This window comes from Cucurbita pepo, chromosome 5, assembly GCF_057944985.1.
Source record: "Cucurbita pepo subsp. pepo isolate OVF chromosome 5, ASM5794498v1, whole genome shotgun sequence".
NCBI classification, from domain to species: Eukaryota; Viridiplantae; Streptophyta; class Magnoliopsida; order Cucurbitales; family Cucurbitaceae; genus Cucurbita; species Cucurbita pepo.
Window position 1 is genome coordinate 15,515,489 of NC_141802.1, and position 121,922 is coordinate 15,637,410.

General features: G+C 36.0%; 12 protein-coding genes, 29 non-coding genes and 1 pseudogene across 46 annotated transcripts; 15 read left to right on the forward strand and 27 right to left on the reverse strand.

Annotated features, from left to right (window-relative positions):
* Positions 1 to 7,295: 7,295 nt before the first annotated feature.
* On the forward strand, positions 7,296 to 15,393 carry LOC111795806 (uncharacterized). 4 transcript variants are annotated; one of them, XR_002815255.2, is made up of 14 exons: positions 7,296 to 7,429; positions 7,619 to 7,768; positions 7,866 to 7,955; positions 9,059 to 9,124; positions 9,195 to 9,260; positions 9,506 to 9,591; positions 12,210 to 12,255; positions 12,417 to 12,471; positions 13,478 to 13,554; positions 13,700 to 13,871; positions 13,958 to 14,082; positions 14,168 to 14,343; positions 14,431 to 14,583; positions 14,951 to 15,393. XR_002815255.2 is itself a non-coding variant. In XM_023678394.2 (14 exons), the coding sequence occupies exons 2-14, from the start codon at positions 7,751 to 7,753 to the stop codon at positions 15,011 to 15,013; spliced, it is 1,122 nt and encodes a 373-aa protein (XP_023534162.1). In that variant the 5' UTR covers positions 7,296 to 7,429; positions 7,619 to 7,750; the 3' UTR covers positions 15,014 to 15,393. The 4 variants fall into 4 exon arrangements, 3 of the variants coding, with proteins under 3 accessions (XP_023534162.1, XP_086980129.1, XP_023534164.1); XM_023678394.2 differs by having other exon boundaries at positions 14,168 to 14,272; XM_087124003.1 differs by having other exon boundaries at positions 13,700 to 13,865; positions 14,168 to 14,272.
* A 1,355-nt stretch (positions 15,394 to 16,748) lies between these two features.
* LOC111794842 (patatin-like protein 3) lies at positions 16,749 to 18,760 on the reverse strand. Its single transcript, XM_023677006.2, has 6 exons — positions 18,526 to 18,760; positions 18,260 to 18,447; positions 18,009 to 18,195; positions 17,604 to 17,768; positions 17,230 to 17,538; positions 16,749 to 17,157 (listed from the first exon to the last, which is right to left on the reverse strand). The coding sequence occupies exons 1-6, from the start codon at positions 18,637 to 18,639 to the stop codon at positions 16,933 to 16,935; spliced, it is 1,188 nt and encodes a 395-aa protein (XP_023532774.2). The 5' UTR covers positions 18,640 to 18,760; the 3' UTR covers positions 16,749 to 16,932.
* Positions 18,761 to 24,427: 5,667 nt separating this feature from the next.
* LOC111794542 (patatin-like protein 2) lies at positions 24,428 to 26,359 on the reverse strand. The gene is made up of 6 exons (XM_023676574.2): positions 26,201 to 26,359; positions 25,932 to 26,113; positions 25,667 to 25,853; positions 25,424 to 25,588; positions 25,031 to 25,339; positions 24,428 to 24,911 (listed from the first exon to the last, which is right to left on the reverse strand). Exons 1-6 carry the CDS (start codon positions 26,312 to 26,314, stop codon positions 24,669 to 24,671), a joined length of 1,200 nt encoding a protein of 399 aa, XP_023532342.1. The 5' UTR covers positions 26,315 to 26,359; the 3' UTR covers positions 24,428 to 24,668.
* An 8,053-nt stretch (positions 26,360 to 34,412) lies between these two features.
* LOC111795937 (patatin-like protein 3) lies at positions 34,413 to 37,482 on the reverse strand. The gene is made up of 6 exons (XM_023678581.2): positions 37,296 to 37,482; positions 37,035 to 37,216; positions 36,735 to 36,921; positions 35,547 to 35,708; positions 35,174 to 35,482; positions 34,413 to 34,760 (listed from the first exon to the last, which is right to left on the reverse strand). Exons 1-6 carry the CDS (start codon positions 37,407 to 37,409, stop codon positions 34,536 to 34,538), a joined length of 1,179 nt encoding a protein of 392 aa, XP_023534349.2. The 5' UTR covers positions 37,410 to 37,482; the 3' UTR covers positions 34,413 to 34,535.
* Positions 37,483 to 43,134: 5,652 nt separating this feature from the next.
* On the reverse strand, positions 43,135 to 47,305 carry LOC111796155 (CDPK-related kinase 5). The gene is made up of 11 exons (XM_023678873.2): positions 46,510 to 47,305; positions 46,027 to 46,157; positions 45,873 to 45,914; positions 45,522 to 45,630; positions 45,328 to 45,406; positions 44,947 to 45,243; positions 44,761 to 44,873; positions 44,552 to 44,659; positions 44,404 to 44,466; positions 44,165 to 44,332; positions 43,135 to 43,696 (listed from the first exon to the last, which is right to left on the reverse strand). Exons 1-11 carry the CDS (start codon positions 47,104 to 47,106, stop codon positions 43,556 to 43,558), a joined length of 1,848 nt encoding a protein of 615 aa, XP_023534641.2. The 5' UTR covers positions 47,107 to 47,305; the 3' UTR covers positions 43,135 to 43,555.
* An 8,322-nt stretch (positions 47,306 to 55,627) lies between these two features.
* Positions 55,628 to 61,648, reverse strand: LOC111795716 (Phosphoglycerate mutase family protein). 2 transcript variants are annotated; one of them, XM_023678279.2, is made up of 7 exons: positions 61,493 to 61,647; positions 61,258 to 61,336; positions 59,118 to 59,168; positions 58,887 to 58,997; positions 56,880 to 57,011; positions 56,276 to 56,351; positions 55,628 to 56,200 (listed from the first exon to the last, which is right to left on the reverse strand). In XM_023678279.2, exons 1-7 carry the CDS (start codon positions 61,510 to 61,512, stop codon positions 55,980 to 55,982), a joined length of 690 nt encoding a protein of 229 aa, XP_023534047.2. In that variant the 5' UTR covers positions 61,513 to 61,647; the 3' UTR covers positions 55,628 to 55,979. The 2 variants fall into 2 exon arrangements, with proteins under 2 accessions (XP_023534047.2, XP_086980421.1); XM_087124295.1 differs by lacking the exon at positions 59,118 to 59,168 and having other exon boundaries at positions 61,493 to 61,648.
* Positions 61,649 to 63,143: 1,495 nt separating this feature from the next.
* TRNAT-AGU (transfer RNA threonine (anticodon AGU)) lies at positions 63,144 to 63,217 on the forward strand. The gene has a single exon. It is a non-coding gene; the product is annotated as a tRNA-Thr (tRNA).
* Positions 63,218 to 63,377: 160 nt separating this feature from the next.
* On the forward strand, positions 63,378 to 63,451 carry TRNAT-AGU (transfer RNA threonine (anticodon AGU)). The gene has a single exon. It is a non-coding gene; the product is annotated as a tRNA-Thr (tRNA).
* Positions 63,452 to 63,572: 121 nt separating this feature from the next.
* On the forward strand, positions 63,573 to 63,646 carry TRNAT-AGU (transfer RNA threonine (anticodon AGU)). Its single transcript has one exon. It is a non-coding gene; the product is annotated as a tRNA-Thr (tRNA).
* A 121-nt stretch (positions 63,647 to 63,767) lies between these two features.
* Positions 63,768 to 63,841, forward strand: TRNAT-AGU (transfer RNA threonine (anticodon AGU)). The gene has a single exon. It is a non-coding gene; the product is annotated as a tRNA-Thr (tRNA).
* Positions 63,842 to 69,364: 5,523 nt separating this feature from the next.
* TRNAT-AGU (transfer RNA threonine (anticodon AGU)) lies at positions 69,365 to 69,438 on the forward strand. Its single transcript has one exon. It is a non-coding gene; the product is annotated as a tRNA-Thr (tRNA).
* A 105-nt stretch (positions 69,439 to 69,543) lies between these two features.
* TRNAT-AGU (transfer RNA threonine (anticodon AGU)) lies at positions 69,544 to 69,617 on the forward strand. Its single transcript has one exon. It is a non-coding gene; the product is annotated as a tRNA-Thr (tRNA).
* Positions 69,618 to 70,734: 1,117 nt separating this feature from the next.
* On the reverse strand, positions 70,735 to 70,806 carry TRNAT-UGU (transfer RNA threonine (anticodon UGU)). The gene has a single exon. It is a non-coding gene; the product is annotated as a tRNA-Thr (tRNA).
* A 2,289-nt stretch (positions 70,807 to 73,095) lies between these two features.
* Positions 73,096 to 73,169, forward strand: TRNAT-AGU (transfer RNA threonine (anticodon AGU)). Its single transcript has one exon. It is a non-coding gene; the product is annotated as a tRNA-Thr (tRNA).
* Positions 73,170 to 73,423: 254 nt separating this feature from the next.
* Positions 73,424 to 73,497, forward strand: TRNAT-AGU (transfer RNA threonine (anticodon AGU)). The gene has a single exon. It is a non-coding gene; the product is annotated as a tRNA-Thr (tRNA).
* A 284-nt stretch (positions 73,498 to 73,781) lies between these two features.
* Positions 73,782 to 73,856, forward strand: TRNAT-AGU (transfer RNA threonine (anticodon AGU)). Its single transcript has one exon. It is a non-coding gene; the product is annotated as a tRNA-Thr (tRNA).
* Positions 73,857 to 74,139: 283 nt separating this feature from the next.
* Positions 74,140 to 74,213, forward strand: TRNAT-AGU (transfer RNA threonine (anticodon AGU)). The gene has a single exon. It is a non-coding gene; the product is annotated as a tRNA-Thr (tRNA).
* A 1,170-nt stretch (positions 74,214 to 75,383) lies between these two features.
* On the reverse strand, positions 75,384 to 75,455 carry TRNAT-UGU (transfer RNA threonine (anticodon UGU)). Its single transcript has one exon. It is a non-coding gene; the product is annotated as a tRNA-Thr (tRNA).
* Positions 75,456 to 75,525: 70 nt separating this feature from the next.
* TRNAT-UGU (transfer RNA threonine (anticodon UGU)) lies at positions 75,526 to 75,597 on the reverse strand. Its single transcript has one exon. It is a non-coding gene; the product is annotated as a tRNA-Thr (tRNA).
* Positions 75,598 to 75,667: 70 nt separating this feature from the next.
* TRNAT-UGU (transfer RNA threonine (anticodon UGU)) lies at positions 75,668 to 75,739 on the reverse strand. The gene has a single exon. It is a non-coding gene; the product is annotated as a tRNA-Thr (tRNA).
* A 70-nt stretch (positions 75,740 to 75,809) lies between these two features.
* On the reverse strand, positions 75,810 to 75,881 carry TRNAT-UGU (transfer RNA threonine (anticodon UGU)). The gene has a single exon. It is a non-coding gene; the product is annotated as a tRNA-Thr (tRNA).
* Positions 75,882 to 75,951: 70 nt separating this feature from the next.
* TRNAT-UGU (transfer RNA threonine (anticodon UGU)) lies at positions 75,952 to 76,023 on the reverse strand. Its single transcript has one exon. It is a non-coding gene; the product is annotated as a tRNA-Thr (tRNA).
* Positions 76,024 to 76,093: 70 nt separating this feature from the next.
* Positions 76,094 to 76,165, reverse strand: TRNAT-UGU (transfer RNA threonine (anticodon UGU)). The gene has a single exon. It is a non-coding gene; the product is annotated as a tRNA-Thr (tRNA).
* Positions 76,166 to 76,235: 70 nt separating this feature from the next.
* TRNAT-UGU (transfer RNA threonine (anticodon UGU)) lies at positions 76,236 to 76,307 on the reverse strand. The gene has a single exon. It is a non-coding gene; the product is annotated as a tRNA-Thr (tRNA).
* Positions 76,308 to 76,377: 70 nt separating this feature from the next.
* Positions 76,378 to 76,449, reverse strand: TRNAT-UGU (transfer RNA threonine (anticodon UGU)). The gene has a single exon. It is a non-coding gene; the product is annotated as a tRNA-Thr (tRNA).
* Positions 76,450 to 76,519: 70 nt separating this feature from the next.
* On the reverse strand, positions 76,520 to 76,591 carry TRNAT-UGU (transfer RNA threonine (anticodon UGU)). The gene has a single exon. It is a non-coding gene; the product is annotated as a tRNA-Thr (tRNA).
* A 70-nt stretch (positions 76,592 to 76,661) lies between these two features.
* On the reverse strand, positions 76,662 to 76,733 carry TRNAT-UGU (transfer RNA threonine (anticodon UGU)). The gene has a single exon. It is a non-coding gene; the product is annotated as a tRNA-Thr (tRNA).
* A 70-nt stretch (positions 76,734 to 76,803) lies between these two features.
* Positions 76,804 to 76,875, reverse strand: TRNAT-UGU (transfer RNA threonine (anticodon UGU)). The gene has a single exon. It is a non-coding gene; the product is annotated as a tRNA-Thr (tRNA).
* A 70-nt stretch (positions 76,876 to 76,945) lies between these two features.
* On the reverse strand, positions 76,946 to 77,017 carry TRNAT-UGU (transfer RNA threonine (anticodon UGU)). Its single transcript has one exon. It is a non-coding gene; the product is annotated as a tRNA-Thr (tRNA).
* A 70-nt stretch (positions 77,018 to 77,087) lies between these two features.
* On the reverse strand, positions 77,088 to 77,159 carry TRNAT-UGU (transfer RNA threonine (anticodon UGU)). The gene has a single exon. It is a non-coding gene; the product is annotated as a tRNA-Thr (tRNA).
* A 63-nt stretch (positions 77,160 to 77,222) lies between these two features.
* Positions 77,223 to 77,294, reverse strand: TRNAT-UGU (transfer RNA threonine (anticodon UGU)). Its single transcript has one exon. It is a non-coding gene; the product is annotated as a tRNA-Thr (tRNA).
* A 70-nt stretch (positions 77,295 to 77,364) lies between these two features.
* On the reverse strand, positions 77,365 to 77,436 carry TRNAT-UGU (transfer RNA threonine (anticodon UGU)). Its single transcript has one exon. It is a non-coding gene; the product is annotated as a tRNA-Thr (tRNA).
* A 3,117-nt stretch (positions 77,437 to 80,553) lies between these two features.
* On the forward strand, positions 80,554 to 82,743 carry LOC111795769 (uncharacterized). Its single transcript, XM_023678342.2, has 5 exons — positions 80,554 to 80,886; positions 81,030 to 81,266; positions 81,406 to 81,489; positions 81,700 to 81,829; positions 81,910 to 82,743. The coding sequence occupies exons 1-5, from the start codon at positions 80,648 to 80,650 to the stop codon at positions 82,612 to 82,614; spliced, it is 1,395 nt and encodes a 464-aa protein (XP_023534110.2). The 5' UTR covers positions 80,554 to 80,647; the 3' UTR covers positions 82,615 to 82,743.
* A 4,203-nt stretch (positions 82,744 to 86,946) lies between these two features.
* LOC111794390 (uncharacterized) lies at positions 86,947 to 90,133 on the forward strand. 2 transcript variants are annotated; one of them, XM_023676362.2, is made up of 2 exons: positions 87,412 to 87,628; positions 87,706 to 90,133. In XM_023676362.2, the coding sequence occupies exons 1-2, from the start codon at positions 87,414 to 87,416 to the stop codon at positions 89,903 to 89,905; spliced, it is 2,415 nt and encodes an 804-aa protein (XP_023532130.2). In that variant the 5' UTR covers positions 87,412 to 87,413; the 3' UTR covers positions 89,906 to 90,133. The 2 variants fall into 2 exon arrangements, with proteins under 2 accessions (XP_023532129.2, XP_023532130.2); XM_023676361.2 differs by having other exon boundaries at positions 86,947 to 90,133.
* Positions 90,134 to 90,899: 766 nt separating this feature from the next.
* LOC111794693 (B3 domain-containing transcription factor VRN1) lies at positions 90,900 to 92,410 on the forward strand. Its single transcript, XM_023676803.2, has 4 exons — positions 90,900 to 91,079; positions 91,148 to 91,769; positions 91,852 to 92,045; positions 92,120 to 92,410. Exons 1-4 carry the CDS (start codon positions 90,900 to 90,902, stop codon positions 92,378 to 92,380), a joined length of 1,257 nt encoding a protein of 418 aa, XP_023532571.2. The 3' UTR covers positions 92,381 to 92,410.
* Positions 92,411 to 95,742: 3,332 nt separating this feature from the next.
* On the reverse strand, positions 95,743 to 95,814 carry TRNAT-UGU (transfer RNA threonine (anticodon UGU)). The gene has a single exon. It is a non-coding gene; the product is annotated as a tRNA-Thr (tRNA).
* A 235-nt stretch (positions 95,815 to 96,049) lies between these two features.
* TRNAT-UGU (transfer RNA threonine (anticodon UGU)) lies at positions 96,050 to 96,121 on the reverse strand. Its single transcript has one exon. It is a non-coding gene; the product is annotated as a tRNA-Thr (tRNA).
* Positions 96,122 to 97,362: 1,241 nt separating this feature from the next.
* On the reverse strand, positions 97,363 to 97,434 carry TRNAT-UGU (transfer RNA threonine (anticodon UGU)). Its single transcript has one exon. It is a non-coding gene; the product is annotated as a tRNA-Thr (tRNA).
* Positions 97,435 to 100,242: 2,808 nt separating this feature from the next.
* Positions 100,243 to 105,060, forward strand: RUS4 (root UVB sensitive protein (Protein of unknown function, DUF647)). Its single transcript, XM_023677491.2, has 10 exons — positions 100,243 to 100,913; positions 101,290 to 101,436; positions 101,579 to 101,725; positions 102,136 to 102,198; positions 102,277 to 102,353; positions 102,519 to 102,624; positions 103,382 to 103,484; positions 103,589 to 103,737; positions 103,817 to 103,882; positions 104,648 to 105,060. Exons 1-10 carry the CDS (start codon positions 100,440 to 100,442, stop codon positions 104,888 to 104,890), a joined length of 1,575 nt encoding a protein of 524 aa, XP_023533259.1. The 5' UTR covers positions 100,243 to 100,439; the 3' UTR covers positions 104,891 to 105,060.
* An 869-nt stretch (positions 105,061 to 105,929) lies between these two features.
* On the reverse strand, positions 105,930 to 107,611 carry LOC111795094 (protein JINGUBANG pseudogene; annotated as a pseudogene).
* A 2,646-nt stretch (positions 107,612 to 110,257) lies between these two features.
* LOC111795202 (UDP-N-acetylmuramoyl-L-alanyl-D-glutamate-2, 6-diaminopimelate ligase) lies at positions 110,258 to 113,960 on the reverse strand. The gene is made up of 5 exons (XM_023677492.2): positions 113,800 to 113,960; positions 113,631 to 113,683; positions 110,823 to 110,999; positions 110,657 to 110,737; positions 110,258 to 110,566 (listed from the first exon to the last, which is right to left on the reverse strand). Exons 1-5 carry the CDS (start codon positions 113,854 to 113,856, stop codon positions 110,398 to 110,400), a joined length of 537 nt encoding a protein of 178 aa, XP_023533260.2. The 5' UTR covers positions 113,857 to 113,960; the 3' UTR covers positions 110,258 to 110,397.
* A 1,997-nt stretch (positions 113,961 to 115,957) lies between these two features.
* LOC111795203 (immune-associated nucleotide-binding protein 9) lies at positions 115,958 to 117,574 on the reverse strand. The gene is made up of 2 exons (XM_023677494.2): positions 117,294 to 117,574; positions 115,958 to 116,695 (listed from the first exon to the last, which is right to left on the reverse strand). Exons 1-2 carry the CDS (start codon positions 117,490 to 117,492, stop codon positions 116,025 to 116,027), a joined length of 870 nt encoding a protein of 289 aa, XP_023533262.1. The 5' UTR covers positions 117,493 to 117,574; the 3' UTR covers positions 115,958 to 116,024.
* Between the last annotated feature and the right edge of the window lie 4,348 nt (positions 117,575 to 121,922).

Sequence of the window (121,922 nt, forward strand, 5' to 3'; positions counted from 1 at the left end):
TGTTCTTGTAACGGTAAGACTAGGATATGTTCATGACATGATATGGTTTAGGATATGTTGGGAAACGATGTGACTAAGGATATGCATGTGGAAATGATATGAGTACGAGGATATTGTCATGATAGATTGATAAAACGGTACGATAAGGGTTATGTATAGAAAAACGTTATGGTCATGATAGACTGATAAAACGATACGATAATGTTATGTATAGAAAATGTTATGGTTATGATAAATTGATAAAATGATATGATAAGGTTATGTATATAAAAGTGATATGGTTATGATAGATTGATAAAACGATACAACAAGGTTATGTATCACGAAGGATGTGATTGTGATGGATGAAACAATATGGTTAGGATAAGTTTAGGAAACGATACGACTACGGTACGTTCATGAAACGATATGACTGTGATATGTATAAGAACGTTGAGGTTATGATAAGTTAGGAAACGATATGACCATGAAGTGTTTATGAAATGATACGATTATGATAGGATATGGGAATGACGAATGTATATATAAACATGCAGTAAAATGGTATGAGGTTGATATGATATAGGTAATGGTAGGAAATATGTGATTATTGATATGTTTATGATATGACATAATGTGAACCGATATGTTAGGAATATGTTATGTGATTGTTATGATATACGATATGATATGATACGTGCATGTTGAGAATTGTTATGTCTGAAATTATGAAAACATTATGATATGATATATGTGCGACATAAATGATATGATATGTTTGACATGCAAAACAACGAACTAGTATGAAATATAACCTCGGCGTATGCATGAAAGATACGATAAACGATATGAGAAACTATATGAAAAACGATATGATATGTACGAAACGCTAGCGGGGTCGTATTAAATGATAATACAAATGGAAAAAGTCGGGACCTCATGCATCATTGTGTGCTTATGCATTGGGGGATACCCCTTATCCTTCACGATAGTACGAACACGTACGTTACAAGGTAGGAAAACGATCATTATGTTTAACATAATGTTGCTGTGATGGTCATTACTTCTAACGGTGTCCGACATAGAGAACTCCTAGAGTATGCTTGCCCTCTAAGAAAAGAGGCCTAGGAGGTGTGTGATTCGACTGGTGGGTCCATACTCGCATGTGTGGACCGTGTGTAAGAAATTAATTACACATCCAAGTTGGGGTTAAGTAATGCAAACACACACATACATGATGGGACATATCCTTTAAACCGTAGCATAGCTTTGAGCTTTTTCCAGTTTCGTAAAGGGTTGGATATGCAGTACTTCCCCACACACAGCCCATACACGCACACATAGACTCATCAAGCGGGTTCATATATGTACCTTCTGAGCCTAGCTTGATCAAGCACAATTGCTAATGCATCATCGGACGCCACAAAAAGGGAAAGGCTCACATGATATCATGACAAACATAAATATCGAAGATACACGTCCATACTAAGATAACATAATGGAGAAGTAGCCTGAATGTCATAACATCAAAATCATTTCCTTCTTTCTTTCATCCATGACATAGTACACGTATACATAGCATAATATTATGGCGCATGCAAAGGCTACAGGGCATGCGTTGTCATACATCATTCAATTTTTCAAACTCCAACCTTAAGATCACTTAGATTAGTTTAAACCGGTGTCAAAACATTTATCTGGTTAGATTGGATTGAATTTATTATTTAATAAAGGATGTTTTGGTCTAAAAAAATGTTGCAACCCGATCCAATCCAATCGAAGAACATCCATATGAATTGATGGGTTAAACTTATAATAAAACATAAAATAATTGATTGAAATATGCATAGAAATAAATAGGGAGATGCATATAAATAATTAAATATATAGACAGCCCAAACACGCCGTTATGGGAGAAACGTAGGGTTTTCATGGGAGGAGTTGCAATAGGCAGTTGAAGCAAGCGGCATTAGAATTTCGGTCGGTGATTGGTTGATTGGGGGATATTGTCAGAAATGCCCATTACTGGAGGACACGTGGACGGCTGTGATTAGAATTGGCCTTCATTGTCCCTTGTGCTAGGGGAGATGAACTGAAATGTAATACTATTAAGACAACACCAATCAGCTCTGCCTCCTACCCCCCAACTTAGCAATTCCATTCAATTATTTAATTTATATTTTAATATCTTCATAATAAAATCATATGCCCATCTTCACTATATGTAAAATATTCAATTAAATAACCAATAATTTTCAAATCAATTTTCTAGCTTTATTTAATAATTTCATTTTTTGTAAGTTATTAAATAAATCAAATATAACGGTGGGTTTGTGTTAGAATCGCACAACAACGCACACACTCGATCTACATGAACACAAAGAATAAAAAAGAGAAAATATAACGAAGAATATTGGCTAAAAGCTTTGTATAGAAAAATACATATTCAAATATATGATTTCAGTTTACTATATATAACTCGAACTATATATAAATATTACCATATATTGTAAAAATTTATTCTTTGGATTATGAATTTTCTAAAAATTTTCGATGGGTTGCAATCAACTTTTTGGGCTTATTTGAATTGGATCATAATATGATATGATCCAATTGGACCCGTATAAATTTATTTGATCAACAGAGGTCTGTGTTATAAGGAGAAAGAGATGACTATAAAAATACTGCTCTTATTGCATCTTCACAGGTAAAAATAGGGTTTATTTTACACTCGGTAGTAGTTTTTCGTGTTATATACTTATGTAGTCTATCGTCCCGTCTTAAAGTGAGTTTATTCTATACACTAGTAGTTTCTTATGTTATCTACTGATATAGTCACTCGTCATCTTTCAAGGCGGGTTATATTCTACACACAGTTGTAGTTTCTCATGTTATCTACTTATGTAGTCTTTCGTTCTCTCTCAAGGTGGGTTTATTGAATACACAATAGTGGTTCTTCATGTTATCTAATTATGTAGTCCATCGTCCATTCTCAAGGTGAGTTTATTCTACATACATTAGTGATTCCTTATATTGATTTTGTTCACACTGTTAGTGGTCTCGTAAATTCTCATAAATTTCCTTGAGTCGTGGAAGATTACTAGATTCTTAAGGCGTCTAGATGATTTAATCTCTAATAAGGATTATGGTGTTCCAAATGTTCCAACTGGACTTATTACACGATCCACAACTAAGAAGATTCAACAAGCATTCATTTTTCATCTACAAAATTGATAGGCTCGATTCAACCATTATTTTATGTGTTTCAAGCTGATTCAATTGAGAAATGATCATTTAGAGCTTCAGAAATGAATATTTGCACCGTTTAAATAGCGGATGAAATTGCTATTCATTCATAATTTGTTACAAAAACTTTATTTATTATTTTAATTTCATAATTTTTTTAATAGCGGACAAAAAGAGTGGGAAATTATGTCAAAATTTAGCTTTCAAATAGACACTTTTACCCTTACAAATTTGAGCATCATTCTTGTCATTTCTAAGTTTCATGCAATTCTTGTGGTAGATTGCCAGTCATTCAATCAAGCTTTGATCAAGTTCGATTGTAGAGTGACTCAATTTAGAATAAGGTTCCAAATCTTGTTCTAGATCTTTGATCTTAAGAGGTAATCTAATTGTAGTCTTATTTGATTGATTCGAATTTTGTATGAGAACGGTGTTAATTTCTTTAATTCAAGGATTCTTGCTTTAATAAAAGCTTCGATCATTGGGCTGAGGATTAAAGTTGTCTTATTAATCTCATTCGGCATTTCTAAGATGCTTGAGGGTAACGTCTTAGGGTTAATCCAATCTCTAGGTGCACTCAGGTCTCGACTTACGATCACTGCTCGTGGTTCTAGGGAGCTCATTCTACTAGAAACAGACGGATCTAAGTCAATGTGAAAACCATCCTAACTTTGGCACCTAAATTTTTAACTTAGTTCCCATGATATTCCTATTAATCACTTAAAGCACGAGGAACATAGTCAACTCATTTATGTATACTTATTAGGGAGATATTCTTATCAATCACCTTAAGCACGAAAATCATAATCTAAGCATTCAAGATAACTTAATAACATGCTTCAATCCTTTGGAACACAGATCAAAATATCTCATCTCTATTCTAATATAGTGGAAGACATTAAAATAGGCATGCAACGTAAATTCATATCTTAGGTCATTTCGGTAAATTTTCATAACATATCCTCATCTAATTTTCTCTTGAGTCCTATCATGCATACTCTAACCACGTAAGGCAAGATATGCTCACATGCTAGCACATCCTAGCGATCTCTACAAGTATTACTTGAAAAATGTCCATTGTGTCATAAACAATATACTTGCTAGTTCTAGATGACTCGAGTTGGGTGTAGACAGTCTGTGTTGTGGGTTGGTGGTTTGGATCTGGCTAGGGGTTCTTGGGTCGTGCCGTTTTTGGCATGCGTTCGAGCCTAGTTATTACAGATCTAATTTCAATTCTTCGTTTGGTGACACGTGTCTGTGCTAATCAATGCTTGATACACTCACCCCACCATGCTTGATGTGTGTTTGTCCCGCCCTACGCTTGCGCATAGGAATTCTTAAGATTTCGATTGGTTTCTCGTTTTCTTTCTAACTTCTTTAAATTTTCGTAACTTTTCATACAAAACTTGAATCGACTTAGTTCCTTTACCAACAGGTATATAGTTTTATCCATCTTTACCAAGATATTTTTCTTATAATTAATAATTAACTACATGAAGTTATAATCCCGTCTAAAGTAAGTTCAAAACACATAACTTACCATTTCTTGACGAGAAATCCTTCTAGCTCAACCCAACTCCAACTTTTTAAAAAAAAAAAAAAAAAATGCAAAATCCTTCTAAGATCATTGTATTAAAATCTAAAACCTAATTCTTTCTAAATCTCACCGATCTAGAGAAAAACCTAAAATGAAAAATTCAAAACACGCTTCATAATCTTTCTCGTTTCTCGATGATTTTGGACGATTCAAGTGTCTAGACTTGATCTCTGAAATGCTTTAAGAAAGTTTTGTCAGAATCAGACTCTAGGTGGTCGGAAATTGAGTCAACCGCGTGGTATTCTTTTTTCTCTCTCTATGCTTTCCCTCTCTCCCCCTTTCTTTATTTCATTTTCTTTCTCCCTTTTTTTTTCGTCTTAATTAAGTCTTTTATTTCATTAATGACGGGTTTCAGAATAAGTTAGGGGCAAAATGACCAAAATACCCCATTAAGGTTGACTTTGACCAGTTGCCCACTTATGAGAGGGACATTTTTGGTAGAAAATCTAAAAAACTCAACCTCAGATACACAACGATTCGGGAGGTTTTAATGTCGGTTTAAGCTTTCTCTATGAAGTAGGGCTTTCATTTGGAGCACGAATTGAGGTAAGTTGAGCCTTCCATAGCGAGTTATAGTCTTTGATATTTTGGTTTTCTACTCTCAAAATTCTTTCAAATTCGAGATTCATAGTTCACCATTTTCCTTCAAACTTGTTTCTACACCTTCTAGATAAGATTACCCACGAGTTTGGTAAAAGAATCGAGTGTTAAAGGTGTCTCAAACAGATTTTTCCAATTTGGACGGTCACTCATGGAAGGAGGTTGAAGCTTGAAAATCTAAATTGACCCTATGCACAAATTCGTAAAGAGAAACCTATCTCATTTAGTTTTTACACCTCTAAAGAACATTTTCATAAAAGACTACGAAGCTTAATAAGTCTCGAAACGTGTACAATTAAAGAAAAATGTTTTCGGGCAAGGTTTGGGGGTAAAGATTGAACTATTACTTACAATCCATTTTCCCCCGAAAATTGAGTATGTCTTTATCTTTAGAATACTAAATTGAACATCTTTGATGAAGAAATCGGGGTACTGATACATCCTAGATCAAGTTGTCCGAAGAAACCAAATTTTGCATCTTTGGGTAAGTTGCAGACCGAGGATCGAATTTCAAAATTAAGACCACACACTTAAAAATGTGGCTCCAAAACAAATCCTTTTGCTTGAGGGGAGTATAAGGAAGAACTTTCGTAAAGAAATCAGGCTCTGAGAAGCTCTAGAATCAACTGTCCAACAAAGAGCTTTTGGGTTTGAATTTCGGGGAAGATAAATTTTTCAATGAAGAATGTATAACTAAGGCTATGATCCATGAGAAGATATGAAATGAATCCCTAGATCTTCTCTATAACACAATCTTTAAGTTTTATGAAGAAGTCGGGGAACAAAGGTTGGATCGGTATGACAGCCCTAAAGGGGCGAATAGGGTTTTAATCATAAAATTATTTAAATGTGATTAATTTTTCTAATTATGAAGTTTTTTTTTTTAATAAGCTTGGATAATTAATACAATAAAATAGTTCAACAAATAACTACGAACAATTATAAAAGAAATAAATCTTAATAACAATTTTGAAATTAAATAGGAAAAAGTTAGAAAAAATAACACAGTGGTTTTATATGAACTTACTCCACCCTCGAGTGCGTCTTCGAAATTTGAATAAATCTTTCTTCGGATCAGAGTCCAACTGCTACACGACTTTTTTACGAATTCAAGAGCAAACTCAATCATTTCCACGGTTCAGGATCAAATCGGTACAATTGTCTGAATTTTTATACAACACACCACAACTCTGTAAGAGAGTAGATTTACAATTTGATCACTCACAACTATTTTCTAACACTACAATAAACATCTCCTTTAAAAATGAGATGAACGGGAAATAAATTTGGAAGATACAATAAACATCTTTACGAAGAATAAGATAGAATAAGATGAACAAAAAATAAAATTGAAAAGATACAAAAACAAAAATAAAATGGGAAGGTTTGTAAAGAGAGTCTTCAAAATTTAGAGTGGACAATAAAATAAATTTTTTTAATGTGTTATTTTATTTTATGATATATATATTATAAAATAAATATTAAAACATTTCAAATTTATTGTTATTATTTATTTTTTAAATGTAATAATATAATAATACATATTTTTATAATTGAAATGATTTTTTTTTTTTTTTAAAAGTAATCGAAAACTACTCCTTTGTTACTTTATAAGGATGTACTTTGCAATTTTGCCGCTACATCGTCACGTTGGGTATCTTATTTGGATAAAGCTTTTTAATTTTAGCTCTAATTTGAGTGATTGAAAAATGAATTGAAATAATTATTCGGACAATTTAAAATATTAATAATTGTTAATAATTGAGTGTAGATCGGTTATTATTAAAACATCAAAATTTAATTTGAGATTAAGAGCTAAAATAAATTAAGATATATTAAGATTTGAAGTTATATGAATCAAATTGGGACCAAACTAAATTAGGGAATAAATAAGGCTTAAAAATATGTTATTAAAATAAAATAAATAATAAAAAGAAACAGGAGAGGAGGGAGAGAGATGAGATCTGCTCTAGGTGTTTCTTGAATTCCCAGAAAATCTGATTGAAGGTCAGTTGAGCGCGTTATCCACGAATCTATACTTTTTTTTTGTCTGTTTCAATTGTTATTTTGAAGCTTTAATCGCAAACAAGAAATTGAAACAAGGAACAAACCGAATGATGGAATCGGTGAGATTCATTTGGTATTTAACTATTGTGTGTGAGAAAGAGGTGTGCTTCTTCTTCTTATTATGTGCAGGGAGCGAGTGCGAGAGATTTGGGGAGAGTGAGCGTGGGTCTTAGAGCGAGCGAGGAAGAACAGGAGGAGAGTGAGATATTCTTTTTTCACTTTTAGGGTTCAATTTCATTGCGTTAACTGCCCCAATTCATCATGGATCGGAAGCTTGTGGTTTGTTTTTTCTTTTTCATTTGTTTCTTCTATCAAGTAATTTGGTTAAGGGTTCGATTCGTTTTATTTATTTATTTATTTATTTCGCGAAATTTAGGTTCTCGGCATTCCATGGGACATCGATACAGAAGGGCTAAGAGACTATATGAGCAAATTTGGAGAGTTGGAGGATTGTATTGTCATGAAGGTTTGCCTTTTCCCCTATTCGTATGATGCATTCGTACTATCATTCTTTCTTATGGGTTTTTAAGAAAGCATGCCTTTGTCATGAATTCAGTGATTTTGAAAGTGTGAGGTGCACTGGAGCGTAATAACTTCAAAATAAAAAAGATTTGTAGACACTTTATATAATACATGAACATGAAGATTGTTATGAATAAGAACATAATGAAAATTTTAAGAATTAAAAGCTTTTATTTGAGATTGTGGAGGAAAAATGAAGGTGTTAAGAATGCTTTTATTTTCTTCCTAAAACATTATTAAAGAAATTAGGGCTTCAAGCATCGAGGTGCCCACCCCAGCTATCGGTACCTGTGCCTCAAGCTGGCCTTATCAAGGGTGCCTAGCTGTTTTGAAGCAATACACCGAGTGTGGGCTTTTCTGTGTGCCTGCCATGGCATGCTTGATCTATTGGCGTTTAGATTGTAGGAATGTATGTGCTGTTTATGTTTGGACGTGCAGAAATATGCTAGGAAGTGAAACATGTTCAGTTTGCAGGAATGAAAATTATTAATTATTAGTTAAATTTCAAGAACATAGTTTTAAATTAAGTTAAACATTTTCATTATAAAAGTTAAAATCCATATCTTGCCATTTCTTGTTCAGACCCAAGCAAAAACCAAAAATATCTTACAATCTTCATTAGGTACTTACCGAGTAAAAAGACATCTCCAGAAAGTATGATCCAAATCTTTTGATGCTTGCATACAAAAACACACTGTAGATAGCCTAAAGTGTCTCTTTAGGTCGTTTATAAGAAATTTTGTACTTTTCGGTAGGCCTTGTTGTCTTGGATTGAAGCCCTGTTTTGTATAGCTTGTTTGGATTTGGATTGCTTCTCTTGTTGGACTTTGGTTTTAGATGCCCCTCCTACATTCTTGTTTGTTTTGTTAACGAAAGTTGGTTTTCAATAATTTTTTCTAATATATTAATTTATCAGCTTTGTTTTCCCTGGTGGATTGTACATATGAAGACAGTGGATGCTTGTTGTGGCTAATTTTGTGTAGATACATTTTTATTTTCAAGTCCTTTTTTGGTAGTCATATGCTTTTTTTTTTCCTTATATGTCAGGAGAGGTCAACTGGTCGGTCTCGTGGTTTTGGGTATGTGACCTTTGCAACCGATGAAGATGCTAAGGTAAGACTATCTTCAATATCTTCACTTTTGGTTGACTTGATGCCTGATGCCTTACACCTCCTTGTTGCAGAATGCGCTATCTAATGAGCACTTCCTTGGCAATAGAATGCTGGAAGTTAAAGTTGCCACACCAAAGGTTAGTTTCCCTTTTTCTCTCTTTCCCTTTTTTATTTGCCTTCCTTACATACATTTTCCTTGTCTAGAATCCCCTTCATTTTATCTTCTTTTTGAATAAATAAATCATTAAAAGTGCGAGTACTGTCTTTTGATTTGTATGCATACATATTTGTATATGTTTTGAATTGAAAAGCATGTCCTGGAAAATGATCATATTTTCAGGAAAAATTTGTCTCATATTTGTATCATATTTTCTGTTGACAGGAGGAGATGAGAGCACCTCCAAAGAGAGTTACGAGGATATTTGTAGCAAGGATTTCACAATCTGTGACTGAGGCTGCCTTCCGCAGGTAGTTTGGTGCGATTTTGTGCCAGATTCTTGTGCACAATCAATATATATCAGACATTAGTTGAACACGATGGCTACATGTTGGACACTTGTTAGGCACATGTTAAATCCTTGTTAAGCATAATAAATAGGTCTTATTTCACTTGATGGGGGCCGTTCCTTTTGTGGATTCGGTTTTCTTATATGCCTTTTTATTCTTTCATTTTCTCTCAATGAAAGCTTGATTCATTATTAGAACAAACGTTCAAAGAAAAGAAAAGAAAAGAAAAGAAAAATAGTAATATAGGACAAAACAATGTACTGAGTTAATACATCAAAATCTTTTTTCCAAGCATACACATAGGCTTACTGACTTCAGATTTGCTGATGGTATACAATATTTATTTAAAAAAGTGTATATTTTAATTAGTGTATTCTTGTCACGTTTGGTCCTGAACTTTTTAGAAAATTCCGTCTTACTGTGTCCATGTTGTGTTGTGTGCGTCTCTCCTGTCCATGCTAGAAATTTGATTGGGATTTATCGGTGAAGGCTGAAGAGGAATTGGGAAGAGAACAGGCAACAAAGCTGGAAGTAGAAAAAAAGATTGAATCTGGCCTAAAGAATTCAGGCTATAGATCATTTAAGGAAGTCTGTGGAGAACTGAGAAAGTACAAACCTCTTAATGGAACTTTGTCGCCAGAAACTTTTTGAGCTTGAAATCTGACGTGGAATTATCAGTGAATAGGAGGTAAAGACTAATTTAGAAGAGGACGGGAAAAAAGATGAAAGAAGAAAAATATTGAATCCCCACCAAGAGTATGCACAGGTTATAGAACGTCGAAGGAAGTTGTGGAGGCATGAGAGAAATTGAGAACTTCTCAATGAAACTTCGTAGCAACTTGAGAGATAAAGAACTTTGAGGTGGCAGTTGAATGACTATTTGTTAATTTTCTATTCACATCATTACATGTGTGAATGACAGAATGATAATCCTCCGATAAAGTCTAAGGAATGTATGCGTGAGGAAAGAGTGAGGATTGATTTTTTAATTAGTTAGTTAAAGGGGGATGCATCGATGTGTTACGAATTTGTGGGGCTGACATAATAGGAAAGAGGGAGTACTCAAGGGAAAGAAGGGAGCTGGGAGAGGTACGCTTGCTTGGTCGGCAAGTTGGGTGTACTTTGGAGAGAGTTTGCTTGATTGTGTAACATATTGATAAATAAATCTAGCTCCCATGCTTGTATAGCTTATCAAGTATCGAGCAAGAAGCTACACTTTATGGCTTATGTCTTCCCGTCCTCTGACTCTTCCTCCTTGCTGTCCTTGAGTTTTTTCCGCAATTTCTCTAAAAGAGAGGCTTTGGATGTTGTGTGCCTTCTTTCGATTCCTTAGGGGCGATATGTTCTTCGCGGGGGGAGGGACACTAGGTTCTAGTCCCTGGATCCATGTAGGGTCTTCTCTTGTAGCTCTTTCTATTGGTTCAGTCTGGCCTGTTCTCCCTCTTTCTGTGTTTGCTTTCTCCCTGGTCTGGAAAGTGCAAATCCCTAAGAGGGTAAAATATTTGTGTGGCAGATTTTACATGAGAGAATCAACACTTTGGACCTGTTTCTATGGTGGTGCATTCTATGTAGGTGTCAGACTGAGTATTTGTATCATCTGTTGTGGGTTGCTCGTTTGTCCGAATTTTTTGGGCTCGTTAGTTAGATTCTTATAATTTATGTTGGGTTTGACAGAGGAGGTTCTCCTGGGCTTACTTGTTCGTGAGAAGGACACTGTTTTTTGGCATGCCAGTTTCTCTTGCCATGCCATGGGGGTTTGGCTGGAGAGGAATTGTAGACTTTTTAGAGAGGTGTGGGTGTCGGTCACTTGGCCTTTTTGTAATTATGATCTTGGTTTGATTTTGTTGGATTGAAGTCCCTTTGCATAGTTTATGAGACGTTCTTTTGTGGGTCTTATTTTATCTATACCCATATATTTTATTTTTAGTTTCTCAAAGAAAGTGCGGTTTCTTCTACAAAAAATAAATAAATCCATCTCATATCACAAAATTTTGTGTGGCCTTTCTGTTTCAAATGGGGATGTTGCAGGGACAAACATTTTAAAATTTAATTTGGGGATGAACCGTGCTTGCATCTGCCCCTCAAATGTGTCTCAAGTTATTAAAATTATTCTATTGATCTTTAATTAACCTTTTCCATTGACAGACGAATAGGAAGTTTCATATTTTCATTAAATGAATTATTTAAACTAATAAATAATAAAATTAATTTTATTGCCTAGAAAAAGTAGGTACCTGCAAGGGAACCTGTTCCTTCAGGGTTTTTAGACATCTCTTAAGAGTCAGAGTCTGTTGACTCAATCCACAATGACTTTGGTAAAGCCTTCAAGCTATATACCCAAATGCAACTTTGTAAGAATTTCATTATCTGATGGTTATGGAGAGAAGATTGTTAGTATCCTTCGGATGGCACTAAGGCCTTTTAAGAATCCACTAAGACACTATTAAAGCATCTCGTAGAAGAGTTGCAACATTTGTCTTAAGAATTTGATTCATGGTTTTTATTTATGACTTGATGACCTTTTTTTTGTTATTTGGTTTACAAATTCTTGATGGAAATGAACTTCATGTTTGTTGCAGTCATTTTGAGAAATATGGAGAAATAACAGATCTTTACATGCCGAAGGTACGTTTTCCTTTCACTAAACTAGGAAATTAGTTCTGTGGATTCTCTATTCCTATTTTCACTTATCAGGTGTACATGTACTACGTGAATTGGAAAATATGGGTCACCCATGTTTTTGTGCAGTGTATATTAACATCTTTTAACTTTTGTTAATTATTCAGGACCAGGGCTCAAAAATCCATCGTGGAATAGGTTTCATCACTTTTGCAAATTCAGGTTGGATCATCTTTTTATATTGATATAAGATATGATTGCAGAGTTCAAGTTGGCAACTTTTGGTTTGTTTCTTCAATTTCTTAAAATATCCGCCCAAATACGGATCCTTTTAATTGTTTACTAGTGCAGTAGTTGAGTTTTTCTACACTGTTCAAAGATTTCCGGATACATAAGTACAAAGATTGGTTTATGGGAAACCATTTTCTCTCTGCTACCACTCTCAAACAACTCACTCTCTTTCATTTTTCAATTTCATCTCCTTTTTCACTCTTCTTTCCACTGCTTTTTTCTATAACTATTCACTTACTTCTTGTTTTCCTTTCATTTTTTTCTTGAAACTCTTTTTTTTTTTTTTCTCCAATTTCAATTGATTAGAAAATACATCTTCAGAATTCAAAGGTACAAAATGATTTTTTTACCATCTTTCCACAATCTAGCTTGAATAAGGCCGAACTCTTCAAAGAGCAAGCCAGTTTAAGTGAATATAATTCTACACAGAGCAAGCCACTTCTAAATTGAGTCATCCCATAATTGAACTCTTCAAAGAGCAAGCCTGTTTAAGTGAACTTAACCTAAACTCCATGGTAACTTAAATCTTTTACACATTGACCTTGCACATGAAATTGAGTTTGAATCTAGACTAACGATTTTGAAGGTAAAGAATGAATGTTTCTTGTTTTGGATCAAAACTTGTGGAACACCATGGTCACTATCATTTGCTCAGTAGAGGAGGGGGTGGGAAGGGACAAGCAGTGGGGGAAGAGGAGAGGGACATTTAAAACTGTTCATGGTTCTTTTTCTTTCCTCTCGCCGACTAAGTGTGCTGTCCTTAAGAAAGTTCCAGAGAGGCTTTTTTATCCTCCTGCAGTGTACCTTGGTTTTCCTTCTAATTTTGTTTTATTGACAATCTTCATTGTAACGTTTTCACATTAATATAAAAGTTCAACCATGCTATTTCGTGGTTGCCGATTTCCAGGCACTAAATGTAGCAACTACTATCTTGTAGACTCTGTAGAGAATTTGATGGCTGAAACTCATGAATTAGGAGGTTCTGCAGTGGTTGTTGACAGAGCGACCCCCAAGGCAAGATTTTGCTGTTATCTTTATAACACCATATTTACCTTTTGATGGATCTTTTTTTTTTCTTTTTTTTTTGAAGACCGAAGGATTCTTTTTAGTTTGTCATGATTTTGTTCGTCTAATTGAGATCAATATACTATTTTTCCAGGATGATGATTTCAGACCCATAGGGAAAATGCCGCGAGGGGGTGGTGGTGGTGGTGGTGGTGGTGGTGGTGGAGGATATGGTGCATACAATGCTTATATTTCTGCAGCAACAAGATATGCAGCACTGGGTGCTCCTACCTTATACGACCATCCAGTCTCAGTTTATGGTGGGAGTATGTATCTCTGATAGTATCCTTGTTCATGTGATGCTTGGTCTTGGTGAATATTGTTATGATGATTCCCCATTTCATTGGATCAGGAAGGGAATTTCGAGGGATGGGAAAAAAGATTTTTATCGGTAGGCTCCCACAAGAAGCATCTGCTGATGATCTCCGCCAATACTTCGGTCGATTTGGCCGTATATTGGATGTCTATGTACCCAAGGTAAATTAGATTTAGTTAATGCTCCACTTTTTATGAGTGACTGAATTGAGATAGCATAACGGTTCAGTTGTACTGACGAATGTAGGATCCTAAAAGATCTGGTCATCGAGGTTTTGGTTTCGTAACTTTTGCTGAAGATGGTGTAGCAGATCGTGTATCTCGAAGATCTCACGAGATTTGTGGACAACAGGTATTCTACTGCATGTCACTTTCCTCACTAGAAGGGCATTGCCAGCGACTGTTCTTTTCTGCCTTTTGCGAGTAATGGTTACTAGTTATTAGTTATATGATTATTACGCAAGCTTCAATCTTGGGTTATGAATCTTATCTCACAATTGGAATCTGCAGGTTGCTATCGATTCAGCCACTCCTCTTGATGATGCTGGAGCAGCTGGACCAAGTGGACCTTTTGTGATGAGTAGCGCGGCAGAATCTTTTGGGAGCTATGGTGGACCTATGAGGACTTATGGAAGGATGTATGGAAGCCTAGACTTTGATGATGTAAGTGGCTCTGTTTCTATTTGACTTATATTCAAGTTGGTTAAAATTTAGGTAGTGATTGATAGGTTGTCCACCACATTTAGCGAGCTTTACATTTACTGGTGCCTCTCAGACCCTCCAAAGGGCCCTACAATTAGGATTATAAACATTTTGATTAAAGATTCTTTAGAAATTATTTGAAGGTTTGGTTTCTGAACTTTGAAGTGTTCTGTAACTTTGAAAGTGTTTTATGATAAGCATTTTTTCGCAAAGTACTTTTGAGTGCTTTTGACGAGTCAAAAGTCAAAAGCATTTAAAAAGGTTACTTCAACATGATTTGTTTTTTCTTTTAAGCTTTTTTAAAGATTAATGGGTTTATATTGTGCAGTGGGGTTATGGAGTTGGTGGTGGAAGACCATCTAGAGCAGACTGGAGGTATCGGCCGTACTGATGAGAGACAAACCAGCATTGAATTAGTAGTGATGGCTGATAGCTGATGGCTTGATAAATCAACGGCATGAATTGCCATATTTATGGAGAGTCGATATCTTTCAATGTCTGATTATTTGGTTTCTTTTGGTTTATTGTTTTTAACTGTCTCAACACCATTCCTTAGCTGAAACATGGATCAATTGGGGTCGTCGGGGTGTGGGATCGGGATCGGGATCAGGAGGGTATGTCGGCTGTATGAATGTTTGGTTAGTAGTTCTTAGTGAGTTATATTCTTCTCTAACTCTACTTTTAAGAATATTCATTTTATAACATCTCTAGGATGGTTTGGTTATCATCGAACAATTGATCGACTACTGAACGCTGGATGGCCTTTTTCTAGTTATGTGTTCTTTTTCTTTGAATCAGTCCTACAATGCTTTCAGATCCTTCCAATTTGACTAAATCCATGGCCAAATAAGAGCACTCCCTCATTGCAATAGAAGTTAATGATGATGTGGCTGATTCACTTAAACCTACCACGTTATTTAATTTCAACCTATTTACACTATTTTGATCGATTCACACTATTTTGATCGATTCATTTATTTTTGACATGTTCTATGATCGAGCGTGAAAATGGATAGCTATGGATAGCTAAATGATGGAATTGGAATATTTGAACAGTTTAGCTCAGTTGCATGAAGGCTTTTGTTATGCCAAATTTGACTTTGCATGATTCATTAACAATGTTGGGACTCTAGCATGATATTTATAGATACTTTATGATGATTATGCATGATGATAATGATTTATTGCCTTTTAGTATTCTTAGAAGCATGATAAGAGGCTCGAAATCTTAATTATGCCTTGACATATAATTGGATTGATGCTATGTGACCGAGACTACATGCATGATGAATTAGTATGCCTTAACTTCTATTTTACTTTTCTTTGGTAATAGAACCTTAATTAGGGTCTATTATGATTATATGGGTTGACTTCTACTACATAGAATGGTTGGGCGCAACCCCTAATCACCAACTTACCTTGACTAGTGAGAGTCTACTTAATATATAGGATTGTGATATTACCCACCTAGGACCAAGAGGATGTTATTGAGGGAGCTCTTGTTGTGCTTAGGGGAGAGTTTAGACTATTTAAGGACATGATATTGCATGGAAATAGGAAGCTTGTTAGGCATGGTCAATGAGATTTCTGTTAATGCTCCACACCTACTAGACCTACCCTAGCCCTAGAGTTTGAGATAGATAAGTACACCCTGACTTATGTGCAAGAAGTACGATGACCTAGATCAATCTTGGAGAATAGGAAAGTAAGGTTAAGTACACCCATGACCTAGATCAATCTTGGAGAATAGGAAAGTAAGGTTAAGTACACCCGTAACTCTAGAATAACTGAGAGAGGTGATTTACACCCTTAAAATAGGTGTGCAAGATATATGACTATGAAAGCCTAATAGGACTAATATGAACCCAATGCTCTAGAGTTGGATAACTTTAGGAACTTGAATGAATACAAGCTTTAAGAACATTGAATAGGAGAAGTTTCAATGAGTGCCTACAAATACGTTACTTATCGAGTATTTTTATACTTGTTCTTGTTATTATTTATCTTTCAGAGCATCGTAGATATAGTCTTGAGCAGGAGCGAGCGTGCAAGGTCGTGCGGCTATAGAAGGGACTTTAGGGTTGTGTCATGTGTTCTCTACATTTAATTATGTATTTTGGAACGCATTTGATTTGTATCTATTTTGTATTCATATCTTCCTTGTTTACAGATCTCTCTCTCCGCCATTATTAAGCACTTAAACCACACTAAGCAAACAAATGAAAATTTTACAACGATATTAGGAGACACATAGATAGTGACTCTCATATGGTGGACAAAGTAGTGAGACATGCAACAAAGTCTCTCATCTCAACTGTGTAGCCTTAACTTTCGTTCTTCATGGAGCAATTTAGCAAACTCGGTGAGAGCTTCCTCATTAGTACCCTCTCCTTCAACAACCTCATATCTTCCTGTTTCCAAATTAACCCTCGACACGGATTTCTTTAGTAACTCCTCTCCAATCTTTACAAGCTTTTCTAAGTTCTCTGTCGTCGCTATATCCACCGACGCAGCGTCGCCTGTCAACGAGTCATCCTGTTCATACACAAACCTCATCCTATCACTGTTTTCCTCTTCATACAAAAATGACATATAAACTAGCATTACCTGAATTCGAAGATAGTTTTGGTCAACCTTCAGAGACTGAAAAAGGGTCGACACGTGAAAGTCAACCATGTCGGAACTCGCATCGGTAAAAAAGTCAATGATTGGAGTGGAACCACTGTTTAGCTGAAATATCCAACTAAGAGCTCCCCATTCTGAAGCTTGTGTTGCATTATACTTCTCTTCATGTTTAGGCAAGCCAGTCCCTAGAGATAGAACAAGCATTTTTCTTGCATCATTTGCTTTGATCCTTGCCGTTTCTATTTGATGCACTGCAATTTGCCTGTTTATGTGGGATATGGCTGCTAATGTCTGCCAAATTTAAGATTAGTTTCATTTGATTGTTTTTTTAACTTAAGGCACTTGTTAAAACTCACGGGATTATTAACGGCCACAGCACCGTCAATGACGTTGTAAGTGCGAGTTGTGTTGGCTTTCTCGTCCTTCGTCTCAAAGAAGTGAGCGGGTAAGAACGTGGGCGCTGCTGACGTCGCCAAGCACACGTCCGCCAACTTCGGATTCTTCAATGCATTTACTTTCGCCTGCATTTCATGTTATGAAATTTGATTTAAGATATAAAAATATCGATAGAATAGATATGTCTGTATAACTGTAATTAAGAAATATATTTTATACAGCCGCGAACATTAATGAATATTCTACTTTCTATTCCACTTCCACCTCAGTTTTTCATTCTTAACCTATATTCACTTAATTTCTTTTCTCGACTCTAAGAAAATGTATAGATAAACGCAAAATTGAAACATTAAGATTTTGATTACATCGTTGGTGGTGAAGATGACGGGTTGGAGAATCTTGATGTCGAAAGCGGGAATCACGACGTTGGTTAGTGTCTGATTCAGAGTCAAATCTCCGATCAACTCATTCACCACGGTCCTCAGATAGTTACCGTCGTACTTCGGCCCTCTCACACGCCCAAACAAATTCATCACCCCACCAAGAAAATACCTATAATATCATCAAATTTGTATCAAACTCAGCAAACAAAATCAACTTCACAACCATAGCTAACCTTGGTTGAGGAAAAATCTTTGGAGTCTCCTTGATGTAAAACTCCGTAATCTTATTAGCTGCAAACAATGGTCGATTGTTGTTGTTCTTGTCCGGAGCTGTAAGCATAGTCGTCACTAATCCCCCGGTGCTCGTCCCAGCAATTACGTCGAAGTAATCCGCCAATCTTGCTTCCTCGCCGTCCAATTCCTACAGGGTCAACCCCAAATTATACGTATAGAGAAAGTATAATTCATACGTCCAAGATAGAGAAAACGAATATTATACCTGAAGTTTGGACTCGAGAAATGCGAGGAGAATTCCGGGGATGATGCCTTTGATACCACCGCCATCGATACTCAGAATTGTTACAAGCTGCCCCTTTTCAAAGTTTGGATTCATTTTGGAAGGTTTGGGTATCAAAAATGAGTATATTTTGAAGGAGGGTATGATTGGTTTGGTCTAAGATGGGTAAATAGTGGGCAGTTGAGACCATAATCAATAATGGATAGGACAGTCCTGTTTTGAATGCCAACAATCATCCTCTGGCCCCAACTTTCAAAGTAATATATAATTCACAAAAATAAAATTAAATAAAATTAAACATAAAAATGTTTTCAGGGAAAGGACATGAAATTTGACTTAATTTTTTAGGGATATCCCATAATTTAAAATTTGCAAGTGGCATGCTCTCATTTTTGGCTTTAAATGACATAACTATAAGGTCGATGTAGGGCATTAAAAAGTCGAATAATAGAATTTATATTTAAAACTAAAAATCGAAGAAAAGTCAAGATCTTTAACTCGAGGGCTTAAAAAGTAATATGGAATTAGAGATGTTCATGGAGTGGGTCGGGGAGTCATTCCGCATCTTCGAAAAATTCTCCATTTATTTTGAAGTAATCGAGTTGTCTGTAGCTAATTTTTTCTCATTTATTATTCTTTAAAAAAATCAGTTATTTTAAAGTTTTGATTTTTCAATATACTCTTAGATTATATTGAAAAATGTAAAAATAATTCAATATATTTTATAAACAAACATATATATATATATATATATATATATATAAAACGTTAATATTGTACAATATCATTTCTAAAATTTAAAATTTAATATTACAACATAAATTTTAACGAATTTTAACCTAACTTTGAGAAGTAATCTCAAAATTAATTGATTTATTTTTTTATATATAACTAAAATGCATATATATATTAATATAATATTAAATGGGTGAGAATGGAGAATATAATCTCGTCTCCCGTCTCGTTTATCTAACGGAAAAAATAATGTTTTCTACCGTCTCTCTGGTTGTCCGTCTAAACGGAAAATCCTCTCCCGTTTGGAGCAAGTTCTACTGATAAAATCGATATCTCTGTCTGAAATTGAATGAATAAGAGCCAAGGAGTCAATTTTAATGAGCTGTAGCCTCATCCCTTTCCAAAGAAGATGGAAAAGTCATTATATTGGCCTTTTGCCTCCTGATATGGCTCGCAATAAATGGTGGACTCTTCTGGTTCAAGTCAATGAATTATTGACATCTAACCAACTGGTACCTAACGAGTGGCTAAAATTCAATAAATCTCTCACTTATCCAAATAAAATTAAAAGTTTTGGGTGAAATTATCAACTTTATTGCCTTCATTTAATTGTGTTTCAACTTGTTCTTTTAGTTAATGCATTTTACCTAAATGTTCACGGGTCAGGGTAACATTAATTTGACACGACACACGAACAAATAGAGGAATGAGTCTACATTCTTTTTTAAATAAGACGGTCATGGTTGATTTATGCGCTAAGCTAATTTAAAGCATCTTATCTTAAATTTATTATCAACTTAAGTACTCATAAACTTGCAATTATTGGAAAACTATGGTTGAATTACGGTTAAACAACCCTTGAAGAACTAGCAATGGAAGTATGACTAAAATGTGGAATAAGCTACTGGTTTTATTCCATGGTCTCCTTAGTAGATACCATCGTTTGTACATGGATTGTTTGCTATTAGGTCAAAAATAGTTAATGTAATAGGATGAATATTTAAAAATACTCGGTAGGTGACTCAATTACTAAGGTTGGTAATGGATTCACATAAGCTAAGTATCATGGCTAGTGAGACCTAATTTTCATGTCGTTTCTTATGCTTTGCATTCTTTTTCAAGTAATGTTAGATGAATAGTATTTCTTTTGTAATGTGCAAAAAAAAAAAAAAAAAAAATATATATATATATACTTATATACATAGTCGCCGAAAAATGCGAGATTTCCGGCGAGGCTCGACCCAAGCACACTGTAGCAACCCACAACCAAAGTTCCAATCTGTCCAGCACCCGTGGCCCCGACACAATCCACCATCCACCTGATGCACGCCTAGAAACACGACTTGCGTGCCTATGAGAGTGACCCAACCCGACTCGCAAGCCACACACGATCCAGCCCCTACACGTGTCCTCCATTCGGCTCCAGTGGTTGAAAACCGGCTATTCGGCTAGGATTTTGAAATTTGACACTTTTACTTAAGTTTTGGACCTCGAAGCTAAATTTGACCTTATTGAAATGATTTAAGATTAGTATAAGCAAGAACGAATTTGAAGGGTGAAAGCAAGCTAAATTGGAAGGAGAACTTCGGCTAAGGTCAACCATTTAAGTGACCCTACTATCAGTTCAGTCAGAAGACATGTCTTATGTGGGATGACACATGCCCAGCAACCCTTGCACGTGTCATGTATGTTGATAGAATGTACTATGATGATGTAATATGTTATAATGACGTGATTTGCTATTATATTATGATATGTTATAATGATGTGATGTATTATGATGCGATGATATGTGACATGTGGTGTATGATAATATCTTATGTTACGATTATGTGCATGTATGAGATGCCATGTTGCATTATAATAATGAAGAGTTTTTTGATACACAACCCCTAAACGACGTTATGAATGATGAATTTATGAAAGTTTTATACATGTATGTTACGTAGAGTAACATGTGAAGGATGCGAGGGGTTGTGTCACAGGAATGATTCAAAATGAAAAGTATAGAGACCACATGCATATTGTATGTTCACTAAATTGGGATACTTCCTCTTTTATGATGAGTACTGACTCGTACACTATGATGATTATAATCATCATCATGCTTTGCATGATATACGAGGGTTTGATGTACCTCCGGACGTTTGGCTACAACCAACTAGCCCGACCATGCAGGCCCAAGGGATGTGTGAGCTCGCCTGATGGGATCACGCTTGCACGTGTGGACCGTGTGTAGGGAAGTACTACACATCCAATTATAAAGTTACAAGATATTTGGAGGTCATTTGGGTCATAAATCGAAGGTAGTTTACCATAGGGGCATTATAGTAATTTTGCATTGTTACTTGGTTTACCTACTTAACCTTAACCAATAACTACCAAATTTTATATATAATTTTAACATGTCATATCATGCCAGACATTAAAATTTTATGAGTAGCGGAGCAGCGGTGTTCTTTAGTATGTTATTGTAACGTTACTTAATTTTTGAGCAAAATGCTCGTTTAAATCCTTAACTCACAACTCTTTGCTTATTTCTTTTATATTCATTCAAATAATACACAATTAAGCGATTCATACAAATATTTTTTAAGAAAAATTCAAGATTGGTTACTTACTTCTTAGTCGATATTCATGGCCTTGGTTTTCGAACTTCTGGTACTCAACTTACTCCAAAAAAGAATTTTGATAGCATTTTAAGGAGCCTAGTTTCTTTGAACCAATTCTTTAGGTTCTTTATGCTTTGTTTTGGAACCCTTCCTTGTGTGCCTCGTTGGAGTATTACAGATTGTGGCGCCCTTGGTACTGGATTGGGTTATGTAGTTGGATCTAGGCCAATGCATGGATCGTGGGCTAGGCACTGAACGAGGGAGGATGGGCTATTGGGTTTTGGGTCGTGCATAAGGCGGGCAACCTGAACGGGGCTAAAGTCACATGTGGGTTAGACGTTGGACGTGCGTGGGCGGTGAGAATATTTGCTAAAACCACCATACCTAAATAGTATGAAAGTTCATTTAACGTTGGAATTTAAATTCGGTTAGGTTAAATTCCAACCTTATTTTTGAAAGCTCCGATTAACTCAAAAAATAAAGTTGGAATTTAATCCAACTCTACCTTACTCTTAAAAAAATTATTTAACGTGTAACAGATATGATGCATTGTAATTTTTAAATATTTGATATTTGAATTTTATGACATTTTAGTTATTAATGTATCGTGTATACAAAGAATTTTTTTAAATAATTATATATATAAAAATCTAACAACTCAACTAATTTTTTTTTTTGAAATTTTGAGATTTTTTCAATTTAATTCAATCCATATTTAAATGATATCTTCGAAAAATGAAACACATATATTTAACTATTAACTTTAAATCAACTCGTTCAAATATCAAATCAACTCGTTCTTGTAGATTATTTTTGGACACTTGTATATAAATTTCAAACTTCAAACCTACTCCTAATAATTGAAGTCTATATGTAATTATTACATTAATTTTTATTAAAATTACAATAAAGTTCATGATGAATAATATTAGATTTTGTAACCTTGAAATCTTAATATAATTGAATAATATTAGTTTAGAAAATCCTATATTTTGTGAAGGTGAGTTGGGAACTTATTTAATTTGGGTTCGGTTCAAATAAACGAAAATTCTATGAAGTGCCTGGATGATATCATGGCGAACATAAATATCGAAGGTACGTGACATATATCCATACATACGGTCCCATAATTTTCATTCATAACATTTATAACTGCCAAAGCCTACCACCAGCACATATTGTCTTGTCCTTTTTGGATTTTCTGTTCTAGACTTCCCCTAAAGGTTTTAAAACAGGTTTGGTAGGGAGAGGTTTTCACACTCTCTTGTAAAAAAATGTTTTGTTCTCCTCTCCAACTGATGTGGGATCTCACAATCCACCCCCATTGGGTGCCAGCGTCCTTGCTGGCACACTGCTCGGTGTCGGGCTCTAATACCATTTGTAACAGTTTAAACCCACTGCTAGCCGATATTGTCCTCTTTGGCTTTCCTTCCAAGGGATTCCCCTCAGGGTTTTAAAACTCATAGGGTAGAGAGAGGTTTTCACACTCTTCTAAAGAATGCTTTGTTTCCCTCTCTATGACGTGGGATCTCACAATCCACCTTCCTTGGGGTCCAATGTCCTCGCTGGCACACCGCCCGGTGTCTGGCTTTGATACCATTTGTAACAACCTAAAGCTCACTTCTAGTAGACATATTGTCCTCTTTGAGCTTTCCTTCTAAGGATTCCCCTCAATGTTTTAAAACACCTCTGGTAGACAGAGGTTTTCACACCCTTATAAATAATAGTTCGTTCCTCTCTCCAACCAATGTGAAATCTCGCAACATTAATCTCATTTCCTTTCTCCTCTCATCATGACATATTTCATATATGCCTCATTTATAAATGGAAATCATCATATGATCAAACCTATAACTTTACGTGGCAGTAATAACATGACGTACATAGTAATTCATTTCATTTACAACATGGCGTAATGGAAGGAAGAAACCCATACACATAGCACAAACAACATGGTGAAACCTAAACACGACAACATTTAGAAGGAAGAAACCCACACGACATCCTTTTATTATCTACCAACAAATACCTTGGATAGACGAGTGCTTACCAATCTATGTGCTTGATGAGTAGGAACTGCGACGATGTCGATCATGATTTGGAATCGATGTGCACCTATGAAGTCACAGAATGGGATTTTTTCATAGTTACTATTTTTCTCTCTCCCGGATGTATGGTTTTGCGAGTCTAAACATATGAGAGGTATTGGTTAGTTCAAAGGGCATGGCGCAAGGCTTTTGAAGAGGGGTGTGGGTGGTTTCCTTCCACGGATATCGTGACATGAATAAGATTCAAATGAGTTTAATATCCTACATTGAAGTATATTATTCTATATTTACAAATATTTTATTTCTTTGTAGATAAGATATTTGGACTATCGAGGTTCCTTTGATAGGTTCTACAAATTTTATCTTATATTTGAAGCATAGTCCGAAAAGATACTACACAAGTCTTCGAAGTTCTATCTTAGTTTTGCTTATTCTTAAATAATTCAAAGTTGATCGATAATTAATTTCTAAATTATTTAAAAGTTACCATCGGTGAATAGTCCGTTCTTATCATTGAGAATCGAAGGAGTGGAAACTATTGATCTATCTAGATCGAAGCCCTTTTTTCGGAAATAAAATAAAGTTGATGTGATAACCCACCAACTCCAATGAGAACCTATCATTCATTTCCCTATTAATTTCGTACCACATATCATAATTGAATTCATATTTTTACACACATTTATCTTACATTTTTCATTCACTTGTTTGAATAGAACCACACTTAAAGCTAGTGGACTAGACCATCTTCAGGGCACAATCGTAATTTCCTCTCCTCCGACAACATTTTGGCAAATTCCACAAGTGCATCTTCGTTGGTTCCTTTCCCTTTAATTGGTTCAAACATTCCAGATTCCAAATTTACCCTCGACAGTGGTTTCTTTAGCAAATTCTCCCCCACTTGTAGCAACTTTTGCAGATTGCCTTCTGTTGCCATATCCATAGACGAAACATCACCGCTCAATGTATCGTCCTATTTATTGTTAAGAATGAAAAATAAAAGTGGGATTAAAAGCACGATCATTAATATTTACAATGTTTAAATAAGATTTACGGATATCTTTAAGATATATTTTATAACTAATAATCTACCTGAATACGAAGATAATGTTGATTACAGTGAGAACACTGAAAGATGCTGGAAATATGATAGTCCACCATATCACCACTAGCATCGCTAAAAATATCAACTAACGGTGCCGACCCACCCTGGTAGATCCAACCAAGCACGCCCCATTTCGAACATTTAGCTGCACTATACTTTCCATCATTTTTAGGCACCCCGGTGCCCAAAGAAAGCACCAACATCTTCTTTGTTTCCATGGGTTTAATACTCAAATATTCACTTTTTCGTCCCAAGGTGGCCACCTCTTTTGTCACATGGGTTATGGCCGCCAGTGTCTACATACCAATTTAAACCGTATCAAATATGATATATATAGTAAACTATAATTTAGTATTAAATATTCTTAACAACAAGCTTACTGGGTTGTTCGCTGCAACTCCTCCATCCACCATATCAAACTTACGAACATTATTTCCATTAGAGTTCTTGGTTTGAAATTCGTGCCCTGGTAAGAAAGTTGGTGCTGCCGAGGTACTAATGCAAACATCGGCCAATCTTGGATTGTTCAACTCATCTCGTTTCGCCTAACACATCAAAATCACTTCAATCAACCAAAAATTTGTTATGAACATCAAATGTTTTTGAGTACAAAATTTGCATACATCAAGTGTTGTGAAGATCACAGGTTGTAAGCGCTTGATATCAAATGCAGGAATAACGACATGGGTAAGCGTTTGCTTCAAGGTTAGCTCTCCAAGCAGCTCATTTATCAATTCCCTCAAGTATTTTCCATCGTACTTTGGGCCCATCACTTGCCCAAATACATTCATTATTGAGCTTAAAAGATGACTGTTTTCATCACAAAACACCAATTTAAAAGGTTAAGAACCAAAACAAACGTAAATTGATGGAGAAAAGGGAACTGACTTTCTTTGTGGGAAGATATGGGGAGCCTTTTCCAAGTAAAAATGGATGAGATCTTTAGCTGCATATAATGGTCGGTTGTTCTTGTCGGGAGCTGTGAGCATGGATGTAACCAAACCACCTGTACTTGTTCCTGCAATTACATCAAAATAGTCCGCTATTCTTGCATCTGGACCATCCAATTCCTAATCAAAGTGCATATAAAACGAGAAGCGTTTTAAACATTGTTTTGAAATGATGTAAAATTTGGTTTTGATAAACACTATATGTACCTGAAGCTTGGCCTCGAGGAAAGCAAGGATGGTTCCGGGAATGATGCCTCTAATGCCACCTCCATCGATACTCAAAATTGTTACCATCTTCCCCTTCTCGAAAACAGATGCCATTTGTTGAGAGATGTGGGAAATGGGTATCTGGAGAAAGGGTTTATAAGGGAAATCTGAGCACTGTTTTACTAAACAAGGCTCCATTCAATAATGGAGTTTCAATCGCGGAGCTAATATTGTCCTTTTGCTTTGCTTTCCCATTCCATTATGGAGAAGTTTTTACGTGGTTTGTTTAGTTCTTCTCTCTAATTGATGTGAAATTTTACAATCCACTACTTTTTAGGTCCAACGTCTTTACTGGCACTCGTGCCCTTCTCCAATTAATGTGGGACTACCCTCCAATCCACCTCCCTTCGAAGCCCAATGTCTTTGTTGACACACTCCCTTGTGTCCAACCACTTCGGGGTTAGTGTCCTTCTTGGCAGACCGCCTTGTGTCCACCTCCCTTCGAGGCTCAGTATCCTTGTTGGCACACCGCTTGTGTCAACTCCCTTCGAAGCCTAGTGTCCTTATTGGCACCCTGCTTTGTGTCCACCTCTCTTCGAGGCACAGTGTCCTTGTTCACACATCACTTTGTGTCCACCCCCTTCGAGGTCCAACCTCATCGTTGGCACATCGATCAGTGTCTAACTCTTATTACTATTTGTAATAGTTCAAGTCCACCGCTAACACATACTCTTCTTTGGGTTTTTCCTTTAGAACTTCTCCTCAAAGCTTTTAAAATACTTCTATTAGGAAAGATTTTCATACTCTTATAAATAATGTTTCTTTATCCTTCTTAACGGACGGGAATCTCACATACTCATTATTTAATTCGTGTTTCACGTTGATCATTATTGATTCGAGGAAACAAAAAGACATGATGTTTATTGGCCTTATCGTCTTGTTCAAATTTCTGCATTTGTCTACACTTTCAACGAATCTAATTTAATATTGCCTTTCCATTTTAACTCTGCTTTAACTATTTAGAGGGTTCTTCATTATATATCACCTTCTAGTATTTTCAATTTTACTTTCAATATATATTAATAATTTTCATTTATATTCTTTTTGTAAAAGGAAAATGATTAAAATAAAGTTGATAAAAAGATGATGTATTGTCAAATTATTATTATTATTAATGAAAACATAATTGCACCTACCTGTGAAAAAATTATTTTTCTTTCAGATATCTCCCGTGCCTCAATGCATTTTGGGGAGAACCAGTTAGCTCTGGGTTCGAATGACATTTCACCCCTAACCACAACTCATCCGTTGATTCTTTAACATCAGTCGGTTTGGACCTCCACTTAGTTTCACCCAAGCTTCATCCTGGTCATGGATAGATCACCCAAGTTCGGGTCCATAAGTAGTGACAATTGCCCCATGAAGACTCGCTTTCGCTACGGCTCCGGTGGGTTCCCTTAACCAAGCCACTGCCTATGAATCGCCGGCTCATTCTTCAACAGGCATGCGGTGAGAGTCCTGGTCTCCTCCCACTGCTTGGAAGCTTACGGTTTCATGTTCTATTTCACTCCCTGACGGAGGTTCTTTTCAAGTCAAGGGTCGTGCTTTATAAAATTAATACTTTAATTAACATGAAACTTTCAATTAATAAATATTTATAAGCTTAATTTTTTAAAATAAAAAACTAAAGTTGTATTCGATAATTATTTGGTTTTAATTTAAAATAAATAAATAAAATGAAAAATAATAATAGAGTTGGAGTAATAATAGACTGAACAAGATGTTTTGGACTTAGTCAAGCAACATTAAGAGACCGACACTCATAAATTAAAGTCCAGTCAAACCAAAACATAGCCGCCATCATTTGGTTTTCTTTGCATAAATTCCTTTGTCTACCGAATTCCATATCTTTTGACACGAACCCTCTAGTTTCATCTTTTTGTTATTAAGTAACATGCTTGGATATGTATACTAACATCATTTTCATGTTTTTAAGGTTGTGTCTTATGTCAGTCTATCGATATGATGCAATATAACATGCTTAATATGAAAAACATCAACATTTTAAGACAAACGTCATGTTATCATCATACTTAATATATCACCATAAAGTGCATCAAACATATCACGTCTGTAATAGACCAAGGCTTAAACAATGAAGTTTCAAGAGCACTGTTTCACTAAAGAGAAATGTTAGCTCTATTACACTAACCAAGGCTTCAATAATGGAGTTTCAAAAGCAGAGCTAATCTATAATAGACCAAGCTCACGACTAGTAGATATTATTCCCATGTTTTCATGTTTTTTCTCAAGATTTTTAAAACACTTCTCTAGTAGATATTTTCCTCTCGTTTTCCTTAAAGATTCTAAAATGTGTCTGGAAAGGTTTTCATACCCTTGTTTGTTCTCTTCCTCAATCGATGTAGGACCACCCCCAATCCACCCCCTTCGAGGCCCAGTATCCTTGCTGGCACACCGCCTCATGTCCACCCCCTCTTCAGGACTCAGTTTCATCGCTGGCTCATCTCCTAGTGTTTGGCTCTCATACCATCTGTAATAGCTTAAGCCCACCGCAAGTAGATATTGTCTTTTTTTGGCTTTCCCTTTCCGGCTTCCTTTCAAAGTTTTTAAAACTATATTTGTTACGGAGAGATTTTCACACTTTTATAAAAAAATAGTTCCTTCTCCTCCTCAATGATTGTTAAGAATGAGAAATAGAAATAGAATTGGGATCGAAAGTATGATCTTCATTCAGGTTTACCACGTTTATATAGGATACAAACTATCAACTAATACCTAAAAATAGAAAAAATATATATCTAACTAAATCTGGTAAATAAATAAAATATACCGTTAATCAAATCTATACTAACAACTCCCTAAATATCTGAGATATATTCTAACTAATTATCACCGCAAAATATCCTCTTAATACTCCCCCTCAAGTTGGAGAGTGTATGTCGATCACACCCAACTTGTCCTTCAAAAAGTCAAATTGCTGTCTTCCCAAAGCTTTAGTAAAAACATCTGCCAATTGCATTTTGGTCGAAACATAACACGGTTTGATGATTCCAGCTTGTAACTTTTCTCGAACTATATGACAATCTATTTCAATGTGTTTCGTACGTTCATGAAAAACTGGATTGGCTGCTATATGTAATGCTGCTTGATTATCACAATATAATAATGCTGGTCCGGACAGTGGAACATTCAAGTCTTGAAGAATGTATCTTAACCAAGTTAACTCTAAACAAGTATTTGCCATAGCTCGATACTCGGCTTCTGCTGATGATCTGGACACATTAGTCTGCTTTTTAGACTTCCAAGAAATAATTGAATTTCCGAGGAAAATGCAGAACCCAGAAATAGATCGTCTGGAAGTTCGACAACCACCCCAGTCAGAATCGCAATATGCCTGTAATCTTAAATTGTTTTCAGATGGCAGTAGAAGTCCTTGACCAGGAGTGCCTTTGATGTACCTCAGAACTCGAAGAGCTGCCTCCCAATGTGGTTTTCTTGGTTCATGCATAAATTGGCTAAGCATACGAACTGAATAAGCTATGTCAGGCCTAGTGACGGTCAAATATATTAATCTGCCAATCAACCGTCTGTATTTACTTGGATCATTCAACTTCTCTCCTTCAGTTAAAGAAAGTTTCAGATTTTGCTCCATAGGAAATTTGTCTGGACGTGCTCCTGTAAGACCTGTGTCTTGAAGTATGTCTAGAGCATACTTCCTTTGAGACATAAAAATCCCTTTTCTAGATCGAGAAAATTCAATGCCTAGAAAATATTTCAAATTTCCTAAATCTTTGATAAGAAATTTCTGGAGTAAACTAGTCTTGAGATATTGAATTTCTTCGAGATCATTGCCTGTCAACAGAATATCATCAACATAGATTAGAACTGCAGTGAAAGAAGTACCTTTACTCTTAGTAAACAAAGAGTAATCTGCTTTGGACTGAGTGTAGCCTGCATTTTGTATAGTTGTAGAAAATATGGAGAACCAATTGCGAGAAGCCTGTTTCAATCCATAAAGAGATTTATGGAGCCGACATACTGTATTCTCCCCCTGTCGGCGAAGACCTGGTGGTAAAGACATATAAACTTCCTCGTCTAGATTACCATGGAGAAAGGCATTTTGAACATCCAACTGATGGGTGAACCATTTTCGAGCAGCAGCAACAGTGAGTAAGCAACGAAGTGTAGTAAGTTTTGCTGTAGGGGAAAATGTTTCTGTGTAATCAATACCTTCAACCTGAGTGTATCCCTTTGCTACCAGTCGAGCTTTATAACGTTCAACAGAACCATCAGAGTTGTATTTAATTTTGTACACCCAACGACAACCAATAGCTTTATGACCAAGTGGTAGAGGAACGAGAGACCATGTATGATTACGTTCCAAAGCTGCAATTTCATCATTCATAGCCTGCTGCCATAACGGGTCGCCAACTGCCTCGTCATAGGTTTTAGGTTCTGTCTGGGATGTAATAAGAGCTAGAAAAGCACGTTGAGTAGGAGAAAAACGAGAGAATGAAAGGTAATGATGAAGGGGATACCTGGTGCCAGTGCCGGGACTTGAGCTAGAGGTTAAATGATTGGCTCCAGAAGACATCTCATAATCCTTTTGCCAAGCTGGAGGCTGTTTAGTACGAGTAGAACGTCGAAGTGGAGCTGATGTATCAGGTGGGATAGGATTGGAATTAGTGGGCGAATCTGGAGAAGGTGACGTCGAAGTGGACCTGAATTGTGCCATCAATGAAGCCAATTTTCTTCTTGGCAATAAGAGCATGCATAACTGATTTACTCCAGGATTGATAATTTGCTCCATTTAATTTGATTGGAACAAGTGAATATCCTGGCTGATCAGAGTGATGAATATAGTACGGATGTTTTAAATCAACATCCGAAATTTTGAAGCTGGATTTGGCTGATTCCGCCATAAAGGAAATTTTGATATTTAAGAACACCAAGATCGGTGCTCTGATACCATGTTAAGAATGAGAAATAGAAATAGAATTGGGATCGAAAGTATGATCTTCATTCAGGTTTACCACGTTTATATAGGATACAAACTATCAACTAATACCTAAAAATAGAAAAAATATATATCTAACTAAATCTGGTAAATAAATAAAATATACCGTTAATCAAATCTATACTAACAACTCCCTAAATATCTGAGATATATTCTAACTAATTATCACCGCAAAATATCCTCTTAATAATGATGTATCTCACATTCTCATTATTCCATTTGTGTTTCACGTTGATCATTATTGATTTTAGGCAACAAAAAGACATCATGATGCTTATTGGCCTTATCTCCAATTTGTTCAAATTTCAGCATTTGTCTAGACTTTCCACGAATCTAATTTAATATTGCCTTTTCATTTTAACTCTGCCTTTTTCTTTTTATTTAAGCTAAAAATATTTAGAGGGTTCTTTATTATATCACCTTCTATTTGGTTACGAATCTTATAGCATTTTCAATTTTACCTTCAGTAAACCGTCAGATCTTACAGAAAAGGAAATAAGGAATGTCGAGAAAAAAAAGATAAATGACGAACTGTTTTGTCTCGTCGGATATAAATACCAACGAAAAAGAGACCTTCGGTCTAGTAAACGAAAGATGAGCAAACACGTAGAGGATTAACACGATTGTAGCGATCCTAAATTTCTATATATTTAAAATAGTTACTAACGTTTCATGCTCATCTCTTAAATGCGGAATATAAATCTTAAATGTTTATCATAAATAGGAAAAATTTTAAAACTTTTCGGACACTTCAAACTAAACACTACGGGACTGATGTGTTTAAAAAACATAACAAAAAACAAAAACAAAAACAAATACAAATGAAATAATTTAAATAATGAAATTCAGACATCCTATTCTAACCTAAAACTAGTAAATTACATCCGATGGAGTTCGGAATCCCAACTTCCCTTAAAATCTAAGACTCAAGTGCGTAACATGTCTTTTAAAATTTGGTTTAAGCGCTCCGTTTGTCCATCTGTTTAGGAGTGGAAGGGGTGCTAAAGTTGAGCCGAGTACCCAACGCTTTTTGAAGTCTGCACCAAAATGCTGACATAAAACGTGGATCTCGATCCAACACTATAGATACTAGAACTTCATGTAGTCTTACTATTTCTTTCACACACATTTAACTCAGTTATCAACGGTATATGTGGCTTTTCCAAATAAGAAGTGTGTCAACTTGGCCAACTTATTGACAATTACCCATCACTGTATAGCCATTAAGCGTTGTGGGTAATCCTACTATGAAGTCCATTGCTATGTTTTCTCACTTCCACTCTGGTATACTTAGGGGCTATAACATCCCCACTGTCTTTTGTCTAGGAGCTTTCACGTGTTACAAACTAAGCACTTGCTTACAAACTTGACCATGTCCCTCCTCATGCTCTCCCACCATAAATATTGTTTTAAATCTTGGTACATCTTAGTACCTCTTGGGTACATAGCAAATGGGGAGTTGTGAGTTTCCGTTAGTATCTCTTTCCTTAACTCCTCTATTGTCGGGACACATAAGCGTCCCTGATACAATAGTTCTTCATCTACGGACTTCGATAATCCATCTACTAAACTCTTGGCTAGCTGGCTTAGGACTATCTGTAGGTTAGGATCCTCTCGTTGGGAGGTAATAATTCTCTGCCTAAGCGTAAGTTGCACTTCTTCAGCTCAAAAATGGCTCAATCGGCTCGATTTAACAATTTTGACATCGACCCTTGCATTTTTTACCCTTTCGGAGTTGATTTTGACCATAATTAAGGTAATTAAGGCCAGTACAATGCTCTATTTCACTATTGCAAGTTGAATTTACATTAGAATTGTGAGATACTTAACGAAAGGCAATGAACGACCTAATAGGAAACGATCCCGACAATGTTTGGAGCAGCTTCGAGGAACGAAAGCTTAGCAAAACTCAAATTTAGTGAAACACCGGCTAAGGCTAAACAAGTGGTCTTACTATAGGATATGCTAGATCATTGCTTAATGTATGACGACAAGTGCCTAGTGGTTCCTGCACATGTCGTTTATACTTTATATTTATGATGCCTTGAAGACGTTTTATGATATATGACGTATGATTTATGATGACGTGTATGAGTTATATGATGACGTCTTATGATGTTTTACAATGATTATGATATGTTTATGATGATGATGATGCATGCTAACATGACGATGTAAGATGATGTACTTCCTTGATATGATGTTATTTTCCATATTAAGTTGAGAAACATGTTGTGAATGTCATGCTGCAGTATGATGATAATTCTCCTAGGACACAACCCTAGTTAATGTCAATGATGATGATACTATGAAGATTAATGCACATATATTACTTATAGTAATACAAGGATTAAATTAGGGTTGTGTCATAAAGATGTTTTAAAGACAAGAAACCATAGGGACCTCATGCATTTCTGTATGTACATAAACATTGGGATATTTCTCCTTTTACGATGATGAGTATGGACGTGTATGCTACGATGATGATGGTGATCATGTCCTCTGGACGTCGCTACGAACAGCTAATTCGACTATGATGGGTCCAGGGGGTGCGAATTGTCTGAGGATTCACTCTCGCACGTGTGGGTCGTGTGTAGGGAAATGCACATCTAATTTAGTCCAGACTAGATGGCACCCCTAGGATGTTTTAACGATAGGTCCCTAGAGCATGACTTTCATATGTTTGCATTTTTACGACCCCCTCTAGTAGAGTCACTTACTGAGTATTTTTCTAAATACTCAAGTGATGTGCTACATCATTCTCAAGTAAAGGCAAGGGCCCTGTACGGCTAACGACGACATCGCAATCAGAGACCATGACACGTGCATAGGCTAGTAGCATTTTTAAATTCTAGTCTTAGGTTAGAATAAGTTGTTATGCATCTCATATTTTTGAATTATTTATTATTATTGTTTTTAATTCTGTTTTTGAATTACATTTTTAAACACATAAAACTATTATGGTGTTTTCAATGATAATGTTATGTTTTTTAGATGAAGCTATGATTTTGCGATTATGTTTTAAGAGTTAAATTCCGCACAAGAGCTTAAGTTAAGATGATGGTAATGACTTTAGTCTAGAGTAGTTATATTATATTAGAGTCAAACTCCTCATTTCCTTAATCATTCATGTGCTCGTCTTTTATTCGAGTGTCACAATTTTAAAAATTAAAATGAGCCTCAATCGGTTTCTTATTAATGTCATACAACTAATACTTTTACAATTTGAATTAAAAAGCATTAAACACAAGAATTATTAATGAAGAACAAGTATAAATCAAAGGAAAGGAGTTAGCCTCAAGGGCTCAATCGTAGCTTTTTCTCATCCGACAACATTTTAGCAAATGCAGCAAGGGCCTCTTCATTAGTCCCTTCCCCATCAAGAGGTTCGAAGTTTCCCGACTCCAAATTCACCCTCGACAATGGCTTCTTTAGTAAATTCTTCCCCACATCGATCAGCTTCAGTAAATTCCTCTTGGTGGCAATATCCACAGACGATACATCACCCGTCAACGTGTCATCCTGTTGATATCCACAGTCATATATTTTCAGAATGTTGTAGCGGAAGCAAAAGCAACATTGATCGCACTTACACACCCATAAACAAAAATTAAACAAAGAGACACAATGATTTACCGGTAGCAACCAATCTCAATAATCAAAGTATTTACAAAGTGTATATCTCACACTTCCCTACTATAAAATCTTTCAACAAAATTTTTCTCAAATGTTACTGAACAAGTACAAAATAACACTCAAATTCAATCAAAATTCAATACTCTCAACCATGCTAGAGAACAACACTCAGATGATTAATATATCATAGTGAGAATATGAACAGAAAAAATATTATGAACTAAATGAGAGTTATGACAATACATATTCATGATAACTTACAATAAAGCTAAAATATCTAAAGGCTTTTAAGAGTATACCTGAATACGAAGATAATTCTTTTGATGGTTTGAAGATTGGAAAATGCTTGAAATATGATAGTCTACCATATCATCGCTTGCATCGCTGAAAATGTCGACTATAGGTGCCGCTCCACCGTGGTAGATCCAATCAAGCATGCCCCATTTTGAAGATGTAGCTGCGCTATACTTCTCATCATTCTTAGGCGTACCAGTGCCTAATGAAAGGATCAACATTCTTTTTGTTTCCATGGGCTTTATGTTTAATAGCTCATTTCTATGCCTCAATAAGCTCATCTCTTTGGTCACATGAGTTATGGCTGCTAATGTCTACAAATTCAATTTAGAGAATGGTTTTTACAATCAAAAGATGATGCTAAAATATGATGCTTACTGGGTTATTGGCTGCAACGCCACCATCAACCATGTCAAATTTACGAATGTTTCCTTTGGAGTCCTGAGTTTGAAACTCGTGGCCTGGTAAGAACGTTGGTGCTGCTGAGGTACTGATGCAAACATCCGCCAATTTTGGATTCTTTAGCTCGTCCCATTTAGCCTGAAATGCCAATTTTGTTACTTCAATTTTCGAGAAATAATATAAGATCCCACCTCGGTTGGGGAGGAGAACGAAACATTATTTTCTGTCCCCTAGTAGAGGCGTTTAAAAAACTTTGAGGAGAAGCCCAAAAGGGAAAGGCAAAAGAGAACAATATCTGCTAGTGGTGAGCTTGGGTTGTTATTCATAGTATTAGAACCAGACATTGAGGGATGTGTCAGCGAGGAGGCTGAGTTACGAAGTGGGTGGACACGAAACGGTGTGCCAGCAAGGATGTTGGATCCCGAAGGGAGGTGGATTGGAGGGTCCCACATCAATTGGAGAAGGGAACGAGGGTCAGCGAGGATGATGGGTTCTGAAGGGGGTAGACTGGGAGATCCCACATCGGTTGGAGAGGAGAACAAAACATTCTTTACAAGGGTGTGGAAACCTCTCAGTAGCACATGCATTTTAAAAACTTTGAGAGAAAACTTGAAAGGAAAACCTAAATAGGGCAATATCGGCTAGTTGTGAGCTTGAGCAGTTATAAATGGTATCAAAGCTAGACACCAGGCGATGTGTTAGCGAGAAGGTTGAGCCCCGAAAAGGGTGGGTACGAGGCGGTGTGCCAGCAAGAACGTTGGGTCCCAAAGGGAGGGGGATCGGGGGTCCCACATCGATTGGAGAAGGGAACGAGTGTTAGCGTGGACGCTAGACCCTAAACGAAATATTGTTTATAAGGATGTGGAAACCTCTCGTTGGGCCTCAAAAAGGGTGAATTATGAGATCCTATGTCGGTTGGGGAGGAGAAAAAAACATTGTTTATAAAGGGTGTGAAAACTTTTCTCTATCAAAGGCATTTTAAAAACCTTGAGCGAACCTAGCTGGATTGTGAGATCCCACATGGGTTGGGAGGAGAACGAAACATTCTTTAAAAAGATGTGAAAATCTCTCACTAACAGACGTTTTAAAAACCCTGCGCGGAAATCCGAAAGAAAAAGCGTTGTTATAAATAATACATAAATGGTGGTAAGAAAGTGTTCATACATCAATAGTTGTGAATATGACAGGCTGAAGACGCTTAATATCGAAAGCAGGAATAATGACTTGTGTTAGCGTTTGCTTAAGCGTTGTATCTCCAAGTAATTCGTGTATCAATGATCTCAAGTACTTCCCGTCGTACTTTGGCCCCATAACTCTTCCAACAAAATTCATCACCGAGCTTAAGAAATGACTGATTTCACATTAAAAAAAAAAAAAAAAAAAAAAAAAAAAAAAAAAAAAAAACACCAATTTAGTAAGTGAAACCATAATGAAAAGCTACCAAATACAAATTATTATACAAACCTTCTCTGAGGGAAGATTTTTGGTGCATGTTCCATATAGAAGCGAGTAAGATCTTTCGCAGCGTACAAAGGTCGATTATCCTTGTCAGGAGCTGTAAGCATCGAGGTCACCAAACCACCTGTACTCGTTCCAGCAATTACGTCGAAGTAATAAGCAATTCTCGCATCTGGGCCATCCAATTCCTATCCAAAATCAATCACCAAATCAAACTTTATGTTTATCTATGTATGCGTTATTGTGCAATCCTAAGAGTGTATATACCTGAAGCTTAGACTCGAGAAAAGCTAGGATAGTTCCGGGAATAATGCCTCTAATGCCACCGCCATCGACACTCAAAATTGTTATGACCTTCCCCTTCCCGAAGTCAGGTGCCATGATTTGAATGGTGTGTTTTGAAATTGGAGTTTGAGAGTATGGTATTTATAAGGGAAGGAAAATGAATTAGGGAAATGAGGTAAACGAGGCATTATGGAATGGTATATTGGAGCCATAATTCGCGAATTTCAAAGCATTATCCAATCCATATTTGGTTTTGTTTATGTTTCACGTGATCATATTTCTTTATTAAATCTTATCGCCAAAATAATATCTTTCCCACTTGACTTCAAATTTGGCTCTTCCAAAATAATATAATGTTTAAATTTGATATCTGTCACCATCTTGTTATGATTATTGCTCTTCTCAAGGAAGGAAAAAACCAAACGAAACCACTAAATAATATTTCCCATTTCTTTTCTTGTTTTAAAATTATAATACTTCTTGTTTATCATTTCTCATGTTTACGAAAGATTTTAACAACCATAGTACTCCGGCTAAGCTCAACCAAGTAAGTGACCTTACTATAGGATAGACTAGAAATTATATGAGTTACGAGTTATGATGTATGAGTCATGATGATGTATGAGGTATATTGTATGATTTCGTACGTTAGTTATATGTTGATGTATGAGTTATGATGTATGGGCTATGATGCATGATGATGTACGTGAGTTAAATTACGATGTATGACATATTTGATATGGTTGATGCACTTAATGGTGTTATGATGAGTATGATGATTGCATGGTATTTATCTTAATATGTTCATGTTTTCCATATTAAACATGTTAGATGAGGATTAGTGTCATATTGCATCAAGTCGATAGATCGACTTAGGACACAACACCAAAGCATGAAAATGATATTAGTATAAATATTCAATGAACATGTGTTGTTTAATGTAACAAAGAGATGAGACTAGAGGGTTGTATTAGAAGAGATGTTAAGATGGGAATTAGAGGGATCTCATGCATGTTGTATGTACATAAGCATAGGCATACTTCCCCTAGAGATGATGAGTGCGGACACGCACAGTATGATGATGAGGGTGTTCACAAGGAGCATGACACCAAAGCTTCTGCTGACCTCGGACGTCACTACAAACAGTTAGCTTAATAGAGAGGATCCAAAGGGTGTGCAAGCCCCCTGGGGATTCACACTCGCACGTGTGTGTCGTGTTAGGAAAGTACTATGCATCTGTAGTAGTCCGAGACTGAAGGCCACCCCTAGTATGAGACGAGATAAAGACAGGTCCCTAGAGCATGATTGCATGTGTTTGCATTAGCATGATCCCTATAGTGGAGTCACTTACTGAGTATTCTTCGAAATACTTAGGCCGTGTGCCACACCACTTTTTTTTCAGGTAAAGGCAAGGCATCTATCTACGAATGACAGTGGCATCGCGAGCAGAGACTGTGACATATACATAGGGTAGACTCATATTTAAATTATAGTGTTTGATGAAAATATGTTGTTTTGCATTTTATTGTTTTAAATTATTTTATATTATATTTATTTTCTCTAAATTTTCAGTATTTTATATTAAACACGTAAGATCATAGCCGTGCTTTCAAGAGTTAGAAGATCTTTTACATGTTTTCGACAGTTATGCTATAGATGATGTTTTCTTTTAAGAGTTATATTCCACATTTTAAAAAAGCACGAAACATTAGTAACAACTCTAAGTAAGTAGAAATTTAGGGTTGTTACATTCTCGTAGTCATATCGTTTCCATATACATATCCTTAGTCATATCGTTTACCAACGTATCATAAATAAGAAAGTAACAAAATTTTCCATTAATAATAAAATAAACAAATTAAAAAAAAAAACGTGTTGTCCTGTACTTCACCGACGCCCCTACCTGTTCTTCCCCGACCCATCCCTTTCTTCTTCTTCTTCTTCACACTTTTCTGTTTCTTTTCATTTATAATCCCATTTACTCCTCCCTTCATATTAACAACTTGTTTTCCATCTCATGTTTTTCCGATAGTTTCATTTATCTTACCATCATTTTTGCCTAACAAAATCATGTTATACCTAATTTACCCCACATATATACGTCACCTCTTCTTCGCACCGGTTCATATTATATTCCTCGTCCTCCTCCCATTTCTGTCTCACTTATATATAAGTATATTTAGTAGGATTTTTTATAATAAAGATTAATATTGAAAAAAACTTTAAAATAATTATATTTTTTTAAAAATAATAAATGGAAAAAATTACCAACGGAGAACTCCGACCCCGCAAATTTTTCTTGCCCATAAAAATAAATGGAGAATTTCACGACCATAAAAAAATGAAATAGAAAACAGTAATAGAGACAAAAAAGGCTTTCCCGTCTCTTTACTAGAAATGATAATAACACGCATAAAATAAAATAATTGAAAAACAAAAATGATGCACCTAACATATTCAAATCATTGTGCCGTATGTTTTTTATGCCCTGTTGGTACAAAAAAACACATGCAATTCATTTCACAAATAGTTAAATATATATATAAAAGCAATGATAATGAGCAGCAAAAGTATGTATGCGACCCAATTTTAAGTCAGATTTCATATTATATGTATATGAGATATATTTGAAGTACATTGTGACATTAAATATATTATTTGTTTAACGTGCAAATAATTGATACATCTAAATAAAGCATATCATAAATACATATATCTAATATTATATACATCTATCACTAAATATACATACATATATATATATATTTAAACAATTTCACACGTTTTTTATATTTAATAACTAAGTTTAATAAAGTAATTGTGAGATTATGTATTATTATATTATCTCATTAAAATTATAATATAGCTATTAGATGTGTGTACGTTTCCATTTTAGACTAATACTTAATCAGTTTTTTAAATAATTAAATATTCATATATGAATGACTTTCCAATAATTTAAAAACGAAAAATAGTTTTATGCCCGACTTAGAAACTTAATTTTAAGGAATAAAAATTACCTAAGATGAATATGAAAAAGTGAAATTTGAAACTTAATTATAAAGAATAAGAATAGTTTTACAAAAGTTTGACTTGAATTTTAAAGGATAGAATCGAACTCTCATTAAGGATAAGTTATTCACACTAGCTTAAGCTAATTAGGTAAATGACTTTACCATTAAAGTTAGATAATTGAATAGTGTATGATGGTGCATGCCTCGTGGCCTCTGCATGCACCATATTATTTTATGTTATTCTTATGCGTTCTATGTAATGACATATGATCCTTTGCTATTTATGCATGTGATATTTATTACGGTGTATGATGGTGCATGCCTTGTGGAAAATTTTTGTAAATGGAACTTTAGGGCATTTTTTATATTTTCCAAGAATACTTACTTTTGGTCATTTTTCCCTTGAAACATCTTTAAATTCTTTACCTATAAAGAATTAAATTTAACAATATTTGTTAAAATAATAATAATAAATACATAAATAAATAAATAAATAAATAAATAAATAAATAAAGAGGCTTTTTGACCTTTGCCCACTTTTTCATTTCCAAACCTTTTTCAAAAGTGTTAGAATCCTTAAATTCCTTGCGACTATATTGAAAATATCTTTCTTGGACCCAACCATTGTCGTCTTTTAATTTTTTTTTCTTAAACCTTATGTGGACAAATTAAATTACTCGAGTTCCTTTAACTTTATTTTGCATTTATACAAGTATATGGTTGACATACGGGAGTATCAAAAAAGGTTTATAGTATATGGAGAAGGTTGGGTGTCTTATCTACGTAACATTATTGATATGACTCACTTTGTAATTGTTACATATGGTTTTGTAACGACTCGAAATTTTCTAATTAATTTAAGGTCGTCACTGTATCATGAACATTGAGTGCGAAAATACTTCATTTAAACTTTCATAGAACGTACCTTTATCTTAAAACACAGTCATGGACTTACGTGTTTGAAAACACACAACACAACAAAAGACTAAATAAAATAAATAAACATTTAAATTAAAAACATCATATTCTCTAAGTGTAAGAAAATAAATACGACTACCCTATGCATGTGTCATGGTCTCGAGTTGCGATGTCATCGTCAGTCGTACAAGAATGTCTTGCCTTAACTTGAAATAAAGGTAGCATGTAACTTGAGTGTTTTAAGAAATACTTAGTGAGTGACCCCACTATTGGGGGTTAAATGCAAGAACATGCGAATGCAATGACAGACCTATCATATCAGTCTATTTTTCCTACGACATTATTCTAATGGGCAGTTATGAGCTTACGTTCGCACACCGTTGGGCCCCTTTTCTTGTTAGGCGAGCCTTCTCTGGTAGCTCAACTTTTGTCAGACACTCATTAGAATTAGTAATCGTCACGACAGCATCATGTAAAACATAACGATACTTCACCTGCCTAATGGATGTAAATAATTGCAATAATTCACAAGATCTAAAATATGTGATTTCCTAAAAATGAAATTATGATAAAAGAAGAGAAAGATTAAATATATACCTTAAGAACGAGACCTCTATTTGCCATCTCTCTTAGCTTAAATCTGCTTATTTGTTTTCTCAAATGTGACATTTTTATGTTTTTGTTTCATTTTGGAGTGACCCGAGAGATGATGGAAAAGGAACTAAAAGATCAATGGAGAGGAGTGGGGAGAGTTTGTTTTTATTTATTTATTTATTCTTATTATTATTATTTCTTAAACGTAATAATTTTTTTTTAATTTTTTTATTTGTTTATTTCTTTGTTTACTTATTTATTTGATCCAAATGGTCTATGTCTCAGTAGTAGAGGTTTTTTATATGATGAGTTTGTATAAATATTTAATCTCTTTTTATAAATTCGTTAATAGAGCAAGATGATCATATGCAAATTGCTCTTAATTCAAAATACGAGGGCTTGTTCTTTTATTTGCATAGGTGAGAATAGTTTTTATAGCCATATTGTCTACCATTTTGCATGGAATTCACTCCTTTCCTACTGCCCTTCAAATGCGCTTATGATCATGATTGACAAGTTGGTAACTATACCCTACCCTTCAAATGCCTATTACAAGATCCTTTCCCACTCGAGTTAACTTATAGGTTGAATTGAGCAAAAACAGTTTTGTAGATGAATGAATGCTCGTTGAATCTTCGTGACCATTGATCGTGTAATAGATCAAGTTGAAACATTTGAAGCACCACGATTCTTATCAATTAAGAGCCCTAAAAATCTCATCAATAATTGCCAAAGAAGAGACAACGTTAGCGAGGAAAACAAAATACGTGTCGATTATATTTTGGAAGTGGAACTCTTTGACCTCTGGAGAATAAACTTTATGGGACCATTTTCTTTGTATATTGATAGTCATAGAATTTGTATCAAAATGGGTAGAGAAAATTGCTTGTCCAATGCCAAAAATGTGGTCAAAATTGATAGGAAACGCACTTAGAGTACTCATCAATGATGAATGATCACATTTTATCAACAAAATGATGAACAATTTGATCGCAAAATATAATGTCAAACACAAGATATCCACATCCTATCATCCTCAAACAAATGGCCAAGTTGAAGCCACCAACGGAGAAATTAAGGGAATCCTAGAAAAAGTTGTGCATCCAAATAGCAAATAGAAAAGACTTGTCTTTCAACCTGGATCATGCACTATGGCCCTACATCACAACTTTTAAAATACTTTTTTCATAACACTTGTGGCCTTTGATTATGAAACAGATGAAGAATTAAGAACACAACAATTTTGTTAGCGGTGGGTCAATTCTTTAGCTCTACTTCATATCTGCACCCTTCCCTCAAAAACACAACAATTTTGATCTTATAAATGAATACGCTAATAAAAGGAAACAACTTCGAACAACAGAAGAAAGAAAGCAGTGTAATAGATGAAGACACTCCTCGTAAGAAACCTCACAATTACAATCCAGAAGTTCAAACCTCTGGAAATGCAAGTGCCACCCTCTCAAAACCTTGGATGATTATCTTCACTTGCACTTCAACACAACACTTTTGACTCAATCCTATACAAATACAGTGAGATAACTCCTACTCCTACTACTCCAACACCTGCATTTTCATTCCACTGGATCATTGTCCCTGTTTCGAGTATCCACAACTCGGGCTGAATGGAAATCGAACTATTTCTCAACTCAGCCATTTGATTCAATTATCACACTCAACACTTTTGACAAATCTTCAACATTTGAATTATAAAGCTTACAATGGTTTGGCCAAAGTTCGACTAGAAGGTCCGTGTAACAGTTTGACAAACCCGAGGAAGCTCAATTTTCCGTCGGTATGTCTAATCCAATCGTGAAGAACGGCATGAACAGGTACTGACGGGCTGAGGCCAAGTTCCTGAAATGTCCACAGTACCAGAGATTAGAGTTCATTTCTGGGTCTTGCAACTCCACCCAACTGTAGGTAAGATTTCCATGTCAAGAATTCCATGCATGTTATAAAATCAAGTACGAACTTTCTAACAACATATTAGGAATTGGACTTTGTAACGGCCCAAGCTCACTGCTAGCAGATATTGTTCGCTTTGACCTGTTACGTATCATCGTCAGTCTTGCGGTTTTAAAACGTATCTACTAAGGAGAGTTTTCGTTCCCCTCTCCAACCGATGTGGGATCTCACAGACTTCCTCTAGTTTACCTTCTACAAGAAAATCTAAATAACCCGTGGAGGATTCCATGTCTACAGTCAAGATTTAACGTTTTCCTTATTGCTGATGCAAAAAGATATAACTAAGTTCTTAAGTGTTTGGATGCACTGACGTTTGATCACAAGCAAAGACCATAAGCACAAACAAATCAAACATACCGATGCCAGTTCCTCTATAACAATAGCTCTGTTTCCGTCCTTCTCGAACAGATCATAAGCACACCGTGCATGTTGCTCCCACCTATCAAGAGCCTCGAGTTGATGGATACTTAACGTAGCAGCACAAAACTCCTCAAAATCCATTCTCCTATATTGCAATGCATTTAGCTGTTGCACAAAAGCAAAGCAAAACATAAGCAATGATAATTTAAAGGAAAAAGACTAGTTCAGAATATTACCGATGTCAATAAATCAGGGATCCTCGTCGCCTTCATAGCATTCGTCACGTTTTTCATCAAAGCCTAACGATAAGTAAAACAGCAATCAACATAACCAACATAAGACCATGTTGAAAAAAAAACACGAGACAAACAGATGGAAATAAACCTCTTTGAGGTTTTCTATGCTTATGGTGCCATTTCTGCTCGGTTCCAAGAGTGAAAACTGCGTCTTCAAATAGAATAGTTCGTCTATAGTTAACGTTCTCGAAACAGCCTAACATAATGCCCAAAGAAAAAAGGAATAGTTAATAAGAAAAGTAATGGGAAAACAACAGTGGATTTACAGGAAATCATACAAATGTACAGAAGACAAACCCTTAAAGCAGCTTTTCGAAGAGACGATGACCGCATGTAAGTCTTCATGAGTTTAAATATTAAGATATCAAGAGGAGGTTTTACATCTATATAATTTTTAATCCATGGATGACCTGTGTTCAGAAGAAAAATGAGAGTGGAAATTATGAATACAGGAAGAAAATATTATTGGTATGAAGCACGTACTCAAGGCTTGAGCAGCAGACATCCTTTTTCGTGGGTCTTTAACCAATAAGCGTTTAACAAAATCTTTTGCCTCAGAAGACAGAGAAGGCCATGGTGGCTCGTCGAAGATTGGATCGGCTTTAAGAACAGCTTTAAAGATGCCAGACTCCGTTCGAGCCCAAAAGGGGCGACTGCCACATAAAAGAATATATGCTATTACACCTATACTCCAGACATCTGCCTCAGTACTGTATGATCTATGGAGCACTTCGGGAGCTACATAGTAAGCACTACCGACAATGTCATTCAGCCTTTCATCTGCCAAAAAAGTTAAACAACATTCAACTATTTTGCAAGTCATGGGGTTACTAACAAACTATACCAACTGAACTAAGGGAAAACCTGGTTTCACAAAATCCGACAATCCAAAATCTATAGCCTTCAACAGCGAATCTTCATCTTTTGAAGTGAAAAGGAAATTCTGATCCATCAATAAGTTGCACTTAGCCAAAAATTCATAAAGTGGCAGAAAACTCAACAGATCATTTTGACCAAATATAACGCACAAAGCAGAGTTATCTTTGTGTATAACGCACCTCGGGTTTGAGATCCCGGTGAGCCACACCCTGAAGGTGGCAAAAAGCTACAACATGTAATATTTGTTTCATTACAGTCCTTGCATCCTCCTCTGTATATTTACCACCCCTAATACAGTAAAAGAAACGTCAAGAGAACATCAGAGAATTAATCACCAGTTTATCAAAGCTTTTGAAGTGAAAAGGAAAAAAGTCTTATCGAATTATCTATCGAGCCATGAAAAGGATTCAACAAAATACAGAACAAATCCACTATCTGCTTTACGTCAAGCAATACGTGGAGTAACTCCCGATATAGCAGTGAAGGCAAGACGTGTAGCACACGTCCAAGATAGCATTAGATAAGAGTACCTTGAAAGAATTCTGTCCAAGAGCTCTCCTCCTTCACACAACCTGAAAAATGCATAACCCATCAAAATAAGCCATGATTAGACTCGCCGATACCGTAAAATCAAGAAAGAACTTCCCATAAGCATCAAAGGTAGACGATAGCGAAGAAACTTACTCCATTACTATATAAACGTTGTCATGATCCTCATATGCATCATAGAAATTTACAAGATTGCTGTGACCACTCAATGATTTTAGTATCTTCACTTCCCGTCTGACATCCTCGATCGCAATTGCAGTAGTCATCTACCAGTAAGAATAAAGCATATCATAGTATTGTTTAAATCCAGAGCAAAGGTTCAAGACTTAGCTGAAATCAACTAAATTAACGACTCTTAGAACAAAGGAACTACTAAGTATATGTTGGACACAATTTATTGAAGCAATACAAAATATTTGAACAAAAAAGGAAAGCCTCAAGATCCACAAGCCGGTTCCTATATTCCATGTTAACTAGATCTCTAGAACAAGCAGATTAACAAGAAATCCATGTTAACTTGAAAAACAATAATTCCCATTTTGAGTGTAAAGAAAGCAATATTGTAAAGAAATCAAAGATCGTTGCAGAGCACAAAGCTGAAATGAGGAAGATCTTTACCTTAGATTTGGGAATGATTTTGACAGCCACTTGTTGGCCCTTATGCTCGCCCTTCTTAACCCTCGCTGCACGAGTGTATCCAAAATGCCCTCTCCCAACCTCTTCTCCAAGCTCATATTTATTCGAAACATGCTTAGAAAACCCAAAATTCTTATCCAAACCAGTAATCCCTTCCGCTTCACTCCCCTCCGGAATCGACGCCTCGTTTGGCTTCACTGATCCGTGCCGCCGCGCTAGAACCGCACGAATATGCTTCGCTGGCGACGGCGGCGGAAACGGCTTCCTGAAAAACCGCTTCGGAGTGGAATTAGCACTCGCATTCGCCGGAGACTTCTTCGAAAACAGGTAATGAGCAGGACTTGGACTGTAAAAAGGGAAAAACGGCGATTTCTTCACATTCTCCATCTCATGGCTGTCAGTTCTCGGATACCCCGTGCCATTTTGAGAGCTGGGCGGTAGCGGCGAAGCTCCTCCCATGGAAGAGACAGAGTTTCGCTGAGCCGAATTAGGCACTCCATTGGGCGTTCTTGAACCAAATTTCTCAGAAAACCGATCAGAATTCGGAGACGGAGACGGTTTAGAGTTGCAGAGACCCATCAGAAATCTCCACGAAAAACGAAAGAGAAAGAAGAAGAACAACAATCAAACAAAACAAGACGATTGAAATTCAAAAGTTCCAACGCCGAGTTAAAGCAGTGGATGAGAATTAATGAAACATTTGAACAATTTATTTTCAAAACTTGAACAAATTCCCAGAGAAATCTTTTTCAAAAATCAAAAAAAAAAAAAAAAAAAATCCACCAACCGGAATCTTGATTTGTCTCTGATGATTGGAAGTGTTCTCAACACTCAGACAAAGAGACTGATCCACACAAAATGATAAAAAGGAAGCGACGTCGAGTTCACTTTTCGGTGTCCAATTTAATATTATTAATAAATTTGTACCACAAAATTTAAAATTTTAAAAACTTATTTAATTCAATATCTGACGTAGACTTCATTTCCTTACGTGGGGGGCCGGAGATGGGTCAAGTAGGGGCTCCAGATTTCATCCACGTGGCACTACATTGAGAATTTTCTTTTCTTTTTCTTTTTCTTTTTCTTTTATTTTTTTAAACTCCCTCATGACATGATGAAAAGGACCAAAGAGGAATTATATATTCCATCTCGTATTTTTAAAATATTCAAATTGGATTTTTCCGTTAAAAAAAAATTGTGATTTCACTGTTGGAATGTTTTTGGTTACGTCTCATAAATTGTTTGTTGTATTAATAACACAGACATTTTTACTTGTCTACACGTTATTACTTGTACGATGTGCTGTTTATAAACATTATGTGATACATGTACTTCTAGTATGTCAATTCATGTATGTCATGATACCATGTTCTCGTTATACCCTATAAGATACTTAATGAATGATATGTCATGCGCATATGTATGTCTCATAGGGAGGTCGTGTCATGAAAAGTATGAAAATATGATGTGTATCTTAACCTTGTACCTTAATTTGAAAATGTGGGATCGCATACATGTTATGTCACGAGCATGAGTTACTTTCCAAATGTTTTGTATGGACACATCATGATATGATACACACTCCTTTTTTTTATGTTGGCTTTTGGTAATTTGAGCGTGTGCTAGTTGTAGTCGTGCTTGGGAGGTACGTACACGAGCCCGCCTAGCGAGCTAATGCGCTTATGCATGAATTATGCATCCAACCCTATCTAGAAAAGAAAATAGAGCCTAAACAATAGTGATATGGAAATCAACCCAAGGGAAAGTATGGAACTGATTACTTGTTGATCGAATATCTCAAGGCTGCACAAGCAAGATCGATCATGTCTAGCTTGAATGATTCTACATGCAACCTAAACTACAAATTGCAAAGAAACTTAGCCATTGGCTAAAGAAAAGCACAGAGCTCATTTTACTATATTTTCCTGGTCTACTTACAAATACAACATACCTGGCTCTATATAGGCTCAAAATGAAACTATTAAAGGCATTACAAGAGCAGTAACATTCATACTTAATGGCCATAATTAACTATTATGTAATTGTAACCTAAAGTAAATAAAAAGTCTTAAAATACATTAATGAAATACAATAACTCTTACTAAGTATTTTTAAATACTCAAATCACGTGGTCGTGAAGAAAAAAAAAATTGTTTACACATTGCAAATATCAACAAAATTAAGAAAAAAAAAAAATAGAATTAATGAAATATGAAACTTGTGGAAATAATATTATTGTTTATTTAATTTAATTTTGTGAAACCAAGGTTGAAACATGTTTATAAATAGAAAATTTAAAAAATATATATTGATCCGTACATATTCTGGAATATGCTTAATGTGTATTTTATATTAGTGAATAAATAATGTTAGTATTTTTCAAAAAAAAAAAATTAAGGAATTAAAAATGGATGCTGCTGGGGATGGGTTCAAACAAGTAAAACAACATTGATGGTGTAGCTTTTAGTTTCATCACATTTTTTAATTTGTTTATTTTATTATTATTATTATGTTACGAGCATAATTATTTTTCAGGCGTACACTACATTATTATACGTGCTCCTTGCTTTTCCTTTGGTTTTCAGTAGTAGGTATGTTATGTATGATGTCTACAAGTGTTTGAAATGCCCGTAGAATAAGATTTTTAAACTATATGTTATACGTATGAGATATTTATTAGTATTGAGAATGAGATTCGTAATTCAGGCAATTGGTTGAGCTGTCTCTCTGTTTGGACATGCATAAATGTAATGAGTCATGAATAGGGCGCTAGAGATAGAATGGTTTTACGATCACCTACGCCTCTAGTAGACCAAGCAGTTCAGGGAGCAATGGTTGAAAGCCTAGATCTTAGTATTGCTAGCAACAGATAAGCCTTGAGAAGCTAGTCTAGGGAGTCCTAAAGATGATAGTCTTCATCTCCTATCTTCTTTGGTATGCCATTAGAGTTATTAGTGACGTAAGTCAAACTTAATAACATCCCTGTCAAGTAGTATGCATATAAGAGCAGTACCGTCGTGTTATGATAGGGACTGTATCTAGTCGATTGTGTACATTATCTTATGGAAATGGCTAAAGGTCTTCTAAACAAGGCTTCTACTACAAATCTGTCTAGAAAAGGAATAAGGGACCATACAAGCCAACTCTGAAGCTAGATGTCACATGGGTCACTCGGTTAGAATTTTTAAGTTTATGGTGGTTCCTGTAGAAGGGTTGTCAATAATCACAAAGAAGTGTCGTCCCAAGACACCAATTTTATGTGTAGGGGTTGTGTCATTTGAGTTTTTATATTTAGTTCCCTAGTCCGATTTTGTAATAATTTTTCAAATAACACTTGAATTTGAAATTTTTTTTAAACGAAATGTTGTTTACTTTTAAATGGTACAAAATTTTATTGTATTTTTAGTGTGAGATCCCTGGGAGGAGAACGAAGCATTCTTTGTAAGGGTATGAAAACCTCTCCCTAACATACACGTTTTAAAAACTTTGAGTGGAAACTTAGAAGGGAAAGTCCAAAGAGGACAATATCTGCTAGTTGTAAGCTTGGGCGGTTACATTTAGTATCGGTCTACATCAAGATTCATGATTCCAAACCTAAAAAATAAGGTCCTGACACCACTGTTGGGGGTCGAAAAATACATCTACATATAATATGATCACAACCAATGAGATCTAATTTTCATGACTTTTTCTTGTGATCTACTTTTTTTTAGTAGGGTTGGATGATCATGGTTCACACACCCATTTCATAAACTCACTAGACGGACTTGTTAACATATCCCTAGGTTTAAATACGGGCTAGGGCTAGCACACGCTCACATTGTCAAAAGCTAGTAGAAAGGAAATAAGCATGAATAATATCGTGTTGCACATGTTTTTAAGACATAGTATTTCTTTTATGCTTACCATACATAGTATATAACACGTACCTAAGATCACATGTTACGTGTTGTTCATGCATCACAGCATCTCATTTAACCGAGCACTTCTCCATACATGTTACGAGAGAAAAGTATTTTACAGAATTTGTTCATAAGATCTGATAATTACATTTTGTTTATTATTAATTTTGAAAAGGTAATTTACTTAAAAATAAATATTGAATAAAAAATATTTAAATTTACGGAAAACCCCATATTTGTTTGAATAAAAAGGAAAAATAAAGATATAAAAAACCAAAAATAATTAATGACTTGGCCACCATTCTTGAATTAGTATTGTAGCATGTGCAACACACATGAAGTCATTTTCTAGACAAGTGAAGAGGAAAAGACAGAGGTGAAGTCTTTATTTTATTTAATGTTTATGACAAATAAACCTTAAATTATTAACAATTTTGGAAATGGTTGAATCAAAGTCGTATAACAAAGTAGTTCACAATTATTCATTGTCTGCCACCTTTGATGTCAACATTATTAGCTCGAAACACTAACGGTTGAAAATGAGATCTTTGATAAAATTTATTAGCACACAAATAATCAACTACTTAGAATTTTTGGACACTTGTAAGAGAAGAACCAAGAAAATTAACCCGTTTGAGTTCATCTTTTTGAATCCTTCAGAGGAACCTCATGCATTTTGTATATTCATAAGTATAGGGATACGAGTTGATAGGTGCGGACGCACATAGTATGATGATGAAGGTGTTCATGGGGAGCATGACACTAGGGTTCCACTGACCTCCGGACGTCACAACAGCGTAGCTTGACCAAAGAGGGTCTAGGGGGTGTGCGAGCCCCCTGGGGATTCATACTCGCACGTGTGGGTCGTGTGTAGGGAAGTACTACACATCCATTGTAGTCCGGGACTGGAGGCCACTCCTAGTATGAGATAGAGATAGGTCCTTAGAGCATGATTGCATATGTTTGCATTTGCATGACCCCCTATAATGGAGTCATTTACTGAGTATTCTTCGAAATGCTCCGGTCGTGTGCCACATCATTTTTCAGGTAAAGACAAGACGCATGTATGGATGACGGCGGCATCGCGAGTAGAGACTGTGGCACGTGCATAGGGTAAACTCATATTTAAATTCTTAGTCTTAGGTTAGAACATATTGTTTTTCATTTCATCGATTTAAATTATTTTGTATCTATTTTTATATTCTCTAAATTTCAGTATTTCGTATTTAAACACATTACACCATGACTGTGTTTTCCAAAGTTAGAAGATATTTTAAATGTTTTCGACATTTAAACTATGGATGATGTTTTCTTTCAAGAGTTATATTTCCGCATTTTATAAGAGCATGAAACATTAATAGCAACTCTGAGTAAGTAGAAATTTAGGCTCAAGACGTTCATGTTGTTACATGCCACATATCGACTACTCATATTCAATGTTAAATCCTCAAACTTTTCTAACTTCGCTTCGAATTCTTTATCTAATCACACTCCTTCGCCAAGCGTTCTCACCAATTCTGACAAATTCATTATAGATATTTGCGAAGTAAGTTCTTTCCCTTGAGCAATTTTACACATTAGGGACAAATTTTTTTCTTTGATTTGAGTTTGGAAGAGTCCGTTCTAACTTAAAAGAACTTGATATTTTCTTTCGATGAAAGACCTCCTACATCACAGTGAACATAAATGAAAATCGGACTTTCAATTTCACTTATGTTTCTTATTCTTAACATGATATCAGAGCTTCTCGTTCAACCCTTTACGATTTTTATATTTTTATTTGAATATTTAGAGTTGAGAATATTTTGGTAGGTGGAAAGGCAGCAAAGGATGTGTGTGGGAGTTGAAAAGTGGGGAGGAATCACGGTCACATAATAACAAGGAAAAGATAAAGCAAAAATATAAATAAATGAAAAGGGAAGGAACAATAAATGATGCCCCAAATGCCAAATATATGGTTATGTTTCTTTTAATTATTTTTTCTTTTTCTTTTTTTCTATTAACAATTGTTTTCATTTTTTAATTACAAAAATCTAAAATCTCATCTCATATAAAACTAATTACTTCCGTTTTGGCAGCGCAGTAGTCGACGACCCTGACCCAAGTGGGTTCGTCTTCGGTGGAAGAGTTGTTATTGTGAGAATGAGAACGACCTCGTTGGTTGCTAAAGGAAGCAGGGTGATTTCTACGGGTGCGACCACAATTAGTTGTTGTGAATATCGTAGAGTGGAGTCAGAAGACTCAAGGGAACATTGAAACAACTCAAAACTTTCATCTTTAGAGACTAAATTTGTAGAACGTGGGAGAGGGGTGAGAGCCATTTGAGTAGTAGAAAAGGTTGAAAAATTGGCGTCGAGTTCACGAAGGAACCAGTGCACTTTATCAATGTTCTTGATGAGTCTACTAATGGCATGAAGTTGATCACAAATTGTTTTGAAGGTATGGGCATACTCAGCAACAGGTTTGGTGCCACGTTTCATCAGCTGCAAGTTATCCTTGAGTCTCAGTTCAAGAGTTTTCGAATGATGGCTAAACGTAGACTCCAATGCGAGGCAAACGTCACGTATAGTGGAGAGACCAACGACGACAACAATGGCTTCCTCGGTGAGAGAGGAGAGCAGAAGATAGAGAAGTCGTTGATCAGCTGCTTTCCACACCAAATTTTTGGTGGTGAGTGTTGGGGAGGTTTCTAGTTCAAAGCGATGTTTCTAGAACTATAGTTCCATCCACATAGCCCAACATGTCTTACCATTCAAGGAGAGGGAGAAGTCGACTTTTGCAAAGAAGATAATTTGAAGAAAAAAGTTTTACGGTGAACATATGGATTAGAGTGTTGATCATATAAGTGTTGGTTTATAAACCGATTGAACTCCAAATGACGTAAGATTTTATATATGACTTATTTTCAAGAATAAGAGGTTATGCTCGATTTCAAAATCTCTGGAATACGCTTAGGGGATAAACGAAGAGTTAAGAGTAAAATGACCAAAATGCCTTTAAAGTTTATTTAAGATATTTCAAAGTACGAACACCCTTCAAATGATAAGATTTCAAGTAAAGCCTGTATATAAGAACATCAAAGTTTATCTAAGATGTCGAGATGTGTGGATCAAGTTTAGAACGTAAACCAAGTCAAGGGTATAAGCCAAGACCTAAGAGAAAAGACAAAACTACCCCTAATTACCCTAACAAAGATTCATGATTTTTCTAGAACTTCAAGGAACATACTACGATCTGTATGATATTGTTCATACCTAATAATGTATATTACAAACTTAGATTAGGGTCGAAGAATGTATATTAACTTATGTCTCCGAACAACTCTTGGAAAAACAACCTAATAACCCATGAAATTAAGAAAATGCTTTAAGAACAAGAACGAAGAAAAAGTATAACACAAGTCTTAAGTCAACTAAATAAAAAAATTTTAAAAAAAAAAAAATCTAGGTACTACTTAGAAACAAAGGACTAAGGTCCTCAAACGCACAATCCAAGAACTCGAACACCCCGAAGGGTACAATATATTCATGACTCAGATTATATCGCTTAGAACGTAAAAATCTATCTTTCACGATAGGGTTAGATTTTCTTTCTGCATAACGTTGGGAGAGCAACCGACAGAATCTTCTATAGAGAAGTAAGAACGGAAGAATGAGCCAAAAAATGTCGACAACATTGAATCAAGTCCTTAACATACCGTGGAAAAGCATCCTAAGGGATAGAAGGGATACGATGAAGAAAGGTATTGTATTAGATGCATGGAAATTTATGAGTTAATTAGCATGCATAATATATACGTCATGCTTACGTTATAAATATATGAATAAATGGAACAAAAAATAGAGTTAGTGGGGGAGAATAATAATGATAGGAAGCGAACATAGAAAAAAAAAAAAAAAAAAAAAAAAAAAAAAAAAAAAAAAAAAGAAGAAAAGAAAAAGAAAAGGGTTTAAGCAGAGAGTTTAGCATATTGATTGATTCCCACTGAGGCACCAGTTTCATAATTCAGCTCCCCACTTAAATTCAACATTATATTAATAATATTATACACACATGTTTTTGTTTTTGTGTTCTGTTTATGTTCTTTATATATATATATATATATATATATATATATATATATATATATATATATATATATATATATATTTTTTGGGTATGATCTGATGCTGCATCACTGCCTCTGCTGCAACTTCCCTTTCTCAGTGTCATCAATATCACACACACATCATTGATTCAAACACTACTAATTCTACTTTATCATTTTTTTTTAATGTAAAAGAAGCTATTTCAATCATCTTCATTCATTTTTCAGTATGCTATTTAATCCAATTTTAATGTAAATATGTGTTTTTATTTGGGTAGTTTAGAGGACGAGAAAAGTTGTCTCGTTGAAATCTTAAAAAGATTTGTCATGATGTGATTATGGGATATTATATGTTAGAGAATCGACCAAGTTAAAGAAAATGGTAATTTTATATGGTTAATTACGTTTTTTAAGAATTTGTAAGTAATTAGAATTATATTCATAAAAATAATTCATTTACTATTCATGTCAAGTTAAATTATTAAACTTTTTATTTTGTACCAAGAATACCTCACCTTTCCCCTTTCAAAAGTTTTATTAATATCTTCAAAGTTAAAAAAAAAAAAAAAAAAAAAAAAAAATCTAAAAATACTATTACTGCTCATTTAAAAAATACTATTGAGCTTTTTAATATTTTCGACTTTCGTAATATATGCAAATAAATATAGTATCATTATATAAAACCCTACCTACTAATGTGTATCTAAAGTATATACACGCAATAACTGTAGCAAGCAAAATATTACTTTATTTCCTTCCACTTTCACGAAATTCAAGATTTGGGTCACATCTTTGTAGAAAAAGTTACAAAATTTTAGATTAAAAATTCAAATTGATTTTCGCTTCTAACAAATTTTAAGTTTGTTAATTCAAAATCCGAAAACCATTCATTTAAGATTTACAGATTTGTTAATTAAAATGTTCAAAGTTGTAGCCACAAAAACAAATAGAAATTTACAACATTTAAAAACAAATAATACTAAATACAACAAATTAGAAATTCCAACGATCGACATAGCTATCGTGTAGGAATAAACATTTACCCATTAGCTGTGCATTCCTCTTTGTTATAGACAGTTTAATCGGTGTAGAACCAAATAAATTATAGACATTTTCAATAGAAGATGTGGAGATAGAGATTAAAGAAATGATGTTTTGGTTTCCGTAAGATGGAAGAAAGGTGGCAACATGGTAGCCAGCCATGGCACCCATTCATGGCCACACCCATTTGGCAACCATGGCGCACCCATTCATGGCCACACCCATTTGGCAACCATGGCGCACCCATTCATGGCCACACCCATTTGGCAACCATGGCGCACCCATTCATGCCTACACAATACCTACATCATCAATAGTAGTTTACTAACAAAAAGTTAACGGTAGAGACCATAACAATCTTTCTTGTTTTAAATTTAAGAACCAAAATGAATTCTCGCTTTATACGTCATGGGATGGTCAACCTAACCAGAATGTTTATCTCCTCCAAACCCAGACTGTAAATAATCCGTCTGGTTAAGGTGGCTAACATCACCCCATGATTTTACCTTCCATTCCTCCCCATCAGACAAGTGAAATATATTCACAGATGTATTCAGTATCTTGCCTCCAATACCGCGAGGATGAGATCGCTTAAACAGCGCTCGTATAGTACCGCCATGAGTGACCACAACGACTCGCTCGCCTGTGCTTCAACCAGGAAAATATTATTGAAGAAACTCATCAACAAATTGGCCACTGGACCAAAGCCAAGTATTACCTCTATGGTTATTTCCAATTTTTTGCAATGAAGATGTGCAACGCTGGTAAAGTTGGTCAAGACTTTCTCCACCACCCTGCATTTGGGGCAATACTAAAATAAATAATTCTAGTAATTACCTATGAGCCATAATTTTGTAGATGCAATATATTAAACAGACTTTCTATGTGCTTGAAAAAGTACTTTAAATGCAAATAATAATAATACTATCATTCCGAACTGCCCCTTTCTCCGCACTACTGGTCAATATTCACTAGCAATAACATGCGTACTCTACTGCCTAGGATGAACTCCAGAATAGAACTTAGCTACCCCTGCTGCTTTAGAACAGAGTAAAAAGAATTTAGCTCGCATCACAGCATAAACGGCCAACCAAGGTCTAGTACTCAAGCGCTGGATTAATCAAAAAATACAGTTCACAACTAAGTATTTTTTAAAATTAAGCACATTTTGTGCATATAGATGAATTTGGGGACAAAAAGATGACCGGTAAGTAGAAAACCATTTATGTGCTATTCCCAGTAGATTTTCCACAAGGTTCAATGCTCCAATGATTTTAGGATACCCATTAGATAATTGATATATGAAAAAGGAAAAATATTACCGGAATTGTTTGATCTGTACGGCGAGATTTTAAAGCTGCAGCAGCTTGAGGATTTGTCATGATTGCTTCATGATACACGAGACCTTGAAGATCTCCCAAGTTTCTTTCCCTCAAGTCAGGATCTTTAATAACCTAGATGAGACCTCCAAGTAAATTTCCAACAACAATAATAAAAAATAAGAGTACAATTGTACTTACAATCATACAAGAATATCCATAGCTATTTCACCGATTTCAGGACCTTAAGTGTTTTTCAGATATCACCAACCATTTATTACCAAGTGAGAGGAGCTGTTTACAATTGGTGAAAAGGTAAAAGAAGAAAAAAGAATAAAGACAGCAAAATGTGTGTTACACTCTCTAAGAGTTACGGAAGCAATAAAGGCAAACAAATTGTGTTCAAGTATCCAAGTATTTATTTGTGCTTATGTGCTTCTACTGTGCATGCTTATGCGTCTCTGAGATGTGAAAAGTATTACACATACATCCACAAAATCGACTGCCTTCTTTTACTACAATGAACTGCAAGATGAAGCAAAGGTAACTATTTGCAACTTAGTTGTTGACTCCATACAATCACACAAATTAATGATCATGAGAGAACAATAAGCGTGACTATTGTTATGATTAAGGTATATACTCATTTTCCACAGATCTAAAGCTAGATTAAAAAATTGAACCCACCCTCCATAAGAGGTGGTAGCCAATTCTCGCCACACATGGATATCTTTGGTTCCACATTTTGAAATTGGGATTATATGCCCCAAGACGAAACCAACTTTTGTTTGAGGACAGCAACCTTATTGTTCTAATACTACCACACCACAAGAAATCACTAGACAAATAGGGATTTAGGGATCGTTTCGGGGTTGACAAATTGTTGAAATTTTTTCTGAATTTTGTACCAGTCATCATAAAAAGACTGCCTGGTTACAACTAGAGTGGGTGCCCACACTAATTGGTAAAAACCGGTGTCACACACCTTCACAAAGAAGAGTGATAGAAGGAAAGGGCTCTTCAGAGAAATAAATATAAGGCTACATGACTTAATCATTTGAAGAAAACTGCTTCGATTAGACCATTTTATTGCTGCAGGAAGAACCAAATTTTGTTCCCTACCATTGCTCTCTAACTTCACGTTTCAGCACAAACACTCTCTTTAATTGGTAATTTTGGACCCAAATTGTGATATGGACACTCCCAATTTTTTCTGAAACATTTGGGTCAAGGGGATAAGGTTACGATCTTAAAACAATTACTGTACCCACATTACTTCGTTGAGGTCAAGGGAATCAAAACGCTATCCCAATCCTGCATATCTTTTGAATGCGGAAACATACAAAAATATGCTATTTAACAATTAACAAAAGAGTTACTTAAAAAAAGAACCGATTGAATCATTTTTAACAAACACAATAATAGTCCAATAAAACAAATCACAAACACAAACAAAAGCATATCAATTTCATTTGGACAGGTTTGAATAATTGGTTTTAGTAAAGTTTCTTTACCCTAAATATCAAAGAAAAGTTAACTTGTATCACAATATAATCTAATATAGGGGAAAGAAAAGGCAATAGACTAAAGAACTTCAACAGGAATCAGACTGTCACTTTGGCTGGGTTGGGAGCATTGTAATCATATAAGCAAAACAAAGGAAAAATATTACAAAACAGATGGATTTGCTTAAGTTGTCACTTTTCATGGTGAGATCAAATCCTTAAAATGACTGTGTAAAAAATACATTAATAAACAAGATTAAATATTTCTAAGTATTAGGGTGGAATAGTAATTTATATGATATTAGTCCAGGACTTGTGTTCAGCATTTTGTCCCCAATTAATATTTTTAATTTGATTGTTAGGTTTCATGCTATTTTTTTAACCTACAAGCAAAAGAAAGTATGAAGAATACATAAAAAAAGATTACTCATATTTTGATCTTTAAGCAAGAGTATTTTTTTTAATGCAGTGGTGATTTAACGAATGGTTCGACTGAAAGTCATACCTCTGGAATAGCACATGTAGTTGCAATTATTTGCGCAGTTTCAAGAGCTCTTTTTAAGTCAGAAGAGTATACAGCAGAGATTTTCCGCTCCTTGGCCAGACGGTTAGCAACCTTCGAAATAAAGAATGTAGAGTTCAAAACTTTTTTTTTTTTTTTTTTTTTTTTTTTACTTTTACACAGTCCTGATGTTACATGTTAAGATTAAGACATGGAACATAAGTTTTAACTCACTGCAACTGCTTGCTGTCGCCCCGCTACATTTAATTCTACATCCAGGTGTCCCTATTTAAAACATAAATTCAGATGGGAACAAAAGAGTTCACCAAAGTTGGAAGGGGATAATGATCAAAAGCACAGTATATATTCAAGATTAAAAAATGGGACAAAAGTCATGTTAGGTTAATTTGATTCTCCATAAAACTTGTAGAGATAAAATATATGACAGGCAGAAATTCCTTAAAAGAGTATCAACATACTATTTTCTTTCCTTAACTACTATTATGATCATATTAAAATTTTGGATAAATGAAACTCTTAGATCCCTAAAATTTAAGTTAAGATTATTAGGTCCATAAATGTCAAGACCCGACAACTTTTTCATAAAAGAAATATTAAAGGACGCACCCACATTGATGGCCAAACTCTCGAGACATCAGGTTTTCCCTATAGACGGTTCAATTATGTATCATAGGACGGTTCAGCTTGGTTTTCAATTTTTCTTTTTATTTTTGGTGGTTAGGTTTTAGTTCAACACTCAACCGAGCTTAACCGAACCTACTATACCCCAACCAGAGACCAACAAAACGGAAGATGGCCTCTAAAATTAATCAATGGTGTTATACTTTGCATGTAAGCCTTTCCATACAAAAACTTTGATATTGGAGATTATATTCTTCCACAACAGTCAATCAAAATAGAAGAAGATTTTGTGCTTCTAATATTAAACTGCCTCCAAAATGAAAATACAATACTCCTAACTAGCATAACAGACTAACTAGGTAACAATCTAACTTTACATCAGCCACATTTTTTCATCTTTTCCCATCAATTTTCCTTGATGCGTCACCTCTCATTATCTTGATCATGCTAAGTCCCTTCCACTTGCCATACCTTTTTCCTCTTCATATAAATGAACCTGATTAGAGGCCTCATCAGGGCCAGGTCCATCTTTGGGCAAAGTTCCAAAGGTTATTGGAACCATACTTGAGCCTTAATCTCATCTTTAAGCTCATTGGCAAACTTCCCATCTAACACATGTTTCAAAATGTAGGTGCATGGGATGGTAGTGTTTTGCATTGCCTGCAGATTCACAAAAGAAAGGAACTTCTAGCAAATATGCTGCCAGAGTAAAGGATCGTCAACAAGGGCGTTCTAGATGAATCGCTAGAAACATCTATCCTCCTATGTTGGTCTAAATTGGTTAATTAACTACATGTTCAAGTTGATCCAACTCCTAAAGGAACCAAAGAGTGGCTACCCCAAGTTTTTCATGTAGATTAATTTATCAAAAGACTCCTAAAAAATCTACACATTTGGGTAAATCTCTTGGACATAAATCTCATGTGCTCCTGGGTCATGCATTATGGGATTCACGTTATGTTGTTTCTTGTGATCCTTTAACCAGAACCTTCCTTTTTCTATGACCCCCTTGAAGCATCGTGCTAATGTTATTCCCTGTTCATTCTTTTCATCTTCTTCATAAGTACTTACAGCATCCTTCTCTTGGAATTTGACAATGCTCTCACTCACCACCAAAATTTCCTCCGTGATTACAAACTAAATTCCCCAAACTTCTCTTTATAATTCTGTTCTTGTTCCCACCTTCTTTGATACTTACATTCCCCATTGATGAACTGCTCCCATGACATCTTGACAGAATGTGGCCACTAGATTTCATCAATCAAGAAAAAGAATACAACAGTGGATGTTCGAGAAACTTCATATCCTCTTATACTGAATTTATCTAAGATATCCCTTCATTCTCAAACTCCCCCCATCCGTCTCCCATTTTGGACATTTATTCTTCTGTCCCCTTATATAAGTAATATGTAATGGGACCTTATAGATTGCTGATCTCTATTGAAACGAAGCCATTCCAGGCTTTAAAAAAAGAACATCCAATTTTCAGTCCATGGAACCAGAGCAATATTCTAACGCTAACATCAAAACATGCAAGAACAAAAGGAATAAGAGAGGGGAAGTGTCGAAGGAATTATTGGGGAAAGAAATTAGGCTAAATGAAATTTAGCAAAATTGATGAAAACATTCTTCACGAAAGAACCTACAATCGATCATCCTCCTACTTGATCATGTGATTAATTAATCAAATTCATCCGAACAAAATTTTATAGGTTTGCTAATGATGTAGAACCTGAATTCTTGCTTCGGCATTCCAAGCTGTTTCACCGTGCCTTATCACAACAATTTCAGCAACTGCTGGGTTGACATAGCTGCATATCAACATCAACATGCGATCCAATTTAAGTTCATAATCAAACGTAGAAACCGAGGAAAAGGCAAATTACAAAATACAAAAACAACAAAATAAAAACGAAAAAGAAATAGGAATTAGTGGTGAGAGCAGAAGAGAAAACTGATGATCGAACCTGAAATCCGACTCGGCCATGGAAGAGAGATGGCGTATCTGGGTGATCGAGTCGCGAGGGTAGTGGAAATCTAGACTTCCAAGTAAACATTTCGCTTCATTTAATATCCACAAATAGAAAGTTTACGATTAAATTATGAATTTTTTATGCTTCTTTTTTTTTTTTTTTTTTATCCCTCAAATGATTTTCTTTTCATTATTTCTCTTTATCTCAAAGGGACTAAAGAAGGTTTGATACGAAAGGATGAACTCGAGCCTACAACAAATAGTAACCTATGCCGACACAAAATTTGTTTGGTTTAAGGGTTCGTTAGATATCCATAAATGACGACAAATAGTAACCTATGACCGACACAAAATTTGTTTGGTTTAAGGGTTCATAGATATCCATAAATGACGACAAATAGTAACCTATGACAACACAAAATTTGTTTGGTTTAAGGATTCATTAGATATCCATAAATGACGACACAAAATTTATTTGGTTTAAGGATTCGTTAGATATCCATAAATGACGACACAAGAATGGTTAGATATCTATAAATGACGACAAATAGTAACCTATGCCGACCCAAAATTTGTTTGGTGTAAGGGTTCAATTTTGTACCCTTTGATATTAATTTTGAGAATAAAATATCATTGGGTTAGAGGGAGTTTGAGCTTATTATTGGACTTAGACATCAAACATGATATGTGAGGAACAATGTTTATTGGGTTAGACTTAGAATAAAGTTCTTTAATGATAGTACAATTAAGATTTTATTTTTATTTCATCGAAATTGTAATGATAAATGTAGAGAAAAAAGTGGCAAATAAACCCGAGCTTACTTAGATGATTAGGATAGTCTTTGTAACGTGAATTGGAGCGAGATAATATTTGAGAGGAAAGGTTGAATAAACCTATTATGGTTAAAAAAACGTCATATAAAGAGTGGTCAAATGGTATATTAGAAACATACAATCTTTATGGTTTTCCACAGACATTCCGCGTTACACATAATTTTTTTTTTTTTTAACGTTTCTATGTTCCGTTTGTCTACTTTTTGAAGCAACTCCTGTAGCTCAATTGGTTAGAATATGGTTGTTATCATCAACCAATGGGATCCGACAGGGAACTAATAGTGGGGATTGATGAATTTTAGTAAAAATACAAAATAGATAGACTTTATCGTTTTAACTGTTTGAATGTTAGTTAGTTTTTCATTTCTATGTTCGGTATGTCTACTCTTCGAAGTGGCTTTTGTAGCTTAGCTGGTTAGAGCACTCATTTAATAAGCGGGAGGTCTTTTGAGTTCAACTCTCAACAAAAGCATTTTCTCTAACATATGAGAACGTATGCCTGAAACTAATAATAGGTATTGTTTATGCTTTTAGGATAAAATAAACCTATAAAATAGATTAGGGCTTATCTTTTTTACCGTTTGAATGTTAGTTTGTTTGTCGTTTCTATGCTCGGTATGTCTACTTTTTGAAGTGGCTCTTGTAGCTCAGTTGGTTAGAGCACCCGTTTAGTGGAGGTCTTGAGTTCAACTCTCAACAAGAGCATTTTCTCTAACATATGAGACTTTTTTAAGTAATAAACCTATAAAATAGATTGGGGCATGTTAATTTGTTTGTCGTTTCTATGCTCGGTATGTCTACTTTTTGAAGCGGCTCTTGTACCTCAGTTGGTTAGAGCACCCGTTTAGTAAGCGGGAGGTCTTGAGTTTGACTCTCAACAAGAGCATTTTCATTTAACAAATGAGATCAGATACTTGAAACTAATAATAGGGGTATGCTTTTAGGTTAAAATTAACCTATCAAAATAGATTAGGGCTATCTTTTTCACCGTTTGAATGTTAGTTTGTTTGTCGTTTCTATGCTCGGTATGTTTACTTTTAGAAGTGGCTCTTGTAGTTCAGTTGGTTAGAGCACCCGTTTAGTAAGCGGGAGGTCTTGAGTTCAACTCTCAACAAGAGCACATTTTATATCTAACAAATGAGATCGGTAGTTACAGGTATCAAATAGATTTAACTTTTTTAACCGTTTGAATGTTAGTTTGTTTGTCGTTTCTATGCTTAAAATGTTTGCTCTCTGAAGTGGCTCTTGTAGCTCAGTTGGTTAGAGCACCCGTTTAGTAAGCGGGAGGTCTTGAGTTCAACTCTCAACAAGAGCACATTTTATATCTAACAAATGAGATCGGTAGTTACAGGTATCAAATAGATTTAACTTTTTTAACCGTTTGAATGTTAGTTTGTTTGTCGTTTCTATGCTTAGAATGTTTGCTCTCTGAAGTGGCTCTTGTAGCTCAGTTGGTTAGAGCACCCGTTTAGTAAGCGGGAGGTCTTGAGTTCAACTCTCAACAAAAGCACATTTTATATCTAACAAATGAGATCGGTAGTTACAGGTATCAAATAGATTTTACTTTTTATTAACCCTTTGAATGTTAGTTTGTTTGTCGTTTCTATGCTCTGTATGTTTGCTCTTTGAAGTGGCTTTTATAGCTCAGTTGGTTAGAGCACCCGTTTAGTAAGTGGGAGGTCTTGAATTCAACTCTCAACAAGAGCATTTTCTTTAATGTAAAATCATTAATTTGTTCGCGTGTTTAATGACTCGAAATTTGTTGGGATTTTGCCCGCGCAGGGTTCGAATTGCCAATAGGTCACCCAACCATAAAAAAGAAATGTTGTTTTGTCCACTCACGTGGATCCTAGGAAAATTTCCAATAGGTTACCTACACCTACTTCTCTCATCTTAAGAGTGAAAACTATCCCCACAGACCAATACAAGTCATTCTGTTTTGTCCTCACTCACATGCTTCGTACGAAAACTCGCAGGACCCCTCTCATTTGGACGTAGTCTCGGTTAATTTATGTACCCTCTTTTACTTGTGTCTCACACAATAGATGGGTTCCATTTTATGCACACCAACCAACTGGTATGCAACCTAAATCAATATGGGTTAGAATTTTCTTATACACTTGTAAGAATCCCATATATAATTTTGAGGGCAAACTACATCGCACATGTTTTTAATCATATAAATGCATAAATTTACGAACTTTGAAATACATTTTAGAAATTATATTTTAATAAACATGCTCTTATCATGTTTATGTCCTAAATTTTTAAAAATAACTCGTCACAATGTTAATATCAAAGGTGACTTGGATAAGATGGTCAAAAGCTATAAATTTCTTGAATCTTAAAAGTAGTATGTTAATTAGTTGTAAAATCATTAATTTGTTCGGTGTTTAATTTGCATTCGTAATTTATGCCAACAAGCAAATGGTCGATATGTCTGTGTGATTAAGAAGACAGACTTGAAATCTGCTGGACTTTGCCTGCGCAGGTTTAAATTCTTTTATGAACTATGTCGAAAAATTAGAAATAGAATCGATAAGAAGTTACCTAATCCTCACTCACGTGGATCTACAAAATTTTCAAGAGGTCACCCAACCATAAAAAAGAAATGTGTGCTTAACTATGAAGTTCAAAGTTCTACATCAGATTCATTGATGATTTCAGCAGGAAGGTGTGGATTTATTTCCTGAAACATAAGTCAAATGTGTTTGTCACCTTTAAGAAGTGAAAAGCTAAAGTTGAAAAATAGACCGGCTTGAAGATAAAAAACTTGAGGCCTGACAATATAAGAGTGTTCAACAAGTTAGAGTTTAAAACATTTTGTGCAGCTGAGGAAATTAGATTAATGAGGACAGTTCCTGGTAAGACAAAACAAAATGGCGTTGCAGAAAGGATGAACAGAATATTGAATGAGCGGGCAAGAAACATGAGGATTTATTTTGGACTACCAAAGACATTCTGGGCTGATGCCGTGAATACAACAGCCTATTTTATCAATAGAGGGTCGTCAGTACCCTTAGAGTTCAAATTTCCAGAAGAACTATGGACAAGAAAAGAACTCAAGTACTCTCACTTGAGAGCTTTTAGTTGTATTGTGTACGTTCACGTCAATCTAGAGAAAAGAGACAAGTTTGATGCTAAGGTTGTGAAGTGCTACTTCATACGCTATGACTCTAACATGTTCGGGTACAAGTTTTGAGATGACAAGAATAGGAAAATCTTAAGACATTGTGACATAACATTTGATGAAAAAGTCTTTTACAAGAACGAAGAGAAGATAAACTCTGATACGAAGCAAGTGGGAGTTGAGCTTGAGTTGTGGAAAGATTCACCTAGTGATGTAGTAGATACTCAAGAAACTCTTGAGATTGTTGCTGAGGAACTAGAGATGGAGCAAGTGACATCGGAGTCAGTGTTGAGAAGATCATCGAGAACTATCAGAGTACCAAATATGTATGTACCTTTACTATACTATTTGTTGTTGACTCTGATGAAGGGGAACCAAAGTTCTTTGATGAGGCCCTACAATTGGAAGATGCAACCAAGTCGGAGCAAGCCATGGATGATGAGATGTTTAGGCTTCAGAAATGCATTGCTCTTTCATCTACTGAGGCTGAGTACGTGGCAATAGATGAAGCTGGAAAGAAGATGATATGAATGACAGACTATTTAGAAGAATTAGGCAAGAAGCAGCGCAAGTAGATTCGTCATGTAGATAGTCAGAGTGCCATGAAGTTCGTGAAGTACCCGGTCTATCATTCAAAGAAAAAACACAAAAGGTGATACCATTTCACTCACACGTTAGTGGAAGATGGTGATGTGTTTGGAGAAGATAGAGGGTGCAAAGAATCCAGCAAACATGTTGATATTGGAATATTGAGGTTGTGCAAAGCCTCAATTGGTATGATGTAGTGAAGGTTGAGAATGAAATTCTTGGTTGACTATATCAATCTTCAGGTGATAGATTGTTGGGATATGGAGCCTTTCATAAAAGATTTGATAGAGATATATTTCGTAGACTATATTCCGGAAAGTCATATCCCCTACCCGATAGTTATATGTTGTAAGCCGTTGTTGTTGCCTTTTTGCTTGCATCACATATAACACTAATTTCAGTCTCTCAAATCTTACTTTCAAAACTCTCTTCTGAGATCTCTCTGCCCCCGTTTTCTAAAACTTTCTTCTTGAACCGAGGCCAGAGGCTCGAGCATATGTCGCTTGGGCATAGGCGATGCAAGAACGAATTAGCTTAACTCACTTTCTTGCTGGGAAGTGAGTGCTGCACAATCGCAAGTCCGCTGCCATCAAAAGTGCGATTGTGACAAGTGATTTACCCTGTGGCACATGCGTGTGTCACAGCATGGGCGAGCGTGCCGAGACGAGTGTCTCAGGCGACTTCCTTTGAAATGGGATTTTCAAGAACAATACTGGGTGGCACGGGTGTGCCAGTATTGTGCCCCAGCCCGCGTGTTGGAGGTTGCTACATACACCCGCTATCTCGCACGGTATCCGTAAATGACACGGCATGGGCACAGGAGGGCCAATGCCTCGATAGAACTCGAATGGATGGATATTCAGGAAGTCCCGATGAGATAAGTGACACGCGTGCCTGTTCTCGATGGCATGACCGAGCGAGTTGTGATGGCTGACGACACCCCGAGACTTGGGATGACGTCAAGAATATGAATCATGTCGATGGGGATCGAGATGATAAGATGAGATGCGACGTTGCATTGAGAGACCTTGGCTCCGAGTAGAGGCAAGGTCAAGCTGAATGACTTGGCCTAGTGTAGAGGCAAGTCGATTGTGTCGCAGATGATTATGCACGCGCAGGTGGCGTGTGTGGTCGAGCAAGCTTGGATTCTGCACAAGCGATGTTCGATTGGCGAAGACATGGTTAAATCTATTAAAGTTATATTTAGTAAACAGAAACCATATATATATAACCCATTAGGCCGTGTTTTCAAAATGTACTTTCTTCCTTCTATAAATTCTCTCTTGATGTACATATCTGAAGTCATCAATAAAACTTTTAGCCAATATTCTTTCTTGAATTTTCTTTCTCATATGAAAAAGAATGTACTAGTAAATAAATAAATTATTCAAACGAAAATGCAGTAAAGAATTATGTTGTTCTTGTGCAGTACTTCTCTAAACACAACTCGCATATGCGCACGTGGACCCCCAAGCGAGATGAATACGTATCTCCTGGACTTGGGCTTCGACTAGTGTACACTCACATTGTCGTTATAATACAAAGGGAAGGGAGCGCACATAGTATCATGGTGTACATAATATCGTATCATAACATCATAATGTATGCATCTGTATTAATCATAGCAGAGAAGTACCTGGATGCACCTGACCATACAATAATATGCATGAGATCCCCATAGTTTAAAATCATGGCATGTATCAGTGATGCAAGTTATATTTTCGTTCATTTAAGCATAATATAATTTTTTTGTGTCATCTCATCTCATAATGTACTGTATAACATGGTATATTCTTACATAACATAGCAATTATCATTGGCATAACTTCTTAACGTGGTATTCCATAACATTCTATATCTCATAATTATAACTAACATAAAATATCAAAGTTCCATAGCACAAGATACTCACAACACAACAATAACATAATAAAACAAATATTAAACAATCACAAAGTACGGCATGTGAAGGGTCACAAGACACTCGTTGTTAATACTTCAAGAAATTCATCCAACCAAACTAGTAGTGAAGCCATTTACTTGGTTGGCCCATGCTCGAGTCACTAAATATTCCTAGATGTCTGATTCAACCTATGTGGACACACACCATCAAATTAGAATATATTGACGAGCTTAACTTATTTAAAGGTATAAAAAGAATTTAATTTCCACTCAAAATAATTTCAATTGGCAAACGAGGGTCATACAGACTTCAAATGCCTCAAATAATTTCAAAAATAGCCCCTAGAGGGTCGAAATATAGGAAAGGAGTCCAAATAACCCGAGCCGATTGAGTCATTTACGAGTCATCACAATGCACCAAGTCGAGTCAAAATCGAAGCCAAGTAAAAATCAAATGGGCATGGGTCACAAGTGGTTAATGGTCTAGGTAGACGAGTCATTTACGGGGCAAGTGTGCGCATGGTCAGGGTTGGCTTTGAGGCGCGGATCCTTGGGTCACTTGCTTATCGAAATGGGGCAAAAGCATCACTCTAACTCATAACTATTAGTTAGTTAGAGCACCCGTTTAGTAAGCGAGAGGTCGACCAGAGCATTTTCATTAACCAATGAGATATGAGATGTTAGAGTAATGGAGATTGTGATGCATTTTTTATGGTTGGGTAAAAATATCAAATAGATTTGGGGTAACTTTTTACCCATTTGAATGTTAGTTCATTTGCCGTTTCTATGTTCCATATGTCTTCTCTTTGATGTGGCTTTTGTAGCGTAATTGGTTAGAGCACCCGTTTAGTAAGTGGGAGGTTTTGAGTTCATACTGAACAAGAGCATATTATTATTAATTAACCAATGAGAGCAAAACCTTGAGTAAAAACCTTGAGTTTGAGTAAAAACCTTGAGTAAAAATATTAAGTATATATGGGTAACTATATTAGTTTGAATATATTATTATTAATTAACCAATGAGAGCAAAACCTTGAGTAAAAACCTTGAGTTTGAGTAAAAACCTTGAGTAAAAATATTAAGTATATATGGGTAACTATATTAGTTTGAATGTTAGTTCATTTACCATTTCTATATTCGATATGTTTACTCTTTGATGTGGCTCTTGTAGCTCTTTCTTGTAGCTCTTTGATGTGGCTCTTGTAGCTCAGTTGGTTAGAGCACCGCTTTAGTAAGCGGGAGGTCTTGAGAGAATATTATTAATAATTAACCAATCAGACCCAAATCTTGTGTTAATTAACCAATGAGACCAAAATCTTGTGTAAAAATGTTAAATATATTCGGGCAACTATTTTAGTTTGAATATTAGTTTGTTTACTGTTTGTATGTTCGATATGTTTACTCTTTGATGTGGCTCTTGTAGCTCAGTTGGTTAGAGCACCCGTTTAGTAAGCGGGAGGTCTTGAGTTCAACTCTCAACAAGAGCAATGTTATTGTCAACCAATGCAATCATATATATTTGGGTGTCTATTTTACGTTTGAATGTTAGTTCGTTTGCCGGTTCTATGTTCGATGTGTTAGCTTTTGATGTGGCTCTTGTAGCTCAGTTGGTTAGAGCACCCGTTTAGTAAGCGGGAGGTCTTGAGTTCAACTCTCAACAAGAGCAATATTAATCGTTGCACTGGAGCTATGTTGCTCTAGTCGACGATCTACGCATGTCCGTCTCCTGCCAAACCGCCCTCCGCCTGCTTGTCGGTCGACACTGCTTTACTACCAAACGAGTTATAAGTGCTATTATTATTAAAGCTCGACTCTCGACCTTAACAATTCTATCGGACCTGAAAATCTAATACCAACTTGTTCCCACCGCGACTGACTATAGCTAACACATGTATAAGAAAGGTAGGATATAAACTACATAGGCCAACAACAAATTTGTATTGCTTGATGCCCTAAAGATGACCCTATTTTGACAAGACAACTTTCTCAATTTTTTTTTTAAGCTTATATACGAAATATAGAATATGGATTGAACTTACAAACCTCTCGTTTACCAGACTGGTGCTCTCCCACTGAGCTATATAAGACTAGTGCTCTCCCACTGAGCTATATGGGATATCAATATTAAAACTCAACTCTCGATTTTAGCAATTCTATAGAAACTCTCTCACCTTGATCGACTATAGCGAACACATGAATACAAAATGTGGAATGTATAAAATTGTGTATGCCCTCATACAAGATTGAACTACAAGCCTTCAATTTACAAGATTAACGCTCTACCACTGAGCTATAAGGGCTATTAATATTAAAGCTCAACTCTCGACAACCTTGGCAATTCTATAGAAACTCTCCCATCTTAACCAACAATAGCGAACACATGGATACAAAATGTAGAAGGTATAAAAATGTGAGTGCCCTTATGCACGATTGAGCTACAAACCTTTAGTTTACAAGACTAATGCTCTAACACTGAGCTATAAGGGCTATTAGTTTCAAAACTTGACTCTCTACCTCCCACCTTGACCAACAATAGAAAAAACACATGAATACAAAATGTGTATGCCCTCATCTTGACCAACAATAGAAAAAACACATGAATACAAAATGTGTATGCTCTCATGCAAGATTGAACTACAGACCTTCAATTTACAAGATTGACGCTCTACCACTAAGCTATAAGGGCTATTAATTTTGGAACTTGACTCTCAGCCTTGGCAATTCTATAGGAACACTCCCACCTTGACCGACAATAGCAAAAACACATGAATACAAAATGTGTATGCCCTCATGCAGGATTGAACTACAGACTTTCAGTTTACAAGACTGATGCTCTACCACTGAGCTATAAAGGCAATTAATTTGAAAGCACATCTCTCAACGACCTTGGCAATTTTATAGAAACTCTCTCACCTAACAATACAATACAAAATGTAAAATGCCCTCATGCAAGATTGATCATCAGTTTACAAGACTGACACTCTACCACTGAGCTATAAGGGCTATTAATGTTAAAACTCAACTCTTGGATTTGTCAATTCTTTTGAAACCACTGAGTCATAAGGGTTATTACTATTAAAACTCGACTCTCGACCTTGGCAATTCTATAGGAACTCTCCCACCTTGATTTATTGTAGTGAGAATAAAAATGTGTATACCCATGCAAGATTTTACTACAAACCTTCAGTTTACAAGACTAACACTCTGTCACTGAGCCATAAGGGTCCACATAAGGGTTATTACTATTTAAACTTGACTGGGTTATTACTATTGAAACTTGACTCTCAATGTCGATCTTGACAATTCTACGGGATCTAAAACCCAATTGCTCAAATGTAGATGTAGCAAGTATAAAAATGTGTATCTCTCATGCAAGATTGAACTACATACCTTCAATTTACAGAGCTCATGCAAGATTGAACTACAGCACCTAAAACCCATTTTAAGCTTATATACGATGCCCCAAGATGACCTTGTTAGGACTACACACAACTACTTTCGAGCACTCTCCCACCTTGACCCATAATTAGTGAACACATGAATGTGTATGTCCTCATGCAAGATTGAACTACAAATCTATAATGTATAAGATTGACGCTCTACCACTAAGCTATAAGAGCAATTAATATTAATACCCAACTCTCAGCCTAGACAATTCTACTAGATCTAAAACCGCCCGCTCATATACCAGAAAATAAAAGAAAAGGACAAGAAAATAAATTAAAAATAAAATACAATAAAGTTTTGCACCATTTAAAATAAACGAACACCACAATTTAAAATAAATCAAAAATAAATCAAAGCCCTTTAAACTTGAAAATTTCTTTAATGTAGGTTTGCATAACCTCCAATTTTATTTAGTTCTAAATAAATTCAAAGTCGACTCCAACACTTTTGGAGTATGAATGAAACGTGTCTTTCCAACTGATTCGTGATGGAATTTTTCTATAATACAAATATTTTCTCACAACACAAATTTTGATAAATCTAAACATATTGTGAATCATTAATACATCTATATATACTCACATTTGATGCATAATCAATCATAACATAACATAACAACATCATTTATTATCTTATCAGATTAGATGATGATGAAACGTTCGCTGCAAGGCCATGGAAGCATGCTTAGCCAATGTTGTAATCTAGTTTATAGAATTTTATGCTTAGAGCTCTGATACCAACTGTAACGGCAACAAACCTAGATTTCTATTCATCCTACCATTACTATTGTATACCTATTATAGTCATTTTATGTAAAAATAATTCATTTAAAACTTTATCATAAAAATACAGCTATGGACTTACATGTTTACGGGAAAGGTCATTCAACAATTTAACAAAAAATAAAATAAAGCAAGAATGTCCTATACTAACCTGTACACTACGAATTTAATGCATATTAACGTATACATGTGATACCACCGTCAACCATACAAGGGAGTCTTGATTTTACCTCGAAAATAAGAATAACATATGGTTTGAGTATTTTTAAGAAATACTCAGTAAATGACCTTGATATTGGGGTCTGATGCAAGCACAAAAAATTATGAGTTGAACCAATCATTTCATTCTATGTTTCCAGAGAAGACTATCCTAAGAAGGTGATTGGATGGTTAGAGCACCCGTTTAGTACGCGGGAGGTTTAGTAAGCGAGAGGTCTTGAGTTCAACTTTCAAGAAGAAGAGCAATATTATTATTAACAAATGAGATCGTATATTTGTATATTTATTTTACGTTTGAATGTTAGTTCGTTTGTCGTTTCTATGTTTGATATGTCTACTTTTTAGCGTGGCTTTTGTAGTTCAGTTGATTAGAGAACCCGTTTAATAAGCAGGAGGTCTTGAGTGCAACTCCCAACAAAAGCAATATTATTATTAACCAATGAGATCGTAAATTTGGGTACCTATTTTACGTTTGAATGTTAATTCGTTTACCATTTCTATGTTCGATATGTCTACTCTTTGATGTGGCTTTTGTAGTTCAGTTGGTTAGAGCACCCGATTAGTAAGCGGGAGGTTGAACTCTCAACAATAGCAATATTATTATTAACCAATGTGATCGTAGATTTGGGTATCTATTTTACGTTTGAATGTTAATTTGTTTGCCGTTTCTATGTTCGATGTCAACTTATTGATGTGGCTCTTGTAGCTTAGTTGGTTAGAGCACCCGTTTAGTAAGCGGGAGGTCTTGAGTTCAACTCTCAACAAGAGCAAATATTACTGTTAGTAGAAAGTGGGGGAGGTCTTGATTGTTTGTCGTTTCTATGTTTGATATGTCTATTCTTTGATGTGGCTTTTGTAGCTTGGTTGGTTAGAGCACCAGTTTAGTAAGCGGGAGTTCTTGAGTTTTCAACTCTTAACAAGAGCAATATTATTGTTATGAGATCATAGATTTGGGTATCTATTTTACGTTTGAATGTTAGTTCGTTTGCCGTTTCTATGTTCGATATGTCAACTCTTTCTTGTGGCTCTTGTAGCTCAGTTGGTTAGAGCACCCGTTTAGTAAGCGGGAGGTCTTGAGTTCAACTCTCAACAAGAGCATGAATCATAGATTTGGGTATATCTCGTTTACGTTTGAATGTTAATTTGTTTGCCGTTTCTATGTTCGATGTCAATTTATTGATGTGGCTCTTGTAGCTCAGTTGGTTAGAGCACCCGTTTAGTAAGCGGGGAGGTCTTGAGTTCTCAACTCTCAACAAGAGAGCATGAATCATAGATTTGGGTATATCTTGTTTACGTTTGGTTGGTGATTTGAGTATCTATTTTACGTTTGAATGTTAGTTCGTTTACTGTTTCCATGTTCGATATGTCGACTCTTTCATGTGGCTCTTGTAGCTCAGTTGGTTAGAGCACCCGTTTAGTAAGCGGGAGGTCTTTGAGTTCAACTCTCAACAAGAGCATGAATCATAGATTTGGGTATATCTCGTTTACGTTTGGTTGGTGATTTGAGTATCTAATCAACGTTTGAATGTTAGATATGTTGACTCTTTCATTTGGATCTTGTAGCTCAGTTGTGGTTAGAGCACCCGTTTAGTATTCTTGAGTTCAACTCTCAACAAAAGCATGAATCATAGATTTGGGTATATCTTTTTTACGTTTGGTTGGTGATTTGAGTATCTATTTTACGTTTGAATGTTAGTTCGTTTACTGTTTCCATGTTCGATATGTCGACTCTTTCATGTGGCTCTTGTAGCTTAGTTGGTTAGAGCACCCATTTAGTAAGCGGGAGGTCTTGAGTTCAACTCTCAACAAGAGCATGAATCATAGATTTGGGTAAATCTAGTTTACGTTTGGTTGGTGATTTGAGTATCTATTTTACGTTTGAATGTTAGTTGGTTTACCATTTCCATGTTCGATATGTCGACTCTTTCATGTTGCTCTTGTAGGTTAGTTGGTTAGAGCACCCGTTTAGTAAGCGGGAGGTCGTGAGTTCAACACTCAACAAGAGCATGTGAATCATAGATTTGGGTATCTCGTTTACGTTTGGTTGGTGATTTGATGTATCTATTTTACGTTTGAATGTTAGTTCGTTTACCGTTTCCATGTTCGATATGTCAACTCTTTCATGTGGCTCTTGTAGCTTAGTTGGTTAGAGCACCCATTTAGTAAGCGTAAGGTCTTGAGTTCAACTATCAACAAGAGCATGAATCATAGATTTGGGTATATCTTGTTTACGTTTGATTGTTAGTAGTTTTGTTGGTGATTTGAGTATCTCGTTTACGTTTGGTTGGTGATTTGGGTATCTATTATTTTACGTTTGAATGTTAGTTCGTTTACCGTTTCCATGTTCGATATGTATACTCTTTAGTGTGGCTTTTGTAGCTCAGTTGGTTAGAGCACCCGTTTAGTAAGCGGGAGGTTTTGAGTTAAACTCTAAACAAGAGAGCATGAATCATAGATTTGGGTGTATCTAGTTTACGTTTGATTGTTAGTAGTTCGGTTGGTGATTTGGGTAATTCTATTTTACGTTTGAATGTTAGTTTGCTTCCCGTTTCTATGTTCGATATGTCTACTCTTTCACAAGGTCTTTTGTGTCTTTTTGTTGTTCTTCTTGTAGTTCAGTTCGTTAGAGCCCCCGTTTAGTAAGCGGGAGGTCTTGAGTTCAACCCTCAGCAAAAAGTGCATGAATTTATGTTATCAGATACATGAATTTTCATTAAACAATATGATCCGAGTGATCGGGTTCATTATACAAGATTGATGCTCTACCATTGAGCTATAAAGACTACGAATATTAAAACTCTCGAACCTTGACAATTCTATAGGACCTAAAACCCGACTCCTCTAATACCAATCTGTTATGATTTAATTTTTTAAGAGCTATAAGCGCTATTAGTATTAAAAACTTGACTCTCAATCTTGGCAATTCTATATGAACTCTTCCACCTTGACCGACAATAATGAACACATGAATACAAAATGTGTTATGCCCTCATGCAGGATTAAACTACAGACCTTCAGTTTACAAGACTAATGCTCTACCACTGAGCTATAAAGGCTATTAGTTTCAAAACTTGACTCTGCCACCTTGACCGACAAAAGCGAAAACACATGAATACAAAATGTGTATGCCCTCATGCAGGATTGAACTACAGACCTTCAGTTTACAAGACTGATGCTCTACCACTAAGCTATAAGGGCTATTAGTTTCAAAACTTGACTCTGCCACCTTGACCGACAAAAGCGAAAACACATGAATACAAAATGTGTATGCCCTCATGCAGGATTGAACTACAGACCTTCAGTTTACAAGACTGACGCTCTACCACTGAGCTATAAGGGCTATTAGTTTCAAAACTTGACTCTGCCACCTTGACCGACAAAAGCGAAAACACATGAATACAAAATGTGTATGCCCTCATGCAGGATTGAACTACAGACCTTCAATTTACAAGACTGACGCTCTACCATTGAGCTATAAGGGCTATTAGTTTCAAAACTTGACTCTGCCACCTTGACCGACAAAAGTGAAAACACATGAACACAAAATGTGTATGCCCTCATGCAGGATTGAACTACAGACCTTCAGTTTACGAGACTGATACTCTACCACTGAGCTATAAGGGCTATTAGTTTCAAAACTTGACTCTGCCACCTTGACCGACAAAAGCGAAAATACATGAATACAAAATGTGTATGCCCTCATGCAGGATTGAACTACAGACCTTCAATTTACAAGACTGACGCTCTACCACTGAGATATAAGGGCTATTAGTTTCAAAACTTGATTCTGCCACCTTGACCGACAATAGCGAAAACACATGAATACAAAATGTGTATGCCCTCATGCAGGATTGAACTACAGACCTTCAGTTTACAAGACTGACGCTCTACCACTGAGCTATAAGGGCTATTAGTTTCAAAACTTGACTCTGCCACCTTGACCGATAAAAGCGAAAACACATGAATACAAAATGTGTATGCCCTCATGCAGGATTGAACTACAGACCTTCAGTTTACAAGACTGACGCTCTACCACTGAGCTATAAGGGCTATTAGTTTCAAAACTTGACTCTGCCACCTTGACCGACAAAAGCGAAAACACATGAATACAAAATGTGTATGCCCTCATGCAGGATTGAACTACAGACCTTCAATTTACAAGACTGACGCTCTACCACTGAGCTATAAGGGCTATTAGTTTCAAAACTTGACTCTGCCACCTTGACCGACAAAAGCGAAAACACATGAATACAAAATGTTTATGCCCTCATGCAGGATTGAACTACAGACCTTCAGTTTACAAGATTGATACTCTACCACTGAGCTATAAGGGCTATTAGTTTCAAAACTTGACTCTGCCACCTTGACCGACAAAAGCGAAAACACATGAATACAAAATGTTTATGCCCTCATGCAAGATTGAACTACAGACCTTCAGTTCACAAGACTGACGCTCTACCACTAAGCTATAAGGGCTATTAGTTTCAAAACTTGACTCTGCCACCTTGACCGACAAAAGCGAAAACACATGAATACAAAATGTGTATGCCCTCATGCAGGATTGAACTACAGACCTTCAGTTTACAAGACTGACGCTCTACCACTGAGCTATAAGGGCTATTAGTTTCAAAACTTGACTCTGCCACCTTGACCGACAAAAGTGAAAACACATGAATACAAAATTTGTATGCCCTCATGCAAGATTGAACTACAGACCTTCAGTTTACAAGACTGACGCTCTACCACTGAGCTATAAGGGCTATTAGACTTGACTCTGCCACCTTGACCGATAAAAGCGAAAACACATGAATACAAAATGTGTATGCCCTCATGTAGGATTGAACTACAGACCTTCAGTTTACAAGACTGACGCTCTACCACTGAGCTATAAGGGCTATTAGTTTCAAAACTTGATTCTGCCACCTTGACCGACAATAGCGAAAACACATGAATACAAAATGTGTATGCCCTCATGCAGGATTGAACTACAGACCTTCAGTTTACAAGACTGACGCTCTACCACTGAGCTATGAGGGCTATCATATTCAAAACCTTACTCTCGACCTTGGCAATTCTATAGGAACTCTCCCACCTTGACCTACAATAACGAACACATGAATACAAAATGTGTATGCCTTCATGCAGGATTGAAACTACACAGTTTCGAAACTTGACTCTCCCACCTTGACCGACAATAGCGAAAACACATGAATACAAGATGTGTCTGCCCTCATGCAGGATTGAACTACAAACCTTTTGCAAACTGGCGCTCTACCACTGAGTTATAAGGGCTATTAGTTTCAAAACTTGACTCTCTACCTTGGCAATTCTATAGGAACTCTCCCACCTTAACCGACAATAGCAAAAACACATGAATATAGAATGTGTATGCCCGCATGCAAGATTGAAGTATAGACCTTCAATTTACAAAACTGACACTCTACCACTGAGCTATAAGGGCTAACCCTCCCACCTTGACCGACAATAGAGAACACATGAATACGAAATGTAGAATGTAGTGAGAATAAAAATGTGTATGCCCTCATGTTGGAGGGAACTACAAACTTTTAGTTTACAAGACTGGCGCTCTGCCAATGAGCTATAAAGACTATTAGTATTAAAGTTTGACTCTCAACTTTGGCAATTCTATAGGAACTCTCCCACCTTGACTGACAATAAGCCAACACATGAATAAGAAATGTAAGATTGAAGTGCAAACCTTTAGTTTACAAGACTGACGCTCTATTGCTGAGATATAAGGGCTATTAGTATTAAAACTCTACTCTCAACCTTGATAGTTCTACTAGACCTAAAACCCAACTGCTCAAATGTTAGATGTAGCGAGTGTATGCTCTACAGGACCTAAAGCTTAGTACAACGAGCCAAGACGACCCTGTCTTACGCAACTACTTTTGAGCACTCTCCCACCTCACCAGCGAACACGTGAAAAAGAAATTGTAGACTTGGGTGAATATAAGAAATTGTAGACTCCAAACAACAGGTCACGTCCGAACTAGCCAGGTTCAAAAAAATTCAACCCAACATCCAAAAATAAACAACTCACAGCCAAACTCCTGCACGGATGACAGTGATAACTAAGCTAGGATAGTAGTATGAATTATTTTTCCTCAATAGTTTATTAGTATTCGAGGGTTCTCATTTTCGTATTGAAATTCACGTTAATGTTTCTTACATAATGATGATCGTACTTTTTATTTCTTGTTTTAAACCGAATGCGTAAGTCTATGGCTTCATAAAAAAGATTCTAGTGAGTTTTCTATTTATTTTTTAAAAGTCAGGCATGGAGTGACGACTCTGATCTAGGTTAGAAAATTAAGGGTATGTAGTTCAATCCTATACTTTCCATGAAAGCTATGAGATATGCACACGTGTACATGGCATATCCTTCATTCTTATCATATGTGACTCATTAGTCTTATAGGGCATAATTTGAACCTGGTATCTAGCATACATAGATTGACATACTGGAAGTACATGCATCATAAAAAGCTCATAAACGTCACATCATACAAGTAATAACATGTAGCTAAGTCCCAGAGTACAAGTTATCCATACAACATATAATTCATCCAATCTAAATGGAAGGAATTCAAAAAGTAAGATCACTTATCTTATTGGCCTAAGCCAAAGTCACTTACTACTAGTAACATTGAAAATACCAATTTAGTTGAAAAAAATTGAAATGTTCAAATTAATATTTAATATAATAGATATATTAAATATAAAAGAGGAAAAAAAAAATTGATACATTAAAATATATATATTTGAAACTTAATAAATATGAATGGTGATTTTAAATATGATTTTAAAAATGTTATTTATTAAAACATATCATTTTAAATTTGTCAAAAATTCTTTCAAACTTGTATTAATAAACGTGATATCCTACCTTCGTTGGAGAGGAGAATGAAACACTCATATAAGGGTATGAAATTTTTTCTCAAGACCCGTTTTAAAGCCTTGAGGAGAAGCTCGAAAGGGAAAGCTCAAAGATGATAATATCTGCTAGCGGTGGGCCTGGGTTACAATTGGTATCAGAGCCAGACACCGGACGATGTGTCAGCCTTCTCGCTATTTCCCGAATGGGGGTAGATACGAGGCGGTGTGCCAGTAAGGATGCTGGGCCCCGAAGGGGGTGGATTTGGTGGCAGTCCCACATTGATTGGAAGAAGGAAAGAGTGCCAGCGAGGACACTTGGCCCTGAAGTGGAGTGGATTGTGATATCTCATATTGGTTAGGGAGGAGAACGAAACCCCATTTACAAGGGTATGGAAATAGAGGAAACCAGAAATAGAAAACTCAAAGAGGACAATATCTACTAGTGGTGGGCCTGGGCCGTTACAATAAAACTCTTGGGTTGAGTTAAAAATCTTATCTTCGGTTGGAATCATAATTATGAAGAATTTGTTGGGAAGAATCGATCGTATTGAATTTCAAGAAAATTCCTAACAAAAAATTTGTAAATTTACTTCAACATTGAATTTTTAGTTTAATTTAAATAAACTCGAATACGATCTAGCTTCTGTCCTGAATTTAATATAATTACCTTTCGGTAAATGTATTAAACAATACTTTAATTTAAAATCACTCGCTATATTAAGAAAGGTGACATGAAGTTGTTGTCTATTCAAATTCAATGTCACCAACTATTTCAGAAGAAATGGTTTGGTTTGAGGATCTGTTTAGAGTAAATAAAATGTATGGAAATAGAATATTGGGTATTAGATGACACTACAGCACATATAGCTTTTTACTAACTTTTTTATGTATAGAATTTTAACACAAATGCTATTAAAAAAAAATACATGAATTTATAACAAGGGAAGTGATTTACGCCCTTGAGTATCGTGATAACAAGGGAACTGATACACAAACACGAAGAAATATCTTTATAATATCCGGCAATGATGATGTAACGACCATTTTCTGATTTGTGTGTGTCATCGGCGCTACGAATATAAACTTAGTTTATATCTTAAAAAATCATTTGTTATACATACTAAGTAAATTATATTGAATCAGGTAAAGTTATAAATGTTTTACTATTATAATCTTTTAATTATAAACTTTAAAATGGAAAATATTATATGTTCCAAAATATGACCGTTAAGAGTTTAAATGGAGCGTACTAACAAAGACAGCCGGAGGATCACTTTCGAGGGAAATAACAGAACCTTCAGGCACAGAGAAATCCCCAATTCCAAAATCCTCATCGGAACCACTCCAAATGGAAATCGACCGTCCTTCCGCCGTCCAAATGCCGGAGATTTCTCAGTACGAGCAGTCCAGAGAGTTGAGAATCAGAGAAAATTTGGAGCGTATGCAGAAGCTAGGCATCCTTGACCTCTCTCTCAAGCTCAAGTCATCCGCTCCGTCGAGGCAAAATCGCCGAAGATCGCTTAATCCGAAAGCTTCTCCACCTTCATTCAACCTCCCGCAGGCAGGACCTGTCCGCCGATCATCCAGGTTCTCTTCGATTACTGAATCTCACTTTCTTAGCCCTAATATGAACGGACTGGACTCGTTCTCTGATCTTGCCATGAAATTGAGAATATTGTGTTTTTTTTCCTCTTAATCTTGTCTATTGTTATTTTCTTTTGCGGAATTAGGTTACAGAATGTGACGCCAGTGACTTACTCTGAACTTCGAGTGGAGAGAAAAAGCAAGTTTTCAGAGGATGAAGGCGTGATTCTTGAAGATGGTTCGAGGCCGGAGATATACTCGGAAGAGCATGAGAAGCGGTTGGGCAGTACAGAGAAGATCTGGACGCTGTTTGTGGATGGATATGGTAAGGATGGGAAACGAATTTATGATCCAGTAAAGGGAAAAACGTGCCATCAATGCAGGTTTGTGCATTGTTTTCTGATTTTTTTAATCTTTGACATGTTGAGTATGTTTGGTTTATTGAAATTAGAACTGAATTAGAAAGCAAGAACAGCTTTGTTTAATTAGTGGAAAATGCTATGTATCAATCATGTCTTACAGGCAAAAAACATTAGGGCATCGCACTCATTGCAGCAAATGCAACATGGTCCAAGGCCAATTTTGTGGAGACTGTCTGTATATGAGGTACACTCTCGATATCCGCAGTTTGACATATTTGTGTTTGTCGAGGATGATTGGAAGGGAGTCCTACGTTGACTAGTTTAGGGAATGATCATGAATTTATAAGTAAATAATACATCTCTATTGGTACGAGAGCTTATGCTCAAAATAGACAATATCATACCAGTGTGAAAGAGTCATGATTCCTAACATTCTTTTTCCAATTTCGGGCAGATATGGAGAGCATGTTCTTGAAGCGCAGGAAAATCCCAGTTGGATATGTCCTGTTTGTCGTGGAATTTGTAACTGCAGTTTATGTCGCCAAGCAAAGGGATGGCTTCCTACTGGGAGTCTGTATAAGAAGGTAAATTTCTAAGCCATTGTGTATTGTTTGTTTTAGTCAGGAGAATTTGCAGCTAAGGTCAATGGTTTGAACTGTAATAGATAGCAAGGATGGGGTTCAAGTCTGTTGCGCATTTTCTCATTCAAACCAAACGTCCACAGCCTAATTCTGGGCAGAATCCTACTGATCTCGCATCTGCTAAGAGGGCCTTGTCCTTCCCAGATTTTGAAGCTAATCCTGTAGGATCTCTTAGTGTTAATGATCAAATGTCTGTTAAGAGGTCACTGAGTTTTTCATGTCTGGAGCAGCAGGGCTCAAAACAATGTAAACCATATCATCTAGATCATGAAAATGATGAACAGTCACAGCATCAATCTGCAAACTATGATGAACTTGGAGAAGACGTTGTCAACGAGAAAGAACAGTCAGTGCATTGCCTAAAAAGGAAGAATGATGGTGATAACTACAGTCCAATGCCTGTAAAGAAACCAACAATTAGAGTAGAATCAAGCACCGTGGATCAAAGCCTGGAAAAGAAGATTGATGATATTAGGTGCCTAACAAGCTCAAGGGTCATCCAAGAAAGGGATGATAAAGCATCAGAAGAGGGTGCAAACAGTTTGTCAAAGAAGAAGCTGGAATGTGTAAGTAATGGTAGGGTGTTACGGCCTAGACATCAAAGCCTCGAGAAGACAACTGATATTAGCAGCCAAACTACCATCCTGGAAGGCGGCACCTCTTCATCGGAGCTAAAATCTGCCACTAGCAGTAGGGTTTTGCGGCCTAGACATAAAACAATGATGTAGAGCTACACACTACGTGTTTTAGATTTGCCATTAAAGTTTTGAGCTTTGCTACGAGTTTTATCATCGATCTTAATGAAGCACAACTCTCTACAATAGTATCATATTGTCCACTTTGAACATAAACTCTCGTGACTTTGCCTTGGGATTCTCAAAAGGCCTCACCAATGGAGATAGTATTCTTTCATTAATATAAACTCAGAATCATTTCCTAAATTAGCTTATTTGGGACTTTCATCATTCAACCGTACTAGAAATGGATATCAAAGGAACTTAAAAGAGTCATCTAGATCAGAGACAAACTTAAAAATTATAAATTATGAGAATTTAAACTATACATTACTCCACGCAGAAGTGGAGCATGACCAATTCATATCCAAATATCCCAATAAAACGTTCATTTAATTAAAGATTTCGTTTGGCTATTCATGAATATAAGAGGTATAGGAATAATATTGTGTTTTATATTAATTGAAGAGAGATTTGTTCGTGTGATAAATAGGGTTGGGGATGGAAATTGTACTTTTTAGACATTATATTAGATTTTTGTTTACGATGTTTTCTAGTAAAAAAAAAAATTATATTGTAAAATAGAAATTATGCACTACAAAAAATTTCTTGAAAAAACTACCTTACAAAAATAAAAAATAGAAAAATTTGTCGGTACTATTATCTAAGCATTTGGGATGTTTCAAAGTTCCAAGTAGCTCTCTTATCTAAATCTTACCCCCTAGGGCGGGTTTGTTCAGGTTCTACAACCTTTCGACTCTTTGACTTAGGTAGCTTGATTTGTTTGCACAGTGAAGGTTCGGTGTCCTGGATTAAGACACTACCTCATAAAACTCTCACTCTAGTGGGGACAATGATTTGTGCTAACTGATCATCTATGGAAGGTTAATTGGAAAACCCGACCATAAAGTCCCCTAGGAAATGTAACCCTCAGTGTGTCAGCCAGCTACTGAGTCCGCTACTAATCTTAAACAAATTGTTCAATTAGAAAGTCAACGATACTTAAGGAGGAAAATGTAATTACATATGTAAAATAATCTTTTGACGTAACTGTAATTACAAACAACTCGTGAATGATCAATTTACCTATAATGATTATATGTATAGATACCAGTTACCACATCGTGCATGTGTTATAAGTGAACGATAAACTCATTAAAGAACGAAACCGGATTTGGAATTCCATATATATGGAAACAATGAAATAAAATAAAGAGGAAAAGAATGAAATAAGAAAGAAGGGCAAAAAGGAAGAACAATAAGAAAACAGCAAGGGAGAAAGGTCCAAGCAAACCCTACCTCACATTTGCTAATATATTCTTAGTCATGTTTTGTCCGTAGTGGACAACTGATGGGACTTCACCCTTCATCCCTAACAAAATACAAAAACAAAACAATAATTTCAACTTTATATAACAAATTGATGTTTCTTGGTGTGACAATATATAATATTATTGCTTTATTTAAAGTCTTTTGGGAACATGCAAGCATGTTTCATCGGGTATTCTTATCATGAAAAGTATGGAAGTATCGTGTACATCATTACACTATACCATGGTTCTAAATGTGGGACCTTATAAAAATTGTATGTCACAAGCGTGAATTACTTCTCTAGTATGTTACGTACGGGCATGTACACCACAAGATACACACTTATTTCTTTTCCATTGGTTGTAGTCAAGTTTAAAGGATATGTGTACAAATTTATCTAGTGGGTTCATGCTTAATTACGTGAACCGTGTATAGAAAATTACTATCCGTCCAAACCCACCCAAAAAAAATAAATAGGGCCCAATAAACCATCATGAAAAATATGTCCCACCAATCAGGAACCATGTTCCATGTGATTGAATTCTTTGATCCTAATAGTAAGGTCACTGACGATGAAGTACATTTAAATACTCTTTGTATCTCTATCATTTTTTAGGTAAAGACAATGAATCATGTATGGGTGATGATACTAACTTAAGAAGCCATGAAATAAAGTCATCACTTATATTGTAATCCCTTGTTAGGATTTCTATTTTTTCTATAACAATTAGGTTTTTATTGTGTTTGCCGTATTTATGAACATTTAAGTTTATGACAATTTTAAGATGAAATGTCTCAAATGGGTTTCCGCCCTAGAGAGAAGAAAGTGTAGGATACCCATTTGTCACCACCGAGGAGTTCTATTTTAAGATGAAATGTCTCAAATGGTTTTCCGTCTTTAAATTTTGTTAATCTATTTAATACATCTTAAAATAAGTCATTTAAAAGTATTTTTAAAAAAATATATATTGATATGAACCAAGAGACATTAATCATATAATATACTTTAATGAAATGTGAAAAAAGGTTGTCAAAATTATCAAAAGATGTTTCAATTCATGCGAAGAAGAATGAAGTTTAATTGTTGTAAATTTTAGGTGGGTTACAATTTAGAGTAATTTAGAGTTATTATATTTTAAGATTTTTTAGGTTACATTTACATAATGGCTAATTATGGCCATAAAGAGTATGAATGTTACCTTTAATAGTTTCATTTTGAGGCTATATAAAGACATGTATGTTGTATTTGTAAGTAAACTTGGAAAATATAGTAAAAGAAGCATTTGTGCTCTTCTTTAACCAGTGGCTAAGTTTTTTTGCAATTCTATATAGTTTAGGTTGTATGTATAATCATTCAAGCTCGATATGATCAATCTTGCTTGTGGAGTGATTCGAATCTCAATCAAGTGTTCTTGCGTTGAGATATTTGATCAACAAGAATCATTCAAGCTAGATATGATCGATCTTGCTTGTGGAGTGATTCGAATCTCAAACAATGTTCTTGCCTTGAGATATTCGATCAACAAGGTAATCCGAATCTTATTCCCCTTGTAGTTGATTCCTTATCTTATCATATATGATGTGAATATGTTTCCAAAATCGAATAGAATACAGAAATTAACACTTTTAGATTCTTTTTTTCTTTTCTCTAAAGAAAAAAAAAAACATATAAATTCAAGCACAAGATTGTTGCTTAGTCCACAAAGTACTTTAAGAACAAATAAACAAAAAAAAAAAAAAAAAAAAAAAAAAAAGATTGGGAATCAATTAGATGCAAATGGGTTTGCCATACGTTTAAAATATTATAATCATTAAAATTTTAAAATTCAAATCTTTTATAAAAAAATTCCGGTAATAATTTTATTTTTAAAATTAAGTTTATTCGTAAAGATTTGGTAGTTATATTCGAATTTAACCTTTTACTTTCCAGGAATATTACCATGCAAACAATAAAGTGAAATTCAAATTTAAACTTATCCAATTAAATATGAATATATGAATATATTATAATAAAACTTTAGAAGTTATTAATATTTTATTTGGTCTGCATGAACATTTGATTTTATTTCACTAATTATATAAACTTTGCAGATATTACGAGTTCATACGACCTAATAATCTGACCGATTCGAACTATTTAATAAAAAAAATAAAGGTTAAATTGAATTATATTTTTTTTTTATTGGATTAAGCTTAATTTTTTAAAAAACAAAAAATTTAATTGTAGTCTGTGGTTGACATTTTCTTGACTAAGTTAATCCAACCAACTGAACATAGAATTATAATTCAACCCTATCCTGCCTTACTTAAAAAAAATATATATTTATTTTTATATTTGATATTTAAATTTTATAAGATTTTAATCATTAAGGTAGGATGAATTATATAGTTAGAAGCTTTTAAATAATTTAAAAAAAAGAACAACGTGTCAACCCTACTAGTTGGGTTGTGAATATTATTTAGGTTACTCGAGTTACCAATATAACCAACTCGAAATTTTGAGTTGGTTTAAAAGATATTTACAACTCCATATAATGTGATCCGAGCACACTCTTAGAACAATAAGAAATTAACGAATAAAACCAAACATAGACAACATTTAACTAACATTTTTGTCAATCCATTCAATTAGGTAGCACATCCGGAAAGGTTTCTTATTTTAGTCTGTTCAAACTACAGACTAATTAACATAATACAGAAATGGAGAAGAAACCATTGGCTCAAATCCAATCAAACAGATGAATAGAATTCATTTTAGATTTGACAACATCAAATTCATGAACATTTTTAAATGCAAGTCCTAAGAGAAAGAGAAAACTTAAAATCAATCAAGAACAAGAACCAAATGTTATTTGACTTTTTTTTAATCTGTCATGATTGAAATAAAATAGAAATAAAAGTCACTGAGGGGTCCCTCCAAAAATCATTCAATTGGTAGTAGCAAAGTTAAATGGTTCAAACTAAAGCTGATAATAAATAAATAAATAAATAAATAAAAGTCTTTACTACTACTCGATGCCTTTTTCCTCTGTTTCTCTGAAATGCTAATGGTGGGAATGCGCATTTGATTTAAGGGTCAATTGGTTTATTTCTGTTGGGGTTTTTCACTGCAAAATTTCGTGATCCGGGTCTGTGTTCTTAGGGTTCGGCTCTTAATTTGATGGCGAAATAAACCCCGCAGGGTCTTAGATTTAGGCTCTCTTTTGCAGTTTTGGGGGGTTTTTCTTTTAATCTTTAAAACTTGGGTTTGATGCATCATTCACTATGGAAGCCTCTATCTCACTGTGCTGCTTTGATTATGGATAAGAAGAGTAGAAGAAAAGATGGGTCTGATTCAGCGATGGATTTGAAGAAACACAAATTGATTCTTCGAAAACTTGAAGAACACAAGCTTAGAGAAGCTCTTGAAGAAGCCTCTGAAGATGGGTTTCTCTTCAAATCGCAAGATGTGGGCTCTGAGCCACTGCCTAACGAGGACAGCAATGGCTTGGGCCGATCTCGATCGCTTGCTAGACTTCAAGCTCAGCGGGAATTTCTCAAGGCCACAGCCATGGCAGCCGATCGTACATATGAATCTGATGATGCCATTCCTGATCTTCATGAAGCTTTCACTAAGTTTCTTACAATGTACCCGAAGTATAAGTCATCAGAGAAGATTGATCATCTTCGTTCGAATGAATACTCGCATTTGCTTAAGGTATGTCTTGATTACTGTGGATTTGGGTTGTTTTCGTATGTTCAGAGTCTTCATAATTGGGAGTCTTCTACTTTTAGTTTGTCTGAAATTGCTGCAAATTTGAGTAATCAAGCTCTCTATGGTGGTGCTGATAGAGGGACTGTAGAACATGATATAAAGAGTAGGATTATGGATCATTTGAACATTCCTGAGCATGAATATGGGCTTGTTTTTACTGTTAGTAGAGGGTCTGCTTTCAAATTGTTGGCTGAATCATATCCTTTTCATACCAATAAGAAATTGTTGACTATGTTTGATTATGAGAGTCAATCTGTGAATTGGATGGCTCAATGTGCTCGAGACAAGGGCGCTAAGGCCTATAATGCTTGGTTTAAATGGCCAACTTTGAAACTCTGCTCAACTGACTTGAGGAAACAGATAACAATCAAGCGAAGGAAGAAGAAGGATTCTGTTGGTTTATTTGTGTTTCCAGTTCAATCTAGAGTGACTGGTGCTAAGTATTCATACCAATGGATGGCTCTGGCACAGCAGAACAATTGGCATGTTTTGCTTGATGCAGGGTCATTAGGTCCAAAGGACATGGATTCTCTTGGTTTATCGCTTTTTCGACCAGATTTTATCATCACGTCGTTTTATAGAGTTTTTGGGTATGATCCTACTGGTTTTGGATGTCTTCTGATCAAGAGATCAGTGATGGGAAGCTTACAAACTCGGTCCGGGGTTACTGGCTCTGGAATGGTGAAGATAATCCCGGAGTATCCAATGTATCTGAGTGACTCAATGGATGATCTTGATGGATTAGGACGGTTTGAACACGAAGAAGTTGCAGGGGTTGTGGAGAAAACATCCGAAACTCGTCCGGGATTGCAACTTCCTGCTTTCTCAGGTGCCTTCACGTCTGTTCAGGTGAGGGATGTTTTTGAAGCTGAGATGGATCATGATAACAGCTCTGATAGAGAAGGAACAAGCACCATACTTGAGGAAAGTGAGACTATTTCTTTAGGGGACGTGATGAAGAGCCCGGTATTCAGTGAAGATGAATCTTCGGATTGTTCGATTTGGATCGACTTAGGTCAGAGTCCGGTAGGATCTGATAATGCAGGTCCCTTGCCTCAGTATTGGTTAAAAGGGAAGAAGAAGAACCTAGTCTCACATAAGCCAACTTCTAAGATCCATAGCGATCCGACTTACAACGATGCTGAAGATTTGAACTTAGGGCCCTATGACGAGTACCATACGCTATCCTTTGATGGCATTGAGGAAGTTCACGGAGAGCTACGTGCAGAAACAAGGGCCACATCGGGTAATAACAGAGCCATTACAGAGATCCACAAAGTCACAGAAACTGGGAAACTGCTTTCCAATGGTTATTCAATAAACTCAGCATTGAACAATGAATTTTATCATGGACAGGACGATGGAACGATGTCGGAACTATGTTCGGAGCTGAAGGAGAGTGCGATTAGAAGGGAAACAGAAGGTGAATTCAGGTTGTTAGGGAGAAGGGAAGGAAGCAAGCATGTTGGAGGAAGATTTTTTGGGTTGGAAGAGACTAATTTGCAAGGCCAAGGAAGAGAAGTTTATTCTAGGATGGAAGAGAATGGGAAGGAGCTTCATAGCATCGAGCCTGGAGAAGGATCGGTGACGAGCCTCGATGATGAAGATTATACGAGCAACGGAGAATATGACGACGAGGAAGAGTGGAACAGAAGGGAACCCAAGATTATATGTCGACATCTCGATCACATAAATATGTTAGGATTGAACAAGACGACACTTCGACTTCGATTCCTGATAAATTGGCTCGTCACGTCGTTGCTTCAACTAAAGTTTCCGGGTTTGGAAGGAAGCAACAAAGTGAACCTAGTTCAGATTTATGGACCAAAGATAAAATATGAAAGGGGAGCAGCAGTAGCTTTCAATGTGAGAGACAGAAACAAGGGACTAATCAATCCAGAATTTGTTCAGAAGCTAGCTGAAAGAGATGGCATATCTCTTGGCCTTGGATTCCTCAGTCACATTCGTGTTTTGGACAACCCGAGATGGCAACGTGGCGTTTTAAACCTTGAAGATTCATCCCTGTGCAGGCAAGCCAGAAATCGGAGGCATGGGAAGCACGGGTTTGCACGGCTCGAGGTCGTAACAGCTTCATTGGGATTCTTGACGAACTTCGAAGACGTTTACAAACTGTGGGCATTTGTGGCGAAGTTTTTAGATGCTTCATTTGTGAAAGAGGGAACACTTGCTCCTGTTGAAGAAGGTTCTGAAACAACCTGAATCTGTTCATCTGTTCATCTGTTCATCTGTTCATAGTGTTTGGAGAAGATAGGAATTGTTTGAAATTGTAATGTGCTTGGATTCAATTTATGTTTATAATTGGTTAGATTTAGATTGTGTCTCCTTTGAGACTATTGTAGAGGGAGCTTTGGAAAGTTGTCATCTTCAAGAGCTCATGTAAACTTTTGGCTTACTCCACTATGTTTAATTCAATCAACCTTCTTCTTACTTGCCTTTAACTCGATAGAAAGATCTTGAATATATAAGTAAAGGATACTATCTTCCTTGCTGTAAGGTCTTTTAGAAAAATCAAAACTAAAATCATGAGAGCTTATACTCAAAGTGAATAATATCATACTATGGTAGAGATTTGGCCATGTCAATAGAATCTTTGAAGGTGGACTCATAGTGACTCAAATGTTGAACGAAAGAGTTGCGAGTCTGGAAGGGATAAGAGTATAGTGAAGGTATGTGATAGAAACTCTATTGAATTACAGAGAAGGAGAGTCGTCCAGATAGTCCTAGATGGATAACTGACTGTTTAAGAAGAGATTCAATGGTGTATTTTGTTTGATGGGAGTTTAAGAAGAGATTCAATGGTGTATTTTGTTTGATGGGAGGATTGTTGGAGTCCCACATAGACTATTTAACATCTTCATTGGTACGAGGTCTATTAGAAAAATCAAAAGTAAAAGCATGAGAGTTTATTCTGTTGACAATATCATACTGTTGTGGAGATTCATCGTTCAAATCATGTTCTTGCAGCTGGATTGAGAAAGTTGGTCATAGAACAAAAAATTTGGTTCATCCGTGCAAAATGCGACCAGTGTTAAAAGCTTAAAATCTTTTTCGAGAATTTTATTGGCATGTGACCCAAAATTTGGTTGGACTCAATTTTTGTGAACATGAAGGTAATGAAAAGGGAGTAAGATTTTAGGGTAAGTTGGATAAAAATCTCAAACTCATTGGGTTTGGATGAGGACATACTTTCCTGATGATTAATTTTGGTAGAGTTCTTCATGACTTTATTGATTATTGTTGTGTTTTTACTATAAACAACAAACAAAAACTAAATCGCAAGCACAAACAATCTCTCCGGATGGCTTTCTTCACTTCACCGATTCCCCATTTCTTCAAGATCATTCTCCACCACACTCTCATCGAAAGAAAGCTTGTAAGCAACCTAATCCAATCCACATTCTCTCTGATCTCTTCATTTTCTTATCAATTTCTTTTTTGCAGGATCTTCCAAACAAGTTTGTTATCAACAATCGCGCTTCTTTGCTACACAACAGCGCCACTCTCAGCCTTCCGGACGGCGCAAACTGGGAGGTCGAACTCAAGAAATCGGATGGCAAAGTATCCTTCGCAAGAGGCTGGCCGGAGTTCGTGGAGTTTTACAATGTGAAAGCTGGATATTTCGTGGTTTTCAGATTGGAAGGAAATCGGTGCTTCAATGTTCTCATTTTCGACTTGAGTGCTACGGAAATCGATTATCCGATCAAGCCGAGGATCTTCCGACGGCTACGTAAGGATCGCAACATAGCCTTCGATCGCCGCCCGCCGATTCTGCTTCCGAAGAGCGAGAACGAAGATGAGGACGACTCTGTTGTTGTGTTAAACGACGCCGTTTCGAGGAAGAGGAAAAGAGAAAAAGATCACGAAGCTGCCTTTTGTTCCCTACGCGAGATGAAGAAGATGATGAGGACGAACATGAAGATAAAGCATCAACGATTCACTACACCTCAACGATTCAGCGATGATGATGAAGAAGACGAAGACGAAGACGAAGAAGAAGAAGAAGACGAAGAAGACGACGAAGAAGAAGATTACTCGTGGAGACGGAGGAAGTACAGAGGATCAGGTTCGTTCGCAAAAACTCTATAAATTTCAATTTCAATTTCAGCAAGCGGTACTAAAATTGGATGAATTCTCACCGATTTCAGCGCGTAATCACGAAGACGGCGGCCGATTCAGTCCAGAATCGATGAGACCTATGCATCCTCCAAGGACGCCGAAGCCATTAACGGAGAATCAAGAGCGAGTTCTGAGAATAGCGAGTTCGTTCAAATTGAGGACGAAGAATCCTTCATTCATGGTAACGATGAGGCCTTCCTACATCCAAACAGGAAATTACCTGGTAAGAAGAAAACAGCGAAATGAAATGATTCTCAATTGAAACAGTGATTGAACAATGATTTCTGAAATGCGTAGAGTTTGCCGAGAAGCTTTGCGGAGAGGTACCTGCAAGAATCGACGGACGTGAAGCTGGAAGTGGCGGACGGGAGGATTTGGAGCGTGTGGTGCGGTGTACGGTGGGCGTTTACGAGGCGGCGGACGGAGTTGAAATGCGGTTGGAAGAGATTCGCTGTGGATAATCAGTTGAAGGAAGGGGACGTGTGTGTGTTCGAATTGATGAACAGAATCCCCAAAGTGTTCTTCAAAGTCACTATTTTCCGGCGACCGGCTAACTGAATTCATCATTTTCCTGCTTTTTCTATTTCTTTTTATTGGCTCCCTTTCTGCTTCAACCCGTGACTGTTTAACCTTACCCTACATACGTCACAGGCACATATAGAATTTCAGTTTAGCTATAAATGCTTTTTGTTAGGTGGTCCCGTCAAATCGTATTTTCATAAATAATAATAATCCAAAAATTTAAAACTACGTTTTTTTTAAAAAAAAAAAAAAAAAAAAAAAAATTTGACTAAAAATTTAAATGTATTCGTAGAGAAAATAAAAGTGATTGAAGATTTGATGAAAATGATAATTTTTTCAAAAAAAAAAAAATAATAATAAAAAATGTATGAAACTAAAATCATATTATACCAAATTTTAAATTGCTAATGGAAAAGAAAGTAATGTTCTAAGGTGGGAAAAGTAATAGAAAAGTTGAGGACTACTATTTATAGGAAAATTAAAATTATTTTAGAGTAAAAAAACTGACAAATTTTTCTGGAAATAAAAAATAGATAGAATTTAAAACATAATATATAATATATTTATATTATTTTAAAATATAGTTAAAAGGAAATAAGTAACAAATACAAAATATTTAAAAATAGAAGAGGTTGAGGACAGCAAATGAGGCTTGTCTATGGCATTTGGGTCTGCTCCTAACCTCGACGAGCTTCTTAGTTATCTAAAAAATATGTAAAATATGGAGTGAGTACAAAAACTCAGTAAGTAGGCTCTTAATCGTGCATGTGGTAGAGTACAACACTCCTTAACTTATTATGATTCTTGTTGCAAGTACTTAGGCCCTTTGGTTCTATTCTTCACTGGTGAGTTACTATCATAATTTAGCTTGAGTACCTTGGTCCTTGGGTTATGAGGTATCAACCTTTGTTCTGATCTAAAGACCTTAGTACTAATGTTCTGGGTTCTTGTCTTGAGAACTTGGATCTTAATCCATGTTCTAATTCTTGATTGTTGATTCGTTCTTGGCTATTTTTTAGGTTTTTGTTCTGTTCTTGGTTTGTTCTCCAACATACTCTCCTTAGGATTTACGGTACAAGTCATGAACCTGACAACTTGTATCCAAGGCTTCATACGTTCCAAGCGACATAGTCTGATCTCGCATCCAGGACTTCATTATTCCCTGCGATATGATCTGAATACCTATGCCCAAGGCTTTTTACGTTCCAAGCAACGTAGTATGAAAATCTACATCCAAATTTTCTTACATTTCAAGCGATATAGTCTGGGTCATAAACATGCTGTATCGTGAGAGGTTGAGGAGTTTCTTGAATTTCTGAGTCTAATGACCTTGATCCCTTATTCTTGAGTGATACCTAGCATCCTTTAAGCATTTCTTAGACCCTAACCCGTTAGGTTCCTAATTTTCTCTAATTAATTTGAAAGTTTAAATATATTTTTATATCCTTAAGAATAGGCCTTAAAAAGTAGCAAGTCATTTGGAAATAGGTAAGAGTTGAAATATGTTAAAAAATTCTAGAGGCATTTTGGTCATTTTACCTCATAATTCTTAGTTTGGCCTCTCAACATGTTCCAATAACTTTCAAACTATCATTGTCAAATAAGTCTATTATAAAGTTTCATATAATTTGGAGATCATTTAGATCATGAACGGAAAAAAAGTTACTTTGGAGATCATTTAGATCATGAACCGGAGATAAGTTATCTTAGGGGCATTATGGTCATTTTACACCGTTACTTAACTACTTAACCTTGTCTAATGACTACTAAATTTCATATATATAATCTTTAACATACCATAATATGCTTGGTAGTGGAGTCCATTTATTGGGTCATTTTCACGTTACTTAAATCCTCAACAAATCAATCAGTTTAGGGTCTTAACTCTCTGGGTGTTTTTCTCTCATATTCATGTCATTAATACTTATTTTAAGATTCATACTAAAATTCAAGTGATTCCTACAAGTGTTTTTCAAGGAAAGTCCAAGATGACTACTTACCTCGTCATCGATGTTTGGAGCCTCCGTTTTCAAGCTTCTGATATCCGAATTACTTCAAATTTTCTTTGACAGATTTCTTTGGGAGTCTAGTTTCTACAACCATAAAAAAATTTCATGAAAATTGGTCTGAAAGAGGGTTAAAATTGAGAAAAATCGAGGGATGGTCGAGTTTTGATTTGACATAGTTGGTTAAGTTGAACCAGCCACGTCATCATCTTCTTCCTCTAGAAGGAAGAAGACGCGCGTGACCTTTGCGTCGTCGCCTGAAAATGCACCTCTCCAGCTCTATATACAGTGTTTCTCCCCTCGATTTCTTCATGAAACTTTAAGATTCTTATTGGTAGCCATTTCTAGTGCTTTTGAGAACCCAATTTCTTCAAGAAATTTCTTCTTTATTCTTTCCTCTAGCTAAAGTAATCATTTTGGAGGAACGTCTTTAAGCGTGTGGTCTTAATTTTGGATTTGTTTCCTCGGTCTCAACTCACCCGAAAACGCAGGATCTTCTTTTCTTGGGCAACTTGATCTACGACTATTAGTTCTCGATTTCTTCATCAAAGTTACACATCTTAGTCCTCCGGATGCTCAATGAAGTCTCTAATTAGGCGCGCTCTTGGACTTATTAGGGTGGTCTTCTACTTAAATATTTCTTGGACGTCCAGAAATAGAATGAGATTGGTCTCTCTCAACGAAGTTGTTTGTAGGCATACTGAAATTTCTAGTTTCCTTTGAGCTCCTTTAATTGCGGCCTGAATTGGGAATTGATGTTTGAGGCTCCTTCAGCACTCGACGTCCAGAAATAGAATGAGATTGATATCTCTCAACGAATTTGTTTGTAGGCATACTGAAATTTCAAGTTTCCTTTGAGCTCCTTTAATGGCGGCCTGAATTGGGTTCCTTTGAGCTCCTTTAATGGCGGCCTGAATTGGGAATTGATGTTTGAGGCTCCTTCAGCACTCGATTCTTTCATCAAACTTTTGGGAATTGATGTTTGAGGCTCTTTCAGCACTTGATTCCTTCATCAAACTTGTGGGTAATCTTGTTTAGAAGGTGTAGAACAAGTAGGGAAATGGTGGACTATGACTCTCAAATTTGGAAGAAATTCGAGAGACAAGGCTATAACTTGCCTTTTTCTCGACTTAGTTTGATTCTTACTCTAAATGAATACACATACTTTAAATCGACGTTAAGACCCCAGAATCGTTGTGAATTAAAGTTTAAATTTTCAGAAATTTCTGTCAAAAATATCCTATTCGATCATGCCCTCATACAAGATTGCATTACAAACCTTCAATTTACAAGACTGGCGCTTTACCACTGAGGGCAATTAATATTAAAACTCCAACTCTCTGTCATCCTGACTGACCATAGCGAACACATGAATACGATTAAAAATGTGTATGCCCTCATGCAGGATTGAACTACAGACCTTCAGTTTACAAGACTGATGCTCTACCACTGAGCTATAAGGGCTATTAGTTTCAAAACTTGACTCTCGACCTTTGCAATTCTATAAGAACTCTCCCACCTTGACCGACAATAACGAACACATGAATACAAAATGTGTATGCCCTCATGCAGGATTGAACTACAGACCTTCAATTTACAAGACTACCACTGAGCTATAAGGGCAATTAATATTAAAACTCGACAATTCCATAGAAACTCTGTCACCTTAACCGAAATGTAGACTATTTAAAAATGTGTTTGCCCTCATGCAGGATTGAACTACAGACCTTCAGTTTACAAGAAGGATGCTCTACCACTGAGCTATAAAGGCAATTAATATTAAAAGTCAACTCTCGACCTTGACAATTCCATAGAAACTCTTGTTAGGCTATGGAGCCTGATACTTGTTTATAGCTTGGTCAACGGTTATATCCGGTAAAGCTATATTTAGTAAAGCTATATATAGTAAAGCTATATATGGTAAAGCTATATACGGTAAAGCTATATATGGTAAATAGCTATATATAGTAGATGGCTAAATCTGATAAAGCTATATATTGTAAACTATACCATATATATATCTGGTCCGTAGAGTTTTGAAAATGTACTTTTCTATTCTCTGTACTCTCTCTTGTTGTACATACCTGAAGTCATCAATACAAAATTCTTTTAGCCAAAGTTCTCCTTGCAACTTTTCTCTATCCCATTCTTTGTGTTCATCTAGATCGAGCGTGTGCGTTGTTGTGCGATCCTAGCAACTGGTATCGATCCTAGCAACTGGTATCGATCCTAACAACTGGTATCAGAGCCAGGCGGTAGTCAGAGCCAGGCGGAAGTCAGAGCTAGGCGAAATTCACCACGATCTGTGAAGATGGAAAGTTCAAAGATTGGAATTGAGAAGTTCGATGGATCCGATTTCGGTTTCTGAAAGATGCAGATTGAAGATTATTTGTACCAGAAAGATCTTCACGAACCTCTATTGGGGGTGAAGCCGGATACCATGACCACGAAACAGTGGAAGCTCAAGGATCGATAAGCCTTGGGGCTGATCTAGTTGACGCTATCCAAAAACGTGGTGTTCACGTTCAACATTATCAAGGAGAAGACAACGTCAGGTCTGTTGAAGACGCTGTCGAATATGTACGAAAAATCGTCGGCTATGAACAAGGTGTATTTGATGCGGAGATTGTTATGAGTCTTTGTGAGAACTGCGTTATGAGCAAACATAAACGAGTTAGCTTCACAAAGACCGTTAGAGAATTGAAGAAAAGTACCGGAAGCATCGCTTAAGCTCCAGAGGAGGTTGCATGGGCCGGAGCAAGTGGGAGTTGAGGTTGAGTTGCTGAAAGATTCACATAGTGATGTTGTAGCAGATACTCAAGAAACTCCTGAGACTCATGTTGTTGGCGAGGAACCCGGTCTATCATTCAAAACACAGAAGGCGATACCATTTCACTCGGAGGCGAGAGTGTGCGTTGTTGTGCGATCGATCCTAACAACTGGTATTGATCCTAACAACTCTATCACCTTGACCCACCATAGGAAACACATGAATACGAAATGTAGACTGTATGCCCTCATGTAGGATTGAACTACAAACCTTCAGTTTACAAGATTGACGCTCTACCACTGAGCTATAAGGGCTATTAATATTAAAACTCAACTCTCGACCTTGGCAATTCCGTAGAAACTCTCTCACCTTGACCGACAATAGCGAACACATTAAACCCTACTCTCAAACTAAAAAATTCTACCGAACCTAAAATTCGATTATTCTATTTTATGAGGGCGGTTTCAAATTGTAGACGGTGATGAAGAAAAACAAGCAAAGACCTTCAATTTACAATAATGCATGTCCTCATGTAGGATGAAACTAAAGACCTTCTATTTACAAGATTAATGCTTTACCACTGAGCTCTAATAACTAATATTTTGATAAGCCGACTCTCAACCTAGAAAGTTTTATAGAACCTAAAACTTCCGATTTGTTACGACCCGATTTTATGAGGTTTCAAATTATGGACCGTGATAAAGAAGACCAAGCAAGCAAATAAATTAAAAGTAAATTAAAAATATAATACAACGAAATTTTATCCAATTTAAAATTAACCGAAACCTAATGCAAGTGATTTTGAAGTCTATTTAAAAGCCAGAAATGAGTGTTGGCAGAATTTAAATTCAACGTAAAATATACAGATGTCTGATGCCTCAACAAGACTCCTGTCTGCACATCTTTCGAGCAGTTCCCTTCCTCAATCCACATGTGAAAGAAATGTAGAAATGTAGCGAGAATAAAATAATAAAAACAATAAAGACTATCATTGTTATAACCAGACTCTCTACTTCGACAATTCTACAAGATCTAAAGTCCGACTACAAGTGATTTTCAAGTTTATTTAAAAGCCGGAAGTGAGTTAGGCAGGATAAAAGTTCAAACATCCCCTCTGTGACCACGCAACTTTTGAGTACTCCTTCATCTTTACCGACACTCAGCAAAAGTAAAAAAGGAAGGTAAAATGGGATGAGTATAAAATAGTAAGTAGCCTATATTCATAACATGGATTTGCTCTAGAAAACTCTGATCCTTATTGAGCCGGAGGGTTATGTGAATGAATCTAATTATAAACAAACAATTCTTTCAAAGGAGAAAAAAAAAAAAAAAAAGTATGTCCTCGGGTAGGATTGGACTACAAACCTGGACTACAAACCTTCAGTTTACAAGATTAACTCTCTACCACTGAGCTGTTTAGGTTGTTCCTCGACTCTCGGCCTAGGCAAGTTTTAGGACCTAAAACCTGACTGCTCTAATATCAATTTGTCACGACCTGATTTTTTAGTCTTCAAATCTTGGACCATGATGAATAAGACAAATATCACGAAATTAATTATGTATCGAGGGCGAGATTTTCTACCACAGATATGTGTCATACAGCTCAATCCAATCTAGTTGAATTGTACAAGCAACTCTTGAATGTTGGGTTTGTTAGACTTGTAATGGCTCATACTAGTATTCACCCGAATGAAGGGAATGAAATCTTCATCTTTGTAGTGTAAGAATTGAGAACCATTTTGATTCTATTAAGAATTAAAATAAAGCAATTAATATAAGAGTAAGAACTCAAACTTGGTAGAAATTGCGGCTTGCAAACCTCCTTGATGTATTCCAACAATGCAGAAGTTCTTTCACATCCCATAAAATCTTTCTTACTATGACTCGAACACAAGGCTAAAACTTGTGGGAGCCTTTTGAAAGAAAATCTCGTAAAAATTGGAGAAGAATAGTTTCAAAAGAATTCTCCAAGTGTGAGAGATCAATGACATTTTGGCTCAACCTATTAGTTCTGTTGGATAATTTTTATCAAATAATATATTTAAATACCTAATATATTATAATATAATATCTTAATCCACTCCTATTTTATTGAATTTTCAAAGATATATTTTTATGGAATGTATTATAATTGTTTTAATATTTAATGTATCAAATTCAATAAACCTATTCTCTTATCTTAGTGTATTTAATATTAATTTGAACATTTAAAATTAATTTTTTTTTTCTTTACATTTAATGTATCTAATATATTAAATTTTAATTGGAACACTTTAATTTTTATGCAACATTTTAGTGTTAGTATAATCAAGCAAGGAGACCTTATGGACCTAAAAATTATAAATTAAAGTTAATTAATTAAACTCTTTAGTTCATTAATTTCGGTTGACTAACTACACATTCAAATTTCAAATATAAGCTCCAATGATACAAAGTTAGTTAATTAAACTCTTTAGATTAGCTTGACCAAAGAGGGTTTAGGGGGTGTGCGAGCCCCCTAGAGATTCACACGTGTGGATTGTGTGTAGGGAAGTACTACACATCCAATTTATCCGAGATTGGATGCCACTCCTATGATGGTTTTTAAATGATAGGTCCCTAAATCGTGAGTTATGTTTGCATTCCATGACCCCAAGAGTTAAATCACTTACTATTATTTCTTAAAATACTCAAGCCATATGCTATTCTTTTCAGGTAAAGGCAAGGCGTCCCGTACGGCTGACGACGTCGCAACGTGAGATCATGACACGTGCATAGGGTAGTCACATTTATTTTCTTAGACTTGGGCTAGAATAGACTGTTTTTAATTTAAAGGTTTATTTCTTTTCTTTAGTCTTTTGTAGCTTGTTTTAAAGATGTTTTCAAAACAAGTAAGTCTATGACTGTGTCTCTAGATGAATGTTATGTTTTATGATGAAGTTTTTAAATGTTTAATTCCGCATACGAGAATGATAACAATAGTGGTGGTAGGTAAGTAAAAATTTAGAGTCTTATTACTCTTAATATTAGATAGGAACTAATTTGTAAAAAACTGAAATTATGAGACCGAATTGTTGTAGGTAAAAAAAAAAAAAAAAAAAAAAAAAAAAAAAAAAAAAAAAAAGAAAAGCCCTTGTTTCGTGGCGGGAGGTAATCATCATCGAGCTCATTGTTGGACCCTAGTTTCCACTTCGCACTTCGATTCTATAAGCACTTCACAATTTCTGGAAGGGAAATCCGCTGCTTCGAGCGGACCATATCACGCCCTTTCGCGTCTTACGCCATCTCCCTCTCTCTCTCTCTCTCTCCCGTAGCGACAAGCCCAAAATTTCACTCCCTCATGCAAAGCAGCTCCTTCAACCCAATCTCGAATTCCCTTCAATTTCAACGCCCATGGATTTTCCCCGAAACCCACTTCGCCGTTGGTATTGGGGTTCCAAATAAGCCTAGATTCCGCCTTACACCTCGAACTGTTATCAGAACTTCAAGAACTCGGTACAGAGCCGATGAAGGCCTTGATGATGGACCCGGTCCCAGCACCCCGGTGCGCTTCCCCGTCGTCCTTCTCCGGTCCGGTAGGGTCTCTCAGTACGTGTGGGATGGGGTTTCTCTACAGTTGGTCGGCGTTGATGGTGGTGCTTCATCTGTTTCTTTTGATTTCGATGATGGGTTTCGAACGATGTACAGGGCATGTGGTTTGGCTGTTAAGGGTTTTTTTATTCCCAAGAATGTTAGTGAGCATTATGTACTTTATGTCAAATGGAAGTTCTTGCATCGGGTTTTCAGTTCCGCTCTGCAGGTTATTGCTACTCAGGTCAGTGGATGAAACTTAATCCTTCAATTTATTCGAGTTTTCTAGTTGCGAGAAGAAATTAGTCTGATAGAGTGTAAGGATAAGACTCATAGTTTCATTTAACTATAGCCCATTTGATGTTTGTTCATATTCTGCTTAGTTTATTTCTTATAGTTGGTTACTGTTGGGACAACATTTTAGCTTGAGCACATCCGGATAGCAGAACTTTGAAGTGTTTTGTGGTGTGTGGATTGAATTGTTTACCTGATGAAAGTATTTGGAGTGTGAATTTTTATGGCTCTGCACTATAGTTGTTAGCTCTGATTTTATTGATGTCCACCTAATGGTTTAATGATAAGCATTCTCTTCAAATTATAAGGAAAATTCTTATTGATAGGCAATGTTTCGGGCTATAGGAGTTGGGCGCACTCGTTCGCTAGCATCAGCAGCAGCTCTGAATTGGGTCCTGAAGGATGGACTTGGACGGTTAAGTCGGTGTATTTACACTGCTACGATAGCATCTTCATTCGATACAAATTTGAAGGTTTGCTTCTGTTTGTTAATTTCTTATGAACAAGGAGTTTTATTTGAAGATCATCCTTGAAAGTGCAGTGTTTGTGTTTCCATTGTATCTTATTGTTTGATGAACAATTCTTTTTTTCTTTTTTAATGTTTCTCGTTTCAAGAGAGTCAGGTTTTCGACAGCGATTCTATTCAGTTTAAGCATTGGAGTTGAGTTGCTGACTCCAGCATTTCCTCAGTACTTCTTGCTTCTTGCATCGATTGCAAACATCGTGAAGCAAATAAGTCTTGGATGCTACTTATCAACGGCTGTAAGGGTTCACAATTTTATCTAGTCCAATTTTTGTGCATTATATGTTTGACATACTTTCTTCACGGAAAATCGATCGCCTCTTTATGATAATAACCAATATTTCTTTCTGTTGGTAAGAGGTGTTTGTTGGTTTACTCTGTGTTGTTCGTTTGTCGAGAAAAGTTACTCCAAGTTGTTGATCACTTAAGGTTTGGAATGACTTTCAAAGTGTTTAGAAAAAGGTTTTTAAGCACTTGGAAAGTTATTCATTTGGTTCATTATGAAGTTTCTGGAAGACTCAGTTTCAAAAGTTCTAATTATGCTAGTTAAACATTCCTGAAAGTTTCATTTCAATCGATAATATTCTTTTTGCTTCACGACTTGGGATTTTATCAGTGTCGTCTTATAGTTCTCACTCTTTGTAATCAGTCTGCTGTTCATAGAAGTTTTGCGGTGGCAGATAACCTTGGTGAAGTTGCTGCCAAGGCACAGGTTGGCTATAATCCTTCCTGAAACAGATCACAATTTTTCGGTATCCTTTACGTTCATTCAACTATCCATTTTATGCAGATTCAATCAGTGTGCTTTGATAATCTTGGTCTCATACTCGCTGCCCTTCTGAACTTCTTGTCCAAGAATGATCAAAGGTTTTTTTTCCCCTGATTGTTCTTTAGACTTCCGTTTGTTCTTAAATAAGTTACAAATACTCAGAGATTATCAATTCATGTCTGTTTTATCATTATGGATATATTTTCTCAATTTTGGAATTTATCATTTCAAGGGATTCTAACTCATTATTATTTTTATGTTAGATTGCAAGCAGCTTTACCTTTTGTAGTTTACCCCATTTTTGCTGCAATGGATCTTTTTGGAACATATCAAGGGCTTAAACATGTCCATTTGCAAACGCTAACGAAGGTAGGTTTTGTGTTATTCAACTTTCCACAGTATTTGGAGGCTAGTTGTGTAATGGCCCAAGCCCACTGCTATGAGATATTGTCATCTTTGGGCATTCCATTTTGGGCTTCCCCTCAAGGTTTTTAAAACCCGTCTGTTAGGGTGAGGTTTCCACACCCTTATAAAGAATGCTTCGTTCTCCTCTCCAACCGATGTGGGATCTCACAATCCACTCCCCTTTGTGGCCCAGCGAGGACGCTGACACTCATTCCCTTCTCCAATCGATGTGGGACCCCCCAATCCACTCCCTTTCGATCCCAGCATCCTTGCTGGCACACCGCCTCATATCCACCCCCTTTGGGGCTCAGTCTCCTCGCTGACACATTGTCCGGTGTTTGGCTCTGATACTATTTGTAACGACTCAAGCCCACCGCTAGTAGATATTGTCCTCTTTGAACTTTTCCTTTCGGACTTCCCCTCAAGGTTCTTAAAACACGTCTGTTAGGGAGAGGTTTTTACACCCTTATAAAGAATCCTTTGTTTTCCTCACCAACCGACGTGGGATCTCACAAGTTGTGTTCGAATTTGCTGTTTGTTTTGTGCTTACTTGATGGAGCAAAATTGTCTTTTATCAGCTGTTTGCTTAATGGAACTATGATTTCTTTATTCTCTCTTCACTACTTGAGTTTTGATAGAGTTCTTTTTAGGTGAAACACTTTCTTTAGAAATACGTTTTATAATTGTTTTGCTTCTCAACCGTTAGTTACTTGATGTTCAGGATAGACTCGAGATCATATTATGCACTTGGATCGAGCAAGGATACGTGCCTACACCAGCCGAAGTAAGTGAGAGGGAAGGAATTGGTTTACTATGCAGAAAGGGTGAGCGTCTTGTCTCTGTATTGATTCCATTATGCATAGAAGGTTAACAGATCATAGACTTATGTTGAACTGCAGTTAATTAATATAATAACTTCAATATTCAGGTAAGGTTTCATGGCCAATCAGAATAGGTTGCTTGAATCTGGAGTCTCAAATACCAAAATTGTCAATGCTTGCAATGCGATCTGTATGTAACAAGGACTATTATTTTATATGCATGGATGTCTTCTGCCGGGGCTTAACAACAAATACAGTGAGTAGATATACTTCGATTAACCTTTACGAGCTGTCCATATTTATTTTGCTCACACTTTTCTTGTTCGAAATCGTAGCACGGTATTCTTCTTTGTCTCCGTGAAGGGGCTCGTGCCGCAGATATCAGCATGGGGTTATTGCAGGTACTAGAAAATTGCTTAAATTCATTTTCATCTGTTTGGTTTGCACTTGATTTGAATATGATATCTATTGTTCGAAAAGTTTCAGTTTGGTCGGGTGATTTAGTGTAACAACTCAAACTCACTGCTAGTAGATATTGTTTTCTTTAGGCTTCCCTTCAAGGTTTTTAAAATGTGTCTTCTAGAGAAAGTTTCTACCATTTGTAACTGCCCAAGTCCACCGCTAGCCAATATTGTCCTCTTTGAGTTTTCCCTTTTGGGTTTCCCCCAATATTTTTAAAACGCGTCTACTAGGGAGAGGTTTCTACACCCTTGTAAAGAATGTTTCGTTTCCCTCTCCAACCGATGCCCAGCGTCCTCGCTTTCGCTGGCATTCGTTCCTCTTTTTAATCGATGTGGGATCTTACCTTTAGTTAAATCTTTCAAACAACCTTTGATCTACAAAGTGTTTCATAATTTTTTTTATTTTGTTTTTCTTTCGATAACACATTTTTTTCAAATGCATTAAGGAAACATGGTAAAAGTCATGTAAAAGACAATGGTCAACTTTTGATGATGTTAATGGTGTTTAGGGATAATATAACAAAACCAGAAAGACCAAAGCGAAACATTTAAAATCATAGAGAGTATTGATACTCGAGGGACGAAAGCATTGCGGAAATCTCTTCGAAACGGGATGTCACAACATTCTTTTAGTCCATATGCTTTATATTCAGTCATTCTTTGATGACTTTGAAATTCTGATGTAATGAGTCTTGACTTGAATAGGCATGCTTCATCCGCAAAGCGATTGTATCGAACACGAGCGTTTGGGACGAAGAAATCAATAAAGGTATTAAGTTTTCAGATGCAATGGCGAAGGAGTGGGTTGGTTTGGTTGAGGATAGCAAGAAATATGCAGAAGAAAATGGTTGTAATTTGGTTAAACAAATGTCAAGCTTAGGATGGGCTGTCAAGAACGTTCTGCTGAGTACAAATGAGCAAATACGATACAGCTTTGTTGATGACTGAGGGACCTTGTTTCCAAGGACCAAAATGCTGATCTCATCATTTTTTCTTTTACCCATATAAGGATACTTTTAACTCTGGGGATAATTTTAGAATTTGTTAATTATGTATTTTATATATATATAAACTATAATTGTTTACACAATAAAATTATGGAAAAAATATTAATTTTATCGATACCTACGTAGTAACAACCTCTATAAAGGTCTATTGAGTATAGTTTCATTGGTCGACTACCGTATGTTTAAGGTCTCGTTTATTAATTATTTAGATTTTTATTTAAAAATTGTATTTGTTTTCGTATCATTTAAGGTCTCGCTTGGATACTTGACGGACGTTGTATAGGACTGTATGATTGCTTGTCAAAATTGCATCGAAAATTGCATCTACTCGAGAAATATTGAAATACCTCAAAATATATTATAGTGGGAGTCATGGTGTCATCTCTCCACCAACTCTAGATCCTTTGGCCTAAGTGAGTTACCCTGAAGTACATACGTGTGTTATAGTATTGGCTAGTGTCGATGGATGGGCGTCGATGGTGTTTTTCTTTGAAAAGGGAATATTTATATATAGCAATAGATAATTATTAATGAATAAATTTATAATTAATTGCTAATGGCAGCTTTGTAAATAATGAAATTAAAAAGTTTAAAAAACAAAAAAAAAAAAAAAAAAAAAACTTATATAGTTAAAAGTATATTGAGAAATTCAAAAATAAATTAAAAATAAAAACATTTAAAATACTTTTTTATATAAAAAAATATTTATCTTTAAACTTTTAGATTTATTGCTCATAAATTTATTAACGGTATAAACTGTTAAATTAAATTTTTATTTAATAGATTCTTTAAATTTTGAATATTTTTATTTAATAGATACAACTTTTAATATTAAAAAATACATTTTTATATCTAATAGTATTTTTAAACTTTTGTATATAATGGAGATGTAAATTTTAAAAAATATTTAAAATTGAATTTAATTAGACACAAAATAGAAGAATCAGAGAACATTTCTTCAAATTTTAAATAATGGACCTATTACATCATTTTTTATTATTATTTCAAAAACCCAATATATACAAAAAGTTGAGGGAGTAAGATGGTAATTTATCCAAATTATTACTAATGTAAATATCTGAAAAAGTAATTTTTTTTTTTTTTTTTTTTTTTTTTTTTTTTACTTTCCTTTGTTACTGTTCTCGAATTACGAAACTGGGAGCATTTACCAAGAGCCCCGCCGTAGGGGAGGTTACCGGTGAATACTGCGGCGAACTTTGCACAATCGCCGACGGCGACTGTTCCGACACCCTCCACATCTTCACCGACTTATCCAAACTGCCACTGTACACAATCCACCTCCGTTGTTCTCCTTCCCCAGCTTCATTATCCCTTTCAACCGCCAAACACTTCACCGGTCCGGTGTGCCCCGTCAGCACCGACAAGCACGAATGCTCTGCCACTGTCCTCTGCCACACACATATCCCCATATCGGCGGAGCCACTCAACAACAACCGCCCCGCCGTCGCCAAACACAGAATTGCAAGCTTATGCCCCTTCAAATTGCCGCCATGCGACAACGATTTCTCCCTCTCCCAAAAATTCACCACTCCATCCGACGACCCACAGTACACAAACTTAGCTCCTTCGTTCACTGCCAGAGCCGTGACCGCACATTCCTGCTTCAACAATGTCTGTGAAAAAAAATGCTTCGTCCCTTTCCCCTGCAGCTCTCTTCTCCACACTTTCACGCTGCCATCCGCCGACCCAGTGAACACCAATCCATTCACACTCGAAATCAACGTATTAACAGCATCATCATGAGCTTGAATTGACTCCAAGCATTTCGAATCCGTCACCCTCCACACCTTGAACGTTTTGTCCCACGAAGCAGAGTACAAAAACAAATTGTCCTCACTCAAACTCAGAGACGAAATTGCATCGAAATGCTTAATCCAGAGGTTCCTCCGCCGTCTCCCATCCAAGTAATTACTGGGTTTCATCGAACATTTGATGTAATCGCTCAATGTCGGTAAAGTTCCAACTCGTTTGTGGACGCTTGGATCTCGACTGGAGACCTTCCAGACACGGACCTTGCCGTCCTGGTGGCCGGTGAAGATTTTCCCACCGCCAATTACGATGGATTTGACCAAGCCGCTGTTGGATTTGAAACCGGAGAATTCCTTATGGCTTTTCCAGACGCGGATGTTCTTGCTGTCGGAGCCAGTGTAGAGAAGGTCCCCTGAGGCGGCGAGGGAGTAAATGTGGCCTTCTTCGCGGACGAGAGAGCCCATGAGGACATTGGGGAGGAAGGAAGTGTCGTCGGCGGAGGGGGCAGGGGAGGGCGTTAAGTGGGAGGACCATGGGGATTTGGTATAAGGGGAGGAAGAGGCGGGTTCGAAAAAGGAGGGGTCGGATTCGGCGTCGGCGTCGGCGTCGGCGTCCATTAAAGAGAAGTTTGTGTCGTCGACGTTGGGAACAGAGTATTTGAGGGTGGGGAGTCGGAGGGAGACGTCGGTGTCGTCAAGGCTGGGTTTTTTAAGCTTATTGAAACGGCGGGTGTGGACGCTGCTGCTGTTCTCTTCGGAGAAAACTCGGCCACCTCTGGAAGAACCTCCGCCGCCTAACATGGTGGGATTTTCATAGAGATATGGAGGAGAATTGTTCTTAAGGGACAAAATGTGGCAACCAAGAATGTGTGAAGGAAGGGGAGGTTATGGAAGGGTGCGGTTGTATATACCTTCTTCTGTTTTTCTCTCCTCAATTTGCGGCTGCTTATGTCTCCTCCATCACTTGACTCAATGTCTTTTCCTTCCCACCTTCAACCCAGCTTCAAATATGAACCCATTTCTCCAAATTAGCATCCTATAATTGTGCATGTTAACCCTTTTTTTGTTACCTAAATATGTCCCTTACTAAAATCATGGGAGATATGTCACATGGAAATTTAATATCTACCTCCCTTCCACACGGAAATGAAGATACTGGCCTTCAAAAGGGTGGCCTTCAAAAGGGTGGAATGTGATATCCCACATCCGTCCGAGAGGAGAACGAAGCATTCCTTGTAAGGGTTTAGAAACCTCTTCTTAACCAAAGTGTTTTAAAACTGTGAAGGCTCACGGTAAGACATAATGGGTCAAAGCGGACAATATCTTCTAGTGGAAGATAGATAGTTCATATATACTTGTAACTATTGAGAAAAATTAATATTTCATAAGATGATCATATGCTACTCGATTTTAATCTTGAGTGAATTATGAACTTCTATTTGCGAGGGTTAGAATGACTTTGGTAGTCGATTCAATATGTCTACCATTTTACGGACTTGACTAAACAGAGAATTGGGAATATAATTTCACGAGATGGAACTCATTTTAGAATATAATTTGTGGATCATTTTAGAATCTTTGGGTGCATCACATTGCACATGTTCTTGACACGAGAAGGAAGATATTTGAGGACAAGAGTTTAAAATGTGTGTTCCTTGGAGTAGGTGAGACTTCTTAGACGTACAAACTCTATGATCCATTGACAAAGAAAGTGGTGGTGAGTCGCAATGTGATCTTTAATGAAAAGAAAACATGGTAACGAGGAAACAAAAGTCATTGTGAATCAACCGATACTGGTGGATCATGAAGAAGAACGAGTTGAAACCCCAATTCAACTTCACTATGAGCATGGAGAGGTAGATAAGTACAAGTCATGTCTAGTTGCAAAGTGATACAAGCACGTATGGAGTTGATTATGAGGTATTTGCACCAGTAGCACGTCAATTTACTATAAGGCTTATAATTTCAATTGCAACATAGAAACCGTGGCATATTCATCAACTTGATGTGAAGTCGGCCTTCTTACATGGAAAGCCTAAAAAAGAGGTAGATGTGGAGCAACCAGATGGTTTTGTACAAAAAGGTAGAAAGGATAAAGTATATAAGTTGAAGAAAGCTCTATAAGGTTCGAAGCAATCTCCGCAAGCATGATACAATTGAATTGATTCTTATTTTGAAAAGATGGAATTCATTAAATGTCCATATGAACATACATGAGGTAACATTCTCATTGTTTGCTCGTATGTTGATGATTTAATATTTACTTGCAATAGTGAAAAAAAATGTTTGAAAGAAGAGCACGATGAAGGAATTTGAAATGATAGATATTGGTTTGATGAGATATTTTTTTTTGCAGTAGAAGTTATTCAGTTTGTCGTTGAAAACTTTATGTATCAAAAGAAATATGTTCAAGAGTTACTCGAAAGATTTAAAATGGATGAAGCACACATTTGGAACTCGATCAGAATTGAGTTTGAAGTTGCACAAGGATATTGAAGGGCGAGAGGTTGATAATAAGTGCTTCAAGAAAATTGTGAGAAGTTTGATGTATTTAACCTCAACAAGACCAGACATCATATATGTTGTTAGCATGATAAGTCACTACATGGAGTGTCCAACGAAAAAGCATCTCAATGCAGCAAGAAGAATATTTCGATATGTTAGAGAAACTTTTGGTTTTGGAGGTATTTTACAAAAAAAGAAGGTGATTCGAAGATGGCTGTCTATACCGATAACGATTATGTAAGTGATATAAATGATCGTAAAAATAATTCAGGAAGTATTCTCATGATGAGTTCAGGAGCTATTTGTTGGTTTTTAAAGAAGCAACCTAGACACTCTTAACTAGCTACAGAAGCAAATTTTGTGGCAGCATCAACATTCTTATGCCAAGCAATTTGATTAAGAAATATGTTTGAAATTCATAATCATAAGCAACTAGGTTTGACTGTTATCTATTATAATAATATGTCAACTATCAAGTTGTCTAAAAATCATTTGTTGCATGGAAGGAGTAAATATTTCGGTTTCATTTCTTGCGTAATTTGTGTAAAGAAGATACACTATTGAGCTCAATTTTTGCCGAAGTGATGAACAAATCGCATACCTATTCACAAAACTCTTGAAACAACCATTGTTCGATAAGCTTAAAAGAAAAATGGGGAATGACAGAATCCAAGATGCTTTAAAAAGATGAAGTGAAGTCCTAAACTGATTTCTACATAATTCAGCTTAAAAGAGGGGTTGAGGGGTTACTTGTAGATACATGTATAGATACATATATAAATACATATACGATAGATGCACATACATAAAGGTTCCGTCCATAAAGGTTCATTAGTTGATGACAATTTAAAATTCGAAACTTAATCATTAGCTAAAAACATTTTTTTATCATTAGCTAAAAACATTTTTTTACTGCATCTAATTTTCAGTTTACTATAAAGACAACATGTATTACAGCTTAATAAAATCATTCATTGACTAACATTTACTGCTCTCATCATTTTCAATTATGTTGGCTATGAGACTATGCCCACTATAAGAAATCAATGAACTTTTTTACTCTCCATGTTGCATCAGTCTTGAACTTAAAATCTCAAATACATTGTACATTATCCTGTTGAAGCTGACAGAAACCCAATAAATCGCTTTAGAAAAAACAAAAAAAAAATAGAAGCTATTTCTTAGTTAGAAGGCCCGATGAAGAAAGAAGGCGTAACGCTTGGTTAGAATTGTCGAGAACCGATGATGACCTTGGAATATTCATCTTCCTTTTCTTCAAAAATTCCAATGAGTTCTGTAAGCATTGAGATGGTGCTCTCTCGTTTAAAAGAACCGTTTCAATCCTGCATTTACAAAAATGAGTCGTTCTATTTCAGAAGGTATAATAAAATCGAGAAGAACATCTTCAGTAACTACAGAGTCAGGTCCCTCACCCAGAGCTTTTGCTTTTCCTCCTCTTTGTTTTTGATTTAGCTGCAGGCTTTTCGTCGCCTGGGTCTGATGAGAAAACTTGTCTATAGATGGAGAGTATACCAAATTAGATGTTTAGCGAAACTATAATCTGTGCAGAAATGAATGGAGAGTGGGAAAGAGACATACTTCTCACGCTCGGCAAGCAGTTGGACAAGATTACTGGGAAGCATTCCCAACTTGCTAACTTGATCGTCGTGTCTAGGGGTTTCTGCTACATCTTCGACAGTTTCGCCTTTTTTAGATGGGCGTGGTGTTTTCTTTTCGGCCCACTGTCTACGACGTTCTTTACCTTCACGGACAACCCTACATAAATAATGCCATTTATCATGTTCTGTCCAAAAAAACAAGTAATAAACAGACGTGCATCAAAGGACACTATCCTTTCAGATATCATCTAATTGCATCGCGGGCAGGAATTCCCAACACTACACTGAATTCTGAGAATGAACGACTATCCTCGATTCAGTAGTGCTCTTAGCGGAAAATACCCTATAGCAATGGGCATGACAAAGCAAGCCATCCTAGCCAACTATCATTTGTTTCATTGATTAAAAAACATGGTTCAGAGCATCTGGTGTGCCTAAAAATCTTATTCTTGTTAGTGCAGAAGATGGAAAACAGATCAGAGGGCAACCCATTAAGTAAAAGACAGAATTGCCCAGGCTCAAATCAAGGGCTCAATAATAACACAAAAACCTGATCTAATTACAACAGCAATAAACATAATTAGCAATCCAAGCCAATTTACATGCACCTTAATTAACAGCATGAAACAACCATACAATCCTACTGCATTTGAGGTAAGAAACTCATGAAATAATTGCCAACAAGAAATTAAACCGTGAAAAGAAATCATAGTTACCATTGTTGTGAACATTGAGCCTCAGCAATTTATGCACAAAATTAAACCACCTTTGTTCTTTTTGAACTAGATTATTGAACAATGAAAAAAAGACGGACAATAACATATAAAGCCATATGAAAAGGAATTTAGAATTGTATTTGTAAATAAAAAAACCCTGCAGAATCAAGGAAAATCGTTGGATTGTCTTTCCATTACTTTCCACTTCACTTCGATTTTATGAACATATTGCTGGCAAGCCAAAAAATTTGGTGCATTCCTTCTATTATGGATTTCTGAGCAAAGTTTCACTGCATAGGATTCTCTGACAAAAAGACCTTTGGAGACTTTTAGTGGGTATGATTGTTTGGTCTCTTCTGTTGGACTGAAAAATTATTGATTGGGTTTCAAGATGTTATATCCTACAGTAGATGTAATACATTTTTACGGTTTAAGGCATAATCCCCTTATGAATCAAAGAAGGCCAAGTATAGAGGCTTAAAAATTTGAGCCTCAACCTGAAGCTAGGCAAGCCTCAAGGTTTAAGGTTCAAAAGTCCTTCAAAACATGGTTTAAGCTTTGACATGAGTGTGCTGTTTATATTTGCACTACAAAACCTTAGATGGTCCTTCTCTTTACCATTTCCATTGCCCTTCAAGGAAGATGGACAAACCCTGAATCACATACTCGTTAAGAATATCCTGATTAATGCAGAAAAAAATAAAGAGGATGGGTTATCCTGCATGCTTGATTATGAGAAACCCTAACCTGATGGATTGGCCCTTTTTGTTAGATTGGGATTTGGACTTCTGGTAGATGCTCATATAGCAGAACGTAAGCTTGTGATTTCTAATCTCCAAAAGTACAATGTCACATAATTCATAAGAGAATTCAGTTATCAAGGTGGGCAAAGGTAGATACATCTGTTCACGTCAAGAAGGATCAACGGTCCCAAAATTCTTTCAACTAGCTCTCATCTTAAGTCTATGCCCTCACAAATAAAAGAAGTTCAACATTTATGACTAGAAATTCTGAGACTATGGAACTTGGTATTTAGCAGGAATCTCATGATTGGAAGTTTCAGGGAGGGTTAACTTTGATCAGGTAGGTAAATCATCTCTTCACTACTGATGGACAACATGTCAGGATTTGGTTTTCAAAACGTTCAGGAAAATTATTTTGAGCCTGTTCTTCAAGAGGTCAACAACTGAGATTGCTATCCTCCTTCCCTCAGTAGTCTGGTATGGAATCATAGGTGTCAGAAGAAGACCAGCGTGTTCTACTGGTTTGGGATCCATGGTAGCAACAAGAATAACACTGCTAGTGCTGATGAAACTCAGAAAAATAATTGCTTATGTTATCCTTAGGGCAGGGTGTTGCAATATGAGTAGACTATAAGATGAGAGATCGAATCTTGTTTCCTTTCTCTGCCCATTTTATTGCAGGGTGGTACAGGATGCAGGACTATTTTATGCTTTCCCTTTGCAGGTCAAGGATCTGAACTTTCAATTGCAGGAGGGAACTCCTTCAAACTGAAGGCTAAGGAACTCTTCTATACCATGGTGAAGCAACTCTTCAGTAAATTTGGTTAGAGAAAAACATAAACATGTTGATATTCCTAATCTTGTTGCATCGTCGTCTGGAGTTTAAGATAGAAATTTGGGGGTTAAGATATATCGCCTACTTCTTGAAGGTTCAAATCCTCACTCATATATCTATATGTACATACATATACATATACAATATATATATATATATATAGCTAGATAAAGAAATCCATCGACAATATCATATGCAATCGAAATAAATAATTGAAGCCATGTCTTAAGAATCTATAATGTCAGCTCAACAAGTAATAGAAGCGAAAACGCAAAAACAGCTCCAAACGCAGTGAGAAGACTAAACACAATGCAGAAGTAGATTAAACGTGAAGCCATTAAATCCCATGAAGGATGAAGAAAAATCCATGGAAATAAATGGATAATCAAACTTTACAAAAACTATAAGAAAAGTCATTGGTGAAATAATGATGAAAGCACAAGGTTCGACACCAAATACAATTCGGTAATGGGAAATACGGATTGAAAACACACCTAGCGCTACTTTCTTTTTGAACTTTTGTAATCTCTTCATCCTGCTGTATTCCCTGCAACAGATGAGTTCCTAATATAAATAACTGCTTCCTTAGAACATAGCTGGAGGAACTCCGACCGAGTTCAAACAAGCGGCAAATAGAAATATAGAAAGTTGGAAACAACGAACCTGCTCGGCGGTGAACTCTTCGGGGGCGTCGGAATCGGTATCGTTTGGGTCCGACATCTGATTACAAACTCTCCTTTTAGGGTTTCTGTGAGGTTTTTGGGTCCGGGATTTGAAGAAACTCTTGAAGGAGGAAGAGTTTTGCGCTTTTGAGCTGCTCCAAATTGAATATCATGTCGAGCCGACTCCAGAATAATATGTTAATGGGCTGGGGTAGTTGGGCTTTTATGTGGTTTCGGCCCATATTTTTATTTTTAATATAAATTAAAATTTTAATTCGTAAAATATTTATTTATTTATTTTTCATTTATTTAATTAAGATTTACCATTCAATCCGAATATATATTTTAATATAAATTAGTTTCCCTTATATGCCAATTTGTGTATGACCGGTGCCCTACGGGTAGCTACATCAACATGGCTATATGAGACTACTTGGTATCTTAGCTAAGAAGTGAACTGTAACCCCATAGGTCATAAATAGTCTCCCTCATCGAGAAGGGGCTACCCCTCCCTTATCTCATCTAGCTAAATGATATGTACGACGTGAGGCACACGTTTTCCATGCTAAAACGGCTAGGAGTAGTTGGGTTCTGATTAGGAATCCCTTGGTCCCCCACGAAGCTATGACACCATTCATACAATTTGCAGCGTAAGGGTAATCCCGAGGTGGTTCGTATGTCGTGGTGGTCTGTTAGGATCTTAAGGGAAAGGTTTGGTCAGTGACTTGTCACTCTAACCACAAATCCCTAGACTTATCATAAATGTGAGTCATGAAAATTAACTGAGTGTGCACACAACTATTATCTCGCATCATCATACATAATTCATGCAAAGTAAACATACATGCTGAACGGGGCGATAATATCCATCAAGCTCCCGGAGCGCAGAGTTCACAAATTCTCATCTTTCTTTCAACATGAATTAAACATACATATATATATATATATATATATATATATATATATATATATATATATATATATATATATATATATATATATATATATATATATATATATATATATATATATATATATATATATATATATAGCGGAAGTTTAAAGCATAATTGCAACACTTGATAATTCTCATAATACTTCACATGGTACATTCATACTCATAATAATCACATTACCTAAATTTATTCATGAAAAGCTACCATCTAAGGTAAATTCAGTAGCATGCATGCATTCCAAGCGATTTCTACGAGTATTGTTTCCTAAAAATCTGTATGGTGACTTACATGATTGACGCGTGCCCTTCATTTAGTGTTTCTATTTCTACACAAATAGGGTGTCCAAAAATACTGATTTCTCCAATTAGATCCTAATTCACATAAAAATATGGTTAGGGTTGGAATTGGAATAAAAATCGAGCAAACAGGAGTTAAACGGGCAAAAAAGGAGCTTACATGTGCTCCCACGCGCACGTACGAACGCACCTGAGGGAGGAGGACATGCATACTGGTCAGCCACTGACGAGTGCGTGGGTTCGAATCTAAAAGCATGTATTCTGAATTCTCTTACCTTAACGCGTCGCAACAAGGAGTCGGGTCGGTAATTCGGGTCGCGCGCGGGTTTCAAGTCATGACTCAGGTAGCGAGCCGCTAACCTACGAATCCTACCCGACGCGAGGTATTTCGTTGATTTTTCTCCCCAATGGACATTTAACATGGGCCCTTTGTCTCCAGGGATGCACGGCCCCCTTCCCCGCTTGACATTTGTCCTAGCCGCCGTCTAACGCGTTCTCCTCCCTCCTCAGCCCTGCGATTTCTAGAATACGATTATTATTCCATTTTCTTTGCATTTTCATATTTCTTTCTATGTAACTCAGATTAACACGGTTTCTTCACGAGATTTGTAGAGTTTATATCCATCTAGAAGTAGGTATTTTTCTCGTAATTTATTTCTAATCATAAAGATAATTAATTAGTCCCAAATAGCAAGAAACATCAATACCTACCTCCTTTGACGGACGCCCGAACTCCTATTTTCGATCCGAATCGACTACAACTACCTTCATAGATTACGACTTTCTCCACAAATAATTAGTCTCCCAACATCTCACGGAAATTTACCATTTTTTTTTTTTTTTTAATTTCTTAGAATTATCTAATAGTTGGAGGAAGTGTTGAAGAGAGATATTTGGGGGGAAGGAGTTGAGTCTAATCCAATTTTATTATATTTACTTTATTTATTTATTCTATTTTATTTTTACAGTTGTTGTTACATAACAACACAGGTTTTACCACGGCGCTTGGGGCGAGGTGGTGGACATGATGTTGTTGGTATCCTATCAAGCGCGGTGCGTAGGCGGTCATTCAAGTTTCGAATCTCATCACTAGATTGTTTTTGAATCTCTTGCGCTCTTGCTTCTGCTTCAACTCTTGCTTTTCTCTCCAACTCCAATTGCTCTTCAAGCTTGCTTCTCACATCCTGCAATTTGGTCTCAAACTTGACATTAGCAAACAACCCATGCGTGTACGCCTGTCCTCCATTTTTATTCACCACAGCATTCACCATCCTTAACAAATTCTCCACTTGTTCACCCTTCTTCTTTTCGTCCCTCGTCTTGTTATTGAAAACCAAGCAGCGGTTGTTGCATGCGGCTATGATATCCTTCAACGCCATCGGACACTCCCGACCCAAGTAATCTTCCAACGTCTCCTCGTTGTCTTCCAGTTCGTCCCCTCCTGTGAAGAGCACAATCACAAAGTCCACAACCTTTGTTCCAAACAAAGCTTGCAGGGTTCGGATACTAGCCTCTTCTTCTTGTGAGAATCGGGTCCTCACTGAGAAAACCAACACTATTGCATGAAGACCCTCTTTCACCATGTCAACACATTTCGCTATCTCTCTTGCAACATATTCCGCTCCAACCGCTGCATCAAACACTCCTGACATACCAAATTGAAGAAATGTTAGGAGCATAAGCTGTCCTGGTTTTGCTTTTGGTTTTCTCAAAAGGTCTCAATACAATAGAGATGTATTCCTTACTTATAAACCTATGACTGACCTCTTAATTAGCTATCGTGGAACTCCCTCCCAACAATCCTCAACAATTCTCCTCTCGAACAAACTACACCATAGAGCCTCCCCTAAGGCCTATGTAGCCCTCGAACAACCTCCCCTTAATCGAGATTCAGCTGCTTTCTTTAGAGCACTCGAACAAATTACACTCTTTGTTCGACACTTACCCTTCGAGATTCACAATTTCTTTGTTCGGCATTTAAGAATTCTATTGACATAAGTAAGTTAAGGGCATGACTCCGATGCCATGTTAGAAATTACTGATCTTTACAGTGGTATGATATTGTCCAGTTTGAGCATAAGCTCTTATGGGTTTGTTTTTGGCTTCCGCGAGAGGTTATCCTTACTCATTAACTCACGATCAACCCCTTAATTAGCTAACCTTGAACTCACTCCCAACAGTTTTTTAAAAAAAAAAACATAACACAAAATTAAAATTTTTTAGATTGTGTTTATGAGTTATACCTGGAGTGTCGATCACATTTATGACTGTTCCATCTTTCCTCACACATGATTGCATCTCGGAAGATTTTGTAATTCCGGAAGAACTTATCCTTGATTTGAAGGCCTTTCTTCCAAGAATAGTGTTTCCAGTGGCACTTTTTCCATTGCCTGTACGACCCACCAACACCAAAGTTAATGGAGAAGCAATCCGATGAACCATATTTTGTGTGTTTTTTGGTGATTTGTTAAGCTTGTGTTGGGTAGGCTACTATCTATCTGTTCTTATACACAAAGTGCATATAAACTCATTGATGTAAATGGGATAATAGTGTGTACATGTGAGGTATACTCCAAGAATAAATTCTAAAACTCCAACCAATCCAAATTAACTCATTTTGCGGAGGCAAGGCATCCTTTGTTCAAGTGGAGTGAATAAATTCCTCAAAAAGAGGTTAAAAGAAAGATACTTTGTAAGTCCTTATTGTCTAAATTCCAAAGGACTAGGTTCCCCACTTTAATTCTGTGGGAAATGACAAGGATAGAATTTGAGATATTATATTGTATCTTGCTAAGGAATTAAATCATATATTTTAGTTTTTCAAATTAATTAGTTTTATACACTTTCATCTAACCTAAAACCTAGAACTTAATGAAATTGCAACTATCATGACTTTATTTCCATGGCTTACACAGTGTCACAATTCACGATGGAATTGTGTCTCAAGAAAGTTATTGAGAACGATGACTAATTTAAGTAGGGGGAATGTCACAACCATGATATGAATAGAGTAGGTTGTGACCCTCATGTGTAAATAAGACAAGGTGGCAACTCGATAGTGACGCTCAACCGGCATGCGAGGGTTGAGACAAGATGAGTGTCATGATGCGAACGAGGAGAACGATGCATAATCTAACACATGAAAAATATGTGCATGAAAGAACAGCCGATGAATAGGCAAGACTGAGGTAACAATGTCAACATGAGTGTTAGAGATAGGCTTGTTGAAAGGCTGGGTAGGGCCTCGAGTCTTAACCTTGAAAGTTAGGCTTTTGAAGAAAATTTGGGCATGTGGTTTTGGAGTCAAGTCCGTCTATAAAAAATATGAAAGCTTGCCAAATTTTGTCTCAATCGGGCATCAGACGGACGCTCCACAACACCATATGTTCGTTCGCCAAAATCATGTCTATACCTGTCAGACAAAAAATGACTCAAAATGTATTTTAGGGGGAGATATGGTATCAACTCTCCACCACCCCTAGCCCTGTAACCTAAGCGAGCTATCCTGTGACACATGTATGTGTCACAGTGAGGGCGAGCTTTGCGAGACGAGTGTCTCAGGCGACTTTCTTTAAAATGAGTCTTTCAAGGACAGTGTCAAAGTGCACATGTGTGTTGACATTGCACCCCACCCCACCCCATGTGTCAGAGGTTGGATCCTATACCCGCTATCTAGTACAGAGTCTGTAAATGATATGGCATGAACGGGAGGGTCCAATGTTTCGATATAACCCAATGATATGAATGACACATGGATCTATTCTTGATGACCACGATCGAGTGAGCTATGATGACTGATGACATCCTGGGACTCGGGATGGCGTCAAGACTTGTGGATCATGTTGATTTGGAACCATGATAACATGATGAGACACAACATTGAATTGAGAGACTTTGACCTTGTGATATAAACCAAGGTATCTCAATCATGCCATATTAATGTCACATTAAGAAGAATCAAGCTTCATTTATACAACAAAGGCTTAAAGATACTTCTGGTGGAGTTTCATTTATTCTTAGATGGTTTCAAACTTATGATAGATGATAATTTAGAGTTATTGTAACAAATCATTATTAAAAAAAGAACCACTTTAAGTATTTAATAAAAAAAAATATTTTTCAACCTTCAAAACAGTTTCAAAAAACAAAAAAAAACATTTTTTTTTTTTTTTTTTTTTTTTTTACTTTTAAACGTGTTAAAAAAATACACATAGTTTTCAAAATTTTTGTTAATGTTCTTAATTTTTTTAAAAAACTTCAAAAACAATTTTAACTTTTTTTTTTATAAAAATAATAATAAAAACTTTGAAAAAAAAACACCTTAAAAAAATACTATTCAGTAATTACATTTAAAAAAATATTCATGAAATTTAAAAAATAACATTAAAAAATTTAGCAAATGTCACTAGACTGTTTTCATCTATATATATATATTAGATTTTTTTTAAAAACTTTTAATCACAAAGATTATAGAAAATTTGATGGGTATTCTTTTAAAGATAGCACGGATAATAAGAGTATTTTTGAACTTTTTAAAAATCTAAGAAGTATTAATAAAAAAATTTAAAATTCAAAATTGAATATTTTTTAAATAAAGATTACATTATTTTTTTAAACAATATTAAAAGTTTAAGAATATTTTAAAAATAAAATAGGTACGATTTTTATTTAAAGTTAACAATTAAAAAAAAATATATATTTTTTAAAATTTAAAAATATTATTAAGATTTAGAAAATCGAATATATTTAAAAAAAAAAAAAAAAAAAAAAAAAAAAAAAAAAAGTGGGCATAAGAATCCAACATTTGACCATTCATTGGAACTCTAAACCAGCGGAAGAAAGGGGAAACTGCAATTTGGTTGGGTTATTAATTAGCCTAAAACCATATCCCTACGCCTAGGATTTGACAAATTGAACAACAATTAAAAAGGTGCAATAACGCCATTTAATTAAGAAACAAGGAAATACCCACGATATTCCCAAAGCTTTTTGTGCTGTTATATTGCTCAAACCATTGGTGGGTTCACAAATTGCTATCTAAAAAACTCAGCCCTCCCCATATCTTCACAGCCTTACAACCCTCTCGACATCATGTGTTATCTCGTTGAGTGCAAGACGTGCAACAAGACCTCCTGGAAGGGCTGTGGCAATCACCTGCCTGATCTCTATAAGCGCATTGACAAGGGAAAGCACTGCACTTGCCGCCCCTGGCCCGGCGTCGTCGTCGTCGTGCCCCTTGAGGATTCTGCTGACATGAAAACCGCACCGCCATCGATGGCTAACCCCAAATCATCTGTCCCTGAAGGTACGCCGCTACACATATCTCAACTCAACTCAGTTCATGGTAATTTATAATGACATCTTCTTCAAAGTCAAATTTGGTGACGTTCAACATGAAAATAATAAAATATTTAATAATTTCTAAAATCAATGTAAATTTTAGTTTTCTTATTAAAAAAATTAGCCAATCACAAAGAAATTATTATAAACATGTTTTTGTAAATAAAAAATAACGAACAATAAAAGATAAATAAATATCGTTACGTGTTTTTGTAGGTATTGAAAGTTGGGGTTCGTTTGTGCAGGTAAGACAGTTGATAAGGAAGCTTAGGGAAGCGTGGAGTGGCTAAGTTAGAGAGGTTTGAGTCATTTAAGCAATTTCATATGAATTATTGTTATATAAATAAAGACGGGTTTGTAAGGGATGCAATCGCATCCCGTTTTTATTTAGATTATTTTCTCGTTTGAAGTTTGTCATTCAAATAATGAAACGTGCTCGGGATGTTATCGCATCTCATTTCTTATTCGAGTCGTAATTTTATTCTTTTGTGTGTTTTTATGGCATGAATGTATATTTTTTTTGTATAGGAGTTGTTTTAGGGATATCTATTATGGTAGAGATTATGAATGGAAGAAAGGCACTAAATGGGAAGCACACCAAATATTTATGTTTTAAAAGGGTCGAGTGATCTTTCCTAAAAGTCATCCATTCAATGTTGTTTTCTTGTCTTCATCATTTGCTAGATCTCAAAGTTCCCTTATATTAATAACTATTAATGATAGGTGGGAAAAACATGTAGAGACATGTTGAGATCGGGTTCGTGTTATCACTCATCAACATGATTTTTCATCGATCAAGTACACAACAAATTAATCTCAGTAATGACTCTAAATTTCTCATTGATCAACACAATTTCTCAAGCACGTATTATCATTCAGCATACATTGCGGTTTTGGTCACTTACGTGGTTGGCCTAGGTTGAAGCTACTACGCTCTCTCTCTTTATGTTAGTTTAACGTTGCTCTCTAAAATTTAATTTTGACTAAGGAGTCCAACGTCGTAAATTAGAATTCTGAATTGACTCACCTACTTTTTTTCATAAAATAATTTAAACTACTTTAAGCCTAATTTTGCATAAAATAATTTAAGCCAGCTAAAAGGTAGTCATATTAACCTTAAACGCTTTCGAAGAATTGAAACTAGGTGGAAAAGATCTAAGTGTGTCTGACTCAAGCCGGATAATGGAGGTCAACCCGCACTTCTCAACTATTAAATGAAGTGGGATGATAAAATGAAGTGAAAGGCTTTCCTAGTATAATGGAGGTCAACCCGCACTTCTCAACTCTAAGCAACCTCCAGCATTTCCTTTCCTTCTTTTTTTTTCCCAAAATTTTGGGTTATTACATAGCATCTCTAAAAATGGTCGTTCAATAGAAATCCGATTGAAATAACTAAGATGTCGTCCTTTTTCTCCAAAATGGCCTCTATATAGAGATGCATGTCATTGTTAAAAAATTATTAGTATTTCACTATCTCGAATACATCTTCTCATCATGTATCTCTGTTGAATAATCATGAGTTCATAATCAAA

Bases quoted from the DNA above. Each gene is read 5' to 3' on its own strand.
- LOC111795806 (XM_023678394.2), top strand. The intron at 9,592-12,209 runs GTAGTTTGGTGC...TGTTTGTTGCAG, and splicing joins ACTGAGGCTGCCTTCCGCAG to TCATTTTGAGAAATATGGAG. The intron at 13,555-13,699 runs GCAAGATTTTGC...CTATTTTTCCAG, and splicing joins TTGACAGAGCGACCCCCAAG to GATGATGATTTCAGACCCAT.
- LOC111794842 (XM_023677006.2), bottom strand. From the start codon at position 18,639: ATGAATCCAAACTTTGAAAAGGGGCAGCTTGTAACAATTCTGAGTATC. The intron at 18,196-18,259 runs GTTAGCTATGGT...ATGATATTATAG, and splicing joins AAGATTTTTCCTCAACCAAG to GTATTTTCTTGGTGGGGTGA. The intron at 17,158-17,229 runs GTAATGCTAGTT...GTGTATGAACAG, and splicing joins AAAACTATCTTCGAATTCAG to GATGACTCGTTGACAGGCGA.
- LOC111794542 (XM_023676574.2), bottom strand. From the start codon at position 26,314: ATGGCATCTGTTTTCGAGAAGGGGAAGATGGTAACAATTTTGAGTATC. The intron at 26,114-26,200 runs GTACATATAGTG...CACTTTGATTAG, and splicing joins TCCTCGAGGCCAAGCTTCAG to GAATTGGATGGTCCAGATGC. The intron at 25,854-25,931 runs GTCAGTTCCCTT...TGATGAAAACAG, and splicing joins CATATCTTCCCACAAAGAAA to TCATCTTTTAAGCTCAATAA.
- LOC111795937 (XM_023678581.2), bottom strand. From the start codon at position 37,409: ATGGCACCTGACTTCGGGAAGGGGAAGGTCATAACAATTTTGAGTGTC. The intron at 35,483-35,546 runs GTAAGCATCATA...TTGAATTTGTAG, and splicing joins GCGTTGCAGCCAATAACCCA to ACATTAGCAGCCATAACTCA. The intron at 34,761-35,173 runs GTATACTCTTAA...GGATATCAACAG, and splicing joins AGAATTATCTTCGTATTCAG to GATGACACGTTGACGGGTGA.
- LOC111796155 (XM_023678873.2), bottom strand. From the start codon at position 47,106: ATGGGTCTCTGCAACTCTAAACCGTCTCCGTCTCCGAATTCTGATCGG. The intron at 44,467-44,551 runs GTTTATTTCCAT...ACTTATCGTTAG, and splicing joins GCATAGAAAACCTCAAAGAG to GCTTTGATGAAAAACGTGAC. The intron at 44,333-44,403 runs GTAATATTCTGA...TTTGTGCAACAG, and splicing joins TCCCTGATTTATTGACATCG to CTAAATGCATTGCAATATAG.
- LOC111795716 (XM_023678279.2), bottom strand. From the start codon at position 61,512: ATGGCCGAGTCGGATTTCAG. The intron at 59,169-61,257 runs GTTCTACATCAT...TGTTTTAAATAG, and splicing joins ATGCCGAAGCAAGAATTCAG to GGACACCTGGATGTAGAATT. The intron at 57,012-58,886 runs GTATGACTTTCA...GGTCTCATCTAG, and splicing joins CTACATGTGCTATTCCAGAG to GTTATTAAAGATCCTGACTT.
- LOC111795769 (XM_023678342.2), top strand. From the start codon at position 80,648: ATGGAAATCGACCGTCCTTCCGCCGTCCAAATGCCGGAGATTTCTCAG. The intron at 81,267-81,405 runs GTTTGTGCATTG...CATGTCTTACAG, and splicing joins AAAACGTGCCATCAATGCAG to GCAAAAAACATTAGGGCATC. The intron at 81,830-81,909 runs GTAAATTTCTAA...GAACTGTAATAG, and splicing joins CTGGGAGTCTGTATAAGAAG to ATAGCAAGGATGGGGTTCAA.
- LOC111794390 (XM_023676361.2), top strand. From the start codon at position 87,182: ATGCATCATTCACTATGGAAGCCTCTATCTCACTGTGCTGCTTTGATT.
- LOC111794693 (XM_023676803.2), top strand. From the start codon at position 90,900: ATGATTAATTTTGGTAGAGTTCTTCATGACTTTATTGATTATTGTTGT. The intron at 91,080-91,147 runs GTAAGCAACCTA...TCTTTTTTGCAG, and splicing joins CTCTCATCGAAAGAAAGCTT to GATCTTCCAAACAAGTTTGT. The intron at 92,046-92,119 runs GTAAGAAGAAAA...TGAAATGCGTAG, and splicing joins TCCAAACAGGAAATTACCTG to AGTTTGCCGAGAAGCTTTGC.
- RUS4 (XM_023677491.2), top strand. From the start codon at position 100,440: ATGCAAAGCAGCTCCTTCAACCCAATCTCGAATTCCCTTCAATTTCAA. The intron at 102,199-102,276 runs GTTGGCTATAAT...CATTTTATGCAG, and splicing joins AAGTTGCTGCCAAGGCACAG to ATTCAATCAGTGTGCTTTGA. The intron at 102,354-102,518 runs GTTTTTTTTCCC...TTTTTATGTTAG, and splicing joins TTGTCCAAGAATGATCAAAG to ATTGCAAGCAGCTTTACCTT.
- LOC111795202 (XM_023677492.2), bottom strand. From the start codon at position 113,856: ATGTCGGACCCAAACGATACCGATTCCGACGCCCCCGAAGAGTTCACC. The intron at 111,000-113,630 runs GTGTGTTTTCAA...TTATTTATGTAG, and splicing joins CAAAAAGAAAGTAGCGCTAG to GGTTGTCCGTGAAGGTAAAG. The intron at 110,738-110,822 runs GTATGTCTCTTT...CTCCATCTATAG, and splicing joins CTGCTTGCCGAGCGTGAGAA to ACAAGTTTTCTCATCAGACC.
- LOC111795203 (XM_023677494.2), bottom strand. From the start codon at position 117,492: ATGGTTCATCGGATTGCTTCTCCATTAACTTTGGTGTTGGTGGGTCGT. The intron at 116,696-117,293 runs GTATAACTCATA...TTGGTATGTCAG, and splicing joins AAATGTGATCGACACTCCAG to GAGTGTTTGATGCAGCGGTT.